Source organism: Mytilus edulis, chromosome 4 (genome assembly GCF_963676685.1).
Source record: "Mytilus edulis chromosome 4, xbMytEdul2.2, whole genome shotgun sequence".
Lineage (NCBI taxonomy): Eukaryota > Metazoa > Mollusca > Bivalvia > Mytilida > Mytilidae > Mytilus > Mytilus edulis.
Window position 1 is genome coordinate 46865691 of NC_092347.1, and position 132488 is coordinate 46998178.

Genomic DNA, 132488 nt, shown 5'->3' on the forward strand with positions numbered 1-132488 from the left:
TTTTACTTGGGATTTGAAACGTTCGCAAGTTATTAATCCTTATTTTCTAAACTTTTTCATTCGTGTAGCCCGACTTTTTAAATTTAAATTTTTAAAATTTTAAATTCATCTACATTCAAGTCCATCCGCTCCACAGAGAGTCATATAGTAAACAAACATATCACAACGACATCAAAGCTTAAGGCTTCCTCTGAACATTTGATGGTCCCTACTATGTATTGGCCACCTAAACTACACAAAAAACCATTTAAATACCGTTTCATCTCGGCCTCTAGTAAGTGTTCTACAACTAATCTTTCAGTGCTCTTAACTAGTTCATTAACTTCTATGAAAGAGCTTATCATAAACTATTGTAATAAAATATATAAACATAGTGGCATAAACCATTTTTGGAGTGTAAAATTTCTTTGGATATTTTAGATAAATTACGTGTTTTTGATGGTCCTTTTGATTCTGTTGACAGTTTCGATTTTTCTACTCTTTACACTGCACTTCACGCTATCTTATTAAACAAAAGTTTTCCTATTTAATTAAATGGTCGTTTGGTAAAGCTGAATGCAAATACATTTGCTGCAACTCATTTAAAGCCTTCTTCTTTAATGAGAAAGGTAAATATGCTAGATATACTTACTGGAGGTGTGATGAGATGATTGAAGCTATTAATTTTCTCCTTGATAATATTTATGTACGTTTCGGCAACAAAGTTTATCGACAGGTTGTAGGTATCCCCATGGGCACTAATTGTGCCCCTTTAATAGCAGACTTGTTTTTGTACTGTTACGAATCACAGTTTATGATTAAACTCAGTAAAGACCCGTCTAAATTGCATTTAATTGATAAATTCAACAACACTTACCGTTATCTTGATGATATTTTTTCGTTAAAGTCATAAGAATCGAGTGACTGGTGAAAAATGTTCATCCAATTCTTGAACCAATGCATGTATATATCATAAACTTAGTCCTCTGTGCACGATTTTATCGTTTTTTACGCAAAGATATCGTATAATTGTCAATTTTTTTTCTGTCTATTATGATTTAACAAATATGGCTACTCATTAAATGCCGTGTTTTGAAGCCGAAGTTTACCGATTTTTACCTTATAGTAAATAATCAACAAAAAGCATGGGTATTTAGCACGTGTTTAACATATACAATCAGATAATTGTTTATTTTAATGACAGATTCATGCGTATTACTATCACCAATCTAATTAGATTGTACTATCACCGGATTTTTACGAGGAGGGTCACTATGCATACGGAAAATATGTCGGCGAATTGCTTCCTGGCAGCAAGCAATTAAAAATAAGTAAACTTCTTCTAAATGTGGACAAATTAAAGAATTTTCCTCAGAAAAAGTATATGTACATAAGTTGTATAATGAAAACTATCCATTTAGTTTTAAAAAACATATGCATATTTTTTTTTTAATTTGAGGTTTCATATGACTTTAAATAATCAAGAATTTTCTCAATATACTGATGAAATTTACCCCAAGGAACTTACTTTAAATAAATCAAATTTATTCGGTAATAACTGTCCTTTCCTGGATTTAGATATTTCGGTTTTAAACGGGAAACTCCACACTAAAATTTACGACAAAAGAGACGATTCGTTCCCTATTGTTAATTTTCGATTTTAGATGGTGATGTTCCTTTGGCACCATCTTACGGTGTTTATATTTCACAGCTGGTTCGCTATGCCCGTGTCTGTTGTGACGTTTTTGATTTTAACGAACGCAATCTATGTATTACGGGTAAATTATTAAACCAGGGATATCGTTACCATAAATAACTTAAAACCTTTACTTAATTTTTCTATAGATATAAAGATTTGGTTTTGAAGTTTGGTTGTACCTGTAGAAAACTTATTTCAAACGGGATAGCACATCCTCATTTTTACGGAAATGTTGTTAACCGTGCCCGGAAATTTAGAAATGATCCATGTAAACTTGTCGCACTGTAATAAGATCATTGAATATTGTTTTTATTGGTATAAATATTGATTTTGTTATCAGTAAATTAAAATCTAACTAAATATTACTAGTATGTTATATAAATAAACATATTCATGGATCTACAATCTGTCGATACCTGTAACTTGGCATTACACAAGGTCGTGTTTTTCTCTGGCTGTTTATGACGTCTTTACACTAAATCCATTGGATGTTGGATGTGTACGGATTGCTAGTTTAGTGTAGATGCATGATTTTTTATTAGTTGTTAGTGGCTTTGAACTAGCTGTCAGATAACTGCGAGTACTCTCAGATCTGTTCATTGTGTCTTTTTGTGTCGGGATGTATAAGTACCCGGCCACGTCCACTTGTATTTTTGTCCATCTGATGAGTTAAGCCTTTTTCAACTGATTTTTATAGTTCGTTCTTATGTTGTACTGTTATACCACTGTCCCAGGTTAGGGGGAGGGTTGGGATCCTGCTAACATGTTTAACCCCGCGACATTATTTATGTATGTGCCTGTCCCAAGTCAGGAGCCTATAATTCAGTGGTTGTCGTTTGTTTATGTGTTACATATTTGTTTTTCGTTCATTTTTTTTGATAAATAAGGCCGTTAGTTTTCTCGTTTGAATTGTTTTACATTGTCTTATCGGGGCCTTTTATGGCTGACTATGCGGTATGGGCTTTGCTCTTTGTTGAAGGCCGTACGGTGACCTATAGTTGTTAATGTCTGTGTCATTTTGGTCTCTTGTGGACAGTTGTCTCATTGGCAATCATACTACATCTTCTTTTTTACATTTGCATATTCAAAACACAGATTCGAATTTATAAGTTTTTCATGACAAAGAAATAGATGCACTTCGTCTATTCCAATACAGAGTCAATACACAATTAAAGAGTACATTGAATACATGTATTATAAAATGACACAACAAAGACAATTATTCTACAAGTATATTTTACTCAATAACACTTATTGGATATTAAAAACCACAAGCACTCTTCTCAGAAAAAAAAATCCTAGGGAGAAAAAATTCTGAGACGAGTGCCTGTTTAAAACGACAACATAGTTTTGTTTGTCTAGACAGTTACTTCAATTTGATTGGTTGTTAGAACAAAAGATAACATTCCAACGTAAAATTATCGATCGCACCTAGGTGTGTTTGACTTTTGAAAATATTTTGGAGTTGTCTCGCTTTCAATATATAATTTGTATTGAATTTGTCCACCGTCAATTCATATACACAGTTTTGAAAAATTAATCACATATATGCTATATATTTTTGAACTTTTAAACGTGTATCATCTAGATTTATTTTGTTTTTACTAATGAACACAACTACTTTTGCATAGGTACTATAAAATTGAGAAAGGAAATGGTGAATATGTCAAAGCGACAACCACCCGACCATAGAGCAAACAACAGCCGAAGGCAACCAATGGGTCTTCAATGTAGCGAGAATTCCCGCACCCGTAGGTGTCCTTCAGCTGGCCCCTAAAATATGCATAATAGTACAGTGATAATGGACGTCATACTAAACTCCGAATTATACACAAGAAACTAAAATTTAAAATCATACAAGACTAACAAAGGCCAGAGGCTCCTGACTTGGGACAGGCGCAAAATTGCGGCGGGGTTAAACATGTTTATGAGATCTCAACCCTCCCCCTATACCTCTAGCCAATGTAGAAAAGTAAAAGAATAACAATACGCACATTAAAATTCAGTTCAAGAGAAGTCCGAGTCTGATGTCAAAAGATGTAACAAAAGAAAATAAATAAAATGACAATAATACATAAATAACAACAGACTACTAGCAGTTAACTGACATGCCAGCTCCAGACCTCAATTAAACTGATTGAAAGATTATGTCTTCATCATATGAATATCAGGTACAATCCCTCCCGTTAGGGGTTTAGTATCATACTATCATAAAATATATGAGAAGAACATAACCCGTGTCATGCCAACAACTGTTTTTTTAGAAGTAAATGTGTTTAGTTCCGATGCAAAGACCCTATCAGTGAATCAATGTTAAAGCCAAAATATGCAATCTTTAATGACCTGACAACAGTATCGTAACTATATCCTCTTTTAATAAGTCTATTTAAAGGTTTTGTTAGTTTCTGAGGAGAATACTGACATTTTTGTGCTTTATAAAGAATATTTCCATAAAATTTTGGATGTGAAATACCTGAACGTATAAGATGTCTGCATGTTGAGTTATATTTACGAATTATTTCCTTATACCGGTGATAAAATTTAGTAAATGTTTTGACCAGTTTGTGATATCGAAAACCCTGGTGTAATAATTTTTCAGTAATACATAAATTTCTCTCGCTAAAATCTAATACATTGTTACATACACGAGCGAATCGTACAAGTTGAGATATATAAACACCATAAGATGGTGACAAGGGAACGTCACCATCTAAAAATGGATAATTAACAATAGGAAATGAAAAATCATCTCTTTTATCATAAATTTTTGTATTAAGCTTCCCGTTTATGATATAGATATCAAGATCGAGGAAAGGGCAGTGGTCATTGTTATCATTAGCTTTATTTAAAGTAAGTTCTACAGGATAAATTTCTTTAGTATACATACTGAAGTCGTCATTATTTAGAGCCAATATATCATCCAAATATCTAAAAGTATTGTTAAATTTTTGTATCAAATGTTGTTTTGATGGGTCTTTGCTAATTTTAGTCATAAATTGTAACTCATAACAATACAAAAACAGGTCCGCAATAAGTGGTGCACAGTTAGTCCCCATTGGAATTCCAATAACTTGACGATATACGGAATCTCCAAAGCGAACAAAAATGTTATCAAGTAAAAATTCAAGTGCATAAATAGTATCAAAGCATGTCCAATTGACATAGTTCTTTTGTTTATTGCTACTAAAAAATGATCTAAAAGAGTTTGAACATATGTACTCGCATTCCGACTTTTTAAATGCCCAGTTAATTAGGGATGTGAATTTTTTCTTAATAAGAATATGAGGCAAAGTGGTATATAGGGTAGAAAAATCAAAACTTTGAACAGATTCAAAATCACCAATATATGCATGCAATTTATCAAGTACTTCCAACGAGTTTTTGACACTCCAAAAGTAATTAATTCCACTATTTTCAAAGGCCTTATTTGAACAATTTATTATCAGGTTTTTTATTGTACCAAGTGTACTAGTAAGTAAAACAGACAATTTAGTAGTTGAACAATGGCTGGAAGATGAAATAAATCTATATTTGTAAGGTTTTTTGTGCAGCTTCGGAAGCCAGTACATAGTTGGGACTTTCATTGTGTTTGGTTCTGCTTGTAAAGAAGTAGCTAAAAGTTTATGTTTGTTACAGATGTCGTTTTCTGAAAATGAAGTCAGTTGGAATGTTGGTGAATTCGTGATTTCCTTTTGCAGAACCTCTATATAAAATTTACGTCAAACAATAATGATATTATTAGCAGCTTTATCAGCCGGGACAAAAACAAATTCCTTGGCTAGTTCTGTTAGTTTATTTTTGATACGCGAAATAGGGTTTTTATAGTTTTTGTTGAGGGTAAAATGTTCTTTAAAATGTTGTATTCGAATATCAACTATCTTCATTACTGAATTAATAAAAGAGTCCAAAGATTTTTTGTCAGCTTTTTCCCGTTTTACCCATTTCAAACAGTAGGCGCGGAGTGAGTCGTTGATGATATTACGACACTCATTCCAGTTAATAGTTGACGGGGGACGATATTTAGGTCCTTTACTGAGGAATGATTTTAACTCTCGGTCGCGAACGATGTTAAGGTCTCCTGTTATAACATGGGAAATTGGTCCATAGGTGTATTCTGAATTACTGCAATTACACGACATAGGTGTATTTTCAGTGATATTTACATCTTTACACAATTGGCTATAATTAAACACATATTTTCGGGTAGATTTCTTGTAAATATAACAAATGAGAGGGAGTTCAGTATTATCAAAATATCCAGGAATTTGGTCTTTAACAGAATGGTCGTTAAAAATACCGGCAATATTTACAAAATCAAAACCTTTATTGACATACTTTATTTTAATAAAATGTTTTTTATGATCTTCAGGTCGATCAATTTTTGGAAACAGTTTAGAATAACAATATGCCATTATAATTTGGACAATTTCATACTTAGGACTGTAATATGAAATTGTGTTGCAATCCTCTAAAATTTTATTTAATTTATTTATAGGTAAAGAACAAAGCTTGGTTAACAGATAATGTCTGCCGTTGTTTTTTGAAATGGAAATTAGGTCCGAAATATTTGTATGGTTGGTCCGAAATTTTCTTTGATTGCGATTTTTTCTGCGTCCATGAGAACGATTTTTACGAACAGTTTTAGAAACTAAATCCAAAATGTTAACAGAATCGGTTCTTGATATATTGCCAATTCCCATGATATTATCATTAAGACCGAGAGGGTAGACTGTCTGTAATTTTTTAATCCAATTTAATTCATTTATTTTTCGTGATCGTACAAACTTGGAATGAGATTCACCAGGCTGCTTATTTACTACTTCTAAAGGTTGAACTGTTAAATATTTAATAGGATGACTGTGCTTCTTAAGATGTTGATAAATGATACTTTTGAATTTATTGGGTCTTTTAAAACGATACAGGTGTTCTTGCGTGCGTTTAGATAAATATCGCCCAGTTTCACCTACGTACTGAATACCGCATCCCGGTTTGTTTCATGTTATGTCTGTATCAAAAATCTGTAGTACTGGAAATCAACTTCTAAAATTCAGTACTATTTTGTTACTCTAAAATTATTGTAATATTTAGGTACCTGTATTTTACAGTACTTGATTTGTACTTGGAAATTTAAGTACTACATATTTTTGGTTACAAAGTTACATTTTCAGCATTTTGATAGTATGTCTATTTCAAATCTCTTAAAATTATGATTTTCAAACATGGAATATTGTGATCGCTTTTGGTATTATTTCTGTACCAAAATTTTAAGTACAAATCGAGTACTGTAAAATACAGGTACGTAAATAGTACAATAATTTTAAAGTAAAGAAATAGTACTTAATATCAAAAGTAAATTTGCAGTACTACAGATTTTAAGTACAAAAATAGTACCTATGCAAAATTGGCTGTGTAGGAGGATAACTACTAACAACTCTGTATATAAAAACTTCTCACCAATGTCATTATGGTGACAGTATGTAAATATGTAATATTGATAAAAAAAAATGATGGGTACTGTTCCATTACACTCAAATTCAGTTTAAAATAGAATGTGGTTGTAAATGTTTGAGATTGTCAATTATAAACAGAGAAGTATGCGTCAAAAATGCTTTTGAAATCTATAACTATTAAAACTTGATTATACCCAAAAGTCCATAGTCATAGTGCTTATTTTATGAGCAAATAAATTGTGAGTTTTAAAGAATTTGCCCTTTTTTTAATGACATTTACGCTTTAAATGCCCTTTTTCTGACTAGCACCCTGCCCTTTTCAAATCCTGGCTAGAACACTGCTATGTATGCACAAATCATATATGTGGCTAGGTTTCAATAATCTTTTTAGTCTTTGCCATGATACGTTGATTTATGTTGACTGCCGGCATTCAAGTGACGTTCATAAATGGAAGACGACATTTTTTTATTAACGCTAAGTTCGACTTAAATATATTTTTAATTCAATTTAAATATTTATGCAATATAAACTATATCAACATATTTAATTACAGTAAATATTCCAGTGTCCCCTGTCCTAAGTTCTAATGACTTTTTGATGTAGGACCCAAAATTATTTACTTTGATGAAGTTGATAGATTGAGTATATAAATCACCGTTTTTATCAGACAAATCTTTAACAGAAAAGTTTAGTTTCAAAGTTTCTAAGTTCCCTATTTAATATACAATCGAATAAAAAATGTTTTCATCTTCTAATTTGTTACATTTAAGGCATAATCTCTGCTCTTTAGGAATATTAGAAAGTCTTCCTATTTCTATATTTAAATAATGATCACTAATTCTTAGTTTTGTAGACTGAAAAATGCTAGTAAACTGCACATTGCTAGAAAACAAAGAAATATTGGTGCAATCTGGAAAAATGTTAATAATGTAAACCAAATATAGACAGTAAACACGAAAAAAAGATAAAAAAAAACATTGATGAACAAAATTTGAATCTGTTAACTGAGTTCCTGTGGTCAAAATGGGGACGTCAAATCCAATGCCTTGTTTAAAGTGAGTTCCACGCTTTTTTTCACGGTTAGAACCCTTGTAACAGCTTTATGCCGAGGGGCATGTAGATGGCCTGTTGCAATGCTTAATTTCTGTCCCTATGCAAAATACCCTCATTTTCCCGTGGCAGTTCAAGTTCCAAATTCCCCCGCCCCTCAAGTTCTCCTCAGGCGGAGGGCCTATATAACCGACCGTACCCGTTATAGAGGGGGACAAGGGGTTTAACTGTTATACTGTTATGGGGCAATTTAATTCTTTGTTATCTGTTATTTTGAAAATATATTTGCTGTTAGCTGTTATTGTCTTATTCTTTGTTAGCTGTTATTGGGCTTTTAGTTTTTTTGTTATCTGTTATTGTGATAATGTATTTGCTGTTAACTGTTATTGAAAATTGGAATGTTAGCATTTTTTTTTTTGACAGTCAATATTCGGTATAAATTGAAGATCATTGGCCATTGGGGTCTACCACTACTAATATGTTTGTCCCGTATTCAGAGAAGGATTCCATTAACATACACCCATCACAGAAGTGAGGTCCAGGACAATTCAAGTATATCTTATGATTATCCTTTGTAATAAATTCCATTATTTATGAATGTGTATTTAGAATTATCTTAATTTTTTGTATGAGAATAATGTTCCTTGTTTTCCGTACGAACATATTAAATTAAAACAATTCTTAATATGACAAAAAGGAAAGCATATGGCCAGGAATATCTGACAAGGATCTCAATTAAGGACTAGGTCCTAACAACCACTTAACCTTTTATATAATATGGTACATAGACTCAGCTCTGTGATTCTTTTCAAAGCAGAACCAAATGCATTGTACAATGAAGGTTCCAACCATGTACTTGGGTCCGAAGCTGCACATAACTCATTACAAACAAAGATTTATTTCGTTTCAAGCCATTGTTTCCCTACTAAACTATGTATTCTACTTACTAGTACACTTGGTACAATCAAAAACCTCAGCTGATAAAAAAAAATTGTTCAAATAAGGCCTTTGAAAATAGTGGAATAAATTGCTTTTAGAGTGTCAAAATTCGTTCGAAGTACTTGATAAATTGCATGCTTATAATTGGTGCTTTTGATTTTTCTACCCTATATACCACTTTGCCTCAAAGTTTTATTAAGAAAAATTCACACACCTCATTAAATGGTCATTTAGAAAAAGTCAGAATATTCAAACTCTTTTAGGTCACTTTTTTGATTAGCAACAAAGGGAGCTTCAGTCAATATATATAAACAATACACCAACGTTTCATGAGAACTGCTGAAAACATTTTTGTGTTAATGTCTGAAAACTGGAAAATCACCCCTTTTTAATTAATAAAACCCGTTAACTCGGAAACGTAAAATCTAAAATTTATAAAAATTGAAAGTAACCTCATGTTAATAGATTAAACAATTCACCAAAATTCCTTTCTTTGTGAAAGCATTTTTGAGATATTATCAGAAAACTGAAAAAAAACACCAATTTTATTGAATAAAAACCCATTACCCAGAAACTTAAAATCTAAAATTTATAAAAAAAAAAAAAAAAAAAAAAAGGGAGCTCACGTCAATAGATATTACCAATTTCCCAAAGTTTGATGCAAATGGTTAAAGAGTTTTTGAGTTAATGTCCGACATGTTGACAACAGACGGACAACAGTATACCATAATACGTTCCGTAAACGAGCGTATAAAAAATATTATAATATAGTGAGTAGTAATTTAAACACATTCTAGATACATAAATTAATACTAAAAACATAGTCATAAAAAATGGAATGCATTACAAAGTATTATATCCGTAATAAGAAATACTGATTTGTCAAAGACCGAATTATTTTAATATTTCATTTACTGTTATCTGTTTTTGTCCCTTTTAATTCCTTGTTATCTGTTATGAGCCAAATCAATTTGCTGTTTTGCTAATATTGGGATCCCCCTTGCTCCCCCTCGTTATACTTGTTGTTAATTTGTTCGTGAATTTAATTCTGGAAATCAATACAAACTTAACTCACATGCACTTCAGGCGCGGATCCAGAAGGGGGGGTTCCGGGGGTTGGAACCTCCCCTTTATTGGACGATCAATGCATTTGAATGGGGACATGTAATTGGAACCCCCCCCCCCTTTGTCCTGGGTTAGGAACCCCCCTTTTTTTAAAATGGCTGGATCAGCCCCTGCACTTGTCTCTGAAAAAAAACCATATAAATGTATACCTGAATATATTAACAAACCAATCATATGGGTATATTTTTTCAGAAAACATGTGCTCGTGTTTGACATTGTTTGCTCCCATGTACCAGGTTTCAGGGGTGTTTCCCGGATATTTGAAATAGGGGACATAAAATGCAATCTTTCGCCAAAATGCAATCTTTCGCCGAGCGGATCGAGGCGAAAAATTTTGGGACCTTTTTTTTTTGGCTAAAAAACATAAAATAATTGGGAAATGCACTAATGTTACGGTTCCTGACTGAGAACATGTATATTTTATAGTTAAAGTGTCAGGGTTTGATATCTTTTATGCCGAATTCTTTCCATTAATTGTCTATGGTATATCAAAATGATTAGATGGATCTTAATAGTAGTAGACCAATAACGAGAAATCCCAATTTCTAGACGTTACTTTACATTTCAATAGTCCTAGGCCAGGATTTTATGAACGGGAAGCGTAATTCCGGTTGCCCTGGTATAGGGTCCATGGGGAAGGTCAGAAGCACCAGGATTTCAACAATTTAGCATCAAAGTATGAAGTATTATAACCGACTCCATGATAAAAATTGGTGAAAATAGTCTTCGGATCATTCAAATTATGTATTGATTAACATATGGATATCAAATCTTTGGAAGAAGTTGTAAATTCAGTTTAAGTTTTTTATGAAATGGGCATGAAAAATGAAAAATAAATCTTTAACGATAGCTTTATGTGAACTTTTGATATATATTATATACCCGTTTTGTTTAAATATACGTTTTCACTGTTTTGGTCTTTTAAAAAATGTTGTTTGTGCTGTATTAAACACCCCTTTATCAAGAAATTTGTTTTGCATGCAAACGTATAAAAGAGCGGTTTTTATCCAACGCAATCATAGGTTTAAACGTTGTTTTCAATTAAGCTGAAAATTCAACCCCGTTTTTCGGAGCATACCCGTTATCATTATTCGATTATATATATAGTGACAATCCGCCGGGTAGATGTAGACTGAAGACCATTGGGGATGATGACGTGTCACACAAGACCCACCCCTGATAATCATTTGGTTGAAAAGAAAACTTCCTCACTTTTATTCACAATTACAAGCCATTGAAGAGAGAATTACAAGGCCGATGTTATTTTAATCAGTTCTTTTTATTTTATTTAGATTAAAATATTATTTTATCAAAATTCAAGTGTACGCCCAGGGTTTTGAAGTTAACGTAGCTAGTCGCCTGAATAAGAATAAGGTGGTACACTTCCTAATTCCATCTGTATGCAAATGCAATCTCTCCTAAAAATTGACAAGAAAATGGTCAAGAGCACCTATGACATAAACTATACCCTTCTAGCATGTCTACAGGATTCAATGACAAAGAAGTTATTCCAAGGAAACTGCTTCACTCACCTGCCAAGACTACAACATAAAATGCTTCGCTGTATGCAGCCTGATACGACTGCAGAGGTTGAACCCTGAACAGTAAGGGCAAATTTGGACACAATATTCAAGCTTGATACTGTCTGAATTTGGATTGTGATCACATTTTTGACATATTGGTTTCTGACACACAAAAAAATGTCGAAATCTTACAAATCTATTGCACATTACTGTGAAATTAAAGATTTCTTCAAAACTTTTCAAAAATTTGAAATTAGAAAAAAAAATAATTAAAAATTGAACCCTTAAAAAAATTAGAACCCCCAAACTTATTGAATCCCCACTTGGAGCAATTACCCCCACACTTGATCCCAGAATTTCCCTTATAGTATGGTCCCTTGTAGTACAATTTCAGAGAGATCCATACACTTAAACACAAGTTATTGTCTGGAAACTAGAAAAATGCTTGTTTTTGGCCCCTAATTTCTACACTGTTGGTGCCAAAACCCCCCAATATGAATCCAAACCTTCTACTTGTGGTATTTAACATTGTGGTACAATTTCAGAGCAATTAAAAGACTTAAACACAAGTTATTATCCTGAAAGTAGAAAAATACGTCTTTTGGGTCCTTTTGTGCTCCTAATTCCTAAACGGTTGGGACCATCATTCCAAAAATCAATCCCAACCTTCCTTTTTGTGGTATTGAACCTTCTTATTAAATTTCAAAGATATCCATTCACGTGAACTTAAGTTATTGTCTGAAAACCAAATGTGTCTTATAGACGACGACATCATACCATTATACAATCCAAAAATTTGTTTTGCAGTCGTATAAAAATACATTTGATTTAATGGAAAATTTCAGTACTGATTGATATAAAGTCTTTAAAATGTTCACCCGGCTGCTATTTACTTGTTGAAACAATAGCCAATAGAAGATAAAACTTGACATGTTGTTATTTTTTCAAATAACACATTTACCCATGCTTTTGTAGTTTAGAAACAAAAGCCAATAACTGCCAACTAGGCTTCAATGAACCTGTATCCCACACCTGACAGCTTTACACTACACTGACACTATAATAATGCAATTAGAATATTTGAGTTGAATGGAAACTGTTAATTTTTAAGAAAAGTTAAGGGATGAATATGAGAAGGACTATGAAATGACAGATAATTAAATGCATGAAGTGTAGGCAATTGCTGGCATGGCCCTTTTGGCAAGACACACTGAATTTGCTTAGGTGCCACACATTTGAAACCAAGAATATGTACTTTGGTATATAGGACACCATGATGCTCCACTCTTACTGTCACATTACCATTTTGGGTTAACAGCTAAATCTAGGTCAAAACCAAATAAGTTAAAAAGTTCACCTCATTCTGAACACCGCTGTTGTTGGTTTGTCATATCAAATTAGGCCATTAGATTTCAATTGATTTGTTTCATATTTTTCTTGTTGGGGCCTTTTATAGCTCAAGTAGCAGACTATACATTATGTTTTTTTTCCCATTGTTGAATGCTGTACAGTTTCCTATAAAAGCTTACATCCACTTCATTTGAACTTTGGTGGAGTTGTCTCATTCGCAAACATACCACATTTCTTAATTTTCAAATGATGAAAACTTTATAAGATAATTAGGTATCTGAATAAAGGGTATGAATTTGAAGCATCCAGGTCTACTACCTTACGAGATAAAAAGCTTTATATAAATTGTTTAGCTGTCAATACCTTCCTTAGAATAAAATCTGTATCAGTCTCATATTCTACAACTTTTGTCAAAGGCAAGACAAAAACCTTGTGTTTTCTTCAACAGCAGCTTGAATTTAGAAATACAAGAGTGCACACGCTGAAATGTCTCGCCTTCTTTATTACTAATCATTGATATTTTGTTGATAGTCCTAAATATAATCTTTATTACAACTGTCACATAAACTCAACATAAACCAAGAAAACTAAACATTGATCAATGAACCATGAAAATGAGGTCAAGGTCAGATGACACCTGTCAGGAAGATATGTACACCTTACTATCATTCCATACACCAAATATAGTAGACCTATTGCATATAGTATCAGAAAAACAGACCAAAACACAACCAGGTGCTCCGCAGGGCACAGCTTTATACGACCCCAGTGGTTGAACCCTGAACAGTTGGGGCAAATTTGGTCACAATATTCAAGCTTAATTCTGTCTGAATTTGGATTGTGATCCAATTTTTGACATAATATAGGTTTTTGTCACAAAATTAATGTGGTCAAAGATCTTACAAATCGATTGCACAATACTGTGCAATTGAAGATTTCTTCTTGGAAACTTTTCAAAATTCGAAATTTGAAAACTTTTGAAAAAAAGGAAGCCCTTCAAAAAATGGTAAACAAAAAATCCCCCCCCCCAACTTTTTGAAACCCCCTTGAAGCAATAACCCTTAAACTCAATCCCATGCTTTCCATTGCAGTATTGAACCTTGTAGTACAATTTCAGTTAAATCCATACACTTAAACACAAGTTATTGTCATGATTGTTTGGAAACTAGAAACATGCTTCTTTTTAGCCCCTAATTCCTACATATTTTGGGCAATTAACCCAAAACCTAATCCCAGCCTCCCCTTTGTTATATGGTACATTGTGGTACAATTTCAGAGAGATCCATACAATTACACATAAGTTATTGTCTTGAAACTAGAAAAATGCTTGTTTTGACCCCTTTTTGGCCCTTAATTTCTAAACTTTGGCCCCATAACCCCTAAAATGAATCCAAACCTTCTACTTGTGGTTTTTCAGAGCAATTGAAATACTTCTACACAAGTTATTATCCTGAAACTAGTAAATGTTTGTTTTGGGCCCCTTTTTGGCCCCTAATTCCTAATCGGTTGGAACCATCATCCCCAAAATCAATCCCAACCTTCCTTTTGTGGTATTGAACTTTCTGAAAAAATTTCATGAAGATCTATTAACTTAAACTAAAGTTATTATCCGGAAACCAATGTGTCTTCGGACGACGACGACGCAAACGAGGACATCAGTGTACCATTATACGATCCTAAAAAATTTTTGGGGTCGTATAAAAACTTAACTATAACCACTGAACCATGACATGCACACCTTACAGTCCTTCCATACACTGAATATACTAAACCTATTGCTTATAGACTTGACCATCAAAACTTAACCTTGTTAACTGATCCATGAAATGAGGTTGAGGTCACGAGAAAACTGTCTGACGGGCATGAGGACCTTGCAAGGTACGCACATACCAAATATAGTCATCCTATTACTTGTAATACATTTTTATATAAGAGAATTTAACAAAAAAATTTCACCTTTTTTTCAGTAGTCACTGAACCATGAAAATGAGGTAAGGACATTGGACATGTGACTGACGGAAAGTTCGTGACATGAGGCATCTATATAAAATGTATGAAACACCCATATCTGCCACTTTCTAAAATATAAAGCTTTGAAGAAGTTAGCTAACGTCGGCGCAATCACCGGATCACTATCCCTATGTCCAGCTTTCTGTAACAAAAGTTGCAGGCTCAACAATAAAAAAATCAAATATTGGTTGAAAAAAACTTTATTCCATTTGAAATGTTACCACTTTTTCACAGAAAAAAGAAACAATAAGAACATGATTCAGCACTAATCCAATACAACACAAGTATTTGACAGGTTCTAATTACAATATGATACACAATTATAACACTATTTACAGTTTATATCCCTTTTAATCACTCTATATGTTCTGATATATATCATACTTTAATTACTCCTGATGCACAAAAGAAAATAAACAACATTTAAATGCTTTCTGAAACTAAACCAAATGTTAATAACACAAATTAATTAATAACCAATTTTACTATTCATCAAAGTGTTTTAAAATTGTAAAAAAAAAAATCATTAATAATTTTTGTTTTTGGTTACAATAATTCCAAGCAAAATTTGACAGTATAATTCCTAAATACTTCATAAATGCTTAATAACATGATAAAACTCAAACCATTATAAGTTAGATCTTTCAAAAATATTACTAAAGTAAACTGTTTGTTATGGTACATTTGTACCATAAATTAATGACCCCACATTACAATATGTCAGCATAATTCATTACAAGTATGTTTTCCTTATGATTACTAATAGCAAAATCAACAATAATTTTGCAGCATACACATGTATAACCTATAACTTTCAATTGGACTTATTCTGTGTTTATTGTTGTTATGAAATATACAGCTACACAAAGGGTGACAGGTGACAATAAGTCAACATTATCTACTAATAGAATTTTCTTATCATGTAAATATAACGCAATTTTATAGAGCAACATCATTTGCCAATTGAATCTGTAGTTCTACAATACATTTTGGATTTGGGATGAATTTTGTAATTTTTGACCTGGCATCTGTATCAATACTAACTATTAGATTTCATTAATACTAACTATTAAACTGATAAGACACTGTAATCTGTTTTGATAGGTTCCTAAAGATGAGTTGTGAATGCTGTACAAAAATTTAACTCTGAGTTATTTCCCTTTGGGCAGTAATTTGAAGGAATGAATGTTTACTTTCCTATTTGACTAACCAAATTGAAGAACATGGGATGCACTCTTAAGTTGGACATTACATCCTTAATAAATGGTTGTGATGAATTAAGCAAGGCTCAAAGAATCAATAGTTGTCAAGACATCAGTATAACAAGTTTGAATTTGGTTGTTTGTTCACCTGCAGCATGATCATGATGATGGCAAAGGGGAAGTAACTCTTGCTAATTTTGTGTTAATCAAACCCAATGAAGATGGCATCTCTTGTAAATTATGCTTTACAAATTTTAAGCTACTTCTTATATATTTATAATATGTCCCAAATTAAAAATCTAATAAAGAATAGACACATATAAAATGAAAAACTAATTGAAATTGTCAGAAAAATTAAATATAGAAAAGCATATTGATTTATTAATAACTTGCATATGGACAGCTGACAAAGGGCAAAATAGAAGTACTACTAGTTGTTCACTATGATTTATTTGATGTCTCTGTTTTGTTTAATCAGCAAGCAATCTTTTACAATGCACACAAGCAATGTTTAATCCTTAGTCACTTCTTATTACACTCATAACCATGTGAAACTCAACAAGCAAAACTTTTTAAGATTTTTTTATTCATATTTTTCAACACCGATCTTGAATGCATATGTAGGATTATAAAAAGTTATAGGATTTTTTAATATGTTGATAAAACTAATAGTAATTTTTACGCTGTTTTTCAGGATTATTGAATGTTTCATAATACTATTGACACAGCTTGTAATCATAGTATGGAAAAAACTATTTTGAACATAAATCAATACATGTACATGTATGTATTCATGCAACAACCCTATTTATAATAAACATTATTCACTGATAATTTTATGCTGATAGTTAATAATTTTACTGTGATCTTACGTACATGTACATCTAACCTTGCAAACCAAGATAATGACTCAACTCATATATATATCTAGCCATAAATTTCATAATACCAATGTAGTAACATTAGTTTACAATATAAATTCATATCATAATTCCCAAGAAATATCAATATTGAGACTAATAAACTCTTCAAAATCAATATCATTGATTTGCCATCAGTGATCACATGCTATACTCAGCTAGGTTTCAAATTTTAATGATGAATCATTGATTTTGTTAAATACATGTGTTTCATGTTTATACAAGTATTGTTTATGTGATACAAAATGTAGTCTGTTATCTATTCTAGAATATTCATTTTACCTTTTAGCATTTGATCACATTTTCATTTTTTCCCCCTTATTAATACCAGTTTTACACCAAGAAAAAATATGTTTCAATATCACACCATTCACATGAATTTTACTGTGCTCAATCCTTTAAATTTGGAGTTCATTTGAAAATAATAATAAAAAAAAGAAATTTAACTTCAAGCAATTATATTTACACATATTTCTGTTGGTTTTCCGTTCAGATTAAAAAGAAAAAAGTTACATACTTTTAATTTTACAATTAACATGATAAAAGTACATGATCTCCATTTATAAGAATGCACAAGAAAAATTCCAGTTTGAAGATAGTAGACCTTTTAGAATACCTTCCCACAATAGATCAATTGACCTTTAAATTTAATAATGTTTAAAAAGATCAGGAATTTAGCAAGAAAATATTGTTATGGAGTATGACTTGGCAAACTAACATGGTATCTGTCAGTTTCAAATAATTTGATTGCAATATTCTAAATTATAAACATCATGAACATGTTCAATACCTAGCATTTGGTGTACGCTTTGTTACATATAAGACCATCTATAGCATGATGTTTCTAACAAACAAACAAACAAAACTGACGTAACAGAACAAGAAAATCACTTATAACATACATCTAAATATCCATACATTCTGTACATGTACACAATCACACATCATGTTCTAAGGCAGTGAAACTTGTTAATATTGGTCCATTTGACTCTGTGACGACATTATCAGCTAGAGCATTGGAAACTTTGATGATTTTGTTGGGTGAAGGTGACGATGCATCTTGTCCTTCGTGTTTAACAACAGAACTATAAGAATAGTTTTCGATGGGATACAATTGTTTTTGTTTACGCTTCCTAGAACTGATACGCACAGATTTGTTTGACGGAGGTTTAACAATCAGAGTTCTTTTCTCCAAATCATTTTGTCTTTCTACAATTTGTATTTTGGGTAACCCATTTTGAACTGTTGTTATTTTATTGTTGTTGAATCGTTTCCTTTTAAGCTGAAAGTTGCGCCAAATTTTCTTTTGTGAATCTGATGCATCCCTGAGACTTAAACTTTGTGGATTAACAACGGAAATCAGTTTTCCATCACCCCCATTATCATGCTGATGTGAGAGGAAAGCCTCTATTGAAAATATCTTGTTACATGTGCAACAACGAACACACGAAGAATTTTCATTGTTATATAAATCCATGAACACATTGCCTGGCTGTATATTGTTTAAATGACTGTTATTAGGTAAAATATCTTTATGCACAACAGATAATACCTCCCTCTGTTTCTTTTTCTTAATCAAGTTTTTCCTACTTGCTTTGTTAAAAATTGTCCATTTTACTTTTAGTGAACCTGGTTTCTTGACCTTTTTATTCACTTTCAGTGGAATCTTTTGCCTTTTTTTACAGAGCCATGTCAAATTTCTATTCTCAATATCATCATCACCCATAGAATCAATTGTCTGACATTCTTCTGATTTCTTTTTGTTTATTTCACTTCCTGAATGCAAGCGTTTAACAGTTTTCTTTCCTACTTCAATTTTTTTAACTGACGAATCCGATTTTTTCCAACCAACAGGGGGTTGAACCACTACGACAGAAATGCTTCCTTCTGATTTCTTTTCTTCAACATGTTCTGTTACAGAATTTTCTGTGGAGTTGCTGTTTGAATCACCTTTTAGTAATTCCAGAAAATTGATCTTCTTATGACGTGTTCGCCCAAGTGGAGCTGGAGGAGGTGGCTCCGCTATAACTGGAGGTTTTTTCTGAGGAACAACTGTCCTTGTCTTCTCACTGAAAAAAAACCCAAAAAGATCTAGATAAATGTTGATAGAAACAAGTACATGGTATACATGATATACATGCATGGTGATAGAAAATTTAGTTATTTCTGTGAAATTGATATGATGAAAATGAGTGATTCCGTTTGTTTGATGTAAATAACTTCATTATAATATTACATAAACAATGGAATTTATACAAGAAAACTTCAAAAAGTAACACAAACATGATAAAAACACTATCAATGCAATGGGACTGCCTCAACTTAATGTTGTGTTAAGCATTTTTCAACTGATTTTTATAGTTCGTTCTTTTGTTGTACTATTATGACTGTTACAACACTTTCCCAGGTATGGGGGAAGGTTACAGGTGCCCTCTTACATGTTTAACCCAGCCACATTCTATTAGTGCTTGTCCCATGTCAGGAGCCTGTAATTCAGTGGTTGTTATTTATTTCTGTGTATCATATTTGTTTTTTGTTCATTTTTGATAGTTCGTACATATATTAGGCTGTTAGTTTTCTTGTTTTACATTTGTCGTATATATTGGAGCCTTTCACAGCTGACTATTTGTTATGGGTTTAGCTTATTTTGGAAGGCACTATAAGAATATATTATACCACATCTTCTTATTTTTATAAAGCAGACATGTACATGTACAACAGAATGTAGGATTGCTATGTCTCGCAAGCCAGACAAAATCAGAAATGATATTGGACTTCAATATGGTTTTTTTCTTCATTTTAAATTTTTTTCACATAAAATTTAATTATCTTTTTTTTTTTAAATGTAGTTACAAAATGTCTTTTGTTAATGGGTACGATTCTTTTGCCATGCATTAAGGAACATTTTGTTTGTAAGCAAATAAATTGAACCATTCTTCTTAACCAATGACATCGCCAATGATATAGACAACCTGCAATTCATTATATAATTACAATTCATTATATAATTACAATTCATTATATAATTACAATTCATTATATAATTACAATTCATTATAATAGATATATATATTAAGTAAAAAGACAATCAATGTTATTCATCTTGATATTCCTATTAGAAATAAACAACCAGGTGTAAATAAAGGTGACAGGTGATTATAGACAATTACATGTACCACAATTCTATTAAGTACAGGAGAACCAAATATAAGTGATACTAACTTTGCAAAACGGTATATATTGTATACATGTACTTGAGTTTGCCTGTCACAAGTAAAAGATTGACTCAAACCTGATAGTTAAAATAACATAAGTTGCATAACTTTAGGTTGATAGGTTCATGTTAAAACATTTTAAAAATCATTTATAGGTACATGTAGTATTAAAATTAGTGTTTTTTTTTCTCCAAAAATATTGACCAGACTATACTCTGGTTTGTCTGTGACCTACAGCTATCTTTAATTTATAACATGTATAACCTATTCAAATAATTATGAAATTATATCAAAGCAATATCTAGCTTTTTAGTGATATATATGTATTGGCCTGGCCGCTGACAGACCAACACATATATATATATACTAGTTTGGTGACAGGCATTTTAAAATGATCAAATCATTAATTGATGGTTATCATAATGCATCTTTTCTTCCTCCTAATATAATGAGCATGATGATGAATGATTAACCAGTACTCTGCAAATCATCCGTCTTCGCTGACACTGACAATGTGATACCAATACACGACCAAATTTTTTTTAATTTTTCCAGTTGTATAAAAAGCATGTCCTAATTCAGTAATTCCAACATGAATATTGTCTATTTACCTGTCAGTTCTACTTGGTGGCCTTGATCTTGGTCTGGAGATTTTAGTTGGCTTAACTTTTGGCTGTGGATGGTCTTCTGATGATGATCTTGGTAATTTGGTCACTGGATTCACATAATATCCAATTAAAAACTCTGCATTTACTTTACTTATTATTAAATTACTTTTGGAACTAAATGCCCTTCCATACTGAACAAGGAAATATCTTTGCATTTCTGAACAATTTTTAACAACAATTCCCAAAAGCTGGCATCGTTTTTTTAAAATACCCGTGTCTTTGGCAGGAAGAATTTGTTTATGAATGTCAACTAAACGTAAATATGGTAAGTTTTCCAACATAATTGCAGGCAAGTCGTTCCAAAACATGCTGACGGTTACAATCCAAGGTGCATCAGTCTCTTCAGATTTATTTTTGGACACATCTGGAGTTGATGTAAACAATTTCATATCATCATTTAACAAATCAAGTTGTTCTGAAGAATCTGAGTTTCCTGGTAAACTCTTGTCACTTGTTGCAGTCGTCTCTTTTGGAGTAGGTGTTTCTGGAGACCCTGAAAAATATCAAATAAAGGGCTTTGTACTACATTAAATTTTCCGAGATATTATTCTTGAAATATCACAGGAAATACATAATGTTGTCTTCAAGCTTGGATCACAATTAGTTCTTGCCTAACTGAATTTTGTAAAACTCTTATTTGAGTCTTACTTGGATCACAATTAGTTCTTTCCTAACTGAATTTTTTAAAACCCCTATTTGAGTTTTACTGATGCAACAGTTACCCATCCTGCAAATAATTATTTCCCCTAGGACAGGCCATGGCAATTCATTGTTTATCATATTACTATAAAATCTTTTATAGCCTTGCTATGCTGTTTGGATTTTGCTTCTTGTTGAGACCTATAGTTTCTAACATCTGCTCCATTTGTTTTTTGGTTGATATATACATTTTTAATTGTCTCATACCTTTTTTTAGATTTACACACCTTACTGTCAATTACACAATTGTATATACGCCGGCCAAATTCAACAACACTTAAAAGAGTCCTAATAATTTTGTAAATCGATTGATTTTAATTTATATCAGGGAAAATTATCATACTAAGCAATATTACGAGTTTTATAGTGTACGTATATACATGTATACTGGTCCTACGGACTGGAATTTCATGGTGAGGTGGGACCCTCTCTGAGGGCTATGCAAAACTTGTTTGCATGGTCTTTCTCAACTTATGAACATATTTCTTAATCTTTTCATGATAATGAATACATGTATATTTGTAAGTAAATTAATTCAATGGACAAGACATATAATGAGCACCTATAGCTAATAACCCTAAGTGTTTTTAAAGTGTTTGGGTGTTAATGTTAAAGTCACACCTGTCAATAATTTGACTTGTGAGAATGTGTGAGAAGGATGTTTGTTTTGTAGGATTGTTGTTTTCTTACCTTTGTTGTGAAATGCATGCACTTACAATGTATATGTTTTTACCTGACAAACATCAGGTGTAGTCCAGTAAACTACTTTATGTAACTGATAACTATGTTACATTTCTTATGTACTTTAAAGTTCATTATAATAGTAACAGAAGACCATATAAAATTTGTAATAAATTATGAGATGAAATTCCTAATTCTGCAAATTAAATCCTCATGTTTATCGTTATATCCAAAATTGTCAACTGATAAATGTACATTAGCATGAAGTTATACTTAACGTTCCAAGCTTATGTAGTACAATTGATATATTCAGTTTGTTTTGGAATCAATTTTGGCTAGTATTAAAGCAATGTTAATTTCATTTAGGAATCTTCCTGTCCAGTACAAAAGCCAGGTTTTTTTTAATCATAGTTTCATTTAGTTAGATTTTAGTGTCTTGTTGATTGGGTATGTTGTAGGTTCCTTTAACCATATCTTTATAGTACTGACCATGCATGTAATGTATTAACATGGAAAATGGAAATAAATTTTGTACTTGACATAAATCTGAGTATAGGATAGACTTAAAATGAAGATGATTTGGAAATCATTTTTTTTACCATAACCTAGTAATCCCCTCCCTCTAAAATAATCCAAACATGTGGATAACAAACATGACAAATACAATAAAGTCAATAAATTAAATCGTGTAGCTAGGGAAAAAGCAAAAAAAAGGTCTTCTCTTTAATATACATGTAGATATAAATCACATTTAAAGTAAAAATATGTGGTTAAAAAATAACATACTTGAAACCTATTAGTATTAAAATATCAATGAATTCCCAATTTCCCATTAAAAATATATGGTTTCAACCCCAAAGTATTGATTATTCATGTTGATAATCATGATAATATTTGAAATTATATATAAACATGTACATGGTTTTAATATCAGGAAAAAACATTGCACACATGTACAGCACATACTGTACATCATGTGACAGCTGGCCTTTTTATCTAAAATACCAAGCTGGCTGTATATAGCTAGAAACACTAGATAAGTCAGCACAAAATTTTGAAATAGAAAATATTACAAAAATATTCTTATCAGATCAATGATTGAATTGTATTATAATATCTATGTGTACTATTATTTATGCTAATTATTATAAAAGTATCATTGGCGGATCCAGAGGGGGGTTGGAACGCCCCCCTTTTTCTTGGCCGATCAATGCATTTGAATGGGGACATAAAGTTGGAACCCCCCCTCCCCCTTTGTCCTGGGTTGGGAATTCGAACTCCCCCTTTTTAAAATGGCTGGATCCGCCACTGAGTATTCAGTTTTTTTATATTTCACTTACAATTACGTTACTATAGCTACAAAATGTAGCAGAGGTGGATTTAGAGGGTTTTTCAGGGGCCCAGGTCCCCCCTCTTGGGGAAAATTAGTTGATTATATAGGAAATCAATGAAGCATGACCCGTCAGAATAAAAGAACCAAGACCTTGAGATAAATGTAGTTTATATCAAAATATAGCGGATCTAACATTTGAACCACCAACATTTAAAACGCCTTCAAGTTTTTTTCTGTGATTACACAAACTGCCTTAAAAATCATCCAAGCCTCTAGAAGTCCCAATGCAAGGGCCAAGACCTAGATTACGTACAATAAGTAGTCTATTCAAAGTCATAGGCTTTAGCTTTACATTATGTATCAATCCATTAAATGTGACTTTTAATCACTGAGATTTAACATTTGACTTTGAATTAGATGACTTTATTTAGTTACTGTATTCATTTGATAAAAGAAGTGTATCTGAAAACCTTTTCACATTCCATGGGTAATTCTATACCTCCCATATGACATTTAGAACAATTAGTTCATTGAACATACACCGTGTAACATGCAATACAGAAAATCATTTATTCAGATATGAATATACTTATATGAATGTACAGATATGAATGTACAGGAAGCGCATGATTAATCTTTAATGTTAGTCTTTCCCCTAAGCATCTACAACATGTACAGTGTACATGGTAATTAAAATCAACAATATCCTTTGTGTAGATGTATTACGTTTAAAACACAATGCTCCCAAAATTATTGCATGAAAATACTTTTTTATATTATATATCATTTATAAGCCATGTTACTTGTTACAATTGATTTTTTTTTTTGAGAGAGAGAGAGTAAAAGAAAAATATAAGTGGTTTATTCCTATCTTTTTAATTGTCACAAATATATTTTATACCAATTCAAACATTTGATTTTTCGTGTATGAATATATATATGACTACATTCCCAACCCATAATAAAATAGGGGTTCCAACTATGTCTCAATTCAAATGCATTGATCGTCAAGATAAAAAGAGGGTTCAAATCCCTGGACCCCCCCCCCTTTTCTGGATCTACCACTGTTTAGTTGTTATGAACAACTTTTTATACTTATTTTTTATTTGGTTTCATGTTATGTTCTTTGTTTCATGTGAGCCTATTCAGAACAAGAAATGAATCGATTCTAATACATGTATATTATTACATAACTGTGTTATAAAATATTAAATCCAAAACAAAGAAAACCATGTACTTTCTGTTTGGCTAAAGGCCTCAAATCAATATATAATTGGCTTATATATAATTACCCTTTTAATTTCAGATAATGATTAAATAAAGGAACAACACATGTGCTTAGGAAAAACTTGCTTTGTTTTAAACAATGCAGTGAATCAGGTGAATAGGAGTAATTATTTTTAAAAGTTGACAGAAAAAATATTCGGACTAAAATTTATGCAAATTGCACCTAGATTTACCATTTTGTGCTATCTGGGCCAATTTTCATGAACATTGGATATTTTAATAAAGACCAATATCCTGATCTTGTTACTATTAAACTTGTAAATTGATTTTTATTGGTACTTAAAGCAGTATGCACCACATAGCTTTGAATAAACTAGCTCAAGCAGCCAATTAATTTTACCTTGTCAATATTATCCAAATATTTTGAAGAATTTTTAAATTACAGCATGTACTGTAGAGTAACACTTCAGCTTAAAGTCCCAGACTATAATAACAGATTAAAGTTGCTGTTATAATCATATAATTCTGAAAATTTGGTTACACTTTTTAATGAACTGTCTGAATCTGACAAGATGATTAATTTCTGATATAAAATGTACAGGATGTTGTATTTTTATTAGGTTATTTCTGTTATAATATATATTATTTGAATTTCAAGATAAATTTCCCCAAGGCCAAGGTATTTATTATCAGTGAACCACATACAAACCTTTTCTGGTTATCAAATACATACTTAAAAGCTTTTAATAGTTGAATGGGTTCATTGAATTTATAATTTTAGCCTTGTACATACCTGTTTTGATTTCCACACAAGCTGGTTCCCCATTCAGGTCAGACGTCACGCCTTTGCCCTGTATTGTGTCACCAGCGTTTTCTTTATCACTTGATGTGCTGTCAATACTCTGGACTTGATCCACAGCACTATATAAAATTTCCATTTGTTCAGGTGTCAACTGATCGGAGAAATTGATATTAAAATTTTCATTTCCATTTCCAAACAATACAGGGTCAGTGGTATCGGCACATGGTTCAGTTTCCATACTTAATATTGTATTAATGATTCCACTTTCAATATCTGTCATAACGCCATTTGTTTGGTTTCTCAGCGCGGTAGAAACAGTGGCTGGTAATGACGTCTGTGTTACTGTTGATGACAGACTTCCATTAGCGTGTGGACCATTTGACAATGTGCTATGTTTACCCAATCGTATGGCTTCCAAATCCTCATTTGTCAAGTGGGGCACAATGATATCCCCTGGTTTAGGAAGTGGCACAATAATTTTATCTGATGGTACTGACGGTGGAATGTCTTGACTAGCTCTCCTTCGACTACGGAAGTTTGTATTAAGAAAATAAACGAAATCATCTTTGTAACTTCCTTGAATTTTTAATTTTGAGTCTGATGTACTATTCTTAAGGAATTCTGCCAGTTTTTCACTTTTGTTGCTCTTTTTCTCACTTTCTCCAGTTATCAAATCAAATGTTTTGTCTTCTTTTGACTCTGAACTTCCTGAGCGCTTTATTCTTTTTTCATTTCCATCACTCTTTTTCTCCTTTGTTTTCCCCTTGCCAGCTATTTCCTTGTTGACCTTTTGAACTGAGAACGGTATATTACTTGGTCTGGCATGATATGGAAGACTATAGTCATGATCATGTTCAATATGTTCAGTTGAATTATTCTGAACACATGTTACAGCACTTTCACTTTTGTTTTGTTGACAAATATTGTTTGATAGAAGAGAAGTGGCAATCCTTTGCCCGAATGCAATTTGACTCTTTTCTGGTGATTGAAGACCAAGAGTGGAGTTACAGACAGAAGCAAATGTTCCGATAGAAAATTTACCAACTTTTGGTGATGTTTTAGTTGAACTAGATTGAGAATTAGTCCCATGAGGTACGACTGGTAGCGCATTAGAATTTACCAAAGCAACAATTGCGTCTCTTGCCTTATTGACATCGTTCAAATCAAACGAAGGTAACATGTCTGTTTTGACAGGTATTAAAGATGGACTATCACGTCTATATGTTCTCGATTCTAAACCGTCAGGTGATAATCCTGAATCACTAAAGCCACTGTCTTGTGAAAATTCATTTACTAGATGTAAATCATGGAGTTTGTCATTTCTTTTTTCTGATGAGTCATCACAATATTTCTCAGCATACTCATGATCTTGCATTGAAAATGTGGCTCTGCTTGAATAACTATCCAGGGATGGACTTTCCTCCGAAGTATCTTCAATGTTAGTCTGTTTTTCATGAACAGCGGCATATGTTTCAACTTTATCCAGAACTTGTGACATCCCCATGTCACATCTGTCTATGTTATTAGCACCTGTGTCTACTTTACCAGGTAGTATCTCATTATCACCATATTGATATTTTCCATCTTTCTCCAATATTTTATTCTCTTTATCTGACCATGTAGATATTGAATATTCTGTATTCGTCAATAATGCTGTGTCTTGATCATGATTTTCTTCTTCTTCTTCAATCGACTGTTTTATATTTAGAATCTGATCACTGTTTGTATTAGATTCCAATATAGTTTGATCATTGGGTGGAGTTTTATGTGATTCATTAAAATCAATATCCTCATAAACAGGTGACCTGATATCAGAGTCTATCCTCTCATTACAAACATCAAAATCCTCAATTTGAACTGGTTTACAGACTGGTACAGTATAACTGGAGCAGGATTCCTTTCTCCCAGTGCTCTCAGTCAAACTCTCCTCTGAATCTACATGTTTTAATTCACCATTTTCATGATCTAAGATTAAATCATTCCTTAGATCTTCAACTGACAGATTACTTTCCTTTAAAGACTGCAATTTTGTATCTAAATCTTCGGACAATGTCTCTGTATTTTGACCATCGCATACTTGGTCAGATTTATTCTCTTTGTGCCCATCATTTCCACTCTCTTGATTTGATGTAGTCGTTTCCTTGGGGCTATCTTTATCAGTACTATTTACACCTGCCAATAACTGGTCACGGTTCACATGATCACCTGATTTGTCAACAAGTTTTACAATAACTTTCTTATCATTCCCCAAGGACAAAACATCTGGCAATTTTAGAACTGTTTTATTTCCCGCGCTTACTTTTTGTATACTTCCATAATTATGCTCATTGAGCATTTTTTCCAACTCCGAACTTATAGTAAGTTTGACTTTTTTCACACCATCTTCAACAAAGCTAGTAGTCCGAATCAATCCAATAGGTTTTGTGTTTGTCTTTTTCTCATTTGTTGAACATGAGGAGGTTGCATGATCTTTAGGATTTATGATTTTGACTCCTTCTTTTGGTTTGACAATAACAATTTTTTGTTTCGTTTCAGGTTTATCAGTCTGTTTCAATGCAGCAGCTGTGGCTAAGATGTCTAATGGATTAAAATCACTCTGTTTACAATGCTGCATGCTGGGTGATCAGCTGACATCTCCGCATACTATCCCTAAAAAGAAACGTTATCTGTTAAAGCCATACAAGTACATATGTCTTCTTGTAATTTTAATCAGTTACTGACATTACTAATCATTACTTTTTTTTTAAATCATTATCTTCAGAATTTAAGATAATTTAGTTTCAAGTATGGATATCTGTATAAAGAATAAATAGAAGGTAGTGGTGAATTTTATTTATATAATTACATAATTATTTTAAAATAAATGTTCTACATTTTTTTGGCGATTGATAAATGTTTGGTTGTTAAGGTTGAGAAATGATATACAAATACTATCCTATACCACATTCACCTAAGATTAAGTTTCAGCTAATACTAAAATGTATACACTTTTTACTTAATCGTTCGATTGGGAAATAAATCATCTGATTTCCTGTTGTATAAATAGCTAATTACTTTGTTGATACAACATGTAACTGTAAACATGCATTCACATGTACAATAGGTTGAAAGACATGATATAATGTAGTTATAATAAAAACTGCACCACACACAAGTTTTATCCTGCTATTAAAATATGAAAAGTCTATCCTTATAAAAACTGAAACAATATTCATCCAAATCAATACTAATTCTTAACAACTTGATCAGTTATTATTGCTGTCACCATAAAACAGTTTGCAGTCTTATCACTAGATGAATTATTATGGATTTTACCTATTTATTTTTGGTATCAATAAAGAAACTACCTTTATTATTAACAAACATACAACGGTTTTTAACTTTTTCAATTCCTCTTTATTTCTATACAAAAAGATCGATTCCAAAAATAAAATTTTTTTTCATTTAAGAGAAGTTAAAACCCATATTCTCATAATTAAAACCAATAGACCATTGAAATTATTACTCAACAGTATATCGGCAATATATATTTGAAATATACATGTATATGATATGTTTACCTGTGATCCCTGGCATGAAACGATCAATATTATCTGGCTTCAAGGTAGTATGGTAATGTATTAAACATGTTATTTAGGCCATATACAATAAATTATTCAGTTTAAAATCTTTTTCATTTGAACAGTTTCCGTTTGGAAGGAATTGAAAAGAAAAAAAATAATCAAACTTTTCAAGATTGAATTCAGGCTTTGGTGTTTTTCTATGAAATAAAATCTTATGATAAAGTCATATAGGCTGTTCAAATGATATAAATTTAATACAAATAATATCAAATGTCAAAAGATAGAATTCTATCAGCTAATATTTGCAACAGGAAAATATCAATATCTATTAGAAGTAGAACTAACCCAGACATAGAAGTCCTAACAGCATATAATCTATAACATCCTACTGCGACTCTAAAGTTGACTTTAAGTATAATATATACTGCATTTATATGAATACATTTACCCTTTCTTACTTTTACCATAAATAATCAATGAATGTGAAGGACAAAAGTCATAGCCACAGTTGTATGTGAAATATTAAAAATTTAAAGGGATAACAACATTATAAAAGTCACATTGAATTTCGTAATATTCAACCAGGGTTACATGAACACAAGCAGAGTCATACATATACAAATATTAACATATACAGTGCAACCTGCCTTAACTGACACCCGAGTTTTCCAAAATCCTTGATTAACCGACACTTTTTTATGGTCCCAAAATTGGAAATATGCCTATCCTTGCAGAAAAATAACTGAGTATTCCAACACCCTCCTTAATTCAACCTTTTTTTCCTGTCCCCCAGTGTGTAGGATAACACAGGTTACACTGTATATATATTTATAGCATGATACAGGTCATAATACAGGTTGTAAATAGATTAATTATTTTCCCTGTGTGAGTGACCATAATCTTTTCAGTATCCACTTTATTTCTAAAGTCTATTTACACAAGATCCTGATTATAACACTAGTGTTTCCCCTTTAACAACAAAAGCTTCTTAATCATATTGATATGAAAGCGTACAAAGAAAAAGGGGAATATAAGTCATCATCAAGAAAGACAACTACACACAAAATGGTGAACTTAACTTCCCTATACCAAATATAATACAATAACAATATGTACATGTACCTCTAAAAGGAATGATCAGCTACTAACAATATCAAACACTTGGTTCTATATGTACACAATACTGGTACAACCAGGAATAAAATTCTACAACCATTCCCATGGTCTTGTCACTCTTGTGTTTATCAGGAGTGCTGAAGGTCATGGGTTTGATACCTGGCACTTTAAAATTGGATTCTGATGCTTTAATAGTTGTCTGCTAAGCACTAGGAGAAGAAAAGACTGTTAAGCTTTGAGTCAGAATGATGTCAAAGAAGGATGCCACAGCAAACTCTTCCTGTAGACCTTATGAGCTGACACTTCAGTCTATTGAGAACAATACAGGATAGATGCTCATATATATACCATACTATAATGTTATAAATTATTAATCCTAGATATCCAGGTAATATCTGTCACTGAACAAGCATGTATACATCAATCAAACAATCTCTACACATGAACTTAAAATAAGGAATATCACTATAAATATAATGATCTGATCACTACATGATAAACAGATATAACATTTGTGACAACTGGAAACAAGGAAAGTAAAAAGACATTACTCTGCACATGGTTATAGTCCAATGACAGTTGAAGATTTCCGTGTGATCAAGAAGTTTTACTCTTCTGCAGGCCTTTAAAATTTTATTATGACTGCACATTTACTACGTTTGCCCAACAGGCTTGTCAGTTAACTATTCCAAGTTATATATCTTATACATGTATCTACATTCTTCCGGCTTATTATACATAACCTTTCTTTGGCCTGCAATGAGCAGACAAGGATTATTAAAACCCCAAGTACATTTAAACAATATCAAAATATAGTACATCATTAAAGATTATTCCATATATATAATTCATTTTTCACTTTGGTGATATTTTTTTAATTTAAATTTATTAATTTTTCAGTGAATTTTGTTTTTTTCTCGATACAAGATAATTAAAAACAAAACTGAAGTAAACAGCAAACCTCTGCAGTGCCAGTAACTAATTTACTTCAGGTTTTATTTCACGAAAACATTGATTTCTAAGTATTTCAAAATTGATCTGTTTACAGGAGTTTGTTGTTCCGAGAAACATCAGGTAAATGGAAATTAAACCAAAAGTACACAATATATAGATTTATCTTTACTATTCCTAAAAGTCGTATCAACCTGATTAAAGAAGGAATCAGTCAGCAATAAACTGTCTATGATGAAAACAATATTGATTTCTTCTTATTTGCCACAAAGATGTTACTTAACCTTAACTCTTGGGTAATTTATAACATCTGAGAAGTCTATGCAGTAATGTAATGGTACTTTCTCACGGGTGCAGGATTTTCTCGCTGTACTGAAAATGCATTGATGAACTTTCAGCTGTTATCTGCTCATAGGTCAGGTTGTTGTCTTTTTGACATATTCCCCATTTCCATTTTCAATTTTATTTACAGTATAAAAAATCCTTATATTATCAAAGTCTTCATGATAAACTTTTAATCAACAGGCCCGAAACTGAACTTATGGAAAATTTTAGTTTGATTCTGTTGGCCTGTAGAGTTGGTTTTTACAGGCCTGAAAGCCAGGGCCTGTGGTTTAGCATGAAGACTGACATTACCTAGCTTAAGGGTCAACTGTTTGTATGTTTTGATGTTACATGTATGTAAATATGTACATTTCTGCACATGCACTGCAGTGAATTTGAAAAATAAGGCCTCCAAATAATTGCCAATTCCTTTATTTACTCTCAATACAGTCTAAAAGTTTTTATTTATCAACATGAAGCATTTAAAAATAAATTCAACTAAAGTTTTCCAATCTTTTAGTGACATTATCTATCATGTTTCAACTGAAGTCATTATGCTCTATTCAAAGTAGAAAATAAATATTGCCTTGATTTAATTTCCTTTCATGCCTTTTTAAACTCTCATGAACTAAGCTCACAGATTCCATCATTTCACATATCTCATTAAAATATGTAAATAAATATATATAAACATGTATAATTTGAAGGCAAATTTACAGATCTAACATTGTTGGGCTGATGTTTAGACGAATAATATATACATGCACATATAATATAGAGCATTTATTTGATTTTAGGGGTCAGGAGATTTACTTTGTTGATCATACTAAAAATGTTAATACATCAAATGTATATCTATATCTATAGTTTTCAATTCTTTTGATCTGGTCCTAATACACCTGTAATTGTTTTAACCTTGTATTGCTGTTCATCAATTTTCACTGCATTATTTATGAAAGAAAGTATGAAAATCAATCATGATATTAAAATGACTAACTATATTTAAAATAATTATTATACAAATGTAAATACGTGGGCATGACATCCAGGTGAAGAATTAATAGACAGTTCCTGTTAATAACAATATATTGCATTAAGTGAAAGGTGTGAAAGGGATGAGTTATCTTAGTAAACAGGATGACAAGTTCACATCATGTTTATTAAATATTACGCCTAAGAATTATAAACTTATTCATGCATGATGCAGGGCATCTAAAAGTTGGTGCCTTAGAATCATAAACATTTTCATGCAGGGCATCCAAAAGTAGGTGCCTAAGAATTATTAACTTTTTCAGTTTTTAGGAAAAAAGGTGTAAAATAAAAGCTTCAAACTCACATAAATATATGCAAATTGACTCTGCATTTATTTTGATTTTAATGGCAGAAATGTACAAAGAAGGACTTGAATTTGGTTTGTTTCAGTAAAAAGTTTCTTCCTGCACCAGCTCCAATTAAATAAATTACAATGATCGAAATTGGCAGACTTTTACTGTATTAATGCTACTGATAAGTACCACCTGGATTTAAATGGTTTTTTTTTAATATAATGAAAAGTACCACCTACATGACCTACAAATAGGAGTGTACCAGTTAACATGAAGGATAATGAGACCCCTTTGTTGTAATTGCCACATTCTAAATCACTGAAAATCCTAAGAAATCTTCTATCATGTCTATAGACTATAGTAAAATTACCACCCTTTATTTTTCAAATCAATCATCTAAAGTAGGACTCCATGATTTCAGGATATAGTCTCAAGATATTGTTCAATGAGTTTATCAAATTTAAAATCTGAGAATCTGAGGCCTACCTAACAAAGAGAAAAGTCTAAACCCTTAAGCTTCCCCTTTTCATTTAAATTATAAAATAATGCAATAAAATAGATATTCAAGTGCTTTTGATTTGAGGATTTCCTTATTTATTGTTCATTCAGGATCTTACCAATCCAATGGCAATGGTAGAATTTTCAACTTTTGAGAAAAATAATTACGGTTTATGAAAATTTATATCTCAAAGTTTGAGTGAGACCTAGATCTGCATATTGTGCATCTATGAAAAAGTCCAAAAGTTTTGATACTAATTACCTATGTTGCCCATTTTGTGCTTTGAAAGTTTCCCTCAAGTTTTTCATTTAAATTGTATAACTATTTTGAAGTTAACACTATATATAATATTTCCCTTTAAAATTTTAAACATTTATCTCCCTACCAACTATAAATGTTCAGTGCATTTTAGAAATTTCAAACACTCATCTGATAGATACATGTACATCGATATATCAGACACACATTTCAGCTACAATAGACTCATTAGTGATGTCATGTTCAAATAAAAAAAAATTGCACGGCCAAACAGTAATCTATTCCAATGGTAGAAAATCTTTTGAACTCAAATGTTAGTCAGAGATATTCAAACAATTGCCAAGTTGGCAACTTCATAGGAAAAACAAAATAAATACATCACATTTCTGACCAGGTGACTTTTTTTAACCTAACTAAATGACACCAAATCTCAAATCTGCACACTTGATGCCAAAAATACAAGTAATAATTATAACCATGTTTCAGTTACTTACTAAAATATATAATAATCTAATTAAAGTCCAGAGTTGTTCCAAACTGACATGTACATGTATGTACATTGTGATTCACACCTCTTTCACTGAAATCACCTTGGGCTAATTTCTAACTTTAACTTTAAGATTTCATATTTCTAAATAACAGCAGTGCATGAAAAATCAAAGAATGAAAAAAAAATATTTTAATTGCAACTACAACACATATTTATATAAGCTTTAAGATTGTTGTTGTCTAACTAATTGTTTAATAAGGACAACAATAAAACACCTTTCCAGAAAGATAATTATACAATTAGCTGTTTACAGGTAAAACATTTGTATTTTAGTACAAAAATGCAATCACAGTTTTAATCAATAAGGAAAAACCCCAATAGTAAACCAAAATATTAGTTACATGTATGAGCCATCAAATACATGTACATGTTTATACATTGTAGCTTCAATTTGCATTGGTAAACCTTAAAAAACCTAAAAAGTCTTCTACATTGATTCAGCAGTCTGAGTCAACAAGAAATGGTTATGCTCTTTGCCATACAAGTCCTGACACTTGCACAACAAATGGTCAAATATATCTTCGCCAGCCAGAATCACTATTAAAGTAATTTGAGTTACAAATGTATCAAATGCAAAACCCCATTACACTGTATTATAAATTAAATCAAATATGAAACAATGATAGTTAACTTTGATTTCCTATCCATAACAGTGACTTGTAAATTGAGGGTGTCCTGAAAGTGCTGCTATAGTACCATCAGAGGAAAAATTATCCGGACCTTTCCATACATGTTGTACATGTGTGATCCAGGAAACACCATTATAAAATTGTTAAATTGGCAACAAATAGTATGTATGTGCCCTATTTACATTAAAATGCAAACACAAAAGCTGTGGACAAATTAATTGTTTAAATCAGACATGTGTATGTCTCTGTATAAATGCATGCAATTGCAGATACATCTGTAAATGTACATGTAATATATATTGCTGTTGCATGGTGTACATATGCATGTAGGTGCAGAATTGAAGTTGTAAGTTTGTTTTTTTTAATTTTCAATATATATATATATCAATATATATATATAAATAAATATTTTTAAATAAAATTGTTTTAAAACTTACAAAAATCTTATAAGTCAAATGGGTATATCTTAATAATATTCATATCTTGCAGTAATATCTAATTATAGAACACGCTTTTGAGGTCAGGCCATGGCCATGTCAATATTTTCCTGTTCAACCGTGGTTTTGTACATAAATATTCACATGCAAGAATTACAACATTGCAAAATAAGAAAATAATAAAATTGCTTTAAAAATATAAAATAGCTTTCAACAAGAAATAACTTCTTTATCAGTAAGCATTTCTAACAAATAATTTATTCTTAAACTTCCCAACGCGCCATTGGCTTGGGTCGATTGGCAGACGAATTTTATTTTAAACAATTACAGAGAATATATTTCTGTATTTTAAGTGGACTACACTTACTGCAGCATCACTTTAGGATTAATTTTCCATAAATCTTTTACTAGGAATTCATTATTTTTGATTGTTTACAGTACACAGTCGTACAGTAATGTGTGTCACACTCCGTTTCAACAAAGAATGTGAATGTTTGACCTTCGTCATAAGATTTGAGTTGAACGAAAAAAGTTTTAGCGAAACGAACTTCACAGATTTTCGGAGATAATATTTATGCGGTAAAAGTTGGAAGGACCAAATACTTTTTATTTGATATTTTTTTTGACATATTGTATATGCCCAACAACCTTTTGATGGGAAAGTGCTATAACATAACATGATTTAAATATAGATATATTAAACACGACGATCCCATATATTCCATTGTCGGGTACAAAACTGATTGAGTACTAACTATTTTTCATTCAAAATCATGACAGTGTTTTTTTTCTTCTGCAAATTTGCGAATAGATAACCTGATTCCCATTTCAAGATGTACAAACTTTGAAAAGGGAATATTAAAAACTAAGTGCAGAATACCAAGGACGTATAACTAACATATACGTCCTACAGAAACAGCCAGTTAATAACACTTTTATTAAATGATTATTATGGTATTAATGAATGGGTGTTTTTATAATGGCCCTGTTATATGTCCAGGTCTATAATAATGGTCGAGGAAGTCTGTAATGGCCCGAGGCAACGCCGAGGGCTATTACAGACATCCGAGGCCATTATTACTGACCGAGGACATATAACAGGGCCATTATAAAAACACCCATTTCTTAATACATTTATTAACCAACTGAACAAAAGTGTATGTGTTGCTGCTAACTTGATGTACCGTCTTACTCTTTTAATGACAGTTTAGTTTGAACAAAATAATTTGTACTTCACCATTATAAAGCTTTAAATATACCAAATATCCAAGACATTAAGTTGAAAGAGATACAATGTATGTGTTAAAAAAGAGGATGAACAGTGATCTCCTTATATGGTTCTTTAATGTTGGTTGCTGGTTACTAAATTAAATAAAATACAAAAAGTTATTATTATAATACTCTTTACAACTTAGTTTTATTAACTTTATCAAAAACCCAAACAGAAAAAACAGGGCCATTACAGAAAAACAGGGCCATTACAGAAAAACAGGGCCATTACAGAAAAAAACAGGGCCATTACAGAAAATATGTAATTTTTAATAAACAGTCACTTTTGGCAATAATGCACTTAGTTGGTTAATAAAAGAGAATTAAAAACCGGAAGTAAACGTCCCGTATGAGCCCATGGGCCAATACAGCTTTTTTCCCGCTTTTTTCTGTATTGGCCCTGTTTTTTTCCGTTTTAAAACTTTAAGACGTTACAAAACATTGCACATCATTAAACCTGTTTATTTTATGACTTTAATTTAAAAAATATTATACAAATGTTTTTATGCATAACGATACTTCCAAAGTTAAGTAATGGCGTAAGAAAATTGAAAACCGGAAGTGAATGTCCTGTATCAGCCCTAGGGCTAATACGGCTTTTTTCCCGCTTTTTTCTGTATTGGCCCTGTTTTTTTCCGTATTGGCCCTGTTCGAAGAGCAATATTAAATCTTGATTTATATAGACAGTGGAACGTTTTTAGTATTGCACATGCTGATTTATCCGTATTAGGGCTTATTTGCTCATATCATTTAATAAGTATAGAGTATGGTTGTATGTTGTTCAGTCGCCAGTGACCTATAGCTGCATGAATACACCAGAGACATAGTAGTTGTCAAATTGACAATCTGAATCATAGGAACCTCATATGATGTTCAGTGGTTGTCGTTTGTTGATGTGGTTCATAACTTGTTCTCATTTCTCATTTCTCGTTTTTATATAGATTATACCGTTGTTTTATTCGTATAAATAGTTTTACACTAGTCATTTTTTTGGGCCCTTTATATAAGCTTAAAAACTGTTGTTCGCTGTGAGCCAAGGATCCATGCATGTTGAAGACCGCATTTGGCCTCTAAGAACCAAAAATTTGCGAAAGCAAATTTACAGATCTAACATTGTTAGATCTGTAAATATATATATATAACTCGTCTAAACATCAACCCAACAATGTTAGATCTGTAAATTTGCTTTCGCAAATTTTTTGGTTCTTCCCTCGCCGGGATTCGAACCCATGCTATTGTGATATCGTGACACCAAATCGCCTGCACTGCAGCCGTCCCGCTAGACCACACGACCACCTGGGCTCTTAAAAATAGAGCTTTCGCTGGCCGTGTGTTACCTTTCCACGTCAGTTTTAATCTAGCGGCGTACTGCAGTACATGATATATAAGGCATGAAGATGTTATTGTTACAGATCAGCTAAATTATATATAGTAAAGGATCCTACAAATTAATGTAAGATACAGTCACAGAAAATAATTATATTTATAAGTACGTCTGAGTCAGTGACAACCCTACAACAGATGTATCCATCGGATCGCCATCAATGATGGTGATACATGGCTGTGTACATAATGTATATACAACTCGTCTAAACATCAACCCAACAATGTTAGATCTGTAAATTTGCTTTCGCAAATTTTTTGGTTCTTCCCTCGCCGGGATTCGAACCCATGCTATTGTGATATCGTGACACCAAATCGCCTGCACTGCAGTCGTCCCGCTAGACCACACGACCACCTGGGCTCTTAAAAATAGAGCTTTCGCTGGCCGTGTGTTACCTTTCCACGTCAGTTTTAATCTATATATATAATGGTTTACTTTTCAATGACAAATTATGACTTGGATGGCCGAATTGTCTCATTGGCATTCGATCATACCACGTCTTCTTATATCTGCATCAATATAAATTCTTATTTTGAACTAACTTTCAGTAAGTGCGAGTACTCTTTGATCGGTTCTTCGTTCTTGTGTCTTTACGTTACTGTAGTATTTGTTTTACAAATGTATAAGCATCGAGCCAATCTGTCAGTCAAACTAATTTAAATCATTTGTTCTTTTGAAGTCGCGCAGCGCTGTACTTACCATGTCTCAGGATAAAGGACTCAGTGACGGCTAAGGTTGGTAGTTAACAAGCGTGTTTTAGCTCGACAGATTGTAGTTGTCGGCCCCCACGTCTATTCCACAAGATCAAAAAGAGTCATAGTATATATATAAACGAGTCTAAATTGAAAACTACGTTCAAACCTATGATTGCGTTGGATAAAAACCGCAATGTTTATACGTGTGAATGTAAAACAAATTTCGTTGTACATAGAAGGGTCTAAATACAGCACAAACAACATTTTCCAAAAGACCAAAAAAGTGAAAAAGTATATTTAAACAAAACGTATTTGACTAACAGGTCGAACAACTCATGTTCTTAAACCCTGCTGACTGCCATTGGCGATTGCCAAATAAAATTGATCACGAGATGTAACAAAATGGATCTTAATATAAATTTAATAAACAGAAAACGATAAACTTGTGGCCAAGATGTTATGCCACAAACACAAGGTGTCAATATTTTTTTTGTACACCAGATCTATATATATACAACTCGTCTAAACATCAACCCAACAATGTTAGATCTGTAAATTTGCTTTCGCAAATTTTTTATTCTTCCCTCGCCGGGATTCGAACCCATGCTACTGAGATATCGTGATACCAAATCGCCTGCACTGTAGCCGTCCCACTAGACCACACGACCACCTGGGCTTCACAAAAATAAAGCTTTCAGTGGCCGTGTGTTACCTTTCCTCGTCAGTTTTAATCTAGCGTCGTATTACAGTACATGATATATAAGGCATGGAGATGTTATTGTTACAGATCAGCTCAATTATCTATAGTAACGGATCCTACAAATTAATGCAAGATAAGTCACAGAAAATAATTATATTTATAAGTACGTCTGAGTCAGTGACAACTCTACAACAGATTTATCCATCGGATCACCAGCAATGATGGTGATATATGGCTGTGTACATTATGTATATACAACTCGTCTAAACATCAACCCAACAATGTTAGATCTGTAGATTTTTCTTCTTCCCTCGCCGAGATTAGAACTCATGCTACTGAGATATCGTGGGACTAAATCGCCTAAAATTGCACGATGCCCGACGCGATGGACCACTCGATTACCTAGGGTCAACTATATATACATATATATTGCCGTCCATCGTGTATGTGCAAGATCACGAAAAGAGGGATATATATATATATATATATATATGTCAAAAGGACAACAACCCAAATGACAAAACATGATGAGAAACATTGACTTGTCGAAGTCATCCAAATTTTGTTTATTTATTACTAAATTTGTTATATATCTTCAGAACAAATGACTTCTATACATTCATGAATTGGGTTGTATTGTAAATATAACTCTATTTATAGATTCAATAATTTCTTAATGGTAACCGTGATGAACGACAAATTGATTAATAACTTACGTGTGTAAAAAAAAGTATTTGTAAGCCACTTTATTGTGTCTTGCGGCAACATTTTCATATTTTAGCCCTTCGAGGTTTACTGGAAAACGCCAAAATCATGGCAAGAAGACTTAATGTTTTGAATTATAAAATGCATATTTCCTTATTTAATTTTACCTTAAAAGTCACCTCACTATTTTTGTACATCTCGGTATACAATTATCAAGCCATGCATTTCCCATTTTCAGCTTCCGGGTTTAAGAATCGGAATGAGGGCACTTACCAAAACCCATTTACAGCGGGTATTTGCCATATATACCATGTCTATAAATGGGAGCAGATAAATGTTTGAATAGAATAAGTACCAATAAAATTGTGGGAAATTAGAAACAAGGAAGTCCGGCCAGGAATGTCTGGGTAATAAATACACTGTAATAAATTCATATACGCAGAGTGGTGTCGTTTTGAAAAGATATAAACAGAAAGAGCTACAATGTTTGATCTATTCAGTAGAATCATGTTCGAAATATCGTATATGAAAATTCCGATATTTTAGTAAGTTAATTAATTTGAAGAGGTAACCGTGAATAGGTTAACCAAAAAAAAAAAAACGACCGTTCAGTTTTTTTTGTTCACTACATCTGACAAACAAACAAATACTGCATACATATAATGGATGATTTAATGATAATTTCTCCAATCATCTCACCACCTTAAATTATGGAATAACATTTTGTGTCACCATGGAAATAAAAATGAGTATACATGTATGCATAACTTGTTATAATCTGATTAAAATCACCATCGATAATATAGATGCATAAATAAAATTCATCATCGATACTGTCGATACTATACATCAGGGTTAGTCTTGGAAATATCTACGACAATTTCTAGCACTCAAGTTGGACACGGCTCACGACACAATTAAGACTATGACAAAACAAATGAACCAATATTTTCTTAAAAGTCAATATTTCTTTCCCAAATATAATATGTTACCAAAAAACATCTCTGTACGTGCGGTAATATTGGACATAGAGACAACTCTCACCCAAGTCACAATTTATAAAAGTAAACCATTCTAGGTCCGTACATTCCATAAATATCTAATTTTAGTACATGGCATCATCGAATTTGACTTTCGCCATCGGAAAAGTCAATTAAGATAGGATCACCAAAAAGATGATACAAAATTACAAGACAGAGCAAAATAAGAGACGTATAATACAACTATCGAAATAAATGCAGTTGATACATAAACTCATCATAGATACTAAGATTGAAATTTTATGTTTGTGCTAGGAGCGCGTTTCGTCTACAAAAAGCTCATCAGTGACACTCGAATCAAAATATGTTAAAAAGACCAAAATTAAGTACGGGGTTGAAGAGCATTGGGGACAAAAATATTCTAAAAGTTTTGCCAAAACACAGGTATACATGGTAACTTTATTCCTGAAGTAAATAAACTAGTTTTTTTCCTTTTCATAAACGTGAAATGTACGGGTTAAAAAGATGCTTCTAATATGCGTGGCTGCACTATTTCCCATGAATTGTCTATTCAACTTCACACGGGACGAAATTTATTGCAAATTTTGCGTTTTGTTATCTACTGACGACAACCCCTGACAGTTTGTTAAAAACACGTTCAGAATTGGGTAAAGCAAATGGTGAATGTTAATGTCGTTAATCTCACAAACAAACTAAAACAATATTTATACAAGCCTTATTAAGATCACAAAACTTTACCAACACACATAATAAGACGCGGCTAGAGTAATAGATGCAATGGCCTTGAAGGGGTGATACAGCAATTGCAAAACGGGTAGATACGATCTGTAATTAAATAACTAAACTAATGAAAAGTTTATTTAGAATAACCATATGACGGATGAACAAAAAGTGTGCCATAATGGCAAAATAGATTATATTTGTATACCTGAATATTTGTCAAATGATATTTTTACCTTAGAGATTAAATCAAATTGTCCATATGAAGTTTCTGATCATTTTCCAGTCTTTGTACAGTTGAATATTGATCTGCTAAGTAGGACGTCAAACGCATACAACATAAATAAAAAGACATTGAAATGGTCAAAAGCAGATGATTTTGAACTTAAGATGTATCAAACCGAAATCGACAAACTTTTAAACTTTGAGACAAACTCTGATAACTTATCAAAAGGTGATGTTGAGAGATTCTCCTCTCTTCTAATAAATGCTCTACATATGGCGTCAAATTCTTGTATTCCTACTGGAACATTCCGACCATACTTAAAACCTTATTGGAAAAATCAAAATCTAAATAACAGTCATTTCGAGCAAAGAAATGCAAGACGTAAATGGATAAACAACAATAAAACAAGAGAAAAAACTGATCTCAGTTATGTTGAATATAAAAATAAAAAACGAGAATTTCGTAAACGAAAACGAATCGCTGAAAAACTTTGGCAGGAGGAAAAATTAATTCGAGGATATAAAACTTGCTGCTAAAATGGATATTGGTGAATTTTATCAACGTGTACGCCGTATGCGAAAAAGTGGTCCATCAACTACAAAGCTGTCATACAATGGCACTGAAGCTACAAACGATAGTAGTATATGTGAATTATGGGGTGAATATTTCCGTGATTTATACTCTGAACAACTAACTGGCTGTTTTGATGAAACTTTTTTCCATGAAATATCGTCAAAAGTGCAAACATATTTTCAAAACAGTGAAAAAGCATCTATTCCAGAACTTGAAAAACAAATTACTTTAGAAGAAATTCGTGAACAAATTAATACTTTAAAGTGTGGGAAAGCACCGGGTACGGATCGCATTACTAACGAACATCTATAATACTAAAATTACGAGGTCCAATTTGTCAGCCGTCATCACGTAAAAACGACGAATCACAGAATTCAACTTTATATATAACTAATATAGTACAAAGGTGTAGATTAAAAATTACACCACTCCAGGCCCTTTTGTTTTCCACGTAATTAATATTGCCAATAATTAAGAAGTTCCGGATCGAGTCCGCTACCGATACCAATAGTATATTCAACTGTTTCCTATTACCTTATCTGTACGTTCCGCATCTGACAGGCGCACCACCAAACGTTGTATTCAGGATTAATATGCTATATACACGGGTCATAACCACAGGGTTGACACTACTAAATTGTCAAATTGTTACCTATTGTAGTATTTTAATCAGTAAGACATTCTAAGATAACAATACGAATACTAAAATCTTGACTAAAAAAAAGGCGTATAGGTACAGTTTTCAATTTGTTAGTGGGCATGACGTAAAACAGCGAAGCAAAGAATTCAACTTTATTTATAATTATATAGGACAATGCTGTTGATTAAAAAATACTCCATTCCAGGACCTTTTGTTTTCCAAATAATTAATATTACCAATAATTTATAAATTCCAGTTCGACGGGTTCAAACAGAAAGACTTGAAAGCAGAGAAAAACTGTGTATCTTATAATCGGCATGACTTTATCAGATGACAATACTAATACTAAAATAAGGCTTGCGCATAGTTATATACTTTAATTCAGTCACGGACCCGTGATATCACGGGTGTGTTCTAGTATACTATATGGCGGGGATCAAGTGATCAAATATTTGTGTAAACTTTTTAATATAATCTTGAAAACAGAATATCTACCTGTTTCTTTTCGACATGGTATTATTATTCCACTGTATAAAGGAAGTAACAAAGATAAAACTAAACCGAACAGTTACAGAGCTATGACATTAACATCAGTCGTAGGAAAACTTTTAGAAAAGATATTTTTGACTCGTATTCAAAAGCTTTTGGAAAATATTAACAATGTTATACCTCATGGCTTACAATTTGGTTTCGTCAAAGAACATGGATCAATTCCTGCTATTTATACATTAAAAGAATCAATTAGGTACTATATCGAACGTTACTCATATGTGTTTTCAATATTCTTAGACAACGAAAATGCATTTGATCGTATATGGCAAGACGGACTTTTGTTTAAATTGTGGAATGCTGGAATTACCGGTAAAATGTGGAAAATAATACATTTGTCATATAAGACAGCAACTGCACATGTACAATATAACCGTTTGAATAGTCAGGTGTTTCAAATAAAACAAGGCGTAGGTCAAGGTCGAGTGATGTCAGCGTGGCTATTTGCGTTATTTATCAACGATTTAATAACTCAACGATTAGAAACAAACTCTGGGTTAATGATTGGACACATACATATACCTACAATTTTACTAGCGGACGATACCACTTTACTAAGTGGCACAAAATCTGGTTTACAACAAATGTTGAATGTTGTGAATAAATATGCATATACATGGCGGTTGAAATACAACGCAACTAAGAGCAGTCACCTTCTTTTCCAACCATCAAAATCTTCTATAAAACATAATGAGACAAAGTATGAATTTTGTCTGGGTGAAACAAAGGTTCCTATGAAGCAAAGTATTATTTATGCTGGAACTTTGATTGATAGCAATATGAAATCATACGACCGTACTGAAAAGGCGTGCAAAAAGATGAAAATGAATTTACATTCTCTATACGGTATAGGACTTAATCGGAATGGCATGAACTCAATTACAAATACTACTATTTGGAAACGTATTGTGTTACCAACTGCACTTTACTCGTGTGAGCTTTGGGGTCAGTTAACAATTGCTGAATCTAGAATGTTAGAGCAAACGCAAAGATACTTCGTGCGATTTGTATTAGGCCTAGATAAACGGTCGCCAACTGATGCATGTACAAGTTCTGTCGGGCTATGGTCTATACAAGGACTCGTCGATAAATTCAAATTATTGTTCCTGGGACGGTTGTTCAGAGCTAAATCTAATACAACTCATAAACAAGTTTTTACTCTACGTCTCAGTCAACTACTGCTTGGTGAATCCGATAAACGTTCAATAACATATGACTTTATAAAAACTCTGATTAAATATGATATGCATTCCTTTCTTGAGAGTTACATGGATGATTTGTATGAATGTAGGACAGAAAGTCACAGGACAAAAAGTCACAGACAAAAAGTCACGGACAAAAAGTCACAGGACAAAAAGTCACAATTCATTTTTTCTGATTATTTTCTTTGAATAAAAAACGCTTATTTCTACAAAAATATTTTTGTATTTTTCTTAAACTATTGTATATAAACCAACTTTTTAAACAAAATATATCAAAAAAATATCAAAGATTATCAAATAATTGTTAAAAAAACAAAATGTCAAAGTGACTTGGCATTTAAATGGCTTCATGGTGCCAAGAAAAACATCTTTTGCATGATTAAAATTAAATAAATCTTCATTTTTCAAGTATAATGACACATTTCCTAAACTTTAATATGAATATATGTATTTAAAAGTAAATATTTCAAGATATATTCTTATATATTAAAACAATTGTCAATAAATTATTTGTGACTTTTTGTCCTGTGACTTTTTGTCCTACCAAATTTGTGACTTTATGTCCTGTGACTTTTTGTCCTGTGACTTTCTGTCCGTTTACCGATTTGTATATCCCAGATAAAAAACTATGGTCCAAAATTGTTAATCAATCAATTGAAATCAGAGAAGAAAATGTTTGGAAATCATCTATACAGAGTCGACCAGAGCTTTGTCGTTACTATGAAATACAAAACAGACTATCTATTCACAGACTTTTACGTCTTGCCGTTGTCTATCCGCATTTGAATACTAAATTATTAGTCATGGTAAAACTGGGCTCAATAGCAATAAAGGATGGTCAGTGCTCTTTATGTGGATGTTATTCCACAGATATTGTTCAACACTTAATTCTGTACTGTGAAAAACTTTTGGATTTAAGAAATAACATGTTTTACGGAATTGTTGACGTTTTACCGGTCTAGGAATCTGTACGCTTTTTTCAGCAAGATGATAGTGATATAATCGTAGCTTTACTTGGTGGCATTACAGATTTTATGCATTCTGTGAACTCTGACAACTGGAGAAACATGATGTGTTGCTTGGCAGATCATATATTCAATCTGTACGGAAAATTTAAAAGCGAATTATCTGAGCATAGGTTTAATTTTGGTCACTAAAATATTTGCATCAAACAAATGTAGCATGTAGATATATATATTATATATATATATGTAAAATGGGTTTTTTCTTTATGTTTTTTTTTTGTGTGCACGTGTGTGTGCTTTAATTGTAGTTTGTATTTATATGTTGTTCATTTCTTGTAATTAGTATACTTGTGTTTAAAAATGTAAATCTTCAGTATATTGGAGGAAATAAAGAGAATCAATCAATCAATCAATGACGGATGAACAAAAAGTGTGCCATAATGGCATTTATTGAGAAACATATGGTTTGGTATAACAAGAAAACTACTCTAGTGTTCAAAAAATTTCTCCCCCCTCCCCCGCTTCAAGCTCTGGATCCGCGCCAGAAACTCTAAGTATTTGAAATAATAATAAGTTTTGTAAACAGTTAATTTATAATTGTGATCTTACAATGATACTGAATTCAATTAATCTCATTTCAATTGAAAATGACATGTCATATTCCTTAAAGTATAAACATCAAAAATTATTTGGAGCTTGCATTGCGGCCTGCGGTGTTGGTTTCTGGCCTATGACCGTATTTATACGTATAGCAAGCTCAAAAACAACTCATGTGAAGATCTATGGGTACTCGGTAAAAAAAATGATGTGCATATCATAGTTTTTGTCTCAGTATGTGTGACCCTTTATAGCTTGCTGTTATTGTCTCTTTTTGTGGACCTTTATTGCTTGCTGTTCGGTGTGAATCAAGGCTCCGCGTTGAAGGCCGTACTTTGACCTATAATTGTTAACTTTTTATAGTGTGACTTGGATTAAGAGTTCTCTCATTGGCACTCATACCACACCTTCATTTTTATGTAAATACATACATAAAAAATATTCATATATCGTTCCCTGGAACCAAAGTTTCTTTTTTAGAAAAAACTGTGAAGAAAAAAAGGCCTCCAAGGTACAGGAGAAAAACCCCAAAACAACAACAGCATGTTGTAAACAGTCTTCAACCTCAATGGCCAATGCAACAAACGTTACCGAGTCAAGTATATGCAAGGTTACCAGTGTATCCTCACAGTCAAAATCTGAACATATCGGCCCATCACTATGTGAATCAGCAAATACCAACAATGGTAAGGCAACCGTTATTTCATCCTTCAATGTTGAGAACTTCACAACAAATGCCGTATACCTATCAGAGCTACTCGGGAATGTAGATATTTTAGCTATACAGGAACATTGGTTATGGTCTTTCGAAAAATCAAAATTAGAAACTTTTGCTGCTGAACGCGATTTTTGTACTACTATAAAATGTACTGACGAATATGATCCTATTAGTAATAGACAGCGCATGCGGGGATGGGGTGGTTGTGGTATTTTATGGAGAGCACACCTAGACCAATTTGTGAAAATTCATGATGATGGTAATGAACGTATTTGTGTTATAACTTTAGACACTAAGCCGAAACCAATTTGTATTGTGGCCGTATATATGCCCTGTACTGGTAGTAAGGAATATGACCGAAAATATGAGCAATGTTTTGATGAGATAAGTGAATTAACTATTAAATTTGCACACCACACCATAATAGTGCTAGGTGACTTAAATGCCTCATTGATTCGTAAACAGAAAACTACAAGAGACAAAGTGTTTTTAGCATCAATACAGGAAATAAATTTATGTGTACCAAGGAATTATCCTTCTAGTCATACGTTTTTTCACCATAATGACAAAGCTTCGTCACAAATAGACTATATTTTAGCTTTTAATGATAGTAACTTTTTTATTGAGACAGATATATATTGTATGTCGCCGTTAAATTTGTCATCTCATGTGCCAGTGACTGCTAATTTTATATGTAATTTACATGCTACGGAAAAAACTGATGTAGTCAATACTGCTACGATGAATAGAATTAACTGGGAGAAATGTGATACGTTGAAGTACCAAAGGTTACTTGATGAAAAATTTAATTCCTTAGATATTGCATCTGGAACTTTAGATGAACAATTTCAAAATGTGGCTGATATTTTTAAAACAAGTGCAGAGGATGCTTCAGAGGAGGTTAAAAAACGTAGGGTTCGAAAGTTAAAGCCGTGGCCTATGAATTTGAGAAGTCTTTGTCATGACAGTAAACAAGCATATAATATTTTCAAACAAGATGGGGGAAATAAATGTGAAACTAACATTTTATGGGTGAACTGTAAATTGGCTAAAAAGAAACTCCGACAAGCTCAGAGGCAGTTGGATGCCAATAATAGATATAAACTGTATTATGAAATAATGGACTCATATACTTCAAATCAGAAGCTCTTTTACAAACTTATTAATATTCAAAGAACTGGGCAAGTTAAGAAATTGACTAAATTAGTTATTGATGGTATAAATCTTGAGTCCTCAGAAGAAATAAGGGATGGCTGGGCATCGTATTTCGAAAAATTAAGTACATTATCTACAAGTTCATCATTTTGTGATCATCAGCATCAAATTGTGAAGCGTAATATACAAAATATTTTGACACTACAAAATTCAGGGAATAAGGGAATGCAATATGCAACTTTAGATGAAGTTACAGCAGCTATAAACAAAATGAAAAATGGAAAGTCACCTGACGAGTTAAATCTAATGAGTGAACATTTGAAATGTGGTGGACAAATTGTACCTATAATATTAAAAGCTCTTTTTGATCGTGTTTTACAAGAAAGAGATGTACCTGAAATTTTTCAGTCTGGAATTATTACTCCAATACACAAGAGTCATGGTAAACCCTTGCAGGATCCAAATTCTTATAGGCGAATTACAGTATGTAGTATAATGGGAAAAGTTTTTGAGACTATACATATGTCTAAAATTTCACCAGACTTAGATAGACTTCAAAATAAATTGCAACGTGGTTTTACTAAACGGGTATCTCCAACAAATGCAGCTTTACTACTTACTGAGGCGCTAGCTGACGCAAAGGATCGTAAAAAGAAAGTATTTGTAGCCTTTATTGATGCTTCTAAAGCATTTGATGTTGTGTGGCATGATTCTTTAATGTTAAAACTTTTTCAGTCTGGAGTTAAGGATGAGGATTGGTTTGTAGTATATAAATGGTATCAGCAAATGAGATCAAAGGTTAAGTGGGATGGACATTTCTCAAGAGCTTTTGATGAGCAACAGGGAGTTAGACAAGGTGGTATTTTGTCTCCTACTCTGTATAAACTTTATATTAATCCGTTATTAGATTGGTATCAAAACAAACATTTGGGCCTCCGTATTGGAACGATACATATTGCCTCACCAGCATGCGCAGATGATATTGTATTATTAGCGGAAGATGCTATTTCATTACAGACAATGTTAAATTTACAAGAAACTTTTGCAAATAAAGATAGATATTTTATTAGTGAAGCTAAAAGTAAAATTATGACTTTCAATAGTAGAAGAAATGAAAAATGTGTGGATGAATTTTATTTACACGAAAAACCTATAGAACATGTTGTTTCATATACTCATGTCGGAATTAATCGAAATTCAGTTGAAAAATGTTTGGTATCAGAAAGAATCAAATTAGCTAGACGAACCTGCTATTCGCTAATGGGTGCAGGTATGCACGGATATAATGGAGTCAACCCAAATATAGTCATCAAATTATGGAATACATATGTTCGCCCACGATTAATTTTTGGACTAGACTGTGTAACACTTACCAGAAAGGAACTGGATGAATTGAACTTTTTTCACAAATCACAACTTAAAATTCTGCAAAACTTGCCAGAACGAACCGCTGATGCAGCAATATATATTCTGTCTGGCCAGATGCCAATAGAAGCGTTTTTACATAGACAAATTTTAGTAAACTTTGGCAACATTGTGCGAAACAATGATATAGAGAAGGAGATATGTATTAGACAACTTGTAATGAAGGATAATACCTCTCATAGCTGGTTTATTTATGTGAACGATATACTCTCATTGTATGAATTTGAATCTATTTTTGACATCCTAAATTCAATTCCAAATAGAGAAAGTTGGAAAAACTATGTGAAAAAGAGAATAGAAACATTCTGGAGACAGAAGATAACGAATATGGCAGAAGGAAAGTCTACTCTTCGCTTTTTGCATCCCATGTCAATGAATTGTGAAACTGTTCATAACGTTTGGGCCAACACAGGACTTGACTCTATTTCTATTATGAAAGCTAATGTAAAAGCTAGACTACTTACAGGAGTGTATACACTGCAATCAAATCGTAGTAGATTTAATAAGTATGAAGTAAGTGCAATATGTCCGTTGTGTATGGATGAGATCGAAGATATTGAACATTTCTTACTACAATGTGCTAGTACAGATACTGTGAGGAATCAATTTATTCCAAAGCTAAGAACTTTGATTTATGACTTTAATCATGAAATAGGAAATCTTGTCTTCTCGAACAATTCAATGCTATTGAGGGTGATTTTGGATGTTTCTAGCCCACAAGTTCCAATTTTAATACAGACTTTTTCATTTATGGAGAAAATTGAGGCCATAACAAGAGGAATGGTATATGCTCTACACCATAAAAGATGCTCTATACTGGATCTAGTTGGCAGTTAGGATGGCAAAGTCATTTAAAGTCATTTAAAATCATTAAATAGTTTAAAATAAAATAAATAAATTTATTAAGTTACTATTAATCAAAAGTTTAAGGTTTAATATGACAATTAAATGTTAAGTAAGCCTTGTGTTCTGATATTTTTACTTAAATTTAAGTTTGTAAGGAAACTTAAGGGTTGATACAAATGGCTAAGTTGTTCTATTAAGTTAAGAAAATACTTTTCTATTAAGGTATAAGGAAATTATACTAGGATAATAAAAATTTTGTCCCAAATAGGTGATAAAGTAACTATTATGTAAGCAACTTTAATTGTTGTGTGTTTTTTCTAGTGAAGTAGGAGATATAAGGCTACTGGTGCAGTGTAAGGAAACTTTAGTGAATGACCAACAAAGATGGCATATTGGTTTAATTCAGAATGAACAATAAAAAGCTGAGTTATATGCTGAGTAACAAATTGCCACAGTAACATTGATAATTTGGTGGTACATGAAGTAATTTTAGATTTTAGTATATATATGCCACAGTGCATGAACTTTTAAAGTAATAGACATTGATTAGTGTATAATTGATATAACGTATGTGATTTATATGGAGTTCAAATGTATATAGTATGGTGATGGAACAGTTTCCTGCACGTTTACAAAAGTGATTTGACATTAAGTTATTTTAAAGTTTATGTTTGAATTGAGCTCCTAGCTGGGATCGCAGCCTTAGCTCAATTTGGATAAGACCAACTGCCGTTGCGTTGTAAATTGGTGGTGGGTACGCCAGGCTGTGTTGACATCCAATACACCAGTATCTAGAACAATATATTTAGGCGAAATAATACTGGTATTATATGCACCGATCATATACACTGTATAATATTCCTGCACATGCACACAGTTGCTTACAGTAAATCAGTTGCTAATCCGTGCTACACTACAAAAGTAGTGGTACTCCAGATAGTGGAGGAAAGAATAAAGAAGAAGAAGATGCAATGACTAAAATAATTAAGTAGATTTTGTATCTAAAACAATATTGACCGACAAAGCCAAAATGTATCTGAACAAAGTTTAAAAAAAAGACTTGTCTCTTTGGACCATATTTAGTGTATAATGAATTACCAAGGATTTGTATAGTTAGATCGAACTATACAAATCCTTGGAATTACCAACTTTTTAATTTCGTTTTGTCTAAGAATCTGATAAGTTTACTAAACTGTGTGTTACTTAACTAAAATGCAAACAAAGAAACCTTAATACAAGTAACAAATTAATATGACATTTAATAATAAAAAGTATTTAAAAACAGTACTGCATAGTTCTAGATATTTTGATTGATGTTTTACTGATTTAAAGACTATTTTTTTACAACTGTCATGTGACTGATCAAAATGGCGGCTATCGAAAGGGGCAAAGAATTGCAGCAATCTTTCACTTTGACGTTTATTATAGAAGAGTGCCTGAAATTTTGTACATAGTTACCGGTAGATCATTTTTTGTCTTTTATAGGTAAGACTCAAAGAAGATAATACGTGAAAATCGCCCCTAAAAAATGTTTGAGAAGCTCTACTGTGATAGTCGACTTTGGTATATTTTTACCCCCTTATTGATAGGATTTCAAACTCCTGTGATACATTCGTCAATGTCAGATACACACATTATCTTCATCTTTTATATACATGTAAGCTTTGGATTTCAAATATTTTGGCCACGACCATCACTGAAGAGACATGTTTTGTCGAAATGCGCATCTGATGCAACAAAATTAGTACCGTTGATTTGATTATACATTATGTACATACACCTTATCGCTATTTGTCCGCCATTACTGGACATCACACAGGTTCCTGTAAAATTTTGGCGTCATAATACAAAAATATCTGACACCACATTGGAAAAGTGATTGTTGTATGACGTCCTTAGTTCAAGCGGGATAGATTCTCGGGTCAGACGGTAACAGCAATAAGGTGTACATCATATATTGTAAGTGACTTAGTCCCTACCTTTCCGTTTGTAACTCACACTAGGATTCGTTGTTTATCAATCTCTTTTGACACCCACCAGGCAGTCATGTGATCTGTAAATGTATATCAAGCAGTCAAAAGTCTACAACCTTGTCTTCTTGACATAACAATTTACTGGTTTATATATAAAAAAGTGTGGTATGATTGCCAATGAGACAACTCTCCACAAGAGACCAGAAATCAACTACTATAGGTCACCGTATGTTACATGTACCTTCCAATAGGTTATCATCAAGATGAAGGGATCACTTATAAGACCCTTATTGAATGAGCAAGGTCTCTTAACAGGTCTAGCATGTAATGGCTGTTGTCCTCATGAAGATGGATACCCATAAACACAGATGCACACATTATATGCAATTGCCAAAAAACAGTTTCTTTATTTTAGAACACTTAGGATTGTTTAGTTCAAGTTAGCTGTTGTCCAGATCTAGAGTAAACATGGAGTTGCATTTCTAACAAAATACTAATGAGATGTGACTGCAACTGGAAAGCATTAAGAAATCCTAAAAGTTTGACTTTCCAAACATACCTTTCTTAAATTTACATGTATTTGTATGATTAGTGTAACCAGTTGTGCATGTGAGTGTTCAAATGATGAGCTCTATTTCTAGCTGTATTGAAGACCGATTGGTGGTCTTCTGCTGTTGTCTGCTCTTTGGTCGGATTGTTGTCTCTTAGTCAGTCTTTGACATAGTCCCCATTTGAGGCATTTCCATTCTCAATTTTATCATGTACCTGATTTTTATAAAACTGCAAAAATCATGAAAAGGAGAAGAAACATGGACAAGTACTGCTGCACATGCATAAGGATTTGCACTTAACCTTGATGTGATTGTCTGGGAAAAAAAATGAAATTTAGATCAATTTTGTAACAACATGTCACAATGATGTGTTAGTATTTGCTTTTTAACTACAAATGTACACTTGTGACTTTAATTAAAAAACAAATAAAAAAAATAAAACTTTGTAATGGAGACAGTGAGTCCCATCATGACACCCCGTTAAAAGATGTATATATGAGACAGTATTTTAGTTTAATATTTCACTCTTATTATAATGTGTTTAAATCTAAGAAAGTATTGGTCCAGCAACTCTAACATACCTAGGCTAGATAGTTAAATATATGCCATTCATTCTCATTTGTCTATTATAATAGATTAGTTATCTAACAATAATCTCCTGATTAATTCTAACAGTGTTTATGACATGTCCCCTTACACATGTTACAGTGTTTATTTTGCAATATAATTGAATAACAACTGTTCATGAAACTGTCATGATATTTTTTAAATTTTATTTATTCAAGTCATGGAAATTGCAGACTTTCCAAATTAACAACAAGTACCATGGAGACCGTATTATTGAAACCCAAGGATATCCTTCTCCATATGTGCCAGAGTGAAGAAAATTTATGGACACAGAGAGATGCATCCGAAAGTTCTGTTAGTACAGATTTGGGTTCTAGCATTCTAAGGTGAGACTTATTTTAGATATGTAATTCTTGTTGGAAATCAGTATTTTACTAATTGTTCACCAAGTTTAGAATTTTATACTGTTAAAAATCAAAGTACTGTTAAGAAAACTACCAGTACATTTATCATTGTTCAGAGTTACTTCCCTTTATTAATTATACGGTAATGATATAATACAATAGCAATGAGATCACATTACATATGAAAATAAGGAGATTAAACATTCAATTTGTCTCGATTAGAGATGATAAATGTAAAATTGCTGGAAATTTTAACACATTATATCCAAATCGTCTGTAGTTTAGAATTACATTGTTATTTATTGGAATTAAACATAATATTGAAATACTGTTAACATATTAATATTTTAAGTTATTTGTAAGTAATGATTTTGTTGTTTTAAATAATTTTGGGAGTAATTAACTTTAACTTATTATCTTAGAGCTTGCATGCAACTTTTTAGAAGTTGAAGATTGTTACACTTTACTTATTTTTTTAAACCTTCATTGATTTTTATGAAACTTAAACAGAAGACATTTTGATAGATAATATCATCAGAAGCAAACATTTGATAAACAAATTCTTTCATCCTTTTTTCTGTATTTTACACTTTATATAACATTATTATTAACAGACTGTCTGGGATTAAATTTTCATGACTTGAACAATTAGTTATAAACCTTAATGGATTGTTGTGAAACTTGGACAGAATCTTATCTTCAAGATAAAGAAAAAGCATTAGAAGAAACTAGTTTCATTAAAAAAAACACCTGTATTTTACTGATTATTTAACTTGATTTTTGTAGTCGACATTACCCTTGCACACTGACAATAGCAATCCCTAAGAATTTCATTTAACATGACAAAATATGAAATTTTTTCAGGGAATGTAAATGTCTGAGGAAGATACATGACCACTTTAGTAATCTGAAGTAAGTGATTTTAATAATGAATTTGGAAAAGGAAAACATTATGACCAAATGAAAAAAATAAATATTTAGTGTTCATTTATCATCAATGCACTATGCACAGAAATTGCAAAAATAACAACCCCAGTGAGCTTCAGCTGGCCCATAATTAAAAATGTGTACTAGTTCAGTGAAAATGGACTTCATTCTAAACTCAAAAACATATAAATGAACTAGAATTAAAAAATATACAAGACTAACAAAGGCCAGAGGCTCCTGACTTGGGACAGGTGCAAATATGTGTAGGTGTTAAACATGTTTTGTGAAATCTCAACCCTCCCCCTATACCTCTAGCTAATGTAGAATAATGAAACTCATTGCAATATGCACAGTAAAACTCAGTTTAAAAGAAGTCAAAGTCCTATGTCAGAATAGGTTACTACAGAAACTAAGCAAATTAACAATGATACATAAATTAACAAAGGACTTTTAGCACTTTCAGCCATCATTTGAAAATCAAGCACAATCCATCCCGTTAGGATGCTAGGATGAAGAAAAAAAAATCTTACATTTTATTTTAGTATAATCTTTGTCCTGCCTTTTTGTATTTTACTCTTATCGACCTGTCTTCTTTTTCTTTTTTTTTTGGTTTATAATCCTGCCTTTTGTGGTGCCAAGTTGCTCATCTTGCCTTATTTTTACTCAAAACTCCTGTCCTGCTTTTTTCTTTCTCAAAAATAACATTCTAGCCAAAGATTGATATCCATGACAAAAAACAAATAATCATATTGACCTTTGGTTATGTACAAATACATGTGGTTTTAAAATGTTGTTTTGTGTGCAGTTTTTGGAAACAGTTGGATGAGAGAACATTTATATTTTTAGTTGGATTACCTATTTATATTTATATACACAAAGATATACACTTTTGTTTACAGACAGATCATGATATATTGTTTTCTTTACAGTAAAAGAAAATGTTGCATGAGTTTGGCCGTCTGCAAAACAACCTTCAGTAATTTCAGAGTGGTAAGATATTTTATTCATACTCTCAGAGTGAGGTTTAGAAACCTGGGTTGTAGGGTAAAGGGTTTCTTTGATAATCCTACACCTTTCTTCTAAAATAAAGCATGTTTATGTGTTTCATACATGTGTTTGTTTTTCTTCATTTTCTGTACATAAATTAGGATGTTAGGTTCTCGTTTGAATTGTTTCACATTGTCATTTTGATGTTTTTAATAGCTGAATATGCAGTATGGGCTTTGCTCATTGTTGAAGCTGTACGGTGACCTATAGTTTTAAATTTTTGTGTCATTTGGTCTCTTGTGGAGACTTGTCTCATTGGCAATCACTTCTTATTTATATATGGTCACATAATGATATTACTCATCTAGATTGTGTTTTGTTTCTGATGATTTACCCTTAATGGAATAAGTTCTTAGACTAACAGAATTATTTAAAAATTGTACTTAATATACGGGCATGAATTTTACCTCTTCTGATGTTGTTTTTACAATTTCTTTGTTAATTTTAGATTTATATTAGTAAGTGAATTTATGTTGTCAAAACCCTGAGGATGTTAAAGGGAATCTAAAATTAACATCAATAAAATTTTTGATTGATTGATTGATTGATTGATTGTTGGTTGCTTAACGTCCAGTGGCAAATATTTCATGCATATTCAGGACGATAAAATCTTAGAATAAATTAGTTATTATATGCATTTTTTTAAAACAATGTCAAATCAGTATCATGCATTCTTAATATGGTTATAAGAGTATATGATGACGAAACTTTTTGTAATTTCTTTTAGGTTAGAAATGATGGCAGAGATAATGGGATTGAAGAAGGTTTGTAAAGAAATCAATTTATTTACAAAAAAAGAGGGATGGAAGACATCAATAAGACAATTTAGTCAGTAATCTTAAAATATGAAATACCAAAAACACATTTTTTTATTTAAAATTGACACCTGAAACAGTTTCCCCTTTTACAACTACAAATAGATTTACAGAGGTGTACCAATTAAAGTGTGAAAACCATAGAATGATATCAAACAAAATTAAAGTGTGAAAACCATAGAATGATATCAAACAAAATTAAAGTGTGAAAACCATAAAATGATATCAAACAAAATTAAAGTGTGAAAACCATAGAATGATATCAAACAAAATTAAAGTGTGAAAACCATAGAATGATATCAAACAAAATTAAAGTGTGAAAACCATAGAATGATATCAAACAAAATTAAAGTGTGAAAACCATAGAATGATATCAAACAAAATTAAAGTGTGAAAACCATAGAATGATATCAAACAAAATTAAAGTGTGAAAACCATAGAATGATATCAAACAAAATTAAAGTGTGAAAACCATAGAATGATATCAAACAAAATTAAAGTGTGAAAACCATAGAATGATATCAAACAAAATTAAAGTGTGAAAACCATAGAATGATATCAAACAAAATTAAAGTGTGAAAACCATAGAATGATATCAAACAAAATTAAAGTGTGAAAACCATAGAATGATATCAAACAAAATTAAAGTGTGAAAACCATAAAATGATATCAAACAAAATTAAAGTGTGAAAACCATAGAATGATATCAAACAAAATTAAAGTGTGAAAACCATAAAATGATATCAAACAAAATTAAAGTGTGAAAACCATTGAATGATATCAAACAAAATTAAAGTGTGAAAACCATAGAATGATATCAAACAAAATTAAAGTGTGAAAACCATAGAATGATATCAAACAAAATTAAAGTGTGAAAACCATAAAATGATATCAAACAAAATTAAAGTGTGAAAACCATAGAATGATATCAAACAAAATTAAAGTGTGAAAACCATAAAATGATATCAAACAAAATTAAAGTGTGAAAACCATAGAATGATATCAAACAAAATTAAAGTGTGAAAACCATAGAATGATATCAAACAAAATTAAAGTGTGAAAACCATAGAATGATTTCAAACAAAATTAAAAGTGTGAAAACCATAAAATGATATCAAACAAAATTAAAGTGTGAAAACCATTGAATGATATCAAACAAAATTAAAGTGTTCATTGATTCATTTATTTTTTTTAGTGTTTGAAAATACAAAATTTAAACAATTATTCAGTAGCGAAATCAAAGAACCCACACAGCTCAAGATCTGACATTCATATTGTCGGGGCTTAATCAACTATTGTAATATAGAAAGGAAACAACCATACAGATTAACGTTAACATCATATATATTCTGAATGCTAAGGCTTCGTGCCACATTGACATCAACCCTAGATACAATAGGTAAACACGATGTCATAACTCCCTCAGTATTCTCAACACATATATAACTATCACAGCTATTATAAGCAAATGTAATCATGTGTAGTAAGGATAATAAGCAGAGTAAGCTCCTATAAAATATGTTACAATCTAAACAGTGGAACAGTAGCTACTCTTCATATCTGCATCCAGTCAGTAATTCTATACAGTATAGCTGAACTTATGATAACCATAAGACATACAACACTTATTAAATGTTAGGATTTAATTTTATTTTTATTGAAATTTTATGCATTAAAATACAATGAAAGGGAGAAAATAATGCAATATCTTTGAATATACATCATTTTTTTTTTAGGTGCAATGTCTAAAACCCTCATTGACAACTCGCAGCTGGTGTCTGAACTAGATGAAAAGGTTTGAGTATTACAGTTGCCTCTGTCATAAATAAACTAAGGCTCATTAATTCGAAAGGGCCTATGTAAGTGGTGTCAACCTCTTTGTGCCTGTTTGCCATGATTTCAACAACAACAAAAATGCCACTGAAACCACTCTGCCATCAAAATTAGGTTTAAATCTCGTAATTTTCCTATTCATGTTGTCTTAATTTTGATATGATTACTGTCCTTGGATAAATTTTTTTTTTTATAAAACTGACAATTTTCTGCTGCATTGACAGATTTCCTGGAAATATTGAGTATGAAAAGATATCTGCTTCATAATTATACCTCTACTCTAAATGTGCTTGTAGCTGGTTTACCTCAGTGATATAACATCAATTTCTCAGCAACTTCAAGTAATAGCGTCATACTATTAAGCACCAAGATCCATCTGGATATGCCAATTACAGTCTGGCAAATTTAAGTTCAGTCTATGTATTTCACATCCTTAACAATGGAATTTCAATGATGTGACGTAACTTATATTTTGGACAACAAACAATAAAAAAACCCATAGTCTTAGATTTTAAAGTGGCAAATGGAAAACATAATATATAAAATTTTGAAATGTTATGATTGAACAAAGGATAGATAATGACTATCAAACATAGAATATTTTTTTAACAAGATATCTATACCAAATGCTTTCAAAATTTCACAAAAGTTATGTCACTTTACTGCAGTTTTCTATTTTTAGGAATTTAGAGTGTTTAGATATGCCTACATGTGTGCCTCATATCCTGTCTTGGGTGCACCTGACCCTCCATCTCCACAGACACCCCCTCTTACTCCAACAGGTCAAGGAAACATTAGGTAAGTCTTAATCAACTGATTTGAAGTAATGTGTAGAGATATGGGATTTTTTTTCTAGATCATAATGTTAAAAGTAAATGTTCAAACTATCTGGTAAAGACCAAAAAAAACAGAACCCCAAATGACTCAAAAAAAGAACCATCTGACAGTCTGTTTCAAATAGCAATTCTATAACTGAAAGATGAAGTTAAATTCAGTATTGAAAAATGTTTTTATGCCTTTATGGACACATTCCCTACCCATTCATTTGTTTTTATTAAAATTCAATCTATGAAGGTCCTTGGTGGCCAAATGGTTTAAGTTGTTAAAATACTGTCTCACTAGCCTGTAACACAAGACTGAGGTTGTGATTCAAATCCAGTATGTGGCCTGTGAACGTTGTACTCCGATCCTAATTGACTAGAATTATCAGTTTTCCTGCCAAATGTCGATAAAAGGTAACATATTTTTGGTCAAAACTCATTAAGCTTCTGTTTGATTACTGCCTATGCATTCAATATATATACAAATAAAATAGGGAATGTGTCAAAGAGACAACAACCCGACCAAATAAAAAACAACAGCAGAGGGTCACCAACAGGTCTTCAATGTAGCGAGAAATTCTCGCACCCAGAGGCGTCCTTCAGCTGGCCCCTAAACAATTATATACTAGTCCAGTGATAATGAACGCCATACTAATTTTCCAAATTGTACACAAGAAACTAAAATTAAAATAATACAAGAATAACAAAGGCCAGAGGCTCCTGACTTGGGACAGGCGCAAAAATGCGGCGGGGTTAAACATGTTTGTGAGATCTCAACCCTCCCCCTATACCTCTATATAAATGTTTATATTGTGAAATAGCTTGTAAAAACAAAACAAAAGTTTTACAGGATTTTTTTTTAATGTAACTTCAAGACAATTGTACAGCATAGGGTAAATATGTGTAAAATTGTACATTAGATATCTTTATTTTTGACATTAAAAGTCAGATATAAATCTATGTTAAAATTGTAGAGAGTCAAAATTGAAACTTTAACATATATATTTGACAGGATACAGTTCAAAGATTTAAAGTCACAGATAATGAGAACACAATCTGGTGATGATGTAGAAGATGAGACATCAATTGTTCCTGCAGAAACCCTCTTTGAATTGTTGAGGCGGGTATTCAGGTTAAGTCCCAATACTTTTTACCAGTATGAAGTCTATATAAGGAATTCCTATGGCAAGAGAGATGCTGAACCAAACAGAGTGAGTGCTCAGGAGTTTAATTACTGCTTTCACTTTGAATAAAGGAGATGTGGGTATTCTGGGGTACACAGCACTGAGTCAAAAACCACAAATACAATGAACATTAAAGATCTCAGGAACTTTTGTAATGTTAATTGCAAAGTTAATATGGAATATTTTATTAGTCCAGCAGTTTGAAAAGTTCATGGGTTAATAATTACATTTGATGTATGTTTCATTATAATACGTTATTTTGAGTGGCTACACTGCAATCTCACGTTATTCCTTAGTTAATTGCATTACACAATAAAATTTATCATTCATGATGACAGGAGGTCCCACAATAAAGTGCACAGGTAAATTAAATAAAAACTTGATACAAATCGTGTTTTCATGATCCTAGCTAAAAAATGTAATTATAAGTATTGAATGCTTCTTTTTGTAACTTCATAGGGTTGTAAAAGCGTTGATCGTGTGCACATTTTAAGAATGAAGCGTTTCTGCGCTTCATACAAAATGTACTTCAGTCAACACTTTACACCCCAGTAAAGTTACAAAAAGAAGCATTCAATTCTTAATAGCTGAAGACATTCACATACAAGTTTGTCAATTACTGCTAGTAGTCTGTTGTTATTTATGTATTATTGTCATTTTATTTATTTTCTTTTGTTACATCTTCTGACATCGGACTCGGACTTCTCTTGAACTGAATTTTAATGTGCGTATTGTTATGCCTTTACTTTTCTACATTGGCTAGAGGTATAGGGGGAGGGTTGAGATCTCATAAACATTTTCAACCCGCCGCAATTTTGCGCCTGTCCCAAGTCAGGAGCCTCTGGCCTTTGTTAGTCTTGTATGATTTTTAATTTTTGTTTCTTGTGTATAATTCGGAGTTTAGTATGACGTCCATTATCACTGTACTAGTATACATATTTTTTAAGGGGCCAGCTGAAGGACGCCTACGCATGCAGGAGTTTCTCGCTACATTGAAGACCCATTGGTGGCCTTTGGCTGTTGTCTGCTCTATGGTCGGGTTGTTGTCGCTTTGACACATTCCCCATTTCCTTTCTCAATTTTATTGTCAATGCAAAAGTAGTTTATAGGAATTTAGTCAATTTGGAGACAAAGGTTGTCAGAATGAAATGTTAAAAAAATGAAAAACTTAGCCTAAAAAGGCCCTGAATAAATAAATGAAAAAAAAGATTTTCATTTACTTTTTTTAATCTTTAAGATTTTGGCAGAAGAATTGGTTGGACAGTTAGCCTCGCTTGAAAACAATAGCCATCCATATTACACACCAAAACACTTTATGGTATGTTATAAACTTATAGTACAGTTAACTTCACTTGAAAACAATAGCAATCCGTATTGGATCTTATATTAAATGCTGTTAAAAAATCTTTTACAAATTTTAATATTTGACATTAAAGTGATCCTTTTCTGATGACATGTGTAATCATCGCCAAATGTTAAGATAGGTAAGCCATTAGAATGCTAGAACTTTAGTTCATCCAGACTGAATGTTCAGATCTGTCTCCTCAGTAATTTTGTTACTTAAATGTTTGCACGGCTGCAGTGTATGTTTTCTTGCTTAAAACAGTTTTATTTTATATAAAGAAGAAGTGTCAATGGGTTGTCATTGATGGTTTCTGTCCCTTAAGCATCCATTTACTTTAATTTCAAAACCCTTCCTCCCTTTTTCCTGCTTATGTGCCTTTAAAAAAATATTGATAAAAGTAAGGAATGTTCAATATGCCCTTTTTGGTTTTAAATATGGAAAGAATACCCCTTGTTCATGCTTTTGTAACTTTTAAATGTTCCTATGTAAAGATTTCTGAATAGGTTTGTATAGATGAACATTTACTAGACCTTTGAAACTTTTTTTTGTTGCACCCATTTTAGTGCTAAGCATAACTGTAGGTTCTTGTTTCATATTCATGTTTAGTGACTTATCATTACCGGTATATGAAAACTGAATTCATGTACATTCTGTTTCAATTGCAAAGATATGATGGGGCCCAATTTTTGGAGTCTTATATACGATAGATATAACTGTTAAACTTTGATACAATTCAATTATACCATTGTAGGAAGAGTTTGGCCTTTAGTTTCTCTTATTATCCCATATCAGGTATATGTTATTCACTGTCTGTGATTTCAGATGTGAAAATAGTTTGTTTACAGTAATGTTTATTTTATTATAGAAATTCATTAACCTCTGCAACTTTTTTGTGAAAAATTGTTATACTAGTATTTTTCATTCTATATATAGACACAGTTTGGTTATGACAGATGGCAGAGGAAAGAATTCATTCACATTGCAGAACTGATGAGAAAATTCTGGCATGTTGCCCATCCACATAAACGTAACAACCATATACAGTTTCTGCAGACTGTTCATGATGATTATGTAGAACTCATGGAGAAATTATTGAGGTCAGTTAATTTTTCTTTTTAGAATTGTACAAAAATGATAAATTTCATCAAACAAATTATGGTTTTAACCTTAGTCTGGAGAAATGAAAAAAGACCTAATAAAAGAAAGTCATTTTGAAATCTTCAGTTTATCATTTGCTGTAAATATCTTTTTTTAGGATATTTTATAAATTTCCCTAAATCTTACTCTTGGAACTGGAAGAGCTGAAAAAAATAATGCATATTTTTCTTTAAAATATTCTAGCAGTTAAAACATGATATAAGATCCACATTAACTCATATATGATTAATTCTTGTTTTGTTCTCTTGTGAACAAATTCTTTTTTCCCCCCTGTTCCAAAATTAGTTGTACAAATGTAATATTGTTCACCCACAATAATGAGATGTGACTGTGTAATTAATCAATTAAGAATTGAATACTTCTCTTTGTTGTTTGAAAGGGTGTAAAATAAAATTGAGAATGGAAATGGGGAATGTGCCAAAGAGACAACAACCCGACCATAGAAAAAAAACAACAGCAGAAGGTCACCAACAGGTCTCAATGTAGTGAGAAAAGCATTTTACAACTCAAAATTACAAAAAGAAGCTTTCAATTCATATAATTACATTTTTGAGCTACAACCATGAAATTACCTGTTTCATCAAATTTATCGTTTGTTTTGCCTTACATTGTCTTGGAAAGCAAGTGCTGTCTGGACTGTTCATTTTTTTCTCCTGAAAATGAATCTAATTTTAAATGCATATTGATTGGTGTCAGCCGATCAAATGTATGGTTTCTTATGAAACACATATATGTAATATAATTATAAGTAAATAATTTTGAAATATTCACATCTTATTTGAAACGAATATGCTTTTAGAGAATGGATATTTTATCTGTTTTGACATTTGCGTAGGTAATTTGAAAAGTGAACCTTCACTCACAAATAATGGTAGAAAGGATATATAGGTGGCATCTTTTACATTGGATTTTGTTAATTTTAAGTTATTTTGATATATATATATAAATTTGATATAAAAGAAAAAAAATGTTTGAAGGTATGTAGACTTTAAAATCAAAGAAAATTTGACTTAAATTGCATTTGCTAGATTTTAAGCTTTGATACATATTGTTTGTATATGTGGAACCTGTTCCTATTTTAGGTATGAATCTGCCTATAGACAAGCTGACAATACACAAACCACACTATTGTCATCAGCATCGATCAGACTTTTGAAAGAATTTGGATTACGATATGGAGTAGTAAGTATTATATGATAAGGTAATAAAATTTCAGAAATTATTATGAGGATTTTATTGATGAAAATGAGTGAGTATCACACTAATAAGAACTCAGATTATGATATCAGATACATACATCTGTATGCAGATTTTCATGAATTTGCAATTATTAATCTCACATTTTCTCAAATAGTTATTAAATGATAATTTCTTACCAGATCTAAAGAGATATGGTTCTGTTACTTGAATACAGTCATTTTTAAAATAAAGAAAAAAATGGGTAAAAAATGAATTTATGTAATTTACAATTAATTTAACAGCATACAGTATCTTGGTAATGCCAATTAAACAACGATCTTATCATAAGTATACCATTTTTGCTAGATTTTATTTAAATGAACCTTTCCTTCCCTATGCAAATGACCATATAAAGTCATCTTAATACTGACTTTGAATGATAGCTGAGGTATAAAAGGATGTTTACTCAACTCTGTCTTTTTCTGTAAAAAAAGTGCCAATTATGAAAAACATTTTTACAAATTTTGTCAAATGCATGTTGAATACTTATCAAGATAAATTGTAACAAATTAAGAAATAATTGATGAAAGCTATACTTTATTGGTTGTTTTAACATGGGTAGGCATTATATTCGTGATTATTTTTGCCCGAGCGATAAAGTATAACTTGCATCAATTATTTCGATTCTGATTAGTACAATTAATGTAATTTCATGTCCGATGTACATAAGTATAGATCGTTTGTGTAGGCTCTTCCATAAACCTCCCATTTTTGTTTGCAAAGAAGCAACTGACTGACACTGTAATTTTTAAGAGGGAGGAGTTTGAACAGCCAACATGAAGGGTTGCCGTATCTAGGTCAAATATGTCAATTTCGGAATGCAACACATTACAGTCATGATAAATGAATTAGTAACAACATGTGCATCATTTAAGAGTTTGGAAGTGTTTTAAGTTAATGAAATATATTAAATGCAAGCCAATTTCATAAAATTCACTATTCTGCAGTAGTCAATATACGCATGTGCAAACAAAATTTATTGGATTTAGAGCACGGGTTTGTTCACAAAGCAAAAGAAGCACGTCATATTAGAATTGCTTATACATGTAATATTGTACATATTGTGTACTTTATATATTAATTTATGATTTAAGTTAAGTTAAAATAGAAGGGATCGTAGACATCCTTAGAAATTTAGATAAAATCATAATAAACCAATTTTAAGTTCAAACATTATTATGTGTTTGTTAAAAAATGACAAAATTTGTATAGGGAGAGTTGTACAGAAGAATAGATATGAGAAGATGTGGTATGAATGCAAATGAAAAAACTCTCCATCCAATCTCAATTTGTAAAAGAAAACCATTATAGGTCAAAGTACGGTCTTCAACACGGAGCCTTGGCTCACACTAAACAGAAAGCTGTAAAGGGCCCCAAAATTGACTAGTGTAAAACCATACAAACAGAAAAACCAACGGTCTAATATACATGTATATAAAAAAATCTTATATATATATATATATATATAAAAAAAATCTTATAAACCACATCAACAACGACAACCACTGAACATCAGGTTCCTGACTTAGGACAGATGCAAACAAATGCAGTGGATTTAATTGTTTTAATTAGTACCAACCTTCACCCTTACCTGAAACAATAGTGTAACATCACAACATAGTCACACTATAAAATATCAATTGAAATAGCTTTACTTTTCGGCTGTTGTCTGCTCTTTGGTCGAGTTGTTGTCTCTTTGACTAATTCCCCATTTCCATTCTCAACTTTATACACTGAATGAATAAATACTTGGATTACTTTTCATGATCAATTTTACAGGGAGAGTTGTACAGAAGAGTAGTCTACCTAAGATACCTGGTCTCAAACTTTGATCCTTCTGTGTGGTTGATTCAGCATTGTATATTTGGAGTGATTTTTGTTTTAGAAATTCTACCAAACCGTGAAGACATGGTCAGGAAAGAGGTAAGAACCATTTATTGGTTTTTTTTTGGTACATGAAAGGAGATTTATACTAAAATGTGTTACAATTATTGGGTATTTTGGTACAAGAAGTAGATTTATACTAAAATGTGTTACAATTATTGGGTATTTTGGTTCAAGAAAGTATATTTAGACAATGTGTCACATTGTTTGTGTCATATAAAATTGTAAAGATATTACATACAAAAATCAAACTGTATGTTTTCTTCTACATTTACCAAGAAAATACTGCATGTATCAAAATCAAGCAAACCTATTATACTTAGTTCAATTTTTTCTTTTTAGATAAGTTTCATAAAGAATGCTAAATTTAAGCTTACAAAGCCAAAGAAGTTTGAAGAAATAAAAGTCGTTAAACAGAAATTTGGCTAAGAAAATAGCACAAACTGTTTAAGGGCATTCATTTTAGAGAGTTAGAATGTTAGCTCTGTAAATGTAAAACAAAATTGACATTTTTTTTTTTTTATAAAAATGAATGATAATCTGGTTTAGCTGCAGCTTTCTTCTTTGGTGACTTAGCTGGGGTCTTTACTACTGGTGCTGGTGCGTCTGACATTTTGCGGCTTTGGTTGTTGAACGATGTGTGCGAATGAACGACAGATTACAATGATATGCAAAACTCCTTACCTTACCTTATTGATATTTTGGGAGGCGACTTTCCTGATATGAATGATAATCCATTGCATGTTCACCATTACTTATTTTTAAAGTTAATTATTGACAAAATTAAGATGATAAAATATTATTCATAATGAAGACATAATAATAAAACAATAGAATAAAAGAAAATATACAAAAAAGCCCTATAAATCAGACATAATTAGCTTCCATTCATCTTCTTTCTCTATATAAAATCAATTGAAGAAAACTACAAAGAAGTATATAAAGGTGTTTAAGTAATCAATTATTGATTTATGTTTCCTTGTTCTAAGTTGGTAACAGACTGCAAAACACTAGTAACAGATGTTTTAAAGGTTTGACATATTTTCCCCAAACCACAGTAGACAATAATAAGTGTAATAAAAATCGATCATAATCTGAATATAAATCAGAATCATTAGTAATTATATACTAAATATGTTGTTATTCCATTTCATATCCTTTTGATATTGTGATTGCCACTGCGGTCAAATTGGATATGTTATTTGTGGGAGAAGTGAATCAAATTAGTTATTTTTTCTCATACATACTGTTGGTTTAGAGCATTAAGATGCTGAAAATACAGTTAAGAATAATTTTTGAAGATTCTTTTGTTTATAAAAGTTACTGGTAAATACTTTTCACAATGAAATTATAGATCGAGGGGCAACTTGAGGCATAGTATAGGCACTGTCAAACCTGTTAATTTATTAATTGTGTACAGTATTTATTTTCATATTAATCTGATTGCCTCATAAAAAAGATTGGCTATTATCTAGTTCTATGAATATATTTATTACTATTGATGTTTTATTTTTTAAAGGCAGCTTGAGTAAAGTTGAAATAGTGCAATGTTCTTGTTGTCACCATAAAAACAAAAATAATTTTTAACAGAATATTTTTGTTTCTTTTCTTTTATACATTTGTGTTGAAAAAGCAAGACATAGAAATCCTACATTCCATCAGCAGTGTCTGCGGTGTCTGCATCCCCAAATATTGACTCTGTGGTTAAAGTTTTTGAAATTTTAATAACTTTCTGAAACTAGCCTGGATTTCTACCAAACTTGGACAGAAGCTTGTTTATGATCATAAGAAGATTTTGTAAAAAAAAAATTCCTGTTTATCTGTATTTTACTTATAAATGGACTTAGTTTTTTCTGGCTGTCAATATTACATTCACTCTGTGGTTAAAGTTTTTAAAATTTAAAAAAATACTTAACTATCCTGGATTTCTACCAAACTTGGTTAGAAGCTTGTCTATGATCAAATGCTAGTATCTAGAAGGACATTTTTAAAAAATTTTTCCTGTTTTTCGTTATGCTACTTATATATGGACTTAGTTTTTCTACCTTTATCATTACATACAATCTGCAATTCCAAAAACATTTAAAGCTTCTTAAAGTAGGCAATCCTTACAAATTTTTATGAGTGATTATAAGTGAGAATGATTTTTTATACAAAAACTTACATGAATTAAAAGTTACATATCTTTTCAGTTGGAAATTCTATGTGACAGTATCAAGAAGTTACAAAGCAAAGCACTGACTACCTTATCTAACATGAAGAGTGTTTTCCCTGATAATAAGCCTTCAAATGGTATTGGTTAGTATTATGTTGTATTAAAATATTACTTTACTGATTAGTAGTATAGCAATGTAGTTATTTCTTACATCCTGAAATGACTTCGAAATTCTATATATGAATTAGTCTTATTTATCAACATAGTGAGAAGTGCTGGTTTCCATCAAGAAATCTATTCCTATTAGGGTTTTTTGGAAAGATTAGAACTTGTTCTAAATCTTTACTAAGGCACTGGCCTCCCTAACAACACGACAGGTTAGCTACTGTTACTAACTGTATTCACACTGAAATATAGTTCCCTATCTTTCTCATGTATGTGCACACAATATACAAACTGAAAGAAATTGGTATATTATTGGAGCATTTCATTTAAGAATGTATGTCATTTAGGTGTGTTGATGTGCAGGCTTTTTTTTTTTTTAAACATTTTGATTAGGTAATTTGGTATTGATACAATACTAATATGAATCCACATTTCAATAAAATAAGTTTTTTTAATTTGTTTACATTGAAAAAGTACATTTTCAATGCCCTGTGTTGAAAAATATTTTAAAAATTGATCAAAAGGCACACGTACAGCAACATTTAATCTGCAATGTCATATAACCTCTGTTTCAACTTACAAAATGCCCCAAAACAACATTTTTAGACTATTTTTGTTGACACTTTAAAGCTGTTGGTCTAGATTTTATGTCTTACAAGGATTGTTGGTAACATTTACTAGAAGAATTTTTTATTTGCAATTTTTTGTTTTTTTGAAACATGTTGATAACAGGCAACATTATTTCGATAAGATATAAACTTCAGTTTAGATAAAATTGTGCAAATTAAGAGACCCATATTATGTAATGTGAACTCATTTTATCCTCATACTGGAAAAGCACATTTCTTTCTAAAACCTGCTGTTAATGCAATTTTCAGCAATAGTGCTTTATTAATGTTCATTTTTCCCCACCATACCTTAATATGAAATTATTCAAACTACTCTTCTTTGTGGATTCAGTATTATTCGTTGGATACCAATTTTCTTGGACTTCATGGGTACAGGTGAACCAAATTTTGTATATGCTTGTATGCAGATGGCAAAACAACGAAATTAAATATCCACGAACATGTAAGATTACCTCAATCCACGAAAAATTGGTATCCATGAAAATAAATGAGTCAACAGTAATTTATTTTTATAAATCTCTAAATTTATTAAATGAATTCCACCAACACAATTTTCACTTTTCTAATAATTTTCCTGCATTGCAAATAAAGTGAGCAATATTAGTATGTCTCCATCCTCTTGTAAAATAAGTGATGGTCTTCGGTTAAATTCTAAAAAAATGTAATTTTTATCAGATTCATTTTCAATTTAACGACAGGCAGTACTGACAGTTTCCCATGATATCTGTTTCAAATACTTTTTACAGTGAAATTTTCCTTTGAATATATACCTGCAAGAAATAATCAGACACATGGTATCTTCTTGTTAGTATATGTGTTCATCTGTCTGTGTGTGTGTGTTGTCATGATTTTGATTTCCCCATGATATAAGTACTGCTAACAAGGAATTATTTGAATCTAGAATAATTTATGATGAAAACTAACCCAACTAAATAGGGTTAGCCATGTGCGCATGACTAAGGGCTGTTAGTTTGTTCATACTGAAATGATAGTGAAAGTAAAATTAACCTTAGCCATGTGTGCATGGCTAACCCTATTTAGTTAGGTTAGTTTGCATCATACATTTCAATCAATTTTCCAGAATTCAAAATTATTCCAGATTCAAATAATTTGTTGTTTGCTTAGTAAATAATTTTTCAATAACAGATTTATTCAATATATCAACATTACATTTTAGATGTGCTGATAAGTCTGATGGATAAAACCTTGGAGGCACAAGTTCATTTGAAAATTCCAAAAGTTGAAATGCTTGATGATCTCATTGTACAATGTATAAAGGTAATTTAATCTTCTCATACAGACAATCCGACTGTCCCAGTGCTGTATAACTACTCAAGGTCGTTAAAAACTTCCACATCATACAGACGGTGCTTTGCTTTTGCGCCAATTGGCATTTCATTTGCGCCAAAAAAATCTTTCATTTGCGCCACAAACAATATTTCATTTGCGCCAAAATAAAACCTTTCAATTGTGCCAATATTACAGGTAAATATTATAAAACATATATTTAAAAAAAAAAGACTTGATTATATAAGTTTTTGTTTGCAAGATTAAATATATTCCTCAGAAATCAGTCGACATTAAACCACACAAGTAATGTTAACACCTTTTGTTATAAATAAACGTGATCATAACACCTAATATGAAATATGAAAGAAAACAGTTTACACAAGAGTTATTCTATAAAGCATGAAACACTATTGTAAAGTATACCTTTGCACAAAACTTATAAACGACGGCCCTGATGTATTTATGTCTGAAAAATTCCTCCTCTAAAGTGCATACCATATTGATAAAAAAAGATAGTCCGTTTTTTATTAACTGCAATCCATTTCAGTTGTTATACAAATATACTGGCTTTGCAAGGTTTTATTTATTCGGGGTACCAATAAACGACTTGGTCTTCATTTTTCAGAACGTATGATTTGATAATAAACTAAAAGTGTGGTCATCAAATATTACACACTTAATTCTCCTGTTTTATGTCTAAATTGAAAATGTCCAAATTGACACCTCGAATATGAAAACACTACTGTATACATCATTACCAACCGTAGTGACTCTAAGCTTCAGAAATGAGTATGCATGGCACTGCACTCACTCCATTATCCAGGGGGGGATATTGTAGAGATAAACCTTTAAGAGCAATGAATATTTAACGCTTCCGTTATTGCTTACCTGAATTACCTGTAAAATGGCACAAATGAACTTTTTTTTTTTGGCGCAAATGAAATATAACCTTGTTGCGCAAATGAAAGATTGTAATTTTCAAAAATTGGCGCAAATGCAATGCGCCCCATACAGACAATGAAATTTAAAAAAAAAGAAGAAAAAAAATAAAAAAGACAACTGTAATTATTTTCACTTGGTGTACATTTAAGATTTTAAGTTGTATAACCTTCAGAGTAAAGTACTACCATTTCATATTAAAGTAAGTATTAACATTTATCTAATTCTTCCAATTGAAACTGTTCCAGACTAGTTGCTTATTTTTTTTTTATAATCAATGTGTGTCTGATCTCATTTCATCACTGGTCAATTTATGAAGTCAAATTTTGTTGCTTTTCCTCTGAATTTCAAATTGTGATTTGAAGAAAATATATATAAAGAACACATTTTTTACATATGGAAAAAGAAGGCTTAAATTGCTTGTCTAAATATCAATTTCACAACTTCTTCTTTATAACATGTGTAAGAAAGTGTGATATGATATTTTTCCACTTTAGTGGGTTGAGTTTTTCGTACTGATATATCATATTTATAAATTAGAGGTTTTTTATTGCTTCATGCAAAGCAAAACTTTGCTCCATTGCATTCATACTACATAATTTGTGTTTGTTTGTTTTATTGAAATTCAGTGAATTACAATGTAGCAGCAATTGAAAACTCATACTTTACAGATCTAGATGGGCCTTATTGTTGATATGAGGGAAAACAAAATAGAAAATTCATCACAAAAATATTTTTTCTAATTTTAGGAAACCTTCCTGCCATCTTATGAGAAAATGAAGCTTGTTGCAAAAACAGATTTGAAACAGGATAGAAATGGCTACCTTACTCCATCACTGGTAGGTAATGTTATAAAAAAAATATCAAAGATACCATGTTAACAGTTTAGTAGACTTGTACCGTGTTCACATTATCAAAATCTGCACCGGGTTGAACCCGGGTTAACTAACCCGAATTAATTACCGCAGTTCATATTTGATAAAAAATTAACCTGGTTTGGGATTTTACCTCTCAACAAAAATAGATATGTAAGCGCCTAATTTGTAAACTGCATCTGTCCACAGGCACTGTACATATTTAACTCATTTTTACATTTTCCTTTTCATCACAGATGTATTTTTTTTCAAATTCTGAAATTTTTTTGAACTCCTTCATTTTATCCAAATTGCACCCATTTCACCCACAAAAAGCGACTGAAATCTTATAGGTTTCATCGTTTGTCATTATGCAACTTTTTAAATTAATAATATCAACATTGATAAAAAAAATTAAAGAAACCTTATATCCATCTTTTACCCGCTTACCCTGTATTTAATATGGGTTATATATTCTATGTGACCCAGAAAATAAGATTACTGGACATCTGTCAAAATTTGACGTTATTCGATATATATGACGTCACGTAATAGCTACTTCACATTGAAGACTTATTTAAGCAAATTTCACTATAGCAACAACCTCACATTAACTTCACTTTGCGTTCACATTTAGAAGTGAGGTAGTTAACCCGGGTTTACCCCACATTAACTCCACCTCAAATGAGGGGTAATTTTAATCTGGGTTCACCCCGGGTTAAGGTGTTTACACTACATAAATTTAACCTGGATTAACTAATTCGTGTCGAACCTGGTTTAAAAAGACATAGTGTGAACAAGATACTAGAAGACTCTTTTGTGCCACTCTAAACAAAACGGGTTGAAAACAAAATCAATTACAAATTTAAAAGCACTAGCATTGTAAAAACAAAAATTAAAAAAAAATGAGCCAAATCAGGCTTAGGCCATCAATGTTCTTAGGTTAAAAAATCCTTTGTGTTTTCAAAATGATTTTGACATTTTATTGTTAAGTTATTTAAAACTTTTTTACATTAAGCTTATATTTCTAGCTGCATTAAGTGATTTTTTCCATCTACAGTTGAATATGGTAATTGGTAAAATTAGAGATGAAGTTAGCCATTACAGGACATATTATCAAGGGACATTTAGCAGGTAAAATTTAGCTTTTAAAATATATCTGATGTATACCTACAATGCTGAGTTAGATTTAACATATGCTAGCTCATAAAATAAAAATACCCACAAAACATTCTCCCCTTCCCAGATACATTATTTAGATTCAAAACTGACAGATTTGTCCTTGCTCTTATATGTAGAACTTCCTTAGCCCTTTGCCTGTTACAAATTACACTCTTTGTGGAACATTGTACAGTGAGTGTGGTTTTTTTTTCTAACTCTGAATATTTTGAAATTTGTCTAATGCACACTGCTTTCTTATTCTTATTTAAAGTTGTCATGAAAATTGTTTGCATATTTTGTAATGTTGTCTTTTACCAGATATTGTAATGTGACAGAAATAGCTGCACAAAGTCTTTACACACTGTTTATGGATGACTTACAACAGTTTTTCAAAGTTTATGATGCTCAGCCGGTGAGTACACATAAAACATTTAATGTTCATTATATTTCTTAATTAGAAAAAATGAATACACCTCATACCAAATCCTCTTATCTTTATACATATAAGCAAAAACACCTCACAGATTTTCTGTGTTTCAAAATGGCAAAACTTCTCCAATGTTTTAATGACATTTTCATTGGAGGAATCTGAACATACTTTTTTTTATATCAACTCCTCCTACAAATCTTAGCCTTACTACTTTCTAAAAATATAAAGATAAGAAAATGTGGTATGATTGCCAATGAAACCATTCCCACCAGAGACCAAATAACATGGAAGTCAACAGCAATAGGTCACCGTACAGCCTTTAACAATGAGCAAAACCCTTACTGCATAATCAGCTGTAAAAGGCCCAGAAATAAAAAAAAAAGACAAGAAAATAGGACCTGATTTCTATACAAATAAATGTACGAAAAAGTAAGATATACAACAACAAATGACAACCACAAAATAACAGGCTCATTACTTGGGACAGGCACATACAGAATGGTTAAACTACAATGGTCATTATAACATTGAAGCTGTATAAATTATAGCAAGTATGATAAAAAGTAGATAAGTTAAAATTTTGTATTTATAAATGTGGTGTAAGATGTGTTTTTGCCTGTTCTTACAAAATCCACAATTTAAAGATGAATCCATAGTATTTTCATTAGTTAAATGGACAAAGTTCAATGTTAATGATTGCAATTATCCGTATTTCTGAAGAAGAGCAGTGTTGCTTCAAAACCATTGGCATTGTGTTATCTTTTAGCAATAAAGCTTTCCTGAACAATAAATGAGTTATTGCATGTATATTGGAGAATATATCCCTTCATTTGTTGCTTTTGCAAGCATGATCGATGTGATATTCTACTTCTGACAATATTCAGTCACTAATATTAGTATGTACAAAAAAAAATGGTATTTAATGATAATAGATGAAGTTTTGGATTTTTATTGCTTATGTTAGCCCTAAATTCAAAGGATTTTTTTTTTTACAGACAAGTAAGACAATAGATAGACAGCTGTTAGGATTGGGGTATAGACTACATGACCTTGACAATGACTGGAACCAGTATGTATCTGGACATCCAAGGTAATTAGACCATATAAAGTCATTGAACCAGTATGTATCTGGACATCCAAGGTAATTAAACCATATAAAGTCAGTGAACCAGTATGTATCTGGACATCCAATGTAATTCAACCATATAAAGTCATTGAACCAGTATGTATCTGGACATCCAAGATAATTAAACCATATAAAGTCATTGAACCAGTATGTATCTGGACATCCAAGGTAATTAAACCATATAAAGTCATTGAACCAGTATGTATCTGGACATCCAAGGTAATTAAACCATATAAAGTCATTGAACCAGTATGTATCTGGACAACCAAGGTAATTAAACCATATAAAGTCATTGAACCAGTATGTATCTGGACATCCAAGGTAATTAAACCATATAAAGTCATTGAACCAGTATGTATCTGGACATCCAAGGTAATTAAACCATATAAAGTCATTGAACCAGTATGTATCTGGACATCCAAGGTTACCATATAAAGTCATTGAACCAGTATGTATCTGGACATCCAAGGTAATTAAACCATATAAAGTCATTGAATCAGTATGTATCTGGACATCCAAGGTAATTAAACCATATAAAGTCATTGAACCAGTAAGTATCTGGACATCCAAGGTAATTAAACCATATAAAGTCATTGAACCAGTATGTATCTGGACATCCAAGGTAATTAAACCATATAAAGTCAGTGAACCAGTATGTATCTGGACATCCAAGGTAATTAAACCATATAAAGTCATTGAACCAGTATGTATCTGGACATCCAAGGTAATTAAACCATATAAAGTCATTGAACCAGTATGTATCTGGACATCCAAGGTTACCATATAAAGTCAGTAAACCAGTATGTATCTGGACATCCAAGGTTACCATATAAAGTCATTGAACTAGTATGTATCTGGACATCCAAGGTAATTAAACCATATAAAGTCATTGAACCAGTATGTATCTGGACATCCAAGGTAATTAAACCATATAAAGTCATTGAACCAGTATGTATCTGGACATCCAAGGTAATTAAACCATATAAAGTCATTGAACCAGTATGTATCTGGACATCCAAGGTAATTAAACCATATAAAGTCATTGAACCAGTATGTATCTGGACATCCAAGGTTACCATATAAAGTCATTGAACCAGTATGTATCCGGACATCCAAGGTAATTAAACCATATAAAGTCATTGAACCAGTATGTATCTGGACATCCAAGGTAATTAAACCATATAAAGTCATTGAACCAGTATGTATCTGGACATCCAAGGTAATTAAACCATATAAAGTCAGTGAACCAGTATGTATCTGGACATCCAAGGTAATTAAACCATATAAAGTCATTGAACCAGTATGTATCTGGACATCCAAGGTTACCATATAAAGTCATTGAACCAGTATGTATCTGGACATCCAAGGTAATTAAACCATATAAAGTCATTGAACTAGTATGTATCTGGACATCCAAGGTAATTAAACCATATAAAGTCATTGAACCAGTATGTATCTGGACATCCAAGGTAATTAAACCATATAAAGTCAGTGAACCAGTATGTATCTGGACATCCAAGGTAATTAAACCATATAAAGTCATTGAACCAGTATGTATCTGGACATCCAAGGTAATTAAACCATATAAAGTCATTGAACCAGTATGTATCTGGACATCCAAGGTAATTAAACCATATAAAGTCATTGAACCAGTATGTATCTGGACATCCAAGGTAACCATATAAAGTCATTGGGTGCTGTCGAATATTTTTGACATCTTTTTTGATTGTTTTTTTACTTTAATAAGTTTTGATTGAATTCAATTATATTTAAGGAATGACTGTAATATTTTTTCTGTCTATGAAGAAATAACATTAAAAATTTGGTGCACACTGAATAACGCGTGTAGCGGGTTATTTAACAGTGTGCACCACATTTTTATGTTATTTCGAATAGACAGAAAAAATATTACAGTCATTTCTTATAATTTAATTCTAAATTCCATTTTAAACCGTAGAAAACCATGAAAAAACGTTGATGACGTCACGGTCACATGACTAAATTATGTCTATGGGCTCATAACAAAATAATGTCAGCCAATCAGAAGACGCGTTACATCCAAAATTAAATTATATATATATATGAGATTTCTAGGAAACACTGTGTTATAATATCATTAGGATTGTCAACAAAAAGGAAAAAGTCATACATAGAAATCATGTGCAACATGAAAAATCAATGAGATAAAAATAACGGAAATATATATTTTAAATATATTTAGATAGGGACAAGACCTATCAGTAGATAAGTATATGGATTGTAGTTCAGCTTATTTCATTAAATTACTAATGAAACCCATTGCCTATAATATTGTTAAAGGTTTTATGTGTTATTTTGTTTTTAATATGAAAAAAGGATTGAAAAAGAAAATAAAAAAACATTTACTCTTTCATACTTTTATCTCTTATTTAACTGTATAACATGCTATAATTTTGTGGAAAAAAAGAATTGAAAATGCAGGATTTTTATATTTTAGCTCTTATCTATGGAGAGAATTTTTCTACAAACAGTCACTTCACTGGCTAAGTATATTGAAGACACTCACACAACAGAGTGTACTGCTAGCAGTAGGATTAGATCGTGTAAGTAAACTTTTTTATATTCTAGGCAAACTGGAAAATTCAGATGATTTCTGGTTTTTATTATCATAACCAACACTGAAAAACTTGATTTATTGATATTTTGTCTATTCTTATAATTTAGGAAAGATAATGTGTATCGGCTCAAGAATGACATTTAAATCTGGTCTCACAGGAATTCAAGACTGGATAACTTTTAAATGTCAGTTTGTGCCTTATTTCTATTGAATTTTGAATGAGACCTTCTCCTCGCCCTCAATTCTGTGACAATAGTTGGTCTCTTTTTCAGTTTACTACCCAGTGCTTTGATGATATTGGATCAACATACCAAGTATCATTAAGTTCTGTATCCAGTCCCAGAGACAGAACAATGTCTTTAAAATCAATAACACCATCCATCAACAGTGCATTCAGTGGACTAGTATCATCTAACTCTACACCAGTTTACAGTAATATTGTAGGTATAATTAAAATAATTATAGTTTTTAAAGTGATAATGCTTTATATTTTAATAAAACTTGTAAATTGAAATTTAATTCTATTACATTAATATATGTTTTTATCTCAATTTTTAGCAACATAGCAAATTATTTTAATTTTGATCATTAATTTCTTGCCATATAAGAATAAGAGATTAAATGAATAATATATCATGATTTTAGGAAAAAAGATTGAAGTATGGGAAATCGAATTTAATTTTTGTGAACAACTGATATCAAAATATAAACTTTTAAAGGTGATTTTTGCCTTAAATGTCACATATAGGTGGCTTACAAAAAAAATCAACCTTTTAAATTCATAGTGCAAATATATAATATGTCACTTTCTAATTGAATAATTCAATTTTTAACCTGTTAGTATTTAACTTTAAGGTAGCTAAAAACCATATCTTGAATTTTTCAGTTAATTGAATTTTAGGTATTTTGGGAGGACAAAAAGTATAAACATAACTTATACAAAATTTAAATTTTATAACAAATAATTATAGGTAAAAGTAAAAAATGGTTTTGTATTTATATTTGTGGGGCTTTCCCCCCTAACTCTTACCTATGGTTAATTGTTCACCTACCTCTGTTCTATGTTTTTACTTCAGTGGAGCCATCCTGGTGAAATATCCCAATCAAATGTCCAAACATCAGCTTTCAAACCCAAAACTTCTGAATCAATAAAGACAACCACCTCATTCAATCATAGATATAACCCAGAGACAAGATCACTTGATGGAACAGAGGACACTGAAGGTCATTTGATAGAAGAAGCAGAGGCTGTCACATTCAGTTCCCTTAGGTCATGCAGTTCACTTCCAGATAACCTTAGTAAAAGTTATGATCATTATCTGAATGTTCCTCGAAAAGTTCTCAGTCTTTCACGTCAAATTGACACCAATCAGAATAGACAGTCTGATGAAAATCAAAAGAATGAAGAGAGAAGAAGAACTTTGGCTGAAAAGATAATGTATGAGATTTCTCCCATGGAGGATTATAGACGGGAACATGACAGTGAAGAAAAAGAAATTACTATTATATTGGATAAAAAGAAAGAGAAAGATTTTAATCCAATTAAAAAAGGACATGAAATTGAAATTCTTGACAGATCAAGCAGTATAGAAAATAGTGATAAAGAAGATACTGCTAAAAAAGTTGTGAGTGTTGAACATTATATCAGAAAAGACAACTTTGAAAATGATTTCAAAAGAGGTGATGGTAGAAAAGAGAGTGTTGAACATGACAATAAAATAGACAACTTTGAAACAACCGTCAAAATAGATGATGTTACAAAAATAGAATGTGTGGAAAAGGATAACGGAATAGACAATGAAAGTTCTGTAAATGATAACAACACACACAATGCTGAAAAGAGAGAAAAAGCAGATGACGTTGAAAATGACATCAATGAAGATGACGTTGAAATGGATCATACAGATTCAGATCATTCAGATCATTCAGATGAATTCAGCTTCCCTCCATTGTCTGAAATTGCTCAAACTGATGACCAACCTAGTCTTTATCAAGATCCTGTAAAAACTGTGATAAAAAATGTTGTACATGAGGAACCACGACCTATTAAAACTGTACCACTGGTTCCATATTCAGATTCAGATCAAAGTGAAAATGTTGGGAACATAAAAACTGCCAGTCCAAAACTTATTAAGCCAATTGCTCATAAACCTAAAGCAGAACCAGCTGTAAGGTCAATATCATCTTGTAGCAATGCAAGTTCAAAGGTGAAGAAAACAGCTGTACTACCTGTATCAGGCTCAGTTCTGGATATAGTTGTTATTTTACAAAGACTAGTGGAATTCAGTCAAACATTATGTCAGTCATTTGTGCAGAGTGTGTGGACTGTAGGGACATACCAAATGGCTTCCATTTCGTCTTTTGAAATGAAGAGGAAATTACATGAAACAAATATAAAGGTACAGTGATTCATATAAATATGTATGAATAGTTTAGATGCCATCCATTCATCTTTTTTTGTTTGAGGATGGTCAAATTTTCTTTAAAATTAAAAATGGTTTGGTTCAAAATGTCTAGTAAAAAAGCAAATTTAAAAAGATAATTATTCCAGAAGTAAAGTGAAAAAAGGTTACCGGTAGTTTCAATAGTAAAAATGTTAGGGAGAGGGGTAAATAGATACAGCAAATGAGTTTAAAAAAAGTCTTATTCCTGCATAACATTGAAAAAAAAAAAAAATGACTTTCAGTATGAGGATTTGTTGGTTCATAAAAAAAACTAAACTTTCCCTATGCAAAAGTTTAAATGGCGTCTTACAACACATTAAAAGACAAATGTTTGGTATTTGATGAAGATTTTTTTTATCATAAATGATATGAACTTCGCTAGTTATTTATTTTCAATTTTCAATTATAATATTAATTGATAACAAATTGTTGTCCTAAAATAGGTTGACTAGATGCTTTTAACATTTACTTTTTTTTTTAATAGATAACATTATTTTTCGTTAAATACTTTTAATATGCTATAAAACGTGTATGGATTAATATTTGTTTTGTAGATGATGAACAACATTCTCCACTTGTATGCAAATAACATTTTATGTTTTGACTTGTGTGGAACTACAAATAGTGAGGCAAGGAAGTTGACTGGTTCCTTGGTAAGTATCTTTTCTCTCCAGTTACCAGTTAATTAAAAGCCAATAGAAATTAGGGGGAAAAAATACATGTCATTACAAACTAACATGAAACATTCATTACCACAACATTTTCTTTCCAACTTGCATCTTCTTAGTTCTAAAGTTTGAATTATCAAGCTTTGACTAACGTCTCTATTAAACCTATTTGAGCTATGACAATATCGCCAGTCTTTTGTTGTAGTATATCATATTATTCTGGTATCACTGTAGTTGAACAAAGGTATCCAGAAAAACGTATTAATTTACATTACATTGCGTTGTACATTTTTTGAGGAAGCACACACAAGTTATATTACAACCTTATCATGAGCGGTACAACCAACAGGTTAACATCAGAGAGAATCCAGTTTGTCATTTATAATTTTAATAAATTGGCACAATTCAGTGATTGTCAATTAAAGGGATCAAGTGATTTATTAATATTTTTTTTATATATCAAAAGTAGGAATATATGGCATCCATCTTGTGAGTTTGTCTGCTTGCACATACCAAACTTTTAATTATAAGTGGGGGATGCTTAGCACAACACGATGTGCATTCTTGTTTATTTTCCATCCTATTTGAATCAGATATTTCCTTTAGATTTCTTTTAATGATAGCATTCAGGAACAAAAAGTACATTGCCAATCTTGCATGTCTTGTTATTTCTATGCTAAATAGAGCTTAAGTGGCTGAAGAATTGAACTTTTCAGCAGGTACTGTGGTTTCATTTATTTTCATGTGAACCAATTTTTGTGGATTATGGAAAAACTGTATTTTCTTGGATACCTGATTTAGTGTTTTTACAAAATTTTGCTTATAATAAGCCTATTGAAAATTTGTACTCTATTGAACATTTTTATTTGTGGTTCACCTATACCCAGGAAATTCCCAATTGGTATCCCACTATCCACGAATAAAAATGAATCTACAATATCATCAAATAGGAGATAATTGTATAGTACTTTAAGCTCAGACAACATCAATTGGTGATTTGATGGTCTCAAATTGAGTTTACTCATTAGCAGAGTCAGTAAACTGGTATTTGCAATCATCAAAACACCAATTGATGCCGTCTGAGCTTGAAATACAATATTGTTATCACCATTCTAATGAGACTGACAGAAAACAACATAAATTCATACATTTAAAATTTGTTATACGTCTTCTGTACTTGCTGGTACGTTTTCATAGCATCAAATATGAATTGATACCATGAAAATTGTTGAACGTTATCTAATCAAAATGAATGTTACAAACGATGTTGCATTACAATGGATTATGGTTTGATTAAAAACAAGGTTCAGAGTTAGTTTCTGTACACAAATGTATTTGTTTTATAATTTTAGTTAATGGATGACTTGCAGACAATGAAATCAAAAAGCATGATCTGGGGATGTCGTCATAATTTGTCTGGACAGAAAGATTGCTTCCATTATCTAAAGAGTAAAGCAGAGTTGTTGAGTGATCGATATGAACCTGTTACTAAGGATGTAAGACATTTATTTAATTTTAAGATTTAAATGAGATGACAAATAGAATATTTGAATAACACATATATTTATGAGTATTTGTGAAAAAAAGATAATAAGAAGATAAACTAATTTCTAAATAAGAGCCTGACAATAATAGTTGTAATCAGTGATTTTGTCTGTGCTGAAAAATAATTTTCAAAATGACAAAAGTATTTTGCTGATTTATATGGGTCAATATATAGTCGCAATTGTTTCTATATAGGTAATGGTAATGTTTTCTTCTGTTGCTAAGTCCATATCTTTAACATGGATATGTATGATGGCTTGTATCGAATCTGAGACATTTTCACATATGTGGTTAAATTTTTCGGGGTACAAAGTGAGATACTTTTTCTGTAAATTAGCAAAGCCCTAAAATCCTTTTGTGATGGGGCTCCTCATGGAAAAAATTCCCTTTTTTAACAAAATCAGTTCTCTAAAAAATTTAGTACTTTGAACACATTTAATAGCTCCATAGTTTTTGCACATTTATTTTATGTTCCTCTTCTTTCTAAATCAACACAAAGCTCAGTCACTTGTTTATCATAGATTTTTTGTTTACACACAACTTTTAGTTCTTCATTTTGAGGCGCATGAGGTATATTGACCCACATGTGAAAAACTGCTGATGGTTGACTTTTCTTTAAACTTTATTGCTGCCAAGCAGAACTGTGGACCAGCTAAATAACAAGGTCCAAATTATTGTTATAGAGTAAAATTCTTGATTTTTGAAATAAGCTTGTCAAAAGCTCTTTTCACAAGTCTGAAAATAAAAACTGGCATTATTGCTTGGTTTTCTGTAATTCAGAACTAATTGTTTTTAGACCAATTTAATACAGGAATGTTTGTAATTTTTTTTTATTGTATTTTTACTTTGTAGATGTGTACTAGGATTAATAATGTGTTCATGCTGTTGGAATGTATAGATGTCTATTATAAAAGATTAGGAAACATTTTTAAAGTGTCAACAGAAGTCACACATAGATCACAACAACAGAAAAGCACAGGTATAGCGGTTATTTTAGCCTTTGTATAAAGAGATATAGGAAGATGTGGTATGAGTGCCAATGAGACAACTCTCCATCCAAGTTACAATTTATAAAAGTAAACCATTATAGGTCAAGGTCTCTTTCTACACAGAGCCTTGTCTGTATTACCCTGTTTCACAGCAGGTCTTACATGTAAGATTACTGTTTAAACTTATTTTGACAACTATCAACAACTAATACTTCATTTTTCCCTATATATACATATTCTTTCTAATCTTTGTGTTGGAAACAATCTAAAGGATAAAGTTTTATGAAGGACTATTAGGACATTTCTATTCAAAAATATAGATCAATTTTTCACTGCCTTATCCAATAAATTGAAATATCAATCTTCTAGAAGAAAATTCTCTTTATCTTTATCGCTGTCGCAGTCAATACCATGATCCTATTGGCAGTCCATGTATCACGATAATGACCAGTTTTTCAATAACTATTATGTTTATTTCCTTGGTATTCAATGAACAACTGGTTTTCTAGTACGTTTTTTTTTCTGTTAATGACCGATGGGAATTTTTACTAAAGAATAAAGAATGTCATGTGGCCCCTTGTTATCCAGTAAGAGGAGCTAATTCTTAACCAATATGAAAAAATAAATTAAGTTATTTAATTAATACTGACATTTTTTCTTCTTTCCAATATTTATACAGATAGTGATGATTGGAAGGAGCAGACGTCCCAGAATCCATCAGATTTCTGTCATATATCACATGTAGTTAGTGTATTGTGTCGAATTATGGCATACAGGGTAATTATCTTAGAAAGGTTTAAACATTGTAAACACATCATTGACAAACAAAAGCAAGGTCATTATAGTCTATAGAATTAATTTGTTCCTTTATTCAAAAGGCTGGTTAAAACAATGTAAATAATCATGTATTTATATCATTTGGTATCTGGTGAGGAGTTGCTTCAAAGGCAATCATACCATATTTTTAATATTTAATCCAATCCTTAAAGAATAAAAGCTGTATTATTTTTCTTGGATGGTTGACAAATTATTCTGGTATTATTTGTTTATTATAGATAAATTTATTTGTGAACGATGCAGTGACTGTATTGCTATCCCTGAAGAGACTATTGGTACCAGTAGAAGTATGTCTATTACCATTAACACAGTTCCTACAGTCGTACATAAATTCATTACAAGAGTGGTTATACAGAAGCTGCTACAGAAGAGTCATGGAATTTCTCTGGATTTTTATAGTCAGAGTAAGTCAAGCGTAAAAAAAACCCACAGAATTGAAGTAGTTCTTACCAGTCTTTCCTGAAACGTATGTCATTGGTTAATTTTAGCAATGTCTTAATTGAGAACAAAAATCAAGGCCGATCAATAGTCCATTTGCCAATTATTAATTTGATTCTGTTATTACACACTTTTTAAGCAAATTACTTCCCTTTGTCAATTGTCTTCTGGTTCCATATGGGACAAAATTGGAATTTGCCAATGCAAAGCATAATGAATTGAAAGTGATGTATTGTTGGTTTAAACAGTTTTTAATTAAAAATAAAGTATTTAGCTGAACAACAAATTAATGTTATTATAAGATTTAAAAACCTTAAAGATTACTCACATTACGCACAGGTAAATTTTCTCTTTCTGCTGGCTCTCCATTGTATTAAAATAAAAATTAATGTCCCCCATAAGGGAGACAACTAAAAAAGGGATCTCTAATATTACAGGGTCAATTACGGAAATGGGCTCATAGCCTATTATTTTTAAGAGTTATGCTCCTTGCAAATATTAATTATTTAGAAAATTGCATGGTTAGCTCTCTGATGTGAACAATTTTGACCAAAGTCAAACTGAAACTTATATCATAGGTTTATATCATCAATGCTTTTGACGTGTTTGAATATCAGTTCCAAGCAATTATTTTTAAAAGAGTTATGCTCCTTGGAAATATTGATTATTTGGAAAATTGCATTGTGAGTGCTCTCATGTGTACTATTCTTGCCAGATTAATTATGAAATTTGTAATGTAGGTTTATATTATTAACATGATTAATGTCCCAAACAAATTCAATAATCAATGCCAGTCAATTATTATTGAAGAGTTATGGCCCTTTGAAATATTGATTTAAGAGAAATTGCAGAATTTTATGAAATTTAGAATATAGGCAGTGGAAGATTCCCTATATAATCAGCCATTTTCCCCACAAAACAAGGGAGGGAGCAGTAGCCCTGGAACTGCCTATTATAGGTTTATATCAACAATGTCTTTGAAAGTAGGTGCCTATCAACTAAATTTTTTTTATAGTAAAATTTAAATTAACAGCTTTCTATCATTCAATTTACTCTTTTGTTAATCATATCATCATCTTTATTCCAGAATTTTGAAAAACAAGTGTTTGAGGTACTTAAAGGAGATCATGGTTCTGTAGAATATGCTCAGCTCTTGATACAAGCCTTTACGGTATGTTAAAACCAATGAAAAAGGTAAAAGGGTGTCTTCTTTGATTTTTCACTTAAATATACTATTCTAATATGACATGCTTCTTTTGTTTTGTAAACAAACCCATGCTCTAAATCCAATAAAATATGTTTGTACATGGGTATATTGACTACTGCAGAAAAACAAATTTCATCAAATTCAAATTAATTTAATGTGTTCCGTTAACTTAAAACACTTCCAAACTTTTACATGAATGCTGTTAATGACTTCAATGTGTTACAATTTGCATTTGACATATTTGACCAGATACGACACTGTTCATGTAGCTGTTCAAACGCCACCCTCTAAAAAATACATTGTATGCGGTGTGCTTGTTTACAAACGTATAAGGGAGGTTCATGGAAGAGACTTCACAAACTATCTACACCTATACACATGGGACATCGCGCGGGCAAAAATAATCATGAATATAATGCCTACCTGTGTTAAAACTACAATAAAGTATAGCTTGCATGAATTATTTCTTAAATGAATGGTTTAAATCATTGTGAGTTATATGAAAATGAAGAAAATATTTTTCACATTTTTTAAAGTGTTAGTTAAACAGAAGAAGTTTTCATAATGCTTTGTTTCACTGAGTGATAGATGTCCCCCGATTAGTGTATTGACTTATTTTGTTTCATTATTTCATTGATAAAATTCTTTACTCAGTATGACTTCTGTTAAATTTAAATTAAATTTGATTCAAATGAAAATAGAAAATTCCTTTTATTGTGAATGTGAATACTTATTTGTAGTCTCATTCTAATAATTTAAAAAGTGTTGAGATATTTTTTTTTTTCAGCATTTAATGAAGTTTATGACAGAACAGAAGAGAACCATCAGGGTATCGCTACTCTTACCTGAAGCTGTAAGTTTATCTATTTGGCTGATTATCTCCCCTTGAATTTTAAAAATCAGTAAGAGAACCATCAGGGTATCACTACTCTTACCTGAAGCTGTAAGTTTATCTATTTGGCTGATTATCTCCCCTTGAATTTTAAAAATCAGTAAGAGAACCATCAGGGTATCACTACTCTTACCTGAAGTTGTAAGTTTATCTATTTGGCTGATTATCTCCCCTTGAATTTTAAAAATCAGTAAGAGAACCATCAGGGTATCACTACTCTTACCAGAAGCTGTAAGTTTATCTATTTGGCTGATTATCTCCCCTTGAATTTGAATGGTATTGGTTGATGTCAAGGCATGGCGACCAATGAGTTCTTATCATTTGCAATAATAAAAACCTCACAACAATTTCAGAATTTACAGTAACTTAAAAGACATTTCTGTTTCACAAAATGATCGAATTTAAACACAGAAACCTCCTGTTCAAAACATAACTCCTATTTTATTTCTAAATTTTTTCAGGTTTCCCGGAGCAAATCAAAAACTTTTGAAGCGAAGTTAAGTTTTTATGGAATATCAATATTGATGATTATCATTTGATTATTGACTTTTGAATTGTTTCAGGAAAATGTAATGTTCAGGTTACAACTTTGTGCTACAGCCACCAATCAGCTGATTACTCTATATAGACATGTCATAGATTATGTAAGTATAACTTGCTGTATTGTCTTTATGATAGATATAGGAAGATGTGGTATGAGTGCCAATGAGACAACTCCCCATCCGAGTAACAATTTATAAAAGTAAACCATTATAGGTCAAGGTACAGCCTTCAACACAGAGTTTTGGCTCACACCAAACAGCAAGCTATAAAGGGCCCCAAAATTACTTTTGAAAAACCATTCAAACGGGAAAACCAATGGTCTAATCTATATAAAAACGAAAAACGAGAAACCCTAATGAGCGACATTAACAGACGACAACCACTGAATGATGACTATTAAGAAAATCGTGATCATTATAAGACATTGTCAGATTAATATTTATGGAAGTGACAACAGTAAAAGTCCATGACCGGAAAATCAAGATTGACATATCTTTAAACTTGGAATTTGCTATTTTACTAAAGTAAGATCCTGTATTATCAAGTCTAAAATATTGAGAATCAGTTACTGCTATATTTTATCATGTCATGAAGTTGAAAAATTACTAAGTAGACTTAGCAGACAACTGGAGGTTTAAATTATATGATTGATTGAATAATGTTTCATGCCACTTTCAAAGACCTTCAGTTTGAAAACTTACAAGCATAGTGAACTAAGTGAAGTCAATTAAGATTGGTGTCGAGGGGCACCCTCCATGTGGGGGATTAGAACTTCAGTGTTGACAGGCTAGTGATATAGTAGTTACTTAGACCACTCAGCCACCCACAGAATCCCCTCTGAAAGTTTTGTTACATTGACATATAATTGCATCTCTATTTCTATGCCTGTACCAAGTCAGAAATATGACAGTTGTTGTCCATTCGTTTGATGTGTTTTGTCATTTGATTTTGCCATGTGATTAGGGACTTTCTGATTGAATTTTCCTCAGAGTTCAGTATTTTTGTGATTTTTACTTTTTTCATAGATATAGGATCTGTGGTATGAGTGCCAATGAGACACCTCTCCATCCAAAAAACAATTTATAAAAGTCAACCATTATAGGTCAAGGTATGGCCTTCAAAACAGAGCCTTTTTTTTCATACCGAACAGCAAGCTATAAAGGGCCCTAAAAATTACTAATGACCATTCAAACGGGAAAACCAACAGTCTAATCTATATAAAAACGAGAAACAAGAAACACGTATGAACTACATAAACAGAGTACATCAGATTCCTGACTTAGGATAGGTGCAAACATTTGCAGTAGGATTAAATGTTTTAACGGTACCAAACCTTCTCCCTTTTCTGAAACAATAGTTTACATCACAGCATAGAAAAACACACTATAAAAAAATATCCAAAAAAATACATATATTAGAGACAGATAATTGGGAAGCTAAAACTTTTTTCATATTTTGTTGCAACTGGTGATATTTTCTAATTTTAGTAAACGCTATGTAAAAAAAAATTCTATTGAAATCAAAAGTATCAGTCATATACAAGAAAAGTCCTGTAAAATTAAGAGATTAATTTTACACATTTTAAAAAAGAAAGAAGCTTTTTTATTTATAAACACAAACAATGGGTTGGATGGAAATGTAATAACACATAGTTTACTTTTGTTTCACTAGTAATTCAGATGATTTTTTTTCTTCCCCAATTTTAATCAGTACAACGATGACGATTGCACAGATTTTACAGTACACTTGATACTTCACAAGCTGAGAGAAGATTTACTAAAGTATAGAAAATGTTTCAGCGGATCAGAGTTTGTGAAGTGGATAATGGAGAACCATAACTTGATTAAACCACTGAGTTCACAATTAGGTAAGTCAAACAGTGGTCTCAGATTTTCTCACTCATCTATTTTTTTAGCTGTGGTGTATGAATTACTATATATATCTAATTAGTAGTAAATACATATCTTTTTACTTGATTTATCCCTTTCCTGACCAGTTAATTATTTTAAATTTAATCAAAATGGTGTTCATTTAATCTCAGTTCTTCATTGGTCAAAATTCGATTATGACGTCAAATTTTCTTGGTTTCCTCAGAAATTCCTATTGTGACATCACAAAAAAAGGCGACCATGTCTGATGACGTCATGTAGAAAGAACACATCTTTCTGCAGATCGATTGAAAAAGGGTTAAGATTGACTTCATATCATCTAAAAATCATTAGAGAAACAGATTCCACCACCAAATCTCAACAATCAATATTTATCAACTTTTGACAGATAAATTTTAAATATTTAATATGCTCTGCGAGCCTTGCATTTTTTATTTGAAAATTTAACTGTTTTGAGTGGATAAATATTGTAGCACACTCGATCCAGTGATAGAATCTATATTATCAAACTCTATGATGTCACATCATTGATATCTCTTATGATTATAAAGGCTTTATCAAATCCCTAATCTGATCCACATGGAAAAAACTTCTACTTGAAGTAAATAATCAAATGTTTATGATATGACTTTTTCAACTACACACCCATTATGAACCAAAAAAACCAATATAATACCTCAAGTATATCTCTTGGGATCTCAGGTCCATACAATGTGTTATAACACAACTTAAACAAGGAAGACTGGTTGAATATTTGTGCTTACCATTAAATGCCTTGGTCTAGTGAGGATAAAAAAAGCACAATTTACCAGCTTAAAAGTTAAAAAGAAACTTCTGAAAATAATGTTTTAAAGACAAAAAAGTGAAAGTACCAAAATCCTCAGATATAATTTGTGGTATTTTCTACGGGAGAGATCCGTTTGCGCCAAAAATGCGTCCTTCTGCGCCACAACTTTTTTCTCCAATGCTACGTTTGCGCCACCTGTTTTAAAATTACATGGTATCATTTGCGCAAAAAAAAACCCATAAGATTGCGCCAATTAGAAGAAAAACGACTTCCCTCCTTCTTTATTTTGACTTGGAACCAGCAGTTTACACGTCAAATGTTTCCTTTTCTGACACACACTTTCTTCTTACTGCTGCTGCATGGTCCCAATTTAATGTATGTAGTAACTTGTAACTTTACTTTATTGTCCAAAAAGACAAACATTGAAGGATGAAATGCAAAAAACAGTTCATAATAATTCCTGTGGAATGCTAATGCTCCATTACTGGTACGTCTTGCGATAGATAGAGTTTCAGCCAATACGGATGGTGGGAACAAAGCACTGTGTTATCAACATATGTGGCTAAAACATAAGCAGTAAAAAGCTTCTATTTCTTTCTCTTTTGGCATATCTTGTATCAAATATTCAGCAAAGCAATAAGTCTCTGTACATAGACTCTTTTCTCTCCAGATGCTCATCTTCATAGTGAAATATCTCCGAACATAGGATACTTTTTAAGCCAAAAATAAGAACAAATATTAATCAAAATACTTATGATAGATATATGTACAGGTAAATTGGCGCTAATGAGTTCCGATTATTGGCGCAATTGATACATTTGGAAAACAAAATTTGGCGCAAATGATACCCCTGAAAAACAGTAATTGGCGCAAAAGGACTGCTGCCTTTTCTACGATGTCAAATATCAATCTTATTTTGTAACTTTTCGATAGGAGACACTTATAATCTTTTGAAATTGGGGTGTGGTTAATAAACTTCAAAGTTTCATAGACTTATAAATCTCTGTCAATTCTTAGAAAGTCTAGGAATAATTTAAAAGAATGATGGACAGAAACTAATATTTATTTTTAATTTTTTTTTATTTCCAGGTTTGCCTACAGATTATATTCTTATAACTAAAGAAATAGCAGCATTAATGGGCAGGAGATTTTTGGAAAGTAACCTGATAGTAGATGCAGAAATTTATGATGAACATGATCAAGGTATAGCCTATGGTCTTATTATCTAAAAAAAAAAATGCTTGTGACAAATTGATGACCTACAATCACCTCCTGCATATGGCATCTTTTCAATCAGAATCCCCATCTGTCATACCTCATATGAGGGGGATAGGCCCTTTATTTGGACTCCGGGATCAAGTCTTTTTAATCTCAGGATTTCGGGATTGACCTTTTGGGTTCTGGGAATTTTTTTTTCAACTTTCAGGACTTCAGGATTTCGTGTTTTTAAGTCTTGGATTTCTTGATCAGGACCCATCCTACACCCTCCCTCCTATAGAGTGGCTCACAAAATGTTTGCTCTTCGTCTTAGTCAACACACCTGGGAAAACCTACTGTTTTAAAATAAAAAAAATACTGTTTTGAATATGATTGAAATATTTGCAACTTGACATTAAACAAACTATTCTCAATCAGTGATAATTATCATATTGTTTCTGTGGAAAACAGTATGTATAAACTACGATATGTTAAAATGATCTACTTAATGAAAAAAACAGGGAAAATGTGTATGCTTCTATGAAACATATTGTTTCAAGAATAGACAGGTATCTTTACCTTAATCAAGCTCTTGCTTTAAGTTGAGATAAGAATCAGCTTATTTTATGACATACTAGTCATAAAAGTTTTAATTTACTGTAATTATAAGATATTAATTACACGAAACATGAAAACCTACTGTAAACAACCTTTTTTTTTTTAAATATTTAGTGAATAATCTGTAGACAGAAAAATAGATATGATTGATAGAATTTCCTTTTCCAAAAAAAAATAATTCATATCATCTGCTATAGCCTTGAAGATTTTCTTCTACTACATGAATTTCGGTCAATAGCAAACTAGAAGATTTTCTTATTATAGCATACAATGTATACTTTACGTCTATATATTTGTAGATAATAGACTTGACCTGGATACAAGCCTTGATGCAACAAATTATCCTCAATTGAGTATCATGGAAAATGAACAAAATAACAGAAAGGGAGATAACTCATCAACTGATAGTGATGCAACACCAACTGATACATATCCAAAAACTCCATATCGGGTACATGACAAAACTTTAGTGTCACCTGCGCAGCTACCAAGACAGGCAAACAGAAGCTTTAATAAACCAGTCTTTCAATTATCATGTGATACACCAATGTCTTTTAGTACATTATTCACCGAGAATGATGGCCCGGTATTTGAAAATTGTGATAATCATTTTTACTACATTGCTACCATGACAACTCTCCACAATGCAGAAAACCATGAACCTCCATCAGAGTTAAATATTTTAGTGGACCAATGTTTCCAAAGTCATGTTTCTGCCAATTATTTACTGCATATTATTTATAGTCGTAGAAAGTTTGATTCCTGTGCCAAGATTTTTCTCCAGAACCAATCAGCCTCTGTTCTTAGGAAACTTAAAGCAGATTTAGAAGATCACACTTCTTGTGAAATAAGTTAGTTTTATTGGAGAATCTGATCATATTTGATTTTCAATTTTATCAGATACATTTATAGGTGTCAATACTCCAGAATGAATAAAAATACATCATAATTGTCATTGTGTCCATAGGAGAGCTCAAATTTCTCTCTTTCTCTCTTTGATTAAAAAAATCCTATTTTTCTACCCCTTTCACCTTTGTTTGACTTTAAATAGTTGTTGATGTTAAAATAAATACAAATTATATACAATACAGTTATTGCTATCTGAAATGTTAGTCTTTTTTGAAAATCTATTAATAAGAAATGTTTTAGTTAATTAATGGAAAACTGTTTCTACATCCAATCTCCCCATGAAAATTTCAATGACAGATTTCCCTATATAAATGCTTCAGATGTTGACATCTATGAATTGAATTTGTGTTCAGGAAGCCAAGCATACTCAAGTTTCTTATATGATTATGTTACAATGTAAATAAATTATGAATGTGCATTATGCTAAAATGTATGGATAGTTTTGATTTTGATAATAAAACAAATGTCTTCTTGTATATCAGATATGAACATTTTGATCTCATTTTCAAGATAATCTTTGCGAAAAATTGTTTGTTGATGTATACATGTGTATACAATATTTATAAATATTGAAATCTTAATATATTGTTTAATTGCTAGCTCTTTGTTGTTTGCTGTTTATGTATATTTTGTTTAAGATTTGGATAATATAACAAGAATCATTTAGGTATGTTTTCATATTCAAATGTAATAAAATTTACAAAATTCCTAGAAACACATTGAATGAATTGATTTTTAGTATAGAAATATTGTAATGAAGCATAATTTTGGCAGACAATTTATATTAAAACTTTTATATAGAAAAGAATTTGTTAATAGAATCTGACAGCAGGATTTGTATATTTGCAGTTTTAAAATTGAAGTTGAAGTTGAAAAACTGCAAATGGTGTAATTATTTTGTAATATTCTCTAGATATTTATTTTGCAACATCTGAGTCGCAAGATTTACAACACACAAACAGATTTTTGCTGGTATTGTAATTTGTATTTCATCAAAATATGTAACGAAACTGATTTAAATGGGATATTTTTATTTTGTACAAAAAAAGAAAACAACATAGTTCATCCATATTTTAAATTACAAAATTCTGTAAAGTAAATTAAGATAAATTTTGTTGTTTTTTAAAGGGATTTATACGAAGCTTAAATTTCTGAACTTAAAACTATAATAGAGGTTTTCAGCATCTTATGTTTTGGTTGTGTATAATCTTCATTGACATACATATGTACTGAATTCATTGAAGTGAAGTTTTAAAGATAATGTATTTATGTGCAATAATTCTTAGTGACTCAGGGAAATTTGTTAAATGACATATCGGTAATAATATGTAATTTATAATGTTAAAAACATTTTAATTGATGTAGAAAAGACCATTCCGTGCCTTATTTTTATACATTTATTATTGTGCAATATTCATATAAATATGTATAAATACAATATGTACATGAAAGGTGCTTGACAATCAGCTGTGATATTATTAAATAAGTTTTTAAAATATTGAAATTTTATATAAGTGTTGAAATGGACATTATTTGTTTGTATAAATTTTGCTAAATCGGTGTATTGAATAAATTGTATTCTAAGTAGTCTAACTGTATTGATAGCTCTTTGTAGTGCTAACTTAGTAAATTTCATAATAGCTCAAATATAGTGGACATGGACAAATTGATAATTTTCTTGAAAGAATATTTAGGGCAAGATTCCAAAGTTATTATATCTTGAAAGTCATTTCAAGCCAGGAAAAAAAATCCATCTCAGTGCACTTGCTTTTTACCCCCTTTTTTCTTGGTATATCATATATTTTGTACATAAAACTTCTTTTAATAATTAAAAATTGAACCATATTTTAACTGGGATAGTTTAAATATATTTATGAAAAATCTAGGATAAAACTTGATGCCCCCTCCATTATGACAGGGGCATAAAAAGTGGGGTTTTATCCTAATGCTACTGTAATGTCAACAACACCAAACAACATTAAATACTAAAATCAAGATGGTGGACATGACCATCAAACATCTTTTCAAAGCTCAAAATTAAAAAAAAAAACATCTTGGTCAGTGTGTAGGAAGTTTGAGAATTTCTAGATATTTTATATTGCTTTGGAATTTCATATGATAGAATAAGATTCTATTGATTTTATACCTTTTATCATGTATCAGTTAGAATTCAGTAAAATAGGAAGTTACACTGTGTTGTCAATAAGGGGAGATAATCTTATGCTGACATGAATTATTATTGATATGGTCATATTTATAAATTAACTGTTGATAAAACTTTTGAATTTTTGAAATACTAAAGCTTCTCTACCTCAGGAATAGATTACCGTAGCTGTATTTGGCAAAACTTTTAGGAATTTTGGTCCTCACTGCGCTTCAACATTGTACTTTATTTAGCATTTTTAACTTTTTTGGATTCAAGCGTCACTGATAAGTCTTATCTAGATGAAAGGCGTGTCTGGCATAAATACAAAATTTAATCCTGGTATCTATGATGAGTTTACTTATATAATCTATTCATCATATTGATTAAAATCACTGTCTCATCTCCAAAAATAAAGAACTCTTATGCAAGATAGGTTCCATTGACAAATAATAATGAATTATCTGTATGTCAGATTAAGTAAATAAACTTTGTCTTTAGTCCTTAAGTTATTTTAGACAATATAGTCTGATTCCAAAGATTACCTTAGTAATTAGCTGTGTAAATTATCAACTTATACATGTGGTTATTATCATAAAAAATTAACTTTCAATAATTTTAATAACCCCCCAAAAATCATGAACTCTAAATTTTATTCATATAAATAGATATATTGATATATACATTCGCCATTTGGGAAATACATCTTGTAATTCAACCACCATTCCCCATAGGTATTAGGCCCATAGGTACTAAGGTGAACGGGAATCAGAGCCAATTAACACTGATACCCTGCTTACAATCTGTTTTTTAGTGGCGGACTGCTGCAAATGGGAGATAGCTGAAGCACGCCTCCGGTTGAGGGAATTTCTTACTGCATTGAAAACCCATTGGTGGCCTTCAGCTTATGTCTGCCCTTTGATCAGGTTGTTGGTTCTTTGACACATTCCCCATTTCCATTCTCAATTTTATACTGTTTCATATTTATCGTATCTGATAAAAATTAATATGTTCTAAATAGACCAACATCTATGATGAGATTGATTTATAACTAGTATGACTCATTAAATGCAAAATCTAAAATAAGATTATAGTGGTTTTGACAGTTGTTATCAGACAAAAAGAACCCTAGCCTGCTTACTCGTCCACCCTCATGCAGGGGGAATCTTTGAATATTATTGGTGTTAGTATACTGAAAGTATTATGTAACAAACATAGCTCAGGAGCCTGTAATTCAGTGGTTGTCGTTTGTTTATGTGTTACATATTTTTTTTTTCGTTCATTTTTTATATAATTAAGGCCCTTAGCCTTCTTGTTTGAATTGTTTTACATTGTCATTTTAGGGCCTTTTATAGCTGACTATGCAGTATGGCTTTGCTAATTGTTGAAGACCTATAATTGTTAATTTCTGTGTCATTTTGTCTCTTTTGGAGAGTTGTCTCATTGGCAATCATACCACATCTTCTTTTCTTATAGCTGTACACATCCAATTAAATCCTTTCTACATCCAAACAAAAATGTAAAAAATGTAAATAAAAATTTGTCTCAGTTTTCCTTCTTTAGTAGAGACTTTTTTCTGGTGTCTAAGTTTCGATTTTATTTATTAATGACAATTTGTATTTGTAAATTACTAGAAGAATTAAATATATGTGGTTATATGTTACCTTTGGAAACTATGACATCTAAATATATCTTAAAAAAGTATTTAAATTCTGTTTTTTTTTTTAGATACAACAATTGCCAACAAACACAAATGGGGAAGGTCACATGACCTTACTCTGAACTCAATAGATTTTATAGTGGGAGTATTCGTTATTAAAGCTCTCGTCATACTTTTTGAAAGAAAACACATGATACATTATTCAGTATATGACCTTAGTTAGCCCTGTTTCAAATTCATATTCCGCAAAGATTCAAGAATGTTTTTGTTTCTTAATTCCTAATTATCAATGAGTATTTAAGAAAATTTATAAATTCAATAAAACAGATGGAATCTGGGACTGATCATGACTGGCAAAATTTCAAAACTTTGGTTGTCTATTTCGACCAGCTGAAGCCAGCTTGGCAGTATGAGTAAGGTCTTTTTAGAAAACGAAAGAAAACATTAAAAGATTAAGATCTTTTAAGTAAGTTTATATTAATTTCTGGAATTTGAATTTCTTTTCATATTATTCATCAAAAATATTTCACCAAATAAGGTCCAAAAATGAACATAAAGATAGAATTTTAGTGTAAGTTTAAACTTTTAGAAGTACAGGACGTATAAATGCTGAAAATATGCCGCACTACCCTATATTGTAACCTTTAATAAAATAGTACTAATAGAACTAGTCAAAACTGTAAAGTCAGCTTGTGCCTTATACAAACAGTCACTTTCTTAAATTGTGTTTGAACTCATGTTTAACCAATGATTAGTGCTCTTGCTGATGTAAAAACTGTGCTTTATATGTTATTTAAAGTCATGTTCTCTTTTGACATTTAAACAAGTTTGCTTTAAAAGAACTTTTTAATTTAGTGCTTTAGGATAAACATTATAAGAAACATTCAAGATAGTTACTATTGTTTGAATTTTTATATTGTTCTTGTTATTGTAACTTGTCATTACATATCTTGAACTATATATGATGAATAAAAATTTGAAACCCCTTATCTTCTATTATTATCAAGTAAAAATGGCTATACAGGTGTTTAAAGGTATGGAATCATTGTTTTTTTTAATGAAAAAAGGAAGATATGCAGTTTCAACACACACAAAAAACATTGTGTACGTCGATAAAAATTTTCCAGTTATGAGACCCAAACTCAAATCTCCAGTTGTGGCTTGAAAACTCTGTCACATGTCTGTAGTAGTGCATATACACTTTCCGTTCTGGGATGTTATTTTTCAAGAATCTTCCTAGTAAAAGTGTCCCAGTTTTAGTTGCAAAGTTCCGAGTTCCTATGGGAAATTGTGTTGTCTTTATTTACAAAATTGCAATCTATAGTTGCTAAGAAACAGACTTAACCAAGAAAACTGAAAATTGACCAATGAACCATGAAAATGATGTCAAGGTCAGATGAACCATGCCAGGCAGACATGTACAGCTTACATTCCTTCCATGCAACAAATATATTAGACCTATTGTTTATAGTCCAAGAAAAACAGACCAAAGCACAAAAACTTAATACTGAGCAATGAGCCATGAAAATGAGGTCAAGGTCATAAAAAAACATGTGATACTGACATGTACATCATAAAACATTTCCATACACCAAATATAGTTGACCTACCGGTATTGCAGATACAGTAGTATTCGAAAAAGTCCAAAACTAAAAAACTTAAATTTGACCACTAAACCATGAAAATGAGGTCAAGGTTAAATGACACCTGCCAGTCAGGTAGACATGAACACCTAACAATCATTCCATGCACCAAATATAATAGACATTAGTCACTATAATAATTGCATAAAGTATAAGAAAAACAGACAAAAACACAAAAATTGAACTATAACCACTGAACCAAGAAAATGAGGTCAAGGTCAGAGTCACCTGCCAATTGGACATGTACACCTTACAATCCTTCCATACACCAAATATACTAGACCTATTGCTTATAGTATCTGATATATGGACTTGACCACCAAAAACTAAACCTTGTTCACTGACCCTTGAACTGAGGTCAGAGTCAAGTGAAAAAAGTTTGACAGCCATGATGACCTTGCAAGGTACGCACATACCAAAGATAGTTATCCTTTTTCTCATAATAACTAACATTACAAAAAACTTAACTCTTTTTTCAAGCAGTCGCTGAACCATGAAAAAGGGGTCAAGGACAATGGTTTTCCCGTTTGAATGGTTTTACACTAGTAATTTTGGGGCCCTTTATAGCTTGTTGTTCGGTGTGAGCCAAAGCTCAGTGTTGAAGGCCGTACCTTGACCTATAATGGTTTACTTTTACAAATTGTTATTTGGATTGAGAGTTGTCTCATTGGCACTCATACCACACCTTCCTATATCTATGTAACAGAGGGAAAATTCTTAATATAAGACATCTATATACAAAGTATGAAGCATCCCGGTCTTCCACCTTTTAAACTATAAAGCTTTTAATAAGTTAACTAAAGCCACTGCCAGATCACTTTTTGTCAAGCTTTCTGCAACAGAAGTAACATGCAGGCTCTACAAAAACCATCAAAAATCGACTTTCAACTGCATTCGATGATCCACAATAGTGTGTACAATTTCAAATGATTGGGTCAAGTGGGACTTTAATTATCGTCCAGAAATATTTAAAATACCATTTCCAAAGGCAAGCCACAACTCCTGAACAATTATTGTATAAAAAAAATTTACTTGACCTGTATTTTTAAGGGCTTATTAAAACGTTTAAACCTGCTGCATTTATTTGCACATGTCCATAGTCAGGAACCTGATGCTCATTGTTTGTTGTTTGTTGATGTGGTTTATAAGTATTTCTCATTTCTTGTTTTTTATATAGATTGGAACGTTCGTTTTCCTGTTTGAATGGTTTTACAGTAGCCATTTTTGGGGCCCTTTGTAATTGCTGTTGAATGAGACCCAAGGCTCAATTATGTTGAAAGCCGAACTTTGACCTATAACGGTTTACATTTACAAATTTTGACTTGGATGGAGAGTTGTCTCATTGGCACTCATACCACATCTTCTTTTATCTATTTACTATAACTTCTACCCCTAAAATATTAAGGCTTAAACAAATCAAACAATACATATTTATAATTCTGTTAATTTTGACAGCTTGTGAGGACACAGGATTTTAACTAAAATGACTAAATTAAACTAAAACCCAAATGTAAATTTGCTGACAGCCCGTCGAAATGATAGACGCCATATTTAATTTATATCATAAATAATTTCCAGCAGTACACATTTTACAAATATCAAACATATACAATGTATTAAATATCAATGTATCAATAGTGTATTCGCTTATATTTCTGAAATTTTACCCTTTATAAATAGTCAATGACGTCCAGGAAAAACCAACAATCATTATTTATATGTACATGTATATGAATATGAATGAAAACCTGCATCGGATGCCAATGCTTGAGCCTATCTCAGGATAAAAATGTCGGACCACACCTTTAATTAGCAAAAAGGTATATAAATAGAAAATTAGAAAAACAACTTTAATTGCAATCAGCAATTATAAAAAGGCCCTTATATATAATTACTATGTTAAACGATGGCTAGAAAGTGAAGCAATTAAAAAACACCAAGATATTGTAACACAAAATTCGACAACCTGATTGGTCAATTTTGTCATGCCTAAGAATATGAATAATAATGAAAATGTAACGACAATACATTAATTCTTGCTTTACTATATGAACCGCAGGAAAATACAATTATTAAAACAATAAACATGAATACAAATCATAAGCATATATAAAATATAAATAAGGGTCTCATAAGTCAAATTTATGACTTGGTTTTGATTGTTTTATTGAAAACTGTGATTTGTAAATATTTCTCAATCAAAATGTGACACAAAAATAAAATATATACATGTATTTATTTATTATTATTTTATAAATAAAGGAAATCATAAAAATTATAATTGATGAAATGCTTGTGTGCTATATTTAAAGTTAATTAAGCTTTTACCAAATAATGACAAAGTCTCTACATATCTGCAATCCTGCCGGCCAGAAACAGCCAGTTAAAACCATTGACCACAGTCAAATCAACTTCTTTAAAACTGAACTTGTAGTGGAAAAAAGTTGGAAACCTGTGTCTAAAACCTAATGCTCTAAACACTTTCTCTACAAATATATTTTAGACAGTAACAAGTATGGACACAGATGCAAATTGTCAGTGGGGGTGAAAGGTGTTACAGATGCATTGAAGGCTAGACTGGAAATGTGTATTAACAAACTTAGTTGATGTGTATATGTCTTCATTCAAATGCATTGCCTGATAGGAAAAGGGGGCTTCAACTTCCACCCCCCCTCTATGAATCTGCCTTTTGATAGCTTGAACAGGTCGAGAACTCTAGATTTTCTGACGTCAGAATATATTTGCATAGTAATTTCCAAAACACAAGGCCAATATGGCCTTGAAAAACTGACCAATCGACTCAATGAACTACAATGCATTGTGGGCTACTACGAGTAAACTACTACTTAAAACACGTGGAATTAGTGGGAAAACAGTCAATTAATATATTGTCTGGGACTCTCATTACCAAAGTTTTTATTCTGCAAATATATTTAATGTAAAATGTATAACGTAATCTTCAATTTGCATGCTCAGATTAAAAAAATATTGTTTATTGGCTTCACGATTCGACTTTCTTTTTCGCCTTGCAAAAGTAGTTGAACCGGTTTTGTGCATTGTTTTGAATTGAACCTGCATTAATTTCACGACATGACACAGTGAAATATCCAATGAAGTGACCACTGTCCAGTAAGAAAATCATTTAAGCTCTTTTAAACCTGTATAATGTCATTGCAAAATCATTTCTGCCTAGATAAACACGAAACTTTCATTGAAACACTTCTTTCTGTACTGAATGTGTATTTATTTTTTATCAGGACTTGAACTAATAGTAAGAACATCATAATATTCAGTATTCTAAAAAGAAGTGTTATGAAAGCGGCAGGGGCGGGTCCAGCCATTTTAAAAGGGGGTCACAACCCTGGACAAAAGGGGAGGGGGTTCCAACTACATGTCCCCATCCAAATGCACTGATCGTCCAAAAAAAGGGAGTCCATCCCCCGGAACCCCCGCCCCCTGGATCCGCCACTGAGCGGGTACGGTATATAGCTCAATACATTTTTTATAGTTTCATTCATCGATAATATCCGTTTGTTGCTAATTTTATCACAAAAGATACCTCAGAGGTTTTTTTATCGTTCGGCTGCTGTCCTGTTGACATATGTAAAATGTCTCCAATATTAAAAGTCTCTGGATCATAGTGGGTGCCATATTACCATATTTTTTTTCTAAAACGTGCTTTGTATATAGAAATAAGAAGATGAGGTATGAGTGCCAAATGAGACATCTTTCCAACAAAGACATAATTTAGTAAAGTAAGCAGTCATAGGTCCAATGCTGAAAAGTAAGCTATTAATGACCCAAAAATTACTTGTGTAAAACAATCCAAAAAAAAAAAAAAAAAGAAAAAAGAAAAAAAAAAGGCTCAATTAAATATATAAAAGGACAAGAAATCTATCCCATAAAAAAAAAAATTGTATAGGAGCCTGTATTTCAGTGGTTGTCGTTTGTTTATGTGTTACATATTTGTTTTTCGTTCATTTTTTTTATATATAATTAAGGCCGTTAGTTTTCTTGTTTGAATGGTTTTACATTGTCATATCGGGGACTTTTATAGCTGACTATGCGGTATGGGCTTTGCCCATTGTTGGAGGCCGTACGGTGATCTATAAATGTTAATTTCTGTGTCATTTTGGTCTCTTGTGGATAGCTGTCTCATTGACAATCTTACCACATCTTCTTTTTTATTATAGATCCAACGCTGCAATTTTCACAAAACATATCAAATTTTCCACCTTGTCGCACATACATATGGATAAAATCATTACAGCTTATTTCCTAATGCATGTGGAGCAAAACTTTGGTTAGCTTGCTTGCTTTGTTTGTATATTGTTCAAAATATAAAATATACAAGTTAAACTATGCCTATATATATATATTGTTTAACGATGTCAATCTTATTTTCAAAGCTTGTATAAACAACTATACAAACAAAGCAAGCAAGCCAACCAAAGTTTTACTTTGCAGGTTTAAGAAATCAGCTGTACATAATGATTTTATTCAGTTTGGCAAATGTCCGAGCCCGTTAAAAAAAGAACAAACTGAAACTACAGTTGCTGATTTCACTACCTTAAAACAAAAAGGGAACAGTTTAGAAGTCCCATATACTGAAATGTGACCAACAAAAATACTTATAGATTTTGTTAACACTGCCATGTATGTAAATATTTATTCGCCTTTTTTACGAACACAAAATTCAAGGATCCCACATTTGCCTTTAATTATCTATACGAACATTGCTGTACTCTTGAATATCAGCACCGGCTGCATTTTATCGACGGCTTACTTTACACCAGTAAGTTTGTCTCATGGGTAATTGTGTTTTTTCGCTGTTGTTTCGTTGCTTCTGGTGGACAAATACATGGAATCTCTGTGCCATCATCAAACATGTTAATGGCTATATATCGGGTAATTCAAACCCTTTTTTCTTCGCATAGAAACAACTCTTCGTTAATCTGAGCATGGAAGTAATACTTTATATCACGAACTATAAATGAGGATACACAAAATGAAAAACTAAGCGAAATTGTGAATCCCGCATTGCACGAAAAAATGTGTTGTATTTCAGTAAATAACACGTGTTCTTGGTTGATTGTAAACACGTAGTAGTCCATCATGCATTGTGACTCATTTAGTGGATTGGTCAAATCCTAGGTAAAAATAAATTGCGTCACATGTAAATAAATAATTACATGTGCGAGAACATAAGTATGCTAATTTATGCATTTCTATATAAGGTAGTGGTCCTGACCTGTTGAATATATAGTTTGTTAAGAAAGAGCTGCGCTATAAGTGCCCTTTTAGCTTGTCTTTATGCTTTAAATTAAAAAAAATTGTACATTAATTAGGCTCTTAGTTTTCTCATTTGATTTGTTATATATTTGTCATTTCAGGGTCTTTTATAGCTGACTGTGTGGTATGAGCTTGCTCATTGTTGATGGCTATTCGGTGACCTCTAGTTGTTAATTTTCTTTTAGTTTTGGAAAGGTAGCTTAAGTCAACAGACATAAACAATTAACCAAAGTTTCATAAAATTTTGTGAAATTGTTATGAGTGATTGTCTGAAAACTGGAAAATGCCCCCTTTTTAAAGCATAAAAATTCATAACACGGAAACGTGAAATCTGAAATTTATAAAAATCAAAAGGGACCTTAGGTCAATAAATATAAACAATTCACCAAAGTTTCATTAAAGTTGATTAGTGGTTGTTTGATGATGTGTTACATATTTGTTTTCCATTCATTTTCTTGTAAATAAATTCGGCCGCAAGTTTTCTAGTTTGAATTGTTTGTCATTTCTGGGCCTTTTATAGCTGTACGTGTGGTATGGGCTTTACTCATTATTGAAGGCCGTGCAGTGACCTTTAGTTGTCTCATTGACAATCATATTATCATATCACATCTTTTTTTATACTAACATCATTTCAATTGATTTGGTCAAGCAGTATTATTATGGAAACCCATATTTTAGCAGTAACTATAGGGCATTTCTTGTTCAACTTTAATGTCAAAACTATCAAAATCTAACTTATCCTAAATTTTATGGTCCATGAGATTGTCTTGATATTTCCAAAAAAATTGTTAAAGCTGTACTTGAAACCTGGAGTGGAAATTATAGTTCTAACAGAAGTTCATAGGGGATGAATGGGCATGTGCATCACTATACATATATATACCACTCTTTATAGCAGGGGTATTAACAAAGGTTATGTCAAATCAATTTTATATATGGTCTATTCACACGCAAAAAATATAAACAAGTCTAAATTGAAAACAACGTTCAAACATGATTGCATTGGATACAAACCGAATTTTTTTTATATGTGTGCATGCAAAACAGATTTCTTGGTAAAAGGGTCTAAATACAGCACAAGCAGCATTTTCCAAAAGACCAAAAGTGAAAAAGAATATTTTAACGAAACGCATTTGACTTAAAGCAGGTTGAACAATGCATGTTCTTAAACCCTGCTGACTGCCATTTGCAATCGCCAAATAAACGGCTCACCAGATGTTAAGAGGAATTATACTATATACAGAATAATTGTCAGCCTTGTATCACTATCACTGATGATGATCTGATAGATAAAATTTATTGTAGAGTCGTTACTGGTTCAGACATACTTATATATAAAATATATATAATATTACCTTAACTTATTTCCCTCAATATATAGGCTTAACAAAACAAATGTTTGAATTATTTTAAATTTGTCATTTCATGGCCTTTGAAGCTGACTATTCAGTATGGGTTTTGCTCATTGTTGAAGGCAGTATCGTGACCTATGGTTGTTTATTTTAGTGTCATTTGGTCTCTTGTGGAGAGTTGAGCCTAAATGGCAATCATACCACATCTTATTTTTATCCATAACTCAGACAGCTTGAAGGACATAGGATCTTAAATAAGTCATCTTTCCACAAAATACATTTAACCTTTAACTCCTTAAAGAAAAACACAACACAAACTTATGTTTTTCGTGACTAGCTCGAGTACAGCATATTGTGAGCTGCCATTTAATAAGACAAATTATCAATATAAACATACATTATACAATATGAATTCAATAACTTGTACCAGTACTAGAGAAATAATCTCATGTCAACCTTTTGCATTTGAATAACTATATGTATACCCTATACGCTCATATCTATGAAAATTGAAAAAGCATAAATGAATACAATAATATAGTGTTGCCGATAGCCCAGCAAGTAGAGTGAACAACAGAATTCATTAAATAATTACATACATATGTCTTATATATATATAAACATATGAAAAAAGCAATTACACAATTACTCCTAATAACAAAAACCTTGAAATATACTAAAAGGTACAACTTAGCTAGAACAAAGAGATATAATATGGTTGACATGAATGTAAACTGAATAACTGAACAAATGAATAACTCGATCATCAACGACCTCGCCGGCCAGGAACAACCAAACAAACCCAATAATGGGAAACTGGAAACCTGGGTCCAACCCAAGGGTCTGGATACAGTCATATATGCTTCGACCCAATGCGACAAGTCATCTCACGAGACATACATGGACGTGTATTGTTTTGAAAAATATATAAATGCATGTATCAAAGTATATTCATAATATGAATGGAACATGAATGTTGCCCTGTCTGCAGCGGGCTAGAAAGTGATAATCTCCGGGAAAAAATTTCCTGCTATAATATTAGTCACATGTCTTATACCTACTGATGTGAACTCATAAAAATACTACGCTAGTACCGTATATACAATAATTTTCCCTTTACTACGAAATGCTCTGTGACCTCACTAGGTAAATGAGAAAAAGAAAACATAATTTTGTTTGTAAATATGAAAGTAAAAAAGAAATCTTGTCATAAGCACTACAGCTATAAAATATTTGGTACAAAAGTTGAAATACGATTATGTTTGTATATATAATAGCCATTCCACTTAGTAATACAAAATTATGCAAATCTTTGTTCTTTAAACATTCCTAAAAATACAATGTACAAAGTTCAAACTAGAACTAAAATACATAAAGATGTCACTTTACAAACCAAACATTTTGGTGCTTAAATTCCTATGCCTACATGTACATGTATTACAAATGCGCAATTCCTGCTATACTTTTATGCCTAGGGAATTATTATACATACAATATACATGAGTACAACTTATAAGCATAAAAAATATACACATAAAGAAAATCATTATAATGATAATTAATGAAATAATTGTTAACTGTGTTTAAAACGAGATAAAATCAATGTAGTGGAAAAATGTTGGAAACCTACTTTGAAACTATTTGCTTGGAAGAACTGTATCAAGAGGTATAATTTGGACAGTATAAAAAAGGAGAACTATTCAAAACAAAATACACGATCATGTGCAAATATATCAGTTAGAGTATTATAAAAAGAAACTTAACACTCTGTGTAGAAAGTGAAGGTTTTCAAAATATTTCCAACCATAGGTCTATGAAACACAAGCAAAATTTAATTATAATTAATCATGCTACAAAATACCCAAATAACTAATCTGCTTCCACTATATTAAAAATAAATGGGGTCAATACCTCCATAAGGACACAGATGATGCCCCCGCTAGCATATAACGTTATAAAGGGACATAACTCAAGAACTGTAAAAGTGAAGCTGCCAAAATTTGAACTTAAACTGCGTTTAGTGGTAATAAGCATTATATATACACATTTCATTAAATTTAGTTGAGACAAACTTAAATTAAGAGAACAGAAACAAACATTCAGGATTTTTTCCATATGGAAAGGGGCATAACCCTAGAATGGTAACCAAAGTGCTTGGAAGCACAGTGAATGGTAAAGATTGCTTTAATTTACCTATCTTTTTGGGGGGAGATTTTGCATTCACAAAAATTGTAGACAGACGAACAAAGTGAAAACTGTAGGGCTCCCACATTCTCAACAGGGAGTTCTTATGATGGCCGTTTTGAGATATTGAAATTGTGAGGATTTGTTTCTATCAAAGTAAAAGAGTATTTTATATCCAAAAAATAACTGAAACAGCAAAACTTTTTGAATTGTTTGTAAACACACCACTTTTAATTGGCAGAGAAAACTAGTGCATCTTTTTGGTTGGGGTTCAATAGTGTAAAGAAAAGAAGTTCAAGCCTCAAAAGCCATTTTTTAATACATGACCCAAAGACTGAAAATAAAAATCCTCTTTTTGTCAAGTAAACAAATACCAATTCCTAGTATGCAGCTATAAACATTGGAAAACTTTTGAATTCATTCTAAAATGATTAATCCTTTTACTGACAGTACACTTTTTTTCTTTTTCTTTTTCAAGATTTTCTAATCTAAGGCATACTAGGGAGAAAAATAACAAATTTCGTAATTTATCATGTCAAATCTACAATTTGAATTTAAACTGAAAATTATAACAACTTTTTTCTTCATTTATTAAAATAAAATTTTTAAAGCATATACGAGGTTCATAATTCAAAACTGTTCAAAGAAATAATAAGGGTTTCCTTTTTCACTTAAACTACTTCATAACAAAATAATTTCTAGTAAAATCTATTTGGTGCCATGAGTAATTATTTTATTTCAAAGGTATCATGATTTTTCAAGACCACAATTATTAATTAACAAACTGATATGATTACAAAGTCTTTTCTTATGAATTCATTAACTTAAGAACCAATGATTCTACCCCATCATCTGACAATTTAACTTAAAACAAGAATGTGTCCATAGTACACAGATGCCCCACTCACAGTATAATTTTCCATGTTCAGTGGACCATGAAATTAGGATCAAAAGTTAAATATGGCATTAAAATTAGAAAGATCATATCATGGGGAGCATGTGTACTAAGTTTCAAGTTGAATGGACTTAAACTTTATCAAAAACTACCTTGACCAAAAACTTTAACCTGAACTTCACACTTTCATTTTCTATGTTCAGTGGAGGGTGAAATTGGGGTCAAAACTTTAATTTGGCATTAAAATTAGAAAGATCATATCATTTAGGATTAGGGATACTAAGTTTTAAGTTTATTGGACTTCAACTTCATTAAAAACTACCTTGACCAAAATCTTAAACCTAAAAAGCGGGACAGACGGACAAACCGACGAACAGACAAACGAAAGAACAGACAAATGGGCAAACGGACACACAGACCAGAAAACATAATGCCCCTCTACTACGTAGGTGGGGCTTTTAAATTATTTATTGTATTTTACATTTAAATAAAAAAAAATGAAAAAAAAAAACAAGTTTTATATTACTGTGCTTACAAGCTATTTCATTATTTTAGTAAAATAAAAACGGCAATTTTGGATGTTTATATTATCTCATTGGTGATTTCTTCAAATTGGCACAAATGATCTTGATACCGGATTTTAGTTTTAAAAAAAACACATCATTTTTGGCTGTATATTTATCTTATTTAAAAAATTTCCATTGGTGATTTTTTCAAATTGGCACAAATAATCTTGATACATTTTCAAGTCTAATGTCATTTTTAAAAAGAGGGGTCCATGAACTCATTTTCAAGTTTAATCGGTCTGAATGATAAAAATCAGTCAAAAAATGAATCTTTTCTTATGTAACTATTTTATATGGCTAAAAGTAATGTTTGACATTAGCGACGTCATTACCTCCCCTGTAACTGTATCATATGCCCTTGACAGCAAACTTATATCAGCCTCCCTATAGATCTTGAGGAACCTTGGCTGTCAAAAAGTTACAGTAAGTTGAGTTATCATTTAAAGGTGCATAAACTAAAATTATGCACATTTGACTTTAAAAACTTTGGCCCTTAATTATAACAATACTTGCGGGTGTGCTGTTGTAATTTAAAAAGAATTACATGTTTCTGTTTCTAGTGGATCTTCATCAGGATAAAAACCACAGGTGAGTACAAAATGGTGAAGTGATAATTTGCACGTCACAATGTCAACAAGGGGAGTAATTATAAATAGAAAATGAGAGTTGGTATGAAATCAAACTTTAAAAAGAATGTTAAATAAAATTTGTTGAATAATGCGCAATGCTTAATCAAATTTTGCAGAGGTACATGCTTCCAATTGGCTTCCCTCAGAGTTACATGCCTCTAATTGGGACCCCTCTGCCAGGGGTACTGCTTCTAATTAGCTTTTGCAGACAGAGGTATATATGTACTGCTTCCAATCGGCTTCGCAACAAGACAGAGGGTGTGCTCCCAATTAGCTTCACTAAGAGGTACATACTTCCAATTGGCTTCGCTCAGACAACCATACTACTTCCTGTGATGTTATGGTACGGATTTGCAAGTCTATACTACTTCTATTGTTGAAATGGTACATAATTGCAATTAATTGTCGTCCAAATTTGCAAAAACATATTTTATTTAACATTCTTGATCCAGTTTACTTTCATACCTACTTTCACTCTCTATTTATAATTTCTTCTTATGGTGACAAATTGTGAAGTGCACATTATCATCTCTTAATTTTTACCTAATTTTAAAACTTTATGGAGATTTTGCCAACATATTGCAATAAGAAATGCACAAATGTCACTAAATTAGAAATAATCCCCCCTTTTTTTATGCCTTAATGCATGCAAAGAGAAATGCCTAAAGACAAGGTCCTTGACAGAATACTGGTTCTTACAGTGATTCCTACCCCTTGAACATAAGAATAAAAAAACAGTAAAAATTTGATATAAACTACCGGTATATATTCATGATGATCAGCAATTTTCTTCTAAAACGGTTTACTACCTAGTAGCTTATTAATTTACCTATCCTTATTCTAATATATCTCAAAAAATATAGTGATGTGCCAGAAATTGTTATTTCGCTTTAGGTTTAAATGAAGTAATTATTTACATAGGCAACAATGATAGCCTTTTTGGGTTCTGCGTTTTCAATATAAAAGATTTCTTGAAATATCTGTCAAATTCTGAATTTTTAACACTTTATAATAATTTTGCTCATCACCAAGGGTTTCCTCCAGTGTTCTCGCTATTTCTAATTTACAGGGCAGCAGAAAATAAATTTACTTCTACTTATTATCTTGGATTTAAAATATGTGGCACCAATCATTTTAAATTACTTGCTTTTAACATATAAGGATGACATTGTGTCAAATTTACTCTTGAAAACTGATAAATTTATTCACATGGCAGAATTACGCTTTTAAAAGATCAATCTTATCTTTTTGTGGATATTTTTTAGTGGAATTTATGCTTAGGCACCTTCAAGATCCAGAAGTATTTTCACTTAATGTATATAAAAAGACAATGTGCTATGATGATCTATGATTTTGAGACATCACTTCACAAGAGACCAAATGACACAGAAATTAACAACTATAGGTCAATGTTCAGCCTTTAACAATGAGCAAATAAAAAGTCTAAGTGTACATGGTGTAAAACAAATCGCTTTTGTTTTGTAAAAATGTTCTCAATTAAAAAGTTTACAGATATATCTAAGCTGCATACTATAATTCTAGTACAAACATGTAAACAAAATGCAAAAAATCATAAATCAGTGTTTGGATTTGCTAAAATTAGTTCACAGGAATTCCAGTCACTGGATAATTGTCAATAAAAGTGCAAATTTACGTCATCTTTAATTGAAAAGCATCGTATTTTTGTAAGGATAATAAATAAGAGAAGTTCTGATGGTCAACATTATATAGCGATCTAATACTCTGTTCAGTTTTGGCTTCAAGAAAGTGAGGAGAGTTGGAGAAAATGACAATAGTGTGTTATGATATAATATCAGTCAAAGAATAGAAAGTGAATATATATAATAGGGAATCTGGAAAACAGCAACTAAATTACTTATGAAAATTGGGGATGGGTTGCTTATAAAAAATTGGGATTTTCTTCAATCTAATTAAAATTTGTGAAGCAATTTTTCCATAAATAATTCTTTCTTAAATATTTAATGCGCTTTAACTGGAATGAAAAGTTACAAATAGCACACCACACAGTTATAACATGGTCCTAGGGCAGGAAAGACTAAAAATAAGTTGGGGTCAATTTAGACCGTAACACATATTTACATATAAAAGTGCATATTTTACAGACTAAGTGAACTCTTTAAAATGGAATTCAACTAATTCAACTTTTATGTACATAGCTCTTAATCATGAAAATTGTAGAATCTACATTTACTGAACTCATCTCTTAGGCCCAAGAACAGTTATTTCAAATTGCATTTCTTTTAGACAATAAACACAAATAAAAAAAAAATTACACTTGTTTTGATATTTTTTAAGGTGTAGTGCACTACTTATGGGACAAATTATATCAAAATTATAGAAAAGTCTATCGGCTCTAACTCAAAATATGGACAATAATAAGTTAAGGTGGTTTGTAATTCAATAATATACAAAATTTTACATTACATTTAGCTAGGTTCACACTGCCTACCAGATCAACTCAATCAAGCCTGATCAAGACAAATTACATGATCAGGAGACTGGTCTGACTCCATCGACAAGAAGGTTAGGGATAGTTTACCCTACTCGTCATTGATCTGACCATCTACCCGAGAGTTTTTGACATGCCAAAAACAATCGAGTAAGGATCGAGAAGCAAGTCACTTGAGAAGAGATCCAAAATTCGTCGAGTAGCGGTTGAATTGATTGGGAAAGGATTGTGTAGAGATCGAGATTGGTCGGAATACAACAAAATTTCCGATCAGTACTCGATCATTTCGACCTTTGCTTGACTAATCGAGTACTGATCAGAAATCTTGTTGTATTCCGACCAATCTCTATCTCTACACAATCCTTTCAATTCGACCGCTACTCGACGAATTCTGGATCTCTTCTCGAGTGACTTGCTTCTCGGTCCTTACTCGATTGTTTTTGACATGTCAAAAACTCTCGGGTAGATGGTCAGATCAATGACGAGTAGGGTAAACTATCCCTAACCTTCTTGTCGATGGAGTCAGACCAGTCTCCTGATCACGTAATTTGTCTTGATCGGGCTTGATCGAGTTAATCTGATTGGCAGTGTGAACCTAGCTTTAAGTACATATAGTACACAAATTATTGTTTTACAGAAACTATATTATTTTCCATTCCCTGAAAGTAAGGTGTTTCATCAATATTCTCCTGTTTTTTGGATTTGTCAAAAATTCGGCCAAAGATGCTTAGCATAACTCAATGCATGGAAAGTTTAATGGCCGATGCTTTGTAAAACAGTTCCAGTACTCTGGTACTGCTCAAATCACAGAAGAGAATGTCTTAGTTATATAGGTAAACTGTGCACTAAAGAAACTTCTAGTATGAGGCATTAAACGGGTGCATTACCTCCCCTTGAAAATGTTAAACTTATGATCAATTACAATGGAGTCGAGTACCTGTAGCAATAGGCTTGATATTTAGTCAAGAAATGTCTGACTGGTAGTAAATAAGGATAACTTACATATTGCTACATGTAATCTCTTGAATGTATCATTACACCAATTTTGACAATAATGTTTTTGATTTCCATATAAAACCATTGCCATACTTAAATTATTTACAATATTTTTGTTATTTTTAGATTCTCCATTCTTAACCAATGTAAATATTTAACCTTAAGAAACATTTTATCTATTGAGCCACAATAATAAAAATTGATAGCATTTAATGGTAGAGAGAAAAAGAAAGTTGAGTGAAAATTGAAACAATACATTAACCTTAATTAAAACTTCCACTCTTGTTGAAAATGGAGAATCTTTACATTAATTATTTTAGAATTTATCAACTACATTCTTTCTCTTGTTTATGCAAGATTTATATGAACCGTTCATATTGGAAACTTTTCAGTAGAGTTAGAAAGACCCTCAAGGGAAATATGGTCACTCTTGGTCTTCTTCAGACTGGCAGTAAAATCCTTGCAAAAGTAAGGCATCTGTTTGGTAGTTTAAATTGGAAGCCATGTCCAGTGTCAGAATGGGGATGTTAAATCTGATGTCTTGTGAAGAGAGAGTCCCCAACTGTCAACAGATTAAGAACCTTCACAACATCTCTAAGGAGTATGGAGAATTAATCACACTATTATATCCTTCAGCCACAGTAATTGTTATCTGAAAAAGAAATACACTTTTCAATTTTCTGTCATATTTTAAGAAACTGAAATAGGCAAAAAATAGCAAACTGGGAAAAAGCAATTAAAGCAGAGAGACTTTTTCATAATAATAATTTTTCCCTTCCTAGAACTTGACAGGTCATTCCAGAAAATATTAAATTGTAAAAAGACTGTACAAATCACATGGGAATTTACATGATCTTAAATAGAAAATTTTATAAATCTATAAAATAGTTCTTTCTTACTTTTTAAAGTCAACTCTAATAGCCATTTCCAACATCAATCTGTTAGTACAAGCTGGAATGCTAACCTGAAAAATAAAATGCTTAGTCATTGAAAATAGTAAAAAAGGAATCACTGTTGGTATACTAATTTATATGTACATTATATATAAAAATAGATATACAACATTTTAAGGGAGTTGGCTTCTCAGTTTCAAAATAATTAACTTTTCAAAACACTAAAATTGAGAATGGAAATGGGGAATGTGTCAAAGAGACAACAACCCGACCAAATAAAAAACAACAGCAGAGGGTCACCAACAGGTCTTCAATGTAGCGAGAAATTCCCGCACCCGGAGGCGTCCTTCAGCTGGCCCCTAAACAAATATATACTAGTCCAGTGATAACTAGCATATATATTGATAGGGGATTAATAAAGGAATCAAAAGCAAAAAAATATATAGGTCATCTTGCTTGTTTTCGAGATATCTAAGCCATTGAAATTATGGCGGAAAAATGTTCTCTCTTGACTTTTTATCATTTACAAGTTAAAGTCCTCAAAAACTATTTAAAAGTAATTAAAATTTTATAAGATTTTAACAGACAGCTTATCATCATACATGTAAATGAATTATAAAAAGAAAAATGGGGTCACCAGGCTTAATTTGTTAATGCATTCAAATAGATAAAACTAGAGGATTCTGAAAATCTGACCAAAATTCCAAAAAATGTCAAGCAAGCTTCCCTAAGGTAAAAGAAGATACAAAGAACACAATGTGACAACATCCCAACAACACTAACAAATATGAAATACTTTCCAACATCTGAAACCTCAAAGAGTGAGAATCCTTGTCAGCCTTGACACCTTAGGGGGAGAATTTGTGTGAATGACATTTTGAAGTTAAATATATGACCTGTACACTAACTTATCTACAAAACCAGTGGCGGATCCAGAACTTTTCATAAAGGGGGACTGACCTAAGGGGGGGGGGGGGGTTCCAGTCAAGCTTCAGTGATTCCCTTTGGATCTGCCTATGAAAAAACCATTAAAACCAGACAAAGATCTCTTATCTAGTTGGAGTTGACATAGCAAAAATGATTTGCAATTACTGGTACTAATAAATTAAAAATTAAAACTACTGACCAAAAGTTTTCAAGCCCAATGATAGCCGACTGTTTCTTTTTATTGACAGTATGATAAAATTTGTTTAAATAGAGGAATTGTATACTTACTTGTATTTAAGATATCTTATACCACAAGTCTTACTACCCTTCATGAAAACATTGGCACTGTTTTATAACCTAAAATGGAATTAAAATTGACACAAATTATATATTTGACAAATTTGTTAAATTGCCAGCCTAAATTTTTATTAATCTATTCTGTATTCTGACTGCGTAATAATGAGTTATCTCCCCATGAAAGAAAAATTCTTGCTGTTTAATTGTACTAGTCTCCTTTGCAATTAAAAAAAATTTTATTTGGATTTACTTTTCATGGTATAAAATTTTATTCCTGTACCAGACAAACATTTATCAAACTGATAAATATATCTATTTTTGTGTGTTGTAAATGTGCAAAATAACAAAAATGTGTGTTGCCTAACAGATATTCCTTATAGACTTTATCACATTTTTCCTGATAATGTACAGAATTAATTGGCTTAAATATACTTGCATTATTTCTTTCATGACAAAGCCTCAGACTTGTTTGAAGATCAATGTAATTATTAATCTTCATTCCAGCTGCTATCCTTGCTGCTTGATTGCTTACATGGCAAAGCCTCGGACTTGGTTGAAGATTTAAGTAAACATCTTCCATGGAGTTGCTACTCATCTGCCATCTGGACTGAAACTTGGACTGGCCGGCTTCTTGAACAAAAACTAAAATTATCAATTAAATTATATTTATAAGACTTCTGTTGGTTAATATAAATGAAATAGACATATATTCCTTCAAGCTTCATATCCTGACCTACATCAACGGGGTCATTTTCAGCGTCTTATTTGGTGAACAATTGAAATTTTGTTGGTACTTCATTTTGTGGTTTAGCCAAAGCCTGCATACAAGTCTTTACAATAACATCAGTGATCAATTTTAAATTTTAGAACCTTTAGTCAACAACAAAAATCCATATGACCTCTTTCAACTTTAAGCCTAGTGCACGTTTTAATCCTGTAAACTTGTTTTATGACGATAAAATTTGTTTAAATAGAGGAATTATATACTTACTTGTATTTAAGATATCGTATACCACAAGTCTTACTCCCCTTCATGAAAACATTGGCACTGTTTTATAACCTAAAAAGGAATTAAAATTGACACAAATTATATATTTTACAAATTTGTTAAATTGCCAGCCTAAATTTTTATTAATCTATTCTGTATTCTGATTGAGTAATAGTGAGTTATCTCCCGATGAAAGAAACATTCTTGCTGTTTATTGTACTAGTCTCCTTTGCAGTAAAAATTCTATTAGGATTTACTTTTCATGGTATAAAATTTTATTCCTGTACCAGAAAAACATTTTATCAAACTGATAAATATCTATTTTTGTGTGTTGTAAATGTGCAAAATAACAAAAATGTGTGTTGCCTTACAGATATTCCTTATAGACTTTATCACATTTTCCCTGATAATGTACAGAATTAATTGGCTTAAATATACTTGCATTATTTCTTTCATGACAAAGCCTCAGACTTGTTTGAAGATCAATGTAATTATTAATCTTCATTCCAGCTGCTATCCTTGCTGCTTGATTGCTTACATGGCAAAGCCTCGGACTTGGTTGAAGATTTTAGTAAACATCTTCCATGGAGTTGCTACTCATCTGCCATCTGGACTGAAACTTGGATTGGCCGGCTTCTTGAACAAAAACTAAAATTATCAATTAAATTATATTTATAAGACTTCTGTTGGTTAATATAAATGAAATAGACATATATTCCTTCAAGCTTCATATCCTGACCTACATCAACGGGGTCATTTTCAGCGTCTTATTTGGTGAACAATTGAAATTTTGTTGGTACTTCATTTTGTGGTTTAGCCAAAGCCTGCATACAAGTCTTAACAATAACATCAGTGATCAATTTTAAATTTTAGAACCTTTAGTCAACAACAAAAAACCATATGACCTCTTTCAACTTTAAGCTTAGTGCACGTTTTAATCCTGTAAACTTGTTTTATGACGATAAAATTTGTTTAAATAGAGGAATTATATACGTACTTGTATTTAAGATATCTTATACCACAAGTCTTACTCCCCTTCATGAAAACATTGGCACTGTTTTATAACCTAAAAAGGAATTAAAATTGACACAAATTATATATTTTACAAATTTGTTAAATTGCCAGCCTAAATTTCTATTAATCTATTCTGTATTCTGATTGTGTAATAGTGAGTTATCTCCCGATGAAAGAAACATTCTTGCTGTTTATTGTACTAGTCTCCCTTGAAGTAAAAATTCTATTAGGATTTACTTTTCATGGTATAAAATTTTATTCCTGTACCAGAAAAACATTTTATCAAACTGATAAATATCTATTTTTGTGTGTTGTAAATGTGCAAAATAACAAAAATGTGTGTTGCCTTACAGATATTCCTTATAGACTTTATCACATTTTCCCTGATAATGTACAGAATTAATTGGCTTAAATATACTTGCATTATTTCTTTCATGACAAAGCCTCAGACTTGTTTGAAGATCAATGTAATAATTAATCTTCATTCCAGCTGCTATCCTTGCTGCTTGATTGCTTACATGGCAAAGCCTCGGACTTGGTTGAAGATTTAAGTAAACATCTTCCATGGAGTTGCTACTCATCTGCCATCTGGACTGAAACTTGGACTGGCCGGCTTCTTGAACAAAAACTAAAATTATCAATTAAATTATATTTATAAGACTTCTGTTGGTTAATATAAATGAAATAGACATATATTCCTTCAAGCTTCATATCCTGACCTACATTAACGGGGTCATTTTCAGCGTCTTATTTGGTGAACAATTGAAATTTTGTGTTGGTACTTCATTTTGTGGTTTAGCCAAAGCCTGCATACAAGTCTTTACAATGTGATCAATTTTAAATTTTAGAACCTTTAGTCAACAAAAAAAAACCATATGACCTCTTTCAACTTTAAGCTTAGTGCACCTTTTAATCCTGTAAACTTGTTTTATGACGATAAAATTTGTTTAAATAGAGGAATTATATACGTACTTGTATTTAAGATATCTTATACCACAAGTCTTACTCCCCTTCATGAAAACATTGGCACTGTTTTATAACCTAAAAAGGAATTAAAATTGACACAAATTATATATTTTACAAATTTGTTAAATTGCCAGCCTAAATTTTTATTAATCTATTCTGTATTCTGTATTCTGATTGTGTAATAGTGAGGTGAGTTATCTCCCCATGAAAGAAACATTCTTGCTGTTTATTGTACTAGTCTCCCTTGAAGTGAAAAGTTCTATCAGGATTTACTTTTAATGATATAAAATTTTATTCGTCTACCGGAAAAACATTTATCAAACTAATAAACATCTATTTTTGTTTGTTGTAAATGTGCAAAATAACAAAAATGTGTGTTGCCTTATATGTAATCCTTATAGATTTTATCACATTTTTCCTGATAATGTACAGAATTAATTGGCTTGAATATACTTGCATTATTTCTTTCATGACAAAGCCTCAGACTTGTTTGAAGATCAATGTAATAATTAATCTTCATTCCAGCTGCTATCCTTGCTGCTTGATTGCTTACATGGCAAAGCCTCGGACTTGGTTGAAGATTTAAGTAAACATCTTCCATGGAGTTGCTACTCATCTGCCATCTGGACTGAAACTTGGACTGGCCGGCTTCTTGAACAAAAACTAAAATTATCAATTAAATTATATTTATAAGACTTCTGTTGGTTAATATAAATGAAATAGACATATATTCCTTCAAGCTTCATATCCTGACCTACATTAACGGGGTCATTTTCAGCGTCTTATTTGGTGAACAATTGAAATTTTGTGTTGGTACTTCATTTTGTGGTTTAGCCAAAGCCTGCATACAAGTCTTTACAATGTGATCAATTTTAAATTTTAGAACCTTTAGTCAACAAAAAAAAACCATATGACCTCTTTCAACTTTAAGCTTAGTGCACGTTTTAATCCTGTAAACTTGTTTTATGACGATAAAATTTGTTTAAATAGAGGAATTATATACGTACTTGTATTTAAGATATCTTATACCACAAGTCTTACTCCCCTTCATGAAAACATTGGCACTGTTTTATAACCTAAAAAGGAATTAAAATTGACACAAATTATATATTTTACAAATTTGTTAAATTGCCAGCCTAAATTTTTATTAATCTATTCTGTATTCTGTATTCTGATTGTGTAATAGTGAGGTGAGTTATCTCCCCATGAAAGAAACATTCTTGCTGTTTATTGTACTAGTCTCCCTTGAAGTGAAAAGTTCTATCAGGATTTACTTTTAATGATATAAAATTTTATTCGTCTACCGGAAAAACATTTATCAAACTAATAAACATCTATTTTTGTTTGTTGTAAATGTGCAAAATAACAAAAATGTGTGTTGCCTTATATGTAATCCTTATAGATTTTATCACATTTTTCCTGATAATGTACAGAATTAATTGGCTTGAATATACTTGCATTATTTCTTTCATGACAAAGCCTCAGACTTGTTTGAAGATCAATGTAATAATTAATCTTCATTCCAGCTGCTATCCTTGCTGCTTGATTGCTTACATGGCAAAGCCTCGGACTTGGTTGAAGATTTAAGTAAACATCTTCCATGGAGTTGCTACTCATCTGCCATCTCGACTGAAACTTGGACTGGCCGGCTTCTTGAACAAAAACTAAAATTATCAATTAAATTATATTTATAAGACTTCTGTTGGTTAATATAAATGAAATAGACATATATTCCTTCAAGCTTCATATCCTGACCTACATTAACGGGGTCATTTTCAGCGTCTTATTTGGTGAACAATTGAAATTTTGTGTTGGTACTTCATTTTGTGGTTTAGCCAAAGCCTGCATACAAGTCTTTACAATGTGATCAATTTTAAATTTTAGAACCTTTAGTCAACAACAAAAAACCATATGACCTCTTTCAACTTTAAGCTTAGTGCACGTTTTAATCCTGTAAACTTGTTTTATGACGATAAAATTTGTTTAAATAGAGGAATTATATATACGTACTTGTATTTAAGATATCTTATACCACAAGTCTTACTCCCCTTCATGAAAACATTGGCACTGTTTTATAACCTAAAAAGGAATTAAAATTGACACAAATTATATATTTTACAAATTTGTTAAATTGCCAGCCTAAATTTTTATTAATCTATTCTGTATTCTGATTGCGTAATAGTGAGTTATCTCCCGATGAAAGAAATTTTCTTGCTGTTTATTGTTCTAGTCTCCCTTGAAGTGAAAAGTTCTATCAGGATTTACTTTTAATGATATAAAATTTTATTCGTCTACCGGAAAAACATTTATCAAACTAATAAACATCTATTTTTGTTTGTTGTAAATGTGCAAAATAACAAAAATGTGTGTTGCCTTATATGTAATCCTTATAGATTTTATCACATTTTTCCTGATAATGTACAGAATTAATTGGCTTGAATATACTTGCATTATTTCTTTCATGACAAAGCCTCAGACTTGTTTGAAGATCAATGTAATAATTAATCTTCATTCCAGCTGCTATCCTTGCTGCTTGATTGCTTACATGGCAAAGCCTCGGACTTGGTTGAAGATTTAAGTAAACATCTTCCATGGAGTTGCTACTCATCTGCCATCTCGACTGAAACTTGGACATTCCTTTAAGCGTCTTATCCAGATCTGTGTCAATTGCGCAATTTTCTGTGTCTTTGCTCTTTTTGCCTGTAATTCATTAACCATTTTCATTTTATCTTTTAATCAGTATTATGAAGACTGTTTATTATGATCACATCATTAATTCTGAAATTAATGCATACAGATAATTATCAGAATGTGGTGGCTAACCAAAACAATCTGATGAATACATTTTGAACAAACAATCTATACAAAGTCATATTTTCCCCAATTAAAATGTAAATAAATATGTAAATAAATATTTAAATTCTCAATATTAAGTCTATTTGTTGTAATAATTAAATTAGAAATTAATGTGATGCCTGTTTTATTTCAAATCCTAAATTGGGGGGGATCAGTCTATTTACAAATACAATACTAATTCTTTTAGAATTATATTTCATCAGAGAATAAATTTGAAACAACAATTTTGTAATAAAATTTATTACCTAAATTTTTTTTTTAAATAGTTTAAATACAATTGTTATGACCAAATACTTACATCATCATTATCTGGTAACTAAAATGAAACCATCTTTCTCCAGGTGTAGGACTGAACTTTCATCTGTGCTCATCCATCTGTAATACAAACTTAAATCATCTTAATATTTATGAGACAACAGTTAGTAAATTGAAAAAAAGTATATACTTAACCTTGTGGACAATGTGTCAACCGGGAAAAAACACCATACACCTATAGAAAAAAGAAAGAAAAAAACACCATCCTGGACGCCACCTAGAAGAAACCAGGGCAAAAGGCATACAAACATGCACACAATCTTATCTTAACATACCTTTCCCTTGGATCCTTTGACGGCACCTAGAGGAAACTTGGACAAAAATACATAAAAACACACAATCTTATCTTAACATACCTTTCCCTTGGATCCTTTGAAGGCACCTAGAGGAAACTTGGACAAAAATGCATACAAACACACAATCTTATCTTAACATACCTTTCCGTTGGATTCTTTGACGGCACCTAGAGGAAACTTGGACAAAAATACATACAAAAACACAATCTTATCTTAACATACCTTTCCGTTGGATCCTTTGACGGCACCTAGAGGAAACTTGGACAAAAATACATACAAAAACACAATCTTATCTTAACATACCTTTCCCTTGAATCCTTTGACAGCACCTAGAGGAAATTTGGAGAAAAAAATATACAAAAACACAATCTTATTTTAACATACCTTTCCGTTGGATCCTTTGACGGCACCTAGAAGAAACTTGGACAAAAATACATACAAAAACACAATCTTATCTTAACATACCTTTCCCTAGGATCCTTTGACGCCACCTAGAGGAAATTTGGAGAAAAAGGCATACAAAAACACAATCTTATCTTAACATACCTTTCCGTTGGATCCTTTGAAGGCACCTAGAGGAAACTTGGACAAAAATACATACAAAAACACAATCTTATCTTAACATACCTTTCCGTTGGATCCTTTGACGGCACCTAGAGGAAACTTGGACAAAAATACATACAAAAACACAATCTTATCTTAACATACCTTTCCGTTGGATCCTTTGACGGCACCTAGAAGAAACTTGGACAAAAATACATACAAAAACACAATCTTATCTTAACATACCTTTCCCTTGGATCCTTTGACACCACCTAGAGGAAATTTGGAGAAAAAGGCATACAAAAACACAATCTTATCTTAACATACCTTTCCGTTGGATCCTTTGACGGCACCTAGAGGAAACTTGGACAAAAATACATACAAAAACACAATCTTATCTTAACATACCTTTCCCTTGGATCCTTTGCTGGCACCTAGAGGAAACTTGGACAAAAATGCATACAAACACACAATCTTATCTTCACATACCTTTCCGTTGGATCCTTTGACAGCACCTAGAGGAAACTTGGACAAAAATACATACAAAAACACAATCTTATCTTAACATACCTTTCCGTTGGATCCTTTGACGGCACCTAGAAGAAACTTGGACAAAAATACATACAAAAACACAATCTTATCTTAACATACCTTTCCCTTGAATCCTTTGATGGCACCTAGAGGAAACTTGGACAAAAATACATACAAAAACACAATCTTATCTTAACATACCTTTCCGTTGGATCCTTTGACGGCACCTAGAAGAAACTTGGACAAAAATACATACAAAAACACAATCTTATCTTAACATACCTTTCCCTTGAATCCTTTGATGCCACCTAGAGGAAATTTGGAGAAAAAAACATACAAAAACACAATCTTATCTTAACATACCTTTCCCTTGGATCCTTTGACGGCACCTAGAGGAAACTTGGACAAAAATACATACAAAAACACAATCTTATCTTAACATACCTTTCCGTTGGATCCTTTGACGGCACCTAGAAGAAACTTGGACAAAAATACATACAAAAACACAATCTTATCTTAACATACCTTTCCCTTGGATCCTTTGACGCCACCTAGAGGAAATTTGGACAAAAATACATACAAAAACACAATCTTATCTTAACATACCTTTCCCTTGGATCCTTTGACGGCACCTAGAGGAAATTACGAGAAAAAGGCATACAAAAACACAATCTTATCTTAACATACCTTTCTGTTGGATCCTTTGACGGCACCTAGAAGAAACTTGGACAAAAATACATACAAAAACACAATCTTATCTTAACATACCTTTCCCTTGAATCCTTTGATGGCACCTAGAGGAAACTTGGACAAAAATACATACAAAAACACAATCTTATCTTAACATACCTTTCCCTTGGATCCTTTGATGGCACCTAGAGGAAACTTGGACAAAAATGCATACAAACACACAATCTTATCTTAACATACCTTTCCGTTGGATCCTTTGACAGCACCTAAAGGAAACTTGGACAAAAATACATACAAAAACACAATCTTATCTTAACATACCTTTCCCTTGAATCCTTTGATGCCACCTAGAGGAAATTTGGAGAAAAAAACATACAAAAACACAATCTTATCTTAACATACCTTTCCCTTGGATCCTTTGACGGCACCTAGAGGAAACTTGGACAAAAATACATCCAAAAACACAATCTTATCTTAACATACCTTTCCGTTGGATCCTTTGACGGCACCTAGAAGAAACTTGGACAAAAATACATACAAAAACACAATCTTATCTTAACATACCTTTCCCTTGAATCCTTTGATGCCACCTAGAGGAAATTTGGAGAAAAAAACATACAAAAACACAATCTTATCTTAACATACCTTTCTTTCCCTTTGATCCTTTGACGGCACCTAGAGGAAACTTGGACAAAAATACATACAAAAACACAATCTTATCTTAACATACCTTTCCCTTGGATCCTTTGATGGCACCTAGAGGAAACTTGGACAAAAATACATACAAAAACACAATCTTATCTTAACATACCTTTCCCTTGGATCCTTTGACACCACCTAGAGGAAATTTGGAGAAAAAGGCATACAAAAACACAATCTTATCTTAACATACCTTTCCGTTGGATCCTTTGACGGCACCTAGAGGAAACTTGGACAAAAATACATACAAAAACACAATCTTATCTTAACATACCTTTCCCTTGGATCCTTTGACGGCACCTAGAGGAAACTTGGACAAAAATACATACAAAAACACAATCTTATCTTAACATACCTTTCCCTTGGATCCTTTGACGCCACCTAGAGGAAATTTGGACAAAAATACATACAAAAACACAATCTTATCTTAACATACCTTTCCCTTGGATCCTTTGACGGCACCTAGAGGAAATTTGGAGAAAAAGGCATACAAAAACACAATCTTATCTTAACATACCTTTCCCTTGGATCCTTTGACGCCACCTAGAGGAAATTTGGACAAAAATACATACAAAAACACAATCTTATCTTAACATACCTTTCCTTTGGATCCTTTGACGGCACCTAGAAGAAACTTGGACAAAAATACATACAAAAACACAATCTTATCTTAACATACCTTTCCCTTGGATCCTTTGACGCCACCTAGAGGAAATTTGGACAAAAATACATACAAAAACACAATCTTATCTTAACATACCTTTCCCTTGGATCCTTTGACGCCACCTAGAGGAAATTTGGAGAAAAAGGCATACAAAAACACAATCTTATCTTAACATACCTTTCCCTTGGATCCTTTGACAGCACCTAGAGGAAACTTGGACAAAAATACATACAAAAACACAATCTTATCTTAACATACCTTTCCCTTGGATCCTTTGACGCCACCTAGAGGAAATTTGGACAAAAATACATACAAAAACACAATCTTATCTTAACATACCTTTCCTTTGGATCCTTTGACGGCACCTAGAAGAAACTTGGACAAAAATACATACAAAAACACAATCTTATCTTAACATACCTTTCCCTTGGATCCTTTGACGCCACCTAGAGGAAATTTGGAGAAAAATACATACAAAAACACAATCTTATCTTAACATACCTTTCCGTTGGATCCTTTGACTGCGCCTAGAGGAAATTTGGAGAAAAAGGCATACAAAAACACAATCTTATCTTAACATACCTTTCCCTTGGATCCTTTGACAGCACCTAGAGGAAACTTGGACAAAAATACATACAAAAACACAATCTTATCTTAACATACCTTTCCCTTGGATCCTTTGACGCCACCTAGAGGAAATTTGGAGAAAAAGGCATACAAAAACACAATCTTATCTTAACATACCTTTCCCTTGAATCCTTTGATGCCACCTAGAGGAAACTTGGACAAAAATACATACAAAAACACAATCTTATCTTAACATACCTTTCCCTTGGATCCTTTGACAGCACCTAGAGGAAACTTGGACAAAAGACATACAAACATGCACACAATCCTATCAAAACTTACCTCACTGTCTGATCCTGGACGTAATCTAAAACATAAAATGAAATAGATTACCATACTTCACTTTCAATTATTTGAAGTAACCTATAGAAAATGGAAAGAAAAAAACACCATAAATATGAAAACATATAAAATGAAACAGATAAACATCAAAACATATAAAATGAAATAGATAAACATACATCACTTTCAAATCTTTGAAGTTACCTATACTATATATTTTCTATAGGCTATAGAAAATATAAAGAAAATTAAAAACCAATTATTGAGAGAACAATTGAAGGTCTTTCCACAAATAAGGATAATTTTAAAATATTAAAATTTGATTATGAATGTCGATTCCAGTTTATTGTACCCCGATTCCAAAAATATATGGTTTCTATACAAAAAAAATATAAAAAAAGAGAGATTATTTTTAATTTGAAAAATGTCACTTCCGGTATTGTTTGATAGTTTACTTGACACTGATTTCAAAAATATATGGTTCTATATACTTTACATTAAGTGAAAAAAATAGTTATACTTCCAGTTTAGAAAAGGTCACTTACAGTTGTTTTTTTTCAAGGATAAATGGATTACAAGCTAATGCAAAAAGTCCCATGACTTTATTATGTATACACATGAGTTATAAAAAGCAAAGGTCAAATTATAGAACGTAAGAAGGTCCGAAACAAGGGCCTCAAATCAAAAGACCCTATGTTTTGATTATATATGATAAATGAGATAAATATAACCAGACCTGTAATTTTAGATATTATAGGGGAGAAAACTCTCATTAAAGGACAGTACCCTATCAACTCAAGTTTACGTATTAGGACATGTCGCAACTAATAATTCTTAAAAATGTTTTGTTGATATCTTATAACTAAGATTTCTGAAAGTTATTGATAACAAGCCAAAATCAAAATTTTGAACATGACCTTGACTTCATATTCATTTTTATGGACCAAGGATCTTAAAAATCAAATGACCCTAGGCCTCTATCACTTATGGTTTTCTAATTCCAAAATACATTTCACTTATATCAAATGCAAAAGGGGAAATAACTCTCATATAGAATCTTTATACGGCTTTGGTCAAAATGAAACGAAAAATCCTGAGGATGTAACGAGCAAATATGAAAAATAAGTTTGTCGGTTTCTTATACAGTTGCAATGTTTTCGAATTAACAAGAGAAACAGTGTTCGGGGAGATAACTCTTACATGGAAAAGTATTTGGTTACGCAATAGTAGTTACAAAAGTGTACAAACTGTACAATATCATACTCCAAATATCTAAGAGACATCTTGCGAAACAACACAACAGCTAAGGAAAAAAATTAGACAGAAATATTTTCTGAAGATAAAGGAAGAAAACAACCATACACATGAAACCATATAAAAGGAAATAGATAAACATTATTATTAATTACCTGGTGCTTGAATCGGAAACAAAAACAAAACAAGTTCAAAAATATCAAACAAAATATAAAACTTGTAAAAAATTAGCTTCTTTAGCTTTTTTCTTTCTTTCAAAATATATAAAAAAAATTGTAAGTGGAACCCTGTGTCTCACCTAATATTTTCTGTAAATCGAAGGCTAAACACAAATCAGGGAAATTTTCTTTTAAATATTTTCTCAATACTATCTTTTGATTGTAAGAAGCTTCTGTCTAAGTTTGGTAAAAATCCAGGATATTTTATAAATCTAATGAATATATATATAATAAGTTTTAAAAAAAAAATTTATTTGCAGACTGTATGTAATGTTAGATAAAGTCCATTTGTAAGTAAAATGCGGAAAAACAAAATTTACATCTGGATACTATCTTATGATCATAAACAAGCTTCTGTCCAAGTTTGGTAAAAATCCAGGGTAGTTTAAGAAAGTTGTTAAAATTTCAACAAGAGTGCACACCCTGAAATGTCTCGCCTTCTTTAGTAATCATTTAATAATATTATGTTGACAGTCCTTAATATTAAGCTTTATTACAACTATCACATAAACTTAACTTTAACCAAGAAAACTAGACATTGACCAATGAACCATAAAAATAAGGTCAAGGTCAGATGAAACATGACAGGCAGGCATGTACAGCTAACAATTCTTCCATAAAATAAATTTAATTGACCTATTACTTATAGTTAAAGAAAAACAGACTAAAACACAAAAACTAAACAATGAGCAATGAACTGTGAACATGAGGTCAAGGTCAAATAAAACCTACAAGACTGACATATTGATCATAAAATATTTCAAATACACCAAATATACCTATTGCATATATTATTAGAAAAAAAGACCAAAACTCAAAAACTTAACTTTGACCACTGAACACAAATGAAGTCAAGGTCATATGACACCTGCCAGCTAGACAGTGTACACCTTACAATTATTCTATACACCAAATACAGTAGACCTATTGCATACAGTATAAGAAAAACAGACTAAAACACAAAAACTTAACTATAACCACTGAACCATGAAAATGAGGTCAAGGTCAGAACATCAGATGACACCTGCCAGTTGGACATGTACACCTTACAGTCCTTCCGTACACTGAATATACTAGACCTATAATTGCGTATAGTATCTGAGATATGGACTTGACCGGCAAAACTAAACCTTGCTCACTGTTCCATGAAATGAGGTCAAGGTCAAGTGATAACTGTCTGACAGGCATGAGGACCTTGCAAGGTACGCACATTCCAAATATAGTTACTGGTATCTCATTACATATAAGGGAGAATTTACAAAAAAGTAGTCACTGAACCATGATAATGAGGTCAAGGACATTGGACATATGTGACTGATAAAAAATTCATAACATGAGGCATCCATATACAAAGTATGAAACATCCAGGTCTTCCCCCTTCTAAAATATAAAGCTTTTAAGAAGTTATAGCTAATGCCCCCTGCCACCAGATCACTATCCCTATGTCATGCTCGACAAAAACTTTAACCACAGAGTGAATGTTTGTGGATGATGCCATCAACGACGGAATGTAGGATTGCTATGTCTCGCTTTTTTGAACAAAAATGATTCAAGTATCAACTGAATTTCAAACCATCTTAATCAAGTCATATTTTTCAAATTACTTTCAAAAAATATTGACAATCAGAAAATTTCTTGCATTCAGATAATTTTAGTAGCACTAAGAGAAAAGATTTCTAAATTGTCATTGTTTAGAGACTATTTGATGTTGAAATTAATCTAGAAATGAATGTGAAAGCATTGGTTTATGTCAAATCCTAAATTCTAGGACAAGTTGTTTATTTACAATTACCTCGGGGTATATGATATATATCTGCGATATATGAAAAGGGTGAGAAATTCAGATGAAATATACCAATAGGTTGATATTATCACTTGCTTGATTATATCATAAGTATCTGAAACTAATCAGATGTCCGTATTTATTTTTGATGCGGTTAAACCACAGTCGTAAATGCATCAGTTATTTGTCAAACCAATTAAACTCGATTTATTCTGATATGGTATTTCCACTGATGCCAGTGATAGATGCAATAAATCCAACTATTTTGACATTTGCACCTAATTAACATTCAAGGGTTTGTATACATAAAACATGATAACAATTATTTAAAGAAATTCCATTGTGACAGTGTCCTTTAAGAGGGAACGGCAATGAAACTTTTTATCAGTTTTAAATTAATATTTTAACATGTTAAAATCAGTGAAGGTGTTACACTCTGCATGCTCTGGGGTGATATTACATTTATCTGACCACAGATGTAATACACATCTATGATCTGACCAAACGTCTTTTATATGTATTGTAATTTGGAATTGAAATATCTTTATAATGAAAGATGTAAAACAAGTGAAAGTGTTTAAGATGTGATGAATTTATTGGAAAAGAAGGTGATATTATTGCGACTATTTACAAGATGATGAGCGGGGAAAATATTGGAAAATATTGAAATATATCTATAGGTCTGTTTTTTGTTAATTAATATATGACAAGGTATATATTTTTGATAAACAAAATATATGAAAAGGGTGGGGTACTTGATGTCTCAGCTGCTCACCCCTACCAAAAAAAGTTTGAAGTGGCCCCCCCGAGACAATCACAATACATTAATATCATTCTTTATTAAACAAATTCAGACGCAGTAACTGTGCTACAGGAGCATCAATTATACATAGTACATTATAATTACAGATGACAGAACAAGTGAAACTATGAGCTACTGGTCACTGATGATACCCCCGCCGTAAAAATATGCAAGTGTTTGTTAAACAGGAAGTTGTTGAGTGATGAATCTGAAAACGTATCACACAGTATAGCTGACTTTTATTACTGTATAAAGAGATTTTGGACTAATTTGTAATGATTTTTCAAGCTGTTTCTCCAACTAATTTGAAAACTATTTTTTATTATCTAACAAATTTTAACAAAGTTTCAAATACAATTGTAATGAGCAAATACTTACATCATCATTATCTGGCAACTAAAATGAAACCGTCTTCCTTCAGGTGTAGGACTGAACTTTCATCTGGGCTCATCCAGGGGTCTGTAATACAAAATAAAAGAATTCTTATATTTATGAGACAACAGTTAGTAAATTGAAATTAAAATATACTTAAATCAAAGTAATATGAAGATATCCAAATTGACAATCAGAAACTTTTCTTTCGTTCAGTTAGTCTTCATTAGAGATATAGATTCCTACACTGCAACAAGTGTATTACGATACTTCTCCACTCGAGACAGTTAAATTTTATTATTTAAAGTGCGAGGATTGCCGAGCTCTTTAAATAACTAAAATTTAACTGTCGAGAGTGGAGAAATATCGTAATACACGAGTTATAGTGTCGGAATCTGTTTCTTTAATGATTTTTATCCTTCTTTTTCAAAGATTTTCAGAAACTTGTGTTCTTTATATGCGATGTCACCAGGCATTGTTGCCTTTTTTCATGACGTCACAATAGGAAAATTCAGAAGAAAACAAAACATTTAGATGTTATAATTAAATTTATGCTAAGAACAAATTTTTCACTAGTGAGGAGAAATATTTTTCTCACACCTGTCAGGAAATGTGAAAATAGCACAAAAATTAGAGAAAAAAGGTTTCCAAATTGTCAATGATTAGATAATTAAAAGCTGACTGCCACGAGCGCATGATATGCTGGACGCTTTTTAAAGAATAAAGTCCCATAAGTCCTTAATGTTATAAATTTATAAATAAAAAGAGTTAAAGGAGGTTTAATTTAATAGTTAGAAACCAGTCACCAAAGTTTCATGAAAACTTTCAAAGCACTTGTTACTGTGTTATTGTCTGGAAAACGGGAAATCCCCAATTTCTTATGAATAAAATCTCATGACTTATAACACAAAATTTAAAATTTATAAAAATTGAAACTTTAAGGGAGTTTACGTCAATAGATATTAAAAATATTTCATCAAAGTTTTAATGCAAATTGGTTAAAGCATTTTGGAGTTATTATTGGACAATGTATACCATAATACATCCCGTAAAAAGGCATATGAAAATAAAACAAGAGGCTGTCACAACGACAGCAAACCGGATTTATTAATATTTATTTGTGTCCTGGCAATATCACAAGAACCATTACTGATGAATGGTGAAAGTTAAAATCGTCAATATCAAATTTGACCTCCATTTTGTCATCAGTATCAACATCTTAAAATTTGAAAAGCTTATAATATTAGATTGAATGGTTCATGAGTAAATGCAACAACGTGAATGGAAACGCCATTTCACAATCTTTCAAGAACCATAACTCCTGAACGGTAAAAGTCAAAATCGACATTATTGAACTTGACCTCTAATTTGCCATCAGTAACAACATATAAAAATTTCAAAAGCTTTGGTTGAATGGTTCATGAGAAAATGAACGGACATGACTGGAAACACCATTTTTCAATCTTTCAAGAACCATAACTCCTGAACAGTAAAAGTCAAAATCGTCATTATTGAACTTGACCTCTATTTTGTCATCAGTAACAACATAATAAAATTTGGGAAGCTTTGGTAAAACAGTTCATGCTTAAATGGATGGACATAACTGGAAACACCATTTTTCAATCTTTCAAGAACCATAACTCCTGAACGGTAAAAGTCAAAATCGCCATTATTGAACTTGACCTCCATTTTGTCATCAGTAACAACATATTAAAATTTGGGAAGCTTAGGTAGAACAGTTCATGCGTAAATGCACGGACACGACTGGAAACTCCATTTTTCAATCTTTCAAGAACCATAACTCCTGAACGGTAAAAGTCAAAATCGCCATTATTGAACTTGACCTTCATTTAGTTGTCAGTAACAACATATTAACATTTTAAAAGCTTTGTTTGAATGGTTCATGAGTTAATGAACGGACAACATTTGATAGCCGCCCGCCCGACTGCCCGCCCGCCCGCTGTACATCCCCAAATCAATAACCGACATTTTTGTCACAAAAATCTGGTTAAAAATTGGGTATGATGAGACAACTCTCCACATGAGACCAAATGATACAGAAATTCACAACTATAAGACAGCCTGCGTAATGACAATATGTCTGGAGGATGTGGTATTTCAATCAACCTTCTGTTCATCACAAGCCAATGTAAAGTGTTCAGACCCTGCATACAGCTAAAAGACATTAATAAATATGAGTAAACAGTCATTCATGGCCCATAATTCACAATTTTCAGGAAGTAATATTACAATGAAAGATGACCTTAATATCACTCAAGTAACGAAACCTTTAGAAAACATAATAAGCTTAAGGTGGTACCCAACACTTGCACTAAAATGAATTTGGTTCGTTTAATTTTCATAAAATTTTGTCAAAGTACTTACTTTGACCCTTTTACAAAAATATAAAAAATTCAAAAATTTTGAACCAACCGTTTTGTCAGAAAAATTACACTGGTTATATAGCAGTTTGACAAACACCAATTTTGATCATTGAGAAGCTTAATATTCCTTTTACAACACAACGAAATTAAAACGTTTAGCTGACTTTACAGAGTTATCTCCCTGTAGTGTTAGGTACCACCTTAAGGCCTCAACCAATTAATTTCTAGTTCTTCTGACACTTATAAAAAAAAAGGGTAGCAACAGAGCGAAAGTTTGTTGTTTTTTTTTCAAAATTTCATTTCATT

At 31.6% G+C, this 132488-nt stretch overlaps 2 protein-coding genes and 3 long non-coding RNA genes across 6 annotated transcripts in view; 1 reads left to right on the top strand and 4 right to left on the bottom strand.

Moving 5' to 3' along the window:
* Positions 1 to 15310: 15310 nt before the first annotated feature.
* On the bottom strand, positions 15311 to 36045 carry LOC139519809 (uncharacterized). Of its 2 annotated transcripts, none has more exons than XM_071312077.1 (4): positions 35893 to 36045; positions 25865 to 28522; positions 21075 to 21624; positions 15311 to 19317 (listed from the first exon to the last, which is right to left on the bottom strand). In XM_071312077.1, the coding sequence occupies exons 2-4, from the start codon at positions 28485 to 28487 to the stop codon at positions 18186 to 18188; spliced, it is 4305 nt and encodes a 1434-aa protein (XP_071168178.1). In that variant the 5' UTR covers positions 28488 to 28522; positions 35893 to 36045; the 3' UTR covers positions 15311 to 18185. The 2 variants fall into 2 exon arrangements, with proteins under 2 accessions (XP_071168178.1, XP_071168179.1); XM_071312078.1 differs by having other exon boundaries at positions 25865 to 28589; positions 35887 to 36013.
* A 16203-nt stretch (positions 36046 to 52248) lies between these two features.
* LOC139519810 (uncharacterized) lies at positions 52249 to 97743 on the top strand. Its single transcript, XM_071312079.1, has 32 exons — positions 52249 to 52380; positions 54205 to 54372; positions 55255 to 55302; positions 56247 to 56307; positions 57092 to 57128; positions 58916 to 58974; positions 59695 to 59810; positions 60846 to 61044; positions 62255 to 62335; positions 63296 to 63459; positions 64603 to 64702; positions 66539 to 66682; positions 68836 to 68941; positions 70770 to 70870; positions 72571 to 72660; positions 73736 to 73809; positions 74155 to 74248; positions 75262 to 75356; positions 77869 to 77974; positions 78261 to 78428; positions 79065 to 80387; positions 80987 to 81085; positions 82453 to 82596; positions 83498 to 83624; positions 84314 to 84411; positions 84690 to 84875; positions 85997 to 86080; positions 86904 to 86969; positions 87572 to 87652; positions 89262 to 89418; positions 91317 to 91430; positions 92342 to 97743. Exons 2-32 carry the CDS (start codon positions 54245 to 54247, stop codon positions 92896 to 92898), a joined length of 5007 nt encoding a protein of 1668 aa, XP_071168180.1. The 5' UTR covers positions 52249 to 52380; positions 54205 to 54244; the 3' UTR covers positions 92899 to 97743.
* A 7616-nt stretch (positions 97744 to 105359) lies between these two features.
* Positions 105360 to 114959, bottom strand: LOC139519836 (uncharacterized). The gene is made up of 3 exons (XR_011663693.1): positions 114890 to 114959; positions 113681 to 113745; positions 105360 to 113433 (listed from the first exon to the last, which is right to left on the bottom strand). It is a non-coding gene; the product is annotated as an uncharacterized lncRNA (long non-coding RNA).
* A 2042-nt stretch (positions 114960 to 117001) lies between these two features.
* LOC139519834 (uncharacterized) lies at positions 117002 to 121631 on the bottom strand. The gene is made up of 5 exons (XR_011663691.1): positions 121021 to 121631; positions 119877 to 120566; positions 118874 to 119530; positions 117873 to 118529; positions 117002 to 117528 (listed from the first exon to the last, which is right to left on the bottom strand). It is a non-coding gene; the product is annotated as an uncharacterized lncRNA (long non-coding RNA).
* Positions 121632 to 123777: 2146 nt separating this feature from the next.
* Positions 123778 to 132488, bottom strand: part of LOC139519837 (uncharacterized) — a 13081-nt gene continuing 4370 nt past the window's right edge. Inside the window, exons 2-3 of the long non-coding RNA XR_011663694.1 lie at positions 129805 to 129885; positions 123778 to 125394 (exon numbers count right to left, since the gene is read on the bottom strand). This is a non-coding gene — a long non-coding RNA (uncharacterized lncRNA). The remainder of the gene's footprint in view (positions 125395 to 129804; positions 129886 to 132488) is intronic.

Excerpts from the sequence above, each read along its gene's own strand:
- LOC139519809 (XM_071312077.1), bottom strand. The coding sequence starts at position 28,487 with ATGCAGCATTGTAAACAGAGTGATTTTAATCCATTAGACATCTTAGCC. Across the intron at positions 21,625-25,864 it reads TTGTGTGGAAATCAAAACAG|GGTCTCCAGAAACACCTACT; the intron begins GTATGTACAAGG and ends GATATTTTTCAG. Across the intron at positions 19,318-21,074 it reads CCACCAAGTAGAACTGACAG|TGAGAAGACAAGGACAGTTG; the intron begins GTAAATAGACAA and ends GTTTTTTTTCAG.
- LOC139519810 (XM_071312079.1), top strand. The coding sequence starts at position 54,245 with ATGGAGACCGTATTATTGAAACCCAAGGATATCCTTCTCCATATGTGC. Across the intron at positions 59,811-60,845 it reads ACAGGTCAAGGAAACATTAG|GATACAGTTCAAAGATTTAA; the intron begins GTAAGTCTTAAT and ends TATATTTGACAG. Across the intron at positions 72,661-73,735 it reads GCTACCTTACTCCATCACTG|TTGAATATGGTAATTGGTAA; the intron begins GTAGGTAATGTT and ends TTCCATCTACAG.